At 38.2% G+C, this 143,982-nt stretch overlaps 1 protein-coding gene across 3 annotated transcripts; it reads right to left on the minus strand.

Moving 5' to 3' along the window:
• Nucleotides 1-7,320: 7,320 nt before the first annotated feature.
• On the minus strand, nt 7,321-95,079 carry KCNK2 (potassium two pore domain channel subfamily K member 2). Of its 3 annotated transcripts, XM_039378800.1 has the most exons (8): nt 86,698-86,968; nt 85,993-86,050; nt 83,955-84,265; nt 70,511-70,628; nt 37,513-37,673; nt 34,235-34,421; nt 25,843-25,982; nt 7,321-9,708 (listed from the first exon to the last, which is right to left on the minus strand). In XM_039378800.1, coding segments are annotated over exons 2-8 (1,236 nt in total). In that variant the 5' UTR covers nt 85,994-86,050; nt 86,698-86,968; the 3' UTR covers nt 7,321-9,390. The 3 variants fall into 3 exon arrangements, with proteins under 3 accessions (XP_039234734.1, XP_039234733.1, XP_039234735.1); XM_039378799.1 differs by lacking the exons at nt 85,993-86,050; nt 86,698-86,968 and adding an exon at nt 95,031-95,079; XM_039378801.1 differs by lacking the exon at nt 86,698-86,968 and having other exon boundaries at nt 85,993-86,080.
• Between the last annotated feature and the right edge of the window lie 48,903 nt (nt 95,080-143,982).

The raw sequence follows: 143,982 nt of genomic DNA on the forward strand, positions 1-143,982 counted from the left end.
AGATTTTTCACCTCTGAAGCACTCCACTAATCTGGCTACCTCATTTATCAAAGCAGCTTCATGTCTAGTGTTTTACTGAAATTTGGCAGCATAATTTTAATAATTCTGTCACCTCCCATGAAAGGGAATTCAGAAGTAACCATTGTTACAGCCTGAAGTACAGGTCCACAGATTATCCCTCTTTATACACTTTCCAGGAGTCTTACTCTAGTGTTGCCTATTTTGAAGAAAAATAAGGGTATTTAATGAGTACTCCTTTACAGCCAAACACTACGAAGTTGCAGTGAGCCAGCAGTTCTGTTCTGGAAAGTACTGTTTTTAATTTTACATGCCTGTCATTATGATGACTTGACAGATCTTTAGAGTGCTCTCAAATAAACCTTACAAACAAAATTAACATGTTATCTGTGGTTCCCCTACTTTTCACTACGGTTATCCTATTTATTTATTACATAGCCACAAATCATTCCCAGTCAACTGCACTGGTTAAGAATTAAAGTGTCATTCTAATTCTACAGGCATACAGCTATTTTTAACATCCTAATTCAAAAAGTTTTCTTCTTTATGCAACAATTTTCCTTTCTTTGGAGTCACCCTGTACTTCACCAGATATCCGAGGCAATAAACAAACCAAGGGATCAAGAGAGTATGAGAAGTTCCTGGAAGTCTACACTATGGGGGTATTCAAGATGACTCATTTTCCTTACCACAGGAAAGAAATCAAACATTTTGGTATCCACCCAGTGAAAAGATACAGCTGTATGGTCACACCATGAATTACGTTTCCAAAGTACCAACCAGTCAGGAACAAAGAACCTCACCGTGCATGGCAGAGAGTAAAGCAGAGAGCAAAATGATGGTCATGGTCCCCAAAGGTTACAATCCCAGAACAAGAGAAAGTACAAGGATACAGACAGACAAGAAGTACCTCAGAAAAATAGAAACAAAATAAGTGACCACATCAAATTTGCTCTGAGCATGACAGCAGCCAAACATTACTCTTTTTATCACAGTAAAAGAGAATTTGTTAGACATTGAAGAGAAGGAGACAAAATACCTGTAGAGAGCTTCTCTCAAGAACAAAGGGAAGCACGTGCTGGAACTAATCTGCAGCAAGAAAAAGAAAACAAAATGCAAATCCAGAATGCTTTCCACATCAGGTTTTTTGTTTTCTTTTGTTTTTAGAGAGAGATCCCAATGCATTTATTACCTATGCTAAACCCTTGTTGCTCCCTGAATCAGTCACAAACTGGAATAGAGTACATAAACTTAACTCTCAAACTCCTCTATAACTGCTGGGCAACACAACAAATGTAAAATAAAATTGGAAAAAGATGAGGAAAGATGGAAAAAGTCACATTATAGTGGTGGGATATTGCTGGAAAATACTGAGGAAAGAAGGAATTCTGATGAGCTGCTGGACTGCCTTTCTCTTTTTTTTTTTTTTTTTTTTGGGTAAAGAATTTTCAGGGCAATGATTTTTAATTCTGGCTTTTATCATTTTCTGTCGGATGTTGGAGGAATAAAAAGTCTCTTACACATAGCTCAAACACAGACTGATCATCAAAAGCTTCCAAGATAATAACTGTCCCCCCAAAACTGCCATTACTTCTTTGAATTCACTTTCATTTTCTTTATTTCACGGTAAGATTTAGTGGAGGCTTGTAGGCAGTTTCAGCCCAAGCTTTATATCTGCAGTGATGAGATAACACTTCAGTTGTCAAGGTATGTCTCTCACACAGCTCTCAAATAGCACAGGTGGAGAAAAGGACAGTTCAGAACTTGATGTAATCACCACAGCTGTCCCTATTGTTCAGGTTAGCATTCCCTGTCTTTCTCTTCTTCCAACTGGCTTCAAAGATATTTTTTGTTGCAAAGTTACCAAACTGACAGGCAGACATGGTGGAAGAGACAGGAAAACAGCTTCATTCTGGTTGCATGCAATTCCAACAGCTGTCTTAGGCACTGCAAGACATGGTAACCCATGCTGATCTGCACATGGTCATGTTGTCCTCTTCATGCATCATGTCACGCCACAACCTCCATAGTAACATATTTTTTTTCAAAATTTCTGGTATATTAATTGGGAAAACACTAATCAGATGCTTAGTCCATCTTAACCATTTCTCATGTACGTTTTTCATCAATAATCCTTTTTCACCTACACTGGAGAATTTTTTTTAAATCCTAGTAGGACCAGAATGTGCAATCCAGAGGTGTACAGCACATAAATTTGCTTCAATGAGTTACATTTATTATGTAAGATGCCACATTAAAATGTGTTACGTCTTTTAACTCTAGCCTACAGACATAAAGAGAAACAATAACAAAATGAATGAAAGAAAGACTAGTCGTATATTTCTGCATTCTGTTTTTTTCTGTACAGAGTAACCAGTTTAGGATCTGTAATAAAAACAAAGGTGTGCTTTGTAGTTAAGGACTTTACATGTTCTCCTTGGTAGTCTTTTACTCTCGGAGCAGTAGGCTCTGTTAAAGGACAGTAAGTACAGAGCAATGCGCAAATGTTCCTGTACTGACAATAAAAGTTGGTGTCCATTCTAAACCTGACTTCCATGATCACCAGCCAGCAGCCTGAATTTGGAGGAATTTTTCCTTTACTAATTCTCCAGGAACTGTTTGCTTGTATCTTCTGTTTATGCGAGCAGAAAACATCTTCAGTACTAATTCTGTGCTAGTCTTGCTCATTTAAAGACAAGCCAAGATCAAAAGCAGTATGCAGCTGCAGTGATAAAATAAAACTACAGCCTCTGTTCTGATCTTGGTAGAGCAAATAGAAATCCATTCTTTCCAAAACACTACCTCTACGTAAAACAGTTTTAAGGGCTACGTATTAGACAAAATTAAGTTTGTCTGGCATTCAGCTGTGTCTTGCCTCTTCCCAAAGAGGGAACACATATTGTTCCTACAACATCTCTTCTTACTCCACCTGTGCCATATAAGCAAGAGAAAGTTTATCCCTGTCAAGCCATCCCATCATTTGTTAGCCAACTGGCACCTAGGAAAGTACAGTACCTTTACAGCTGGGGCACATTCAGAGCTTGCAAAAGAGCAAGAGCACACTGCTAAAATGCAGGTTACATTGACTCTTCTGATAGTCTCTGAGGACACTGAGAAATGAAAAGGTCTTTGTGCCTGTGCCACCTCTGCTTTATAAAGTGCATAATAGTATATGACACGTTACTCCCACTTTCACTTCTCACAGTGGAGCCTAATTTTTATGCTCCTTTTTGCTACAAACCACCATGGTGTTCTCTATTAATAAAGCATTCAAACATTGTGGCTTGTCACTGTAGTTCAGAAGGGCCCAGGCTGCAACTCTTGGGCTATTACTTGGTCCAAATGTGCAACATGCCACCTTTAAATCTGTAAAATTCTCTCTTTTGCTACAGAACAAGCAAGGTGACAAATTGTTCTAATGTCAATACATTACAGGGAAGGGTATGCTAAGTATAGCTGGACTAGTTAAAGTAGGACCTTCTTTATCACATTTACCATCAGATCTAGTAGACTTAGCATGCTTGAGTACCTGAATAGTGAATACTACAGTCTTTGGAGAAAACACAAAATTCACACAAAACAGGATTGTTACTGGCGTAAAAGTCAGAATCAGCAGCTTAGAGATATATTCTCTCATGTTCTCATGAGAAAATTTTCAACAAGTTCATATTTATAGTCACACAGCAAAGTTAGTCTCTGTATCCCCTGAGTCAAACAAGACTAAAATACATCTTTCACAGTAAATGTATCTCTTCAGCAAAACTTCTCAGAACTCCATTTAATTTGAAGGATCAAATTAATAGTGACAGGAAAATAATGGAAACATCACTAAACTGCTGTTTAAGAAGTCATTTCAGGCTGTTGATTATCTTTGGAAGAATGTTGTTATTTATTACTAATGACAAATAGTACATTCCCATGAGGATCTCTATTATACGCATGTTATATGCCTTTCTCTGAAGGACAAAGGTCTGGCTGCATATAATTAGTCTTGAGAATTAGCTATTATTAACAATTGAATTAATACAGTAAATCCTTCTAAAGGAGTTTCTCACTGAGGACATTTGTTTGCCAAAGTCAGACTAGAGATGTCTATATAAACACTCTTGTGACATTCCCAGAAAAATCAGTGCACCCAGAGCATTTAATGAATACTACTAATAATAATTTGTAACAGTGGAGACAGAACACAATGTATTACCCCAGTTTCAGCAGCTAAGAATTCTAATACTAGCAGCCCTGTCACAGTGTATTGATTAAAAACCATAGAGAGATGAGTTGCTTTCTTCACAATAATCTGTCTACAGCAACTAGACTAGGAAAACAGATAAACATTCATAAATAACTAAAACAGACAATCAATAAGATATTATTTATTACATCAGCAGTGGAGATAGACTGTTATAATTCATAAAACTTCTGAAGACTATTGATTTTCTAAGATACTGACTTAAAAGTGAGCTATATTTTTAAATCACTAAGTTTACATGAAACAATAGTCAATACACCAAGGTGGCTATTCAGGCAATTTAAGATGATACAACAATGTTGATACATTGAAGGCACAATTATATCTCAGTGCAGAATATAAAGCTGCATATGCTACTGTATCAGCTGTTATATATAAAGGGTACTTATTGTTCTACAATAAGTAAAGTACTTGTTTACAAGCTTATTCAACATATTTCTCTGAAAGTTGTAAAAGCATGAAAAGCAATGGCCTGAAATTGAAATGCTGAAGTTTTCTAAGTATAATAAACCTATTCCTATTGATTCTCACACAGGCTCTTTACAACTGTAAGAATAATTTGGTAAAGCACAGAATGCTTTCTCAAATGAAAAAGCTAACATTTTTAATCTCCATGTAGCTCAACAGCTTGTTATTTCAAGTAACAGCAAATGAGAATCTTGTCTACTTTTCCCGAAAGAACACCTTATTCACCACAAGGTTACGTTGTTCATTTAAATCCACAGAGCAACACAAACAAAAAAATTTTAATAATTTTTTTATGATAAAATAATTAACTCTGAAAGTCATGCAAAACTTGTATTTCTCTAAATATAGAAAATCCATTCCTTTCAAACAGTACTGCAGGGTAGGAAATAAAAGGTAATTACCATGTAACTGTATGACAGCAATTTATTAGAAGTATTACTGCTGTATTTCGACACTGTATGTAGTTTCCCTGACAGGAAAATTTCCTTCCCAGGAAATAATTACCAATGTATATAGACTTTTGATGTCCATGTAAAATTGACTAAGGAGAGCAACCTTCTGTTTCTTCTTCCGTGGGGTGTGTTGTGTTCCTATTTAGAGGGCATTGGTGTGGAAATAATGCTGGAGGAGCAAGAACTCCAAAGAAACATGCAGGCCAGATTTTCTCCCATCTGCGATCCTGGTCTTACAATTTGACCTAAGTGACCTAGGCAAGGTCTGTTCCAGGTCAAGGGGTGGTACCTTTAGAGGTTTAGCTCTTTCGTGGGTTCCTGTGTCACCTTCCAGCTTTCCTCCTGTTGAATCAGGAAAAGGTAAAGAGAGGAGACATGGCTAGGATGTTCATGGGATTCAGCAAACTTCTAGGCCTTCCATGCTTTTTGCAGCTCCGACAGTAGCACTTCAAGGCTGCCTAAATATTACAAAAAAGGAGGACAGGCAGCTTGGAGCTACAATGCACGGAGGATATGCCAAAGCAAGCTCTTGCCCTGGTACTAAAGCAAGAATGGGGCATGGTACAAATTCTCTGCAACTCAACCTCCCTGCCTCTCATGCAGGACTATCCAAAAATTGAGGTGAGGCTTTGATGAACTAAAGTTCATATATAGTCACCAAATAAAAAAAAAGACAAGACTATCACAGCCAACAGTAAACAAGATAGATCACCCCTAGCTACTGCTATAAGAGATTTCAGATTGGTTTTATTAACGCAATGTTTAATACTGAGAAATAAATTGTTCTATTAGGTGGCATATGTGCCTTTACAGTCTTATGTGCTACAGCTTGTCTCTCTCACAGAACATTTTGCCAATGTCTTTTGATTTTTTAAAGGTATTTGATTGGCAGTATAAAAGAAAAAACCCCTTACCATTTTCACAAACTTGCTTATGTACCAAGCGTACTAACAGTCTGAAATGTTACCATGTATGGGTGACAGAAAAGAGGGTACAAATGTTTCCTAATTCATGCTTTCGTAGTTCCATATTTGGAAGGCAAAATGAGCTATTCATAATTTCCAGTGGCAAGAAAGGCAGGTTTTTTAATATAAAAATCTAGTCTTATGGGAATTAATAGAAAAACCTTTAAAGAGTTCATCTAGTATTATAAATTAACTTAGCCATCCTTAGCATTTGTGGTCTATCACTGTCTGTGGAGAAGGGAGAAAAAGATTTTCCAATAACTTCAATGGTACTAGACACATTTGGATACCATGATACCTCTAGCTACTTTCACCATCTGGACTGTGGCATCTTTTCTTCTTCAATTATTAAACTTCAAAGAAAAGGATTTTATTTGTTATTGCTTTGTTTCCAACAGGCAAATCTAGTTTGATAGGGGATGATAATTTAGATCTGTTACAAAAGAGAAAAAACAAAACAATATCTTATCTATATAAACTAACTGGAGTTCTCTTCCCAGAGATCACATACAAAAATCAAAGCAAATAAAAACTAACTGGATTGGACAAATATCCATACTAGTATCTCAAATATTGTCAAAGGATCTCAAAACAATCCACTCTTTTCAGCAAGTCCTGAGACACCCAAAAGTTTCTTTAAAATGAAAGAAATCACTAGCCCACACACTTCTATAGGTTGGTAACTGGAAATAATTTGGTTAAAGTGATACGAGGCTTTGACATAAGATATCGCATCTCAGAGTGTCAAAGACAATAATCATTGACCATTACCTGTCCCTTTCTGACAAAATCAGCTCTAAAAGGCACTAAAATGCATCCCACACAAATCATATTGAAACAATATAAAATACCAGTCCTCTTCACTTACCCCCACACTGGTGTGGGCTTTCATTCCATTAGCCAAGACCTAATTAGAGACGTCATTGTAAAATATTCACTGTAAAAACAACGGCTCTGGTGTGAAAGGCTGCTGTCCTCAGAGCTGCTTGTTCACATGCTTCTGCAGAAAGTTACCAGCAACCACATGAGAATCATCAGGACAGTGGGGCCCAGCTCGGTGCACTTCCCTTGGTGCAAAGATGGAGCAATCGCCATCAGCTCTGTTACACATGACAGGAGAAACTTCACCCTAATAAGTTTTTGAAACAAAATAGCAAGAAACTCAAGGTACACCAACCAAAGAACATTATTTTTAATAACAAACAAAAAAATAGTAATTTTTGTGCTAGGTGAGTCAAGCCTTTATTGCTAAACCAGCTTAAACTAAAGCAGGTGGCAAACTGCTGTAATCTGTAACCAATGAAAGCACAAAAATCAGTTTCACAAATTATTTCTTAGCATTCCAGTTGTAGCAAGCAGGAGATTCAGAAAAGCTTATTTTAATTAAAAACTTTATTTTTCATTACAATTCACAGTTTATACATGGCAAGAAGAACCTTTGCCATGTGGACATTCAGAACACTGTGCTGGGGAAACAAGGGTCTTTGTTATAAGAGCATTGCTCGGTGCTGTGTCATGGAACTTCCTTAGTTTTAAAAGCATACTCTCTGTAAAGGTTAATTGACTGATATTTACACTGAATTTACATATTAACTTATATTTATTAGAAAACAAGCTAAGCATCCAAAAAACGTTAACATTCATGTCTTGCATGTTATCTAATGGTCAGAGATGCTGTAAGATTTGCCATATGAATCATGCCCAATCGGCAAAGTCCCATTCTTTTTTAATTTACACAGGGCCTAAATTATTCTTTAAGGCCTGTTCTATTCATTTTATGTACAGCCAGGTTACAATAGACTAACATAAGAAAAAAAAATGTAAAATTATCCATTCCATCCTGCATTTCTTCCGAATCTCATGTACACCTCTAAGCAAAACAGATGATAAAAAAATTAATGTTTTCTTAAAACCAATAAAGAAAACCCATAGTCTGGTTTAGATCCACTTCTCATCAGCCTATCCTGTCTGAACAATCATCAGTATTCAGATTGTGCTATTTATCAGCTCTTCTTCATGCCTGCACTTATATTCAGAGCCATCTCAATTTGAAATGTAGAAAGTCACAGTGATACCAGTTTCAATTTCATTCCCATGTTAATCTCAACTCCAGCACAGACAGCCCCTGTGACATTCAGGAAAGCACTCCAGCAGGATTCCTGGGTAAAACGTCGTGTGGCTTCTGGTGTGACTTGACTTAAAAAGGAGGTTAAGAATCCTTTTCATACCAAGCATCTGGCAGAAGGTTTATGCTTATTAAAAATATCTGTATTCTTCTGCATTGTTTTCTGGATGTGATTATTAGAATACAGCAATTAAAAGCCTCCCCTGCCTCTCATCAAAACCATAATTTTTATTTGCTCTTGTCATCTACCAAATAATTTAGTGACAGATAAGCTGTAGATTTTTTGGTACATCTGATGCAGAGAAAAATAACTGCTGAACACTGCTTGGAAAAATAAGACCAGAAAAGGGTCTGCAAATGCTGCAAATTCTACCAGTCAGTGTGAACAAGGATCAGCTGGACCTGAGTAAAACAAAATGATTCTGGGGGACATGTTTGCAACTTTTGAAACTGCAGTGCCTTTACATTTGGAGCTAAGATCATCAATTGATGATTGTTGAGTTTTGGCATTTATTCATGCTGGTTGGTATCCTCATGACAGACACCTTTGAAACACCATCATTTCAAGAAGAATGAAAGCTTAAATGAAACACATTTCTCATGCAAAAAAAAAGTAAACAATCAAACAAAAGTTATACAGGAACTGTAGAGGTTCTGGTTCTTCAAAAGATAAGGCACTGACAAAAATTTCTTAGGTAAAAGGCTGCATAAGAATTTCTTGCCATTTACAAAGGTGGTGTAGTCCAGAAACGGTCCATTCCTAGGCTCAGTAAGGTAGACCCTGAAATTTTAAGGACTGATCCCTCAAAGCTACATTGTTACCATAAACAAGTGTGATTCATTCGTGAGGCCATATGGCACATTAGAAGTGAAAAACAGTCTGGGCAGATAAAGGCAGAAGACATTGCTTGTTCGAGCATCTTTCGGAAACAGAAGTGCCATTCATCTTGGTGTCTCTGAAGAGATGCGATAGTAACTCTGGGCTGTAGTTTCTGTGGAACTCATGCACACATACAAAATGCTGTTAGCACTGATCATTGACAGGGTGGAGAAAAAATGTATATGGCTAGTCTAAGCCGAGAGCTTCCCAAGGGCTGGGATCCAAAGTCACAGCTACTTAATGTTTTCAATAACGGCTATCTCTTCTGCTGCACAGTGGGGTGTCAAACCATTCATGTAAATGCTGTCTGTCTTTGACAGAGCTGGTAAGATGTCCTTCTCACTGGTGAGATGGTTGACTGACAGTGTTCTCTTGCAGGGAGTCAGGTCTTGATTGTGGTTGACGGCGAGTTCTGCAGAGAGCTTCCTTTTGATAGAGGTAGCCCGCTGGAATTTGTCATAGATCTCCACGCTCAGGCGCCTTCGAGTTTCTTTGAACTCAGCGGTGACATTGGCTGTCCACTCTGCAGCATGGGCTCTGAACTCCCCTACCTATGGCAAAAATGAGGGGAAAAAAAGGAAGTATTACAGGGCCAAGGACTTTAGACATTGTTTAAGCTCAAGACCTTTGATCTGCCAAAATGCTGCTGTTGCCAGCACATATTTCTCATGCTACAGACTCTCACACTTTTCCTGATAGCAACTAAACAGGAAGAAATATTGCACTAGTAAGAGTTAAAAACAATTCCTAAAACACAGTAAAATTCTTTTATTCTTTTTTTTTTTTTTTTTTTCATTATAGGCAGTCAGCACTACAGGGAAGCTGCAGAGCCCTGACAGCTGCACAATACCCAGCTGGTCAGGAGATGCTGAAATTCCAGCAATCCAGGCTGTGTTATGTATTGTTACTGGGGTGTGGGGTTATTTATGAGCACTTTCACCGTCTCTGGAAAGATCCCTGGGAGACTTGGCAGAGGATTTTCTAAATTTAGACAGAAAAGGTTTTTTAAAGAAACCTTCAGTTCTCTCTTTTCTGTGCTTGCTCAAACGTAGTACCAATACAGCAACAGTTTCAGTCACTCCAGTGACATGTCTGCTTACCACCCTGGCTCCACTGAAATGACACTCTACAAAGCAGCCTGAATTCAATTGCAGCCTGGGACTTGGAGAGCTGTTATCGATCACACACAAAGGGATTGCGTCCTGCCTGTTGCCGCTGCTGTGCAATTCCTTTACAGCTGGAGGGGGGTATTTCCCCTGCTATGCACAGGTCTCCAGTCAGATTGGCTGCAAGCTGCCAGTTGGTAGCATTGCTGCCATTTCACAAATGTCCATAGATGTCTGCTGCCTGCTCAGTTCCTGTGCTCCAACTCTACAGGTCTGACAGCCTTTATGGCAAAGGCTAAAGCAATTTCAGTGAAAACGACCATAATTTTTAAATTCTTAAGGTTTCCTTCCACTATTTCAATGTTTCAGTATTAAGAAAACTGAACCCAAGCTTTGGGAGTGGGGCTGAGGAGGGGGAGGGAGGCATCTGCTGGCACAGAATCCCAAATTATCCTTATTTTTCCTCAGATACGGAATGAGGTAGACTGAGAAGCTCCTCTAGATAATAGTCTGAGATGAACTATGGACTGTAATTTATATACTACTTATATTTTTGTTCTTGTATTTCAGCCAAACCACTGTTACAATATTAAATAAGTTATATAGGTAACTAACAGAGGCACCTTTCAAAGACAATATCTCATTGTAAGGGCAAAGGAAATAGATTGTTTCTCTTTAAATCTCTGCTCTGAATGCAGCTTAATACTTGGAAGGTATAGCACAGAGAAAATTCACTACTGATAAATACAACTCCAAAGCAAAGCATTTCAGGAGAATTTAACCCACATAAATAAATTAGTCTAATTGGTCCTGCTGAGACCAGAATTTCAATCATTGGCAAGCAAGCTTGGACTTGAAATGAAAAAAGAATTAACGCAGAGAAAAACTGGGGGCTAAACCATCAAAGAAAAGTGACCACAGGCTTATTCACGCTTTGCACTGCAGTGGAAAACAGGAGTATAATGAAGGCAAAAATTAATCAGCTCATCCAGGAGTGACAGGAATTTTCCCTTTCCAAAACTGAAACAAAAAGGTCTCTTTACTCAGGGGTCATTTTATTACATTTGTCTCCACTTCAGTGAATTACACAGATAATGAACGTGGACCCATTATGTACATTTTCTAAAACAAGGATTATTATCAGTAATACACAGAGGACTCGCCTAGCTGAATGATTATTAGTATTTAAATTGTGCAATTAGGATCAGACACACTGCACTTCAGATCTGAAAATAACGAAATATGTAATGCTGAAACATTTCAGCTGTCACAATATTTTTATTTGTAGTAAATAAGTAATAAAAATGTGATAAATAGTACCAGTGTACACCCTGGGGTAGTTTTACCCTTTTCCTAAGCCTTACTGAAGGCAGACTGCTCAGGCTCTGGAGCATGCTTCTGTTTAGGGGAGCAAAGAGCCAGTATATGGGTTTTTATTGTACTCTCTACATATGTATATGTGCATATATATATATATATATATATATATATATATATATGTATGTACCCCTCACCAGCTGTGTAAGCATTTACCACACCAGTTATTTTGCTTAGGCACACATCTCTGGCATTATGTATGGTAACATTTGAGAGATGCTATTAGGCTTTAAAATTGTGTCTTGGCAACTTACTGGAAGCTATGACCACCATGAACTGGGTCCCCATATTCTTTCAAATCTCCTTTTTTTCCAATTCCCACTTCTCTCCCCTTTGTCCAGCAAAAAAAATTCAACTGGCCTTGCTTCTGAAGAAAGCAAGTCTGTGTAACCTCTAGGATAGACTCAGAATGTATGCTGGTGATGGGCCTCTCACACAGGGCAAGCTGCCCCTGCTAGAGTAGGTAGCTAGCTCTTGTGCATGCAAGTTATTCAAGAGCATCTTAAAATTGTAGTTGTTGGGATATCTGATGACCAAATTCTAATAAGATTTCTTTTGGGAAGCAAATTTTGCAGCCAGCTGAAGAACATAGTAAATATGCCCTTGGAAATAGGCTTGTTCCAATTAAGGTGATGCGGAACATTAACATGGTGGACTCAATTCTGTCTGCACATAAACCAAAACTATGATGCTAGTTGATATTAAAATCATAGAAAAAAACCTTGAATTGAAAAATGTGCAGAATTGAAATACATTAGTAGTAAAACCGAGGGAATTGGCATGCGTAGGAAACTAGAAGTTCAGTGCCATTTAACTAGGCATGCCCCAAATCACTGCTTTCATCCCTCTAGTTTTTGTGTAAACTGAAATGTACTCAAAAATGTTACTTCTTCAGAATAAAACCCTTAATTCCATAGCAATTAAGGACTCAAGCACAAAAAGTTATTAGAAAAGTGCATATTCTAACTACTGCTTATGTAATTTGATCCCTCCTTGATCCATAGAGACATTTTTGTATATGTTCAGGTTCTTTCTGTCCTTAGGGTATTTTATCACACTGCATTACAGCTCCTCTTCATTGGGGTGCTGACAGCCACAAAATGTCTTATGCAAAGCGATTGAAATGCCAGTTGCCTGTGCTGCTCAAAACAGTTACATTTTTAACATACCTACCTACTGTAACAATTATTTACTTTTCTGCAGTTTTCTTGCCTCATTATAGCACACAGCTCTGTAGACTCTGCAGCTGTCATAGTTGGGTGCAGTGTGACATGAAGACAAGGCTTCTTAGCCACAGAATTTATTGACAACTAAGTACCTAACATAAGGCTGAATGTCAAAAAATATTTCAAAAACAATAGGAAAAACATGTCACAGTGATAACACCTGACTCAGCCATACACTAAGCAGCACTAATCTGGTGGTGCTTCTCACTCCTAGCCTTCAGGATTAGAAATGTTGCAATGCCACTAGTAATAGGACATAGTCCATAGCCCAGCTCCAAAATTGACTTACTCCACATCAAAATCCAAATTAGACTGCAAGGTGTTAGGCATATTTCACAAGGAGTATCAATTCAAATCTATTTACGTTGAATATCAACAGCTAGTAACTTCATTATGTAGTTACAAAGCAGCACCCTACTGCCTTATGATTCCAGTGAAGAGAGGTCTCAATTACAAGATCTCAAGAATTATGGTTTATAGTAGCTAAATATTACACACAGCACACGTCACAACAACAACAAAAACTAAACAAACAAAGAAGAAACAAAACAAACCCACAAAGATATTTTTCTAACAAATAAACAGCATTGACTCAATTCCTTGCCCAGTACAGGATGCTTGGCCTCCAGCTACCACTGCCTGGATATCCCATATGATCTGCATCATATCCGACAGCCCTATGGGGATGTCTCAAATATCACAGGTCATCTCCAGTAGCACCTCCAAATGGCTATGCCAAGGTGTCTCTGTCTACCTGTGGTGGAAATGTCACATTTACTCTATCAGGTTATAATGAGAAATTGCCTCTAAACAATTTTGAACTGTGTCTACTCATTGCTGTTAAAGTCACTTGGGGTTTTTGGGAGGAGTTTGTGTAGTGAAAAACAAACAGACATCAAAAAAATACTGCATGAACTTCCTGAATGACGCAATGGTTCCCACATATGCTATCACCACTATAACTCCAAGACAGACAAACTGAATTCGATAGAACTAGGAAAAAACCATGGACATTAAGTGACCGTTCCTTCACTTACTCTTGCCAAAATCCATCTAAATGAATAACGCCCTAAAACTGGCTCTCACTCAACATCTCTAGTAGGACCAAAACTTCCTATTCATTTTCATTGCCAGTGTTTTAGCTTTTTCACTGTCTACCTGAGCTCCACACTTGGATAAAGGCCAACAGCATAAGCCAAAATGCAAGTATGTCCGAGGGGATGCTACTGTTATAACTAAAAAAACATTGGAACATACTGAAGAACCTGCTTCATTCTTCAGTACATTTACTCTAATCCCTTATACTTGTCCAGAGTTTGGGAATCTTTTTGGACACTCCACTTACAAAAAATATCTAAATAATTTTACAAACAAATCTGCCCACCATGCAGGAAGACCACTCATCCTATTAAGTGTGGTCTGGAAAGCACAAGCCATGTAGCCATAACCTCTACACAAGAAATTTGGACTTTGAATTAAGCCACATCTGCGCCTAATAGGAAAAAAAACAAACAAACAAACAAAAAACAAATGCAAGTGGAATTAAGGACCTCCTTAAATAGGCCAAAATGAATGTTCACTTGCCTAACTTAAATTTGCCTTAGTTTTGCTTTTCTTTCTCAGGGAGATTCTTGAAAAATCCCATCACATAAACATTACAGTATAACCAGTTAATCTACTTCTATTTACAGAGTGGGAAAAAATATATCCTGCTTGGATGGAACTCAGATATATGACATGAAAGTTATGATATACTCAGGAGGAACTAAACCACTGAGTACCAAATAAGAAAAAAAAATAGCATTATATATATGTCATGCAAGAAAATGAAAACATATATTTCTAAATAATATGTGCAGCTTTTTCTTTCATAGCTGTATTTTATGTTGTTTCCCTTTGGCTTACAGGGTTCATACATTTTATGATGAGCATGTTAGTGCAAGCCAAAAAATTGAATTTAAAAAGCAAGTAGGTGAGCTGGAGGTCTCCATTTGACTACTTTTTAGGGGGGAAAAAGTGGCCTTCCTTGCAAATATTCTTAACAGTCTAGATGTTCCTCAGTATGTAATTTCTAACATTTATCCCTAATGCATTCTCCGAATTTTCATAGCTTCATTTTTCCTCTCCAGTGTACTTTATCCTGTTACTTAAAAATAACACATCCAATTAACCTCTCCATGATATGCTACTCAGAGACAAAACTAGAAAGAGCATTACATGTCACATTATGCAGGCAGCAGAGTACAGTACATAACATTTTGTCTTAGCTTTCAGGAAACTCATCCAGTGTTCACAGAAATTGTTCCTTTTAAAAAAATGGAGGTACAGAGAGGGTTGATAGGTTTAACATCTCAGATGCTGGATGAGTTCATCCCTGCATGCACAGAAGGGTTTTTCTACCTACCATCTCACTTTCTTGCAGTTCTGGGCAAGCATACACCCCTTTTCTCACCTGAACTGCTGTTGGCCACAGCAGTTGTCTATAGGTTAAAGAAGACCAGAGAGCAGAAGAGAAAAAGACAAGCTTCACAGATATTTTTAGTGAATCCTGTGCATTTCCCATACATTAAAGGAATTTCATGTGTAGTCTAACTAAATAAATTCCCAGGCCAATTATCTGACTGTTAGTATTTCTGTAATTATAGCATTATTAGTATATACCCAAATCCCATTGTACTGTATTTTGTGGACAGGTATTTAGAGAAGAGTGTCCTCTACTTGTCTTTAAGGGTGAAGGAAAATGGTCAAAACAGGCACTGAGATACCTATGCTGAACTTTCCTAGGTGTTTAGCCACCAACGTGTATTCCTTCATCCTGTCAGGACCTCAGTTCTGTAGCAGAGAACTCTTCCACACCAGGTCTTTAAGCTAGCGGATGTTCATTTCGAAGTGAATGGCACACATTAAACAATAAGTGAAGTCTTTTTTTGTTCCCTCACCTGGTATACATGTCCCTCTGTTTTTCAGGCAAATATTAGAGGGGAAAAGATTCTATTGTTGGATCCCAAAATACAGTATCTGCAGAAAGGAGCTTAATGGGTCAATGCAGTAAACCTTGGGCAACAGAGGCTGAGAGAAATCCTGTGACCTGAAGGACTGGACCTTCCTCACAAGATTTGTTAAAATTCAAACATATGGATTAACCTGGCTCCTTCAGGAAATTAAGAAAGGATTTTGAGATGATTGTATCAGACCATGTCCAAACCCTTTAATCCTCTTCCCCCCATGTAATCTTGGTTGAGGGAAATATCAACCCATTGGGTAACTTTAGTAAAAACTTGCGTAATTCCCTAGGTAACATAGCTCGTCCTCCTCATTAACATGTCCAACCTCCAAGGCCCTTAAATTGTGTTAGTGCATTCAATAAAGTATTCCAGTTTCTACCCCATATCTGGAATGGCTTAGTTTTTGACTCTCCACTTTCTACTTTGTGAAATTTCTACTTTCTGGAGTAATGTTTCAATTACATAGAGAATTGTATTTTTGTAGCCATGGTGGTCAGAAATGTTTTGGGAACAATGCTATCCTGATGGAAACTGGATTATTCAGTCCTGTAATAAGCAATGTTTGTGAGTTCATTCTGGTGAGCAATTATTGTTTGGTTTCATCCATATAATTTCCATGAGCACATCTGATGCCTTGGATGAAACAAACCACATTCTCCAATGGGAATGCAGAGAGCTCATGAAGTTTGATTATTTGCAGAGGAACATCTATGGTGGTAGCTGTGGGAATATGTTTTGTGGAGATGTGACAGATGGTAGATGCAGAAATGGCCCTCTTGGTCTAATTCAACAAAATAAAAACAGCCTAAAAATTATATTAAAAAAATCATGTCTGCAAAACCAGAACCAGATATACTTACAGTCAACACATTTATTTTGGTTTATCTTTTTTTTTCCCCATAAATATGAAGAGTCCTTCACTAGGTATCTCCTCAGACCTATTATTGAATATTGTTCATCAGCTATCTCTTTGCATAGAGCTGCACATGTGTATGCCTCAATACTGTAGACAAGTTATCGGCCTGATTATCTCAGTCCCTAATGTTCTGCTTTATTATTAAATTCCAAAGATTAAAAAAAAAAGATACTGACATTTTTCTTTCAAAATCAGCTGTTCTATTTAGTGGTTCCATCTACCTCAGAGAGCCATCCAACCCTTCTTCCAACCTGATGAGAGTGAATGAGATCCACCTGCATTAACCCCAAGAAACTACTTAGGTTTACATAAAGCTCTACCAGTTGAGCTTAAGGTGATTCAGGAGAACAGTGTGTATTCTCTGCCTGCACTATACAGCCAATGACTTTGCTGCAGCCAGAAATAACAATCATTAAGAACTATACTAGAAGTGTAATGAAACCCAAGCCACAGGTAGTTGAAAGGCTGCCTTAACTTTCTCCCACAGGTAAGAGACAACGACTGTTTCATAAACTCATTGGACTTATTTATCTTATAAAAAAGTGCTAAAGAAAATATAGAAAAGGACTTTTAATTTTGACTTGGTACTGACTAAAGAATGATTATAGTAACTACATAGTATTGTCAAAAACTGTTTCTTTCTGAACTTTCTAATGTCAATAACTGGAGTGATATTTTTGTGAAATATTGAAGTTCCCTTTGGCTGTTCAACACTAGTATTACAACTGCATCCATCCCTTACGAAGGAAGGTATTCCACAGCTTCTTCAGTACTTTTTGTCCACAACTGCAAAGCATTTTCCTCAACATCAACACAACTTCTTGCAAAGGCATTCTGCTTGAATTGGCTTTGTCTGGGGACTCGTCCTCAAGACAGCTATCAAATTCATACACTCACTATTAATAACATGCTTTGGTATATTTTCCTAACAATATCCAAGCACTGAGATTATCTTAAAAAAAAGGTAAAGTTTTCAGGAATGTTAATCACAAAGACATAGGCTGAACAGACTCTGGATTAAATACTACCAAAGAAGTTAAATCACAGATATAGTTGTCACTGTAACCTAAAGAATCGATTACATCTTGTCTCCAAAAATTAAGATTTCTTAATGTAAAGCATCATAACATACATTCCGGGAATCTCTATGGGTAATTAACTCCAAGAAATGCCACTGCTATAACTGATCTCTCTTTAATAAATTTCTCTTGCTATGAAGTATAAGTCACTTGCTCTAGTTTTATTTTCGTGAATTCAACAGCGCCATCACTCCCTTGCTGCATGCAGCCCCCACTGGAGGCATTTTTGTCTTCCCTCAACAGTCCATTCGGTACGGTGAGGCAAGGGAGAGCACTGTGGGAGAGCAGGGCCAGGCACAGGGGCTCTCGGGAGAGACACTGACAGTGTCCCCATGCCCACAGCAAGCACCCAGGCTGTGCTGCTCCTCATGGGAGTGTATTTAGGCAGCATATCCCTTGTAATCAACACCCCACCAGCATCACATTGGGACCTGGTACTTAATATGCAATAACAAAACAGCAGTCCCTAAATGACTTTGGTATGCCCAGCTAAGAGGGATGATATAAACAATATAAATACAATCACAGCAAGACAAGAGTGTAGATGTTATCTTTATGCGTGTGTGTGTGTGTGTGTTGAATCTGAAGTTAGGCAGTCATCACATGTCCAAACTACACAAAACTACAAGGTTCGACATCTCCAAAAAAGTGTCAAAACCATCAGCAGATTAGTTTCCCTGGGACTCTGAGAACAAGATGTTCTTTCTTATTCATTATTGCACATAATACTACAGCAGACTTGTAAAAGAGTGATCGATAGAGAAACTCAGCATTGCAGACTGTTGCTATGGTAGGTTTAAGAACAACGCCCGGAAGACTTAAACTCATAGAAGGGAAGAGATCAAATTGCATTCAAAAGCAGGTCAAGCATTTCTACCTTCTCCTTACACCAATATAACTCTTTATGCATCTCTGAGACTCAGGGATATTATAGATGGACTGTACTCCCAGCTTTTATTTTGAGGTTTGTTTGGGATTTTTCTGTCCTGTTGCTAGCCAAATTTGACTGAAGACATATGATTGTATTTACAAAGATTTTATACTTTTCCGAATTTCACAAAAAATATTAGAAACAATCATCTTTTTGATTGTGGCTATTCCTTCTCAAATAAACTTTTCTGCACATCTGGGATGTACTGGAAAAAAAAATCCTAATGCTAGATGGACTTCTCTTTGGATATTTCTCTTGCCATTTTTGTAGCTTTCTGCATTCTTTCTGAAGTTTAGACCTCAAATTTAGGGACTGTTTTTCAGTAATACACCGTTTAGTAACATCTGCAGCAGTAGCACCACTTTCCTACAGAAACTCAATGATCCCCTGCTTGCACATCTTAAAATTGTCACCCCTATTAATCACTGCCTTGTAAAATGACTTTGCATGCACTTGCTTTCACAGTATGTTTGTCGCCCACAAATATTTCTAATTCAGTGCTTTCTAGGAACAAACTTCCATCACATCAGTTTGACCAACCCGTTGAACTCACGAATGTAAAATTCTAAAATAAAACTACTGCAACTGGCTTTTGGGGGCTATGGGGGCTGGGGAGGGAAGGGGTGTTTGTATAGAGTTTGTTTTTGGGGAAGGAGGCATAAGAAAAGGAAAAGCCCAAATAGTTGTTTTCTTCAACAGAAGCTGATCCATCTCACTTAAAATAATGCAGAATGTGTCAGCAATTAACTCATACCTTTGTTAAAAGCCTCTGATCACCAGGCTGAAGAGTTATTCTTATGACCTTCATTTCTAAGTGAATAGATTTTGTTTCTCAAAACAGTGAGAGCCAGGTAAAGAGTTCATCACAACTGAACAACTTCTTCCTCTTCCTTGGTCACACACTCTCACTAAACAGCCTCTGAGGCCTATCTGTTTGCCTGGTAGGCTGGCTCAACATATTTAAACCTTGCAAAACTGTTTCTTGCTTGAGTCCACTCCCTTTTTCATCTTTTCATGTATACGGTCTACACTTAAGAGTTCCTCCCCAGGGAATCTGAGAAACAGCCTCAAGCTCTCTTTAAACTGGCACCCTTATGCTGGGTGAGCACCTTTAATCTGAAGCTAGTAAAAGGAAAAGACAACAAATAATATAGGGAGTGCAATAATATCCATGGCATCATCATGTCAAACCTAATTCTGTTTTGACAGGCACGAGTGACAGCTCTGTCACTGGTGCCAAGAAGATTAAACTGAATAATGATTCAGATGAGTCAAATTTTTTTACATTGTTTATAAATATCAAAGATAACAACTGCCTCTTGAATTTCCACAAGAAGTGACTGTGCTATTTCTTATGAAATTTTAAGCTTAGTCTTTAAAGCTGGAACCATATTGTTCAATTCAAGAGACAGACACACAGCATGAAAAACCACTTGTTCAAACTGAGCTGATGTCTAACATAAGTCAGTCACCTGCACTCCTGATATACAGTGAAGAGAACAGGCTCATCTAAGATGCAATTTGTCTCATATGGCAGACACCTTAAAAAATTCAGATGAGTCATCTTAGAAACACTCATTTTCTTCCGCTTACTATAAAGGAAATATAGATGACTAGGTCAGATATTGATATCTACACTAGAGGTGAATCCTATCTTCACTGACTTGAGTGGAGTCTGGACTAGAATTTAACAAAGAGAATATTGTGAGGTCAAGGGATTTAGGCACTTAAATTTAAAAACAGAAATCTGAAATTTATAGTCCAAAATTCTGAAATTCAGAAGCTGCTGCATACTGAAGTAAAAGAAAAAAATATGATAAGGAAAAAAATCCTGCTGAAAATTTACTTTTCAGAAGACTTTAAAAGTGCTCTGAGTAATCAGAGTATAGAGAATAATGAATAGGAGGGAGTTTAAGGCAAGCTAGTACCACTGAAGCTGAACTTCAGAACAGATCACCTACTTAAGATTACAGCACACAGCATGTTCCAGTGACTTTCTGATATTTCATCTATCTTACTGTATGAACTGCTTCAGCAGCAGATCTATCCTTCTAAAACTCCCACTTCTGTCTCTACTTGTCTTTCGCTTACCTCCCCATTTGGTGCATACAAAACACTCAAGAGTATTTCAGGAGACAAAAGTCACCTGAGCAACTGACTGGCATACTGGTTGTCTGGATTTTATTATCAAAATACAGCATTCTTGTGCATTAGTGCATATCTGATCATATTTGTCTCAGATCCACTTGCATATGGCAAGCTTTCCTGCTAGTATCCTGAAAAAAGATAGATGTTCTACTTTGTTGAGACAGTGAAATGCATTATTACTGCAAAATCTTATGTATACTGCTTTTAAGAACAATGCAACCACATTAAAAAATATGAATAGAACTATAGATATTAGTTGATATTCATTATCAGCATGCTCTCTTCCTGGAATAAGGGGAATTTCCTTTCATACTCTAAATATGCTATGATATTTATTTATTTATCAGTACTTTTTATCCTAGACTACAGGAAAGGGCAAAAAAGACATAATTATCATAGAATCATAGAATATGCTGAGTTGGAAGGGACCCATCAGAATCCTTGAGACCAACTCTTGCAGGACACCCCAAGAATTAGACCATGTGTCTGAGAGCGTTGTCCAAATGCTTCTTGAACTCAGGCTTAGTGTTGTGACCACTTCCTTGGGGACACTGTTCGAGTGCCCAGCCACCCTCTGGTGAAATATCTTTTCCTGATATCTAATCTAAACCTCCCCTGACTCAGCTTCATGTCATTTCCTTGAGTCCTGTCACTAGTCACGAGAGTGAAGAGATCAGTGCTTGCCCCTCCTCTTCCCCTTATGAGGATGCTGAAGACCACAATGAGGTCTCCCATCAGTCTCCTCTTCTCCAGGCTGAACAGACCAAATGATCTCAGCCACTCCACAAATGGCTTCCCCTCCAGACCCTTCACCATCCTTGTGACCCTTCTGGATGCTCTCTAATAGCTTAATACCTTTCTTATATTAGGGTGTCCAAAACTGCCCACAATATTCAAGGTGAGGTCACCCCAGTGCAGAGCAGAGTGGGACAATCCTCTCCCTCAACTGGCTGGTGATGCTTTGCCTGATGGCCCCCAGGACACTGTTGGCCCTCCTGGCTGTCAGGGCACTGCTGATTCATATTCAACTTGCCATCAACCAGGACCCCCAGGTCCCTTTCTGTGGCACTGCTTTCCAGTGTCTCATTTCCTAGTCTGTATGTAGATCCAGGGTTGCCCCATCCAAGGTGCAAATCTGGCACTTTCCCTTGTTGAACTTCATATGGTTGGTGATTGCTCACCTCCCTGATTTGTTGAGGTCTCTCTGCAGGGTCTCTCTGCCCTCAAGGGAGTCAACAGCTCCTCACAATTTAGTGTCATCAGCAAACTTAGTATTCCTTCGAGCCCTGCACCCATGTCACTAATGAAAATGTTGAAGAGAACTGGGCCTAAGACGGAGGAGCCCTGCAGAACCCCGCTCGTGACTGGACTCCAACCTGATATTTCCCAGTCATGGCTGCCCATCAAAAGAGATATAACCTCTGCTGATATATAGTTTTCTTGTTGAGGGAAAGTAAAGAGGGTCTTTTCAACACTTATAACCTCTCCGTCTTCATCCTGGACTCTAATAACATTCACCAGACTTTGCTGCTTGGCCTTAGACTGCTGAAACCAATACAATTGATCACTACTGAATTATCCACTCCCACCTGTATCTAAAACATGTTAGACTACTATTTTTTTCATGGAAAGTGTGATACAAGTCCTACACAAACTCTTGTGTACTTGTAGGTGTTGATATCCATAGTGAGAAATTCCATGAAGGAAGATTTTCAGCGTCCTATTCCCTAGAAAATATGTTAAACTGTTTCAGTTTTCAGAGTGCATTAGTAATGGTCCTGTAGATTTTATCATAGCCTCTGTCTCTCAACAGGTTTCAGTGTATACATTGTTTCTAACTTCAAAGGCTACCTTTAGGTATAATGAGCTATTTCCCCAAGGACTGACATAATGTTTCCCCAAGAGAGTTTAAAAAAACAAACATAAAACTAGGGTTTTTCATTGCACTCATTTCTATTGGAACTTCAGATAGGTTCCCCTGCTATAATCTGCACCCACAGAAATTGGAACAGTCAACTTTAAATTTAGGTTTAATTGAAAAAACTGACAGTACAAGAAATTCAGAGTCTCCTCTGGCTTCTGATGGTATATAGGAGACTTGATGACTGCATTTCAACTAAGCTCCCTCAGCTTCTTCACTCAAATTTCCCTAGGCAGATACCAAGGATGAGCTAAGAGCAGCAGTTTTTATCATAAAATGAAACATGTAAAGTAAATATTTGTATAATACTTCTGTTCAAACTAATCTTATAACAAAATTTAATATATTTATATCACTTTCTCCCTAAAAAGTATCATTAGAACACAGAAATTATCTTTTATATTCTAACTAGCACACAATTTATGCCAAAATTCAGTTCTCAAATTGGTCTCTGCCATTCTAAAAACTGTAGCATTTTTAAAGTGCTAAAACCATTTTATTTCTGTTACAAATTCTCAGACATGCCTGAGAAATGGGTGAAGAAGTAGGGGGGATGTTTCTGAATGTTAGAGATATGATTAATTGAACAAATGGTACCAATTATGTTATATCTGTCTTTAATCTAACCTAACATGCATGAGACTTGTATACAGCAAAATCCCAAATACCTGCATCAGCCAAGAGAATTTGGATATATCTGAAGAATGAGGTTTTCCTTTTTGTAGACAAAATGAAAGTGCTTGTTTAGGCTATAAAGGTGAGAAAGAACGGAAAGATGAAACAGGGTATACATTCCCAGTGCCTGAGAAAAGAAAGCTCAGCATTGCACTGTGCTGCATACCCTGGCAAAGAGTTTTATTTGATGGAAACAGGAATGCATTTGATGTGTTAGAGGAATACATGAGTTTGTTCAACTCGTGTTTCTCTAAATCTTTTCCAAAGTTAGTCGATGTTGAAATAGCTTCACAAGATATTACAAAATTCAAACATTCTTAGTATATTATCATAATTATAAGATTAAAAGCTCAGTGTGCTATGTAGTCAAGATACTAAGATCTCTGGATAATATGCTGTTTGGATAACAGAAACGAATATGAGAAAACTGAGATTAAAGACTACATTAATTCTAGGAAATAGTGAGAAGAACTAAAATGTATCAACGGTGTCTGAGATAATACAGCAAAAACAATCCTGAACAAGATATTTCTGCATAATCCCTAGCCACAGTGCCTCAGTCATATTGTACTTTTTTTTAAAGCATCCCCAAAAAAGTAACCCAGGGAAACTAAAGACACCTTAGGAGATGCCCCAAGTTGAGAACAGTTAGACACTAAGAGAGTGCACAGGAGAAGCACCACATGTACTTGCCCCACTCTTCTTCCTGGTGCAGAGGGAAAAATGAGCTAGACCAACCTAATTCTGAAGTTCAAAATAACAAAACAAAAGCATTCAGGTTACTGGCATTGAAAGTGATCTGTTGGTTTCCCTGCAGCCAGTGTGAGTCATGTAGGTTGGCTGTCAAAGACAACCCCAGAGCTTTTCCAGAAAACAAAATGGTGATCCTGCAAGCTGTTGAACTTGCAAATGGGAACACTTGTGTGCTGATCTCTACCTGTGAAGTACACTAGTAAAGCTCATTGTGTCAGGAAAGTCATAAATATCCTTTGAAATTTACAGCACGTGGCAAAAGATGATACTCTTGAAATGAAACCGATCAAATAAATATTGTCCTCTGCTTCAGCCCTAAGTGCTTATGAATTGCCTGGTGTGTAAGCACACTTACAACAGACCTGCCGCTATGCTGCCTCTAACTACAAAGAGCCAAGAGCACAACGAGGGCAATGAAAAAGGGCTGCCCACCACACAAAGGGGGCTTAATCCTTCCCAGGTGCACAGATCACATCCTCCTGCCTGCTGCCAGCATCGCCACCGCCCCCTGCTCAGAAGATGGCAGGCACCCTGAGGGTCTGTAATGAGCGAAGGTATATAGGGGTGAGCTACCCTTTACAGCAAGGTCTTTGGGAACTCAAGGATTGTCAGGAACACATATAGGCATTGATGTCATGCCCTACAGCTAGGAAAGCAATTTAAAACAATGTAAGTAGCAGGCCACCGCACAGTAGCCAACATATTCGTTCCATCAAAAACAAATTAGAGTTTTTATATTTGAGTAGCATAAATGAACTGATGCGTGCAAAGAAACTCAAGTTAAATTAGAGGGAAATAATGCATTGCTGAAAACAAAATTTATTTCTCTAACTTCTAGTAAAATCTGAACTGTGTGCTCTACAATGAAAGGAATTTTATTTACCCTCTAACATTTTCAAAAACAGGACACTTTCTTAGATGACAAAATTTAAAGTAAAATATTGCAGCATCAGTGGAATAATAAATACATATTTACAAGTAAAAATATGTTTGAATTAAAAACAATATACCTGACTACAAATAATTAAGGATACTGCTGAAGATACCATGATAAAATATACCCAGGTATATTTAAATAATTCATTTCAATACCTTGCATGAGATTAAACATTTATTTTCTTATTGCTATAAAATGATCAGAGGTATCTCAAATATAACTATTTAGAGATTTATTACTTTTTTTACATACCTGCAACCCCTATAGAAACAAAGCAGAACAATTTTCCTCTCAACAATTAAGGTCTACGTTCTACTGCCTAGATAGGAGTTTTTGAGATTTTTTTTTTGCCATAAGTCGGGTGCAACTGTGCATATATGCTTAATTTATTAGTACATTTAATCTAATTTTATATGCAGCCATTTGAAAATAAATCACAGTATGTTTGAAGTCTGCTACAAAGTTTGATGCAGTTTGAGATGCAGCATATATTTTATACATAAACAGCTTTGACCTATGCACTCTAAGAGCAAAAGCAGCTATAAAAGCATGTGACTTCTAATAGAAGTTTTTTCAAAGGAGTATTTTTGCCCCTTTCAAAATGTTCTTACCTCTTCTTTTGTCTTTTTTGATATGACTCTTAGCCAGTCTCCAATCATGCTGAGGACAGCTGCAAAGTAAGCAAGTCCAACAAGGATCCAGAACCACACCACTGGCTTATAAAAATCTAGATATTCAATATCTGATCCCCCTGAAAAACAACACAGTTAAAATTAAATCAAACATAATAGTTATAGGTGCAAAGACGGTTTAAAATTAATTTTCCCAGAAAGGTTGCATTTCTTAAAACTTCTGTTTTCTTACTCAGGCAAAAATTCCTAGCAAAATATTTTGTTGCATTTGAATAACTGTAATAAAAATTCATCCACTCTCAAAAGCAAAATTTGAAGTATGTAAATTTTAGACAATGATTGCTAATCATTCATAATATTAATAAATGATCTCAAACTGATTCCATTTCTGATATAATCCCTTAAGGTAGAGATCATTGAGGACAGCTTGAGAGAAAGGACTTCCCACCTGCTCCAAATAACCATGCTGTACTAGATTTTAAGTATTACTCTGGCTGTAATGTGTTCATACCCTGAGAAAGCTGTTTTGCAAGGACTTTAAAACATCTCGAACTTTTAGCCTTAGTAAAGAAAGACTAACACTTGCATTAGCAGGTGTCCCTGTTGGGTAGGCAAACATTATCATCTCCATTTTGCAGAGGGAAACCAGGGTACAGGGACTTGAGCTGAACTGATCATACTCAAAAAAATATGGATAAAATAGATGTCAGCTGACAGCAGCTTTTTTGAATCCCACTGCCATAATTACCAGTCACTTCTGTTCAGCGTTAAAGAAAAAAAAGCATAAACTTCTTGTCTGTAATGGGGCTTTCAGGTATCATACAGCTATAGAGAACAGATGTCTCATCTCCACAGAAAAAAGTTATGTTTTTCCAGAGCTCTTGACAATATGAAATAACTCACATTTCACATCTTGCAGTATAATAAAACAGAAGCGTTAAACTTTCAGTACATCTCTGTTACAACAAATAAAATCAGACTTCTGGTTTACGTTGCTGCAAATAGTGGTTTAAGTGCATATCTGCCCACAATTGAAGAGGGTCTACAGTAAAACCTTTTCTGACCCATAGAAGTAGCCTGTATGGGTACATAACACGTTGCTTTATGTATCTGCATCCTATACTGAAACAGTCAAAGGAAAATTGGCCCCAAAATATCATGCACCTTGTTACATTAACAAGATTAACTCTCATGGAGAGTAATGCTTTTACATAGTTTTATTATCACTGAGATTACCTGCAAAGAACAAAGAATTTTACAGACAGTTATCTTTGTATGGAAGCCCTCACAGACAGAAATTTTGTTATTTTCATGTCAATCAGACCTTTTCATCAAAATACATCGAGCTGCAATGGTTTACTCAACTATCCAAGAGATGAATCCACATTGTGAAAATGGATATGCTTTGACACCCTTGTAATCCCAGGCAAAGGTAGAAGACAGCCAAACACCAATGGGATGAGTTTGTCACAGCACAAGACAAACAAAACATCAGAAATGAAGTAATTTGTTAACAACATCCATCTCACGTCAATCTAGTAAAAGAGGATTTTACAGACGATTCACCAAAAATTTGTTGTATTTCAGAAAATCATTGATTACCACCATGTCTTTGCTCTATCAGGGGCTAGTGTTTGCTGGTTCATCTTCTTCAGCTGTTCACACAATGCACAAGAAAGTATCATAGAAAGCATCCACTTGGTTTTTAATTTTTGGCATGTTGTGTTTATAAACCGAAACTGGAACCTAACTCTGCCAGTCTGTGGGAAGAGTTTCCTTCACAGTTTATACTTAATTTATTTGGAGCAAAGTTAATTACTGGGGCAGGAGTTAGGACATACTCATGTTCGATCAAGTTTTCTGTACTGTCTGGCCAGGAGATGGCTCCATCTAGCTGTGCCCAAAGGAGTTCAGCTTTCCTAAATTTAAAGGGACAAAAAGTATCCAAAGAAACAATCTAGGATAAGGTTTAGCAGCTAAACCCTTTTAAATGTTGAACTTCTGAATTTCAAGGACTCCTCAGGTGAATTCACAATTTAATTGAATCTCAGGGAGACAGAGAGAGACATACCTAAGGATGTTTGTCCTGAGATAAATACTGTCTCCTGTGATGTTCAAACTACCCTAATGCAGCTACCTGGGAATGTCATTAGATAGGATTTTACTGGTAGGAAAACATGATCGAAAGTCAACTGTACTGAATTCCAAGTAAGTGAATTCATTACCTACTGAATTACAATTCATTTAAATTGGTATGAATGTATTTAGGCATGAGTGGGCATAGCTAAATGTACTTATACTGAAGTACAGCAATAATCCAATGAGTTTATGCGTAACATTATAAAAAGCATATCAATATGATTCGCTATCATCTTTCTTTTGCAAAGCAAATTGGTTTATGTAGCCCTTTAGGAAGCAAAATGCTGAGAAGGCAGAAGTTGAATTCTGTTGTTTGTTTGGCAAAACCAATTTTGTGGGCTGTAGGACAAAATTTTTTCCCAGCTTTGTTTAACCTCTACCCAAAATAGGTTACAACCACAATAAAGAAGAAATCTCACAACTGGAGCATGCTTACTCTTTAACTAGCAATTTCACTGCCATAATCTGTTACCAAGAGCAGCCACACTTCATTGCCAAGATGTTTTGTGGTAAAGATTTAATCCAAAATATGAGAAATCAAAGAGTTTTCCCATCCATCTTCATCAGAGGCTACTATATTGCTGCTGCCACCATGCTTATGTTTGCAAAACGACTTCTGAATTATTTGGGATTTTCAACACTTTGGAAAGCATAGGTTGTTCTATGGCCCAGACACATACTCCTTACTGAGGTGAAGAACTCCATTTTAGTGAAGAATAGCATTAGAGAATATTTCAGTGGTGCTTTAGGACAGATTCTGCTTCTCAAGTGTACGAATATATATATTTTTACTTATTTATATACATAAAACAAATATCTTTTAAGTAAATAATTTTCTTTACTGTTGCCACTCTTTTCCCCATTCTTTCTACAGCTAACTGACTCAAAATAGAAACATTTGATGTTGAGTATCTTAATTCCATACCAGCACAAATTTCTGAGTTATTCAGAAGTTGACCCTTCAAATCAGGAAATGTCTATGATTTTTCATAAGCAGTAAAAATTAGTCTGGGTAAAAAAATATTATTTAATTCAGTTTTAATTGCAGAATAATGAGTAGCTGTCCATCACATCTGTTGTGAAATATCTGGCAAACACATTTAATCTACAAATGTCACCTGTCCCACTCCAAAGAAATATGGAGGTTCAGCCCTGCAGCTTGAAAGGAGTTACCTCTGAGGATTGCAGAAAGAGAGACAGAAAAAGGCTAGCTTCTGAGGAGATGCGGAAATGCAGAAGGCTTGGGACAAGATAATATTGCACTGTCTGTGAGGGAGAATGTAAGTAGGCCATACGAGTCACTTGATGCTACTCAATGGAAAATGGAAAGCTCCTTCAGAATACAAAGCATAGGTATAAAACACCCCTTATGCACTGTCCTGCACAGACATCAAGCAAGACAGCACTCCAACTTAAACTTAAAACAGGCTGCATAGTTCACACCAGATAGCCCCTGTTATGGACATGAAGTCCTGAGGGAGCAAAGAGCACTTCCAAATGCCTAAAAAAGACACAAAGCCTGCGGGAGAGCGCACAGCTCTCTTATGGGATGTTTGACACACCTCTTGCTCAGTGTGACAGGAATTGATTTCTGTAGAGGCCTTTCTGCCAGTTTGTAGTATCACATGGTGAGAGCAGATCAACTGGGCTGCTATTGACCACCAGGTGAAGTGTTCCAGTTTGGTGACATTAAATGAGACTAAAATATCTCAGCACTCTACAAACCGGGTCTCAGTCCAACCAATGCAGTGCAGACCCAGGTGTCTGTATTACAATGGCCATACATCAGATTCAATCACAGACTGAAACAATAAAAAAGCAGCAAGTTAAAAATCAGAACTCAAACTAGGAAAACAAAACAAACAAACACCACCACCACCACCACCCCAAAAAAAAAAAAAAAAAAAAAAAAGTTGGAATACATTTTTAAAGTAAGACCTGTAAAATTCTGTGATCTGTTTAACTGGACCAATTGAGAAATAATTTTATGTCATCATTATACCCCACTGTGAAACAGACTATTGATGTGCTGTTTATATTTCTGCCCTCTACTTAATTCAGTCAAGTTTTGGACATGTCACCTAATTTAGATTTGAAACCTGTTAGATTAACTCCATTAGAAATATTTGACTAAACTTTCCAAACTGCTCTGCAAGTTAAAGGATTTATCTGTACATTTGAACAACATATTGTCATTTGTACATATATTCATGTGCCTCAGTGCTAACTTTAGTACCCAATAATACCTTTCATTGTAATAAAAAATGACACATTGACATGGAAAGATTTTTTTTCTCTTTCACAAGAAATTCATAGTTTTGGCTGGATTTTCCTTTGTCATGTTCAAGTCAATGGCTTCTCTTGAAAACAAGAAAAGGGATGTTTGACTGTGTCCTGATTTTCATACAACAGTGCAGGCTATAATACAGTTTTTCTTTTTTTCATGAAAAGCTACACTAAGCTTTCTTTAATTAAGAAAATTGTCTCCATAAAAAAAAGTTCAACCACTCCAAAAATTAGAAAAATCAATTTCATAAGACAGAGGAACATTTAGTTTATTTTCTTTTGGAATACAGTTCATATATTTTCTTGTAATGCACTATAAGGCCTCTTTTCCCTCCCTACATGAACTATGAGTGATCAGTCTTTTATGTTTGCCTTAAGGCATCTTGCTGATGGAAACCACAGCTGATGGAAACCACAGCTGAAATTTCCACAGGCTCCAAATAACAACTTAGACTCTGACTACCAAAGGGGATGTTTTGGCATTCTAGTTTCTGGGAACACAGTACATGATCTCATGTACAAATGAGAAGAAACTTTTGAAAAAAATTTGGAGAACTGCAAGAATTTCTAATATGACAATCTGCACTACAGCCTTTAACACCATTACGTTCCTAAATCCCAAGTTCTTCTGTTGGCTCCCTTTTGGTACAGCTTTTCAGAAACACACTCTCCTTTGCCTCCTAAAAGTTCTTCAGGGCTTCTCTTCATCTCTTACCTGTAGTAGTGCCAGAAAGCAGCAAATTCTATGATCATGAAAAATGACAGATATTGTAAGAAATATTTCCTTAAACCCCAATACCTATGTTAATACAACCATGAGATTTATATGTAGGGTTTGCAAACTTATGTTTTTTCTCTCTGAGATGATAGTTCCCAGAAAAAAGGAGATTATTTGAAAGTTTTCAACTATATAGGAATTTTGGATTTTTGAGGGAACTTCATGAGCCAAAACTGACACATATTTATGAGTTATCATGTGGACCTCTGGTGTGCTAAAAGAATTGCCATTTTGATTTTTGTTGCTAAGAGTACACTCTGCTATAATTGCAAATTAGAATATCACTGCCCACCACTACACTTCAGATTTAACTGCAATTCTGTGGAATCCAATGTGAGGATTTTTTCCAAATGCATTGCACCGAGGCACTAAGTGGACTGAAGCACAATTCTGTCTGCTACATGACGAACTGAGACCACCATGCTCAAGAGGCACAATTTCAGATACAGTACCCGTATTCTATCACGACAACCTCTCCCACATCCTTATAGAGCATTCCATGCCTTAACTCTATGTTTCTCCCCTGTTTACAGACTCAGCTTTCCACAGCTTCAAGGAGAATGCTCTAGACAAAGCCTACCACAAAACATCAGTGGCCCTTTGTGTCCACACAGTAGTTTTTACTTACCTAAAGGAAAAACAAGCAACCCAAAAATCATAGAGAAAACTTAGTAATTTGTTAGAGTACAAAAGATTCTTCATATTTCCTCAAAATTAATAAGGAAGCCTAGCCCTTAGGACAAATTCTCTCAGCTGTATTGAGAACTTGCAATGTCAGTTTTTTTCAAATAGCTTAGTACTTATACACACGGTGACTGTAAGCTTCCACTATGCAAAGCACATTCAATTAATATCTTACCTATTTTTCAGAATTTTTATTTAACCAGACATGTTAAATAACGAGAAAACAAGTGGACCTCTCTGAAAAATCCTTCAAGCCACTGGCCATAAACTATATTAGTCCGCCTGAAGATGATAATATTGTCAACTTCATCTCTGACAAAATATAGTCCAGTGGCAACATTAATCTCCCAGTTAGGATGGAGTCAACATCTAACCTTGTTCTCTTGAGCATTATCTCTGTGAGTACAAGTCCCATTTCCAAATACTGAAACTTTCAGTCAATAACTTATTGCAGTTCGAATGCCAGTCTTACACTTTACTCAAAGAAAATAGAAAACATTCATGACACTTCGAAATAATGGATTTTAAAATAAATAATAAAATGTAGCAAGTGAACCATAAAAGGCCATCAGCTATAGGACAATGTAATTCAAGGACATTCTGTAGAAAGTGTTTCCTGGTAAAATTAAAAAGCGGACGTGATGTAGGAACAAATTATGATATCAAGTGGCCTACAAATAGAAAAGTTATGGAAATATATAATGGTAGTAATGATGAATGTACTCAGTGTTCTCATTAGAGCCAAGTGGGCATTTCACATAATGCTTTACAGTAAATATAACTAGGTCTTCATAGGTCTATCATTTTTATTCCCTGACATACATGTACCCTTCAGGAATGAAAGTCTAAAGCACACAGACTCTTGACTTGGAAACACCATAAATTTTTTATTTGATGCTAGTTAGTACCTGATCAGAATCACAAAATCCTGAAGACAGAATTAAAATAAGAAAAAGAATATGCAAAAGAAAAGGGAAAGGGAGAAACCAGTGACACACATACAAAAAAAATGAACATCACAAATAACTATGTAAAAGTTCAAATAAACTTGATTTGTATTTTACAGCTCAATTTTATAATTTACAAGAATCTTTGGCAACTTCTCATGCAACCTTCATTTTTAGAATGCTTTCATAGCTTAGTATCTTCAACAATAACTAAATTTCCTCCCATTTTACCCAGATCATTTATGACTCTTGGGAGTGGTCTTGTGCTGGATTTGATGATCCCTGTGGGTCCCTTACAACTCAGCACATTTTGTGATTCTGTGAATATGTCAAACAGCTCAGACACTTCAGAGGTCCTTGTCGGGCTTCAACAACCCTCTGCCATCAAAAAGACCAGTCACATTACTGCCATAAGGCAAAACTTCATGCGAGTTTATAAGAGGAGTTACCCAGTTTGAGACCCTCAGCTTGGTGCACTTGGACTCATGCAACAGCCGTGGGTACAGATGAGGCACAGGATGAGCCCACAGCACGTAGATGTCTATTATAAACGCTACCCTCCAGGAGAGTAGCTATGGACAGCAGCCCAGCACTTCTGTCCTTCTCAGCCACCTCTGCCTTGCACAGAGTTCAGAGCTGGGAGAGGTGTTTCATGCAAGAGAGTTGATGGTGCCACACAAGCAGAAGCATCAAATCAGACTGAAGAAAGTAAGTCTCAGACTCAAAGCACAAAGCTCTGAATTTCTAATCCTCACTTCTACACATCACTGACTTTGATCAACATGCTATCTCAACAGAGACAGCATACACTTAAATCTATTCTGGGAAGTGGACTAACACCTCTAACACCTTTTCAATAAAAAAGTTGACACAGAGAACCAGCCCAAGCTTTTTTTACCTCAGTATGTCAAAGTTATTTGCAACCAATCCGGGTTAATAGAACCATAAAAGTTGGACACGTTATCTGTGAATTGTGCTAAATCTTCTCCTTACATTACAAAACACACATGGGACAAACACATACTGACAAAAAAAAAAATCCCCAAAGCAGGATCCAATAGCATTACAGACACTTCAATGACAGAAACAGATTTCTGGAACATTTTGAAAGTAAGGGAGGCACACAAAAACTAAATCATATAACTTTACAGGGTGAGACATTTTTAGCAACTCCAGCTGAAAACATATTCATCTTAAAATACTGTATTTATTCTTGCACTTCATTATCTGTAAGAACAAAATAAAAAAAAACTATCTAAAAATTAAATTTATTTTAACAGTATAGGAGCAGAATAAACACAGTATGTAGAAACAGGTACCATGACTTTCATTGTCCCACCTCCCATCTCTAGACTGCCACATCAACCAAAATGAGGGCAGGTTCTGTTACAGGCACTGACACAAGAATGATAAAGGGTAAAACTGGGAGACAGGCACCACAAGAGAGACATATCTGACCCAAAAATAAGACAAAAAATGCAGAATTAATATCACTGTGCAAAATGTTATAAGATAAAAAGTTAGGAGAAAATCTTACCTGCAACATAGTCACCAAATCCAATGGTAGTTAAAGTGATGACCACAAAGTAAATTGCATCTAGTGTGTTCCAGCCTTCTATGTGCTTGAATATAACTGCAGGAAGAGCAACAAACAGCACGCAGCCGAACAGTATGAATATTATTGTTGAAATTATGCGAATCTTTGTCTGACTCACATTCCATTTCTGGAAATAAAAGGGGAAAGAGAAGAAATCCGTGGTTAATAAAACTGCACATAACTCCACATAAATACCCATCCATCACCCCTGGTGTTCACTGCATTGTTCTAGAAGACAGTGCATTATAACTCTCAAACAGGAAAATCCAAGCAAGATTTTATTTTTGAAGAGGTTTCAAAGCAAACATGACTATCCTAGGATAGTCATACTGTGGCCACATTTGTGTTCTGGGTGAGTGGCATGTATAGCATTAATTAATATTAACAGCTGATCATGCTAAAGTTTTGAGGGGGGTCTAGATATTCAAGGGACCTTCAAGCAGTGCAGGCAACTGTAATATCTCTACTTCTGTGCATCCACAAATAAGCAAACAAATAAGGTGACTTTTAACCATACGGTTCTCTCTAGTCAAGTAATTGGCTAAACACAACCATAGAAAACAGAACTGGAAGTGATGTAAGAGATCACCTTTTCCAAACCTGGTCCAAGACAAAAACACCACTTAAGCCACTGCAAACATATTACTGGCCAGACACGTGATTGTGCTTAATTGCTCTTGTCATTTGAGAGTTTCCAATGCATAACCTGCATCTCAACTCCTTCAGTTTAAGTATATTATTTATGATCTTATCCAAGGCAAATCAAAAGATTGCTAGTTTTGTCTTTCCAGCAAACTTTCACAGGTGTTTTCTTTCAGTCATATGTTCTTTAGTCCAAATAACTTAATTTCTTTGTTTTTCTTCCCCTTTCAATTCTTGTTGTTACTACTTGGCATGAGCAGACTATCCCATGTCTCACTAAGTGTTGTACTAAAAACTAGATATGAAAAAAATAGCACAAAATAGAGTGGAAGGATCCTTTCTTATGTTTTGCCTATTATTATATTTACTTTCCTATTTATACTTTCAACTGTGATGTAGATTTTTCCACAGCAATAAGACATTAACCCATATGAGCCCCTAGAGTCTGTAGAAAGTTTCTATAAAATTGCACCTATACATCTGTAATTGACATATAATTGAATATTTTATTATTCCTTCCAATAGTACTTTGAATTTGTCTTTCTTGAATTTCAACCTATCTATTCAGACTTCTTTTCAAAATTTTTAAGATAATTTTGAATGCTAATTCTGTCTTCCACCTTCTGGTTCTCTCCCCATCTTGAGATAATCTGTAGATTTAATGAACCAAGTTGTTAAGGTATTGTGTCAGCTACTAATATTTTCTTCTAAACTGTACCAAAGCTAGAACAGACTACTGCAAAGTCCCATTTGACATGGTCAGCCAATTTAACATTTTACAAAAAAAGTTTTCCATCCATCCAATGCATACTGGTTCAGCTTAAAAGAAGGGAATATATAAACCCAGAAATTTCCACAAAAATAGATCAAAAATGAAACCAGATTGTTCATGGTGCAGGTTTTCTTGTTTTTAAGTTTTAATGGAAATTGTATTTTACAATCAACATGACCAAGGTCAAGCTGCTGTAACCCAAATCACAGTAGCAGTTTGGATTATGGTAACATAAAATTCCCTGCTCTGACACATCAGCACCTTCCAGTTTCTTAGGAGAATTAATAAATAGGATAAAGGACTGCAACTTAAAGACTAGTGTTTTCTTTCAGATGTTGTCAAAAGAGGGAAAGATACTGCTTTTTGTGTTGGGACATTCTTGTTGCAGGGATACATCCATGAGGAAAAAGAAAAAAAAGGAAAACCATAATCCCTCTGAGCAAAAGAGACACAAAAATTGATTTCAGATCTTCTATACTTTTAAGAAAAGAAAATCAGTTATAAAAAACCAGAAATTATAAAATGTTCTTATCGAATGTTCTTGCCTTTTTTAGACAAGCCTCAGTGGATTTCTATGTTATTCACTAGTACCTTGTCTGGACCTGAACTTACAGTTCAAAGCCAAAAATATATGCCTTTTCTAACACCTTTCAGGCTTGTATTTACGTGTTGCATAAGGCTACTCAGCACAGGCCCAGTTTGCTTTGCTTCAAAAATAAAGCCATGTCAGATCCTTTCTATACAGAAAAGGTGTCCCCCATGAAAGATTAGGGCTTGTTGCAGAAAAACAGGCCTTCTAACACAAGCAGTGCTGATGCAAACAAAGCTACAAAGTCAAGTTGGTTCAAAAATCTTCAAAAATCTGTTAGTAAAATGCAACATTAATGTAATTTTTTGTGTGTGAAGCAGATTCTGGATTCAAGGCATTGGTTGTTAAGAACCTGAACTTTTATCAATATCTGCACAAGCTTCTAGTCTGTTTGACGGGTCTCTTCCTCTATCGAAGCTGTGCTACTTCACATGAATGATTAAAAACTTGTAGCCAAATAAAATAAAGGGCATGATACTGTAGTCTGTGCTAAACGGTTTAGCAGAAGAGGCTGAAAGCACCTTAAACTGTGAATACAGCCTAGTGAGGAGACCACAAAGTATAGTCCAATGTCAGGGGAGCACCAATAGGCTTTCTATCTTTTATCCTGTCTTGCTGCTGTGAATGACCAAAGCTTTAGTCACCTACAGACCCATAAACTTGGAAATGTAAGCATTCCTCGGGTATGATGGAATCTAAGCAGAGATTTTAAGAATTGCGATTTTAAGACTCAGATACAAAACATGATCTGTGAATCAATTCACAGCAACAATAACAATTTCCATGTTACCCCTACAGCTCCCCTCTTATATCTCTTTGAGTCACTGATTTGTTATCACAATCTATATAAAATCCTATAAGGTCAAGGATCACAATAAGCTGAGGAGTACAAGGGCAAAGCAAAAATAAAATACTTTGGATCTTGTTTTTCTTCCTAGCCACAATCATTGTAGGAAATGTTGGGCTTCATAAAATACTTTGGATATTGTTCCTCTTCTCAGCCATAATCATTGCAGGAAATGTTTGGCTTCATCCAATTCACCCAATTAGAAGTGTACAATAACAAGTTCAGACTACGTCAAGTCCTTCCTGCCTTTTGCTATACATCTGGTTGCGCTGATGAGCTATACCCTGTTCTTCAGACTTTTAATTTCAATGGTTAAATTTAGAATAACAAGCAGCATGAAAAACAAACGAGGCAGCCCGCATACTCACAACGAAGGTATCTTCTACTTTGGCAATTCCTTTTCCAAAGATTGTCCCTAGTTGGTCTCCAACACCAGCCAATAGAAAACCAAACAGAGGAATTCCCAATAAGGCATAGATGATACAGAATATCTTTCCACCTTGTGTGCGTGGTGAGATGTTTCCAAAGCCTAAGTTACAAACAACTTGAGATGTTTAAGAGGTAACAGATTTTACATTACACATTTTAAAAGGACTACAGGAACGGAACAGTTAAAAACAAGTCCTACCAGGTTAACCATATGACACAGCAAACATTGTGAAAAATTAAGTGAAAATGTAGGTCATACAATGCACTCTGAGCTAAAATTAAACTGCTGAACAATTCACCAACTTATCTTCTGTGTGTACTGTGGAGAAGAAAAACTCTGAGAAATGTTTTCTTTAATTACATGACAGCTCTTCTTATCTACTACATATAGTTAGTAGCAATTGGTTGTTATGCCTTAGCCTCTGCTACCTGCAAGTGTCTGCTACCGGGCTTGTAATTGGCTGCAGTACCTGTAAGCAACATACAATTTTCCTTCAGACAGGCTGAGTTTCAAAGTGAAGCAGTCTGAAAAAAACCACTTGGATGAGCAAAACAGGGATTTCTAGCATAAACAGGACTGCTTAGATTCTTCATTATTAAAGGCTTTGGTTCTTTCAGTGTTGCAAACAAATCTTAGAGAAACAGTTCACAGCTCTGTCCATATGAAAGCGGAAATCATTTTGTCTTCACTGGCTTGTGTGTAAAAGAGCACCCCAAAATGCCTGAGTTGGCTCATTTGCTGCTGGTCCACTTAGAACAGAGAAACTGAAATACAAAGAGCACAGGCCCCAGTACCCACAGAATGCCCTCAAAAATAGCTCATAAATAAGTAGCAAAATATTTTAGCATGTAATTGAGAAATTTGTTAGTGTCTTATATTTTGCATGAGATGCTCCATATACACATAAGACCTTCAATGAAAATCCATTTTTCTTGTGAATGAGATAATAGACAAATTTTAATTTTAAAATAGCTTAGTGCTTTTTCAGAATGTATTTAAATATTCTGAGCATGTTGGTTTAACATACAGGTTTTCTTTATGAAACCTATTATCCTAATTATTGGTTCTGCTCTCATGTAGGTAAGCTACACCAGAGCTTTGTTGCCAAAACTACTTTTTCCTTGCAGTACACACAACACAAAGCTGTCCCTCGCTTAATTTGGAACAGTTTGCTCAGAGAACTGGTGCATGCCCTGTCCCTGAAAGTTTTTAAGGCCAGCATGGATGGGTGTCTGAGCAACCTGGTCTAGTAAAAGGTATCCCTGCCCATGGCAGAGATGGTTGGATCTAGATGATCTTGATCCTGGTCCCTTCCAACCCAGGTCATTCTGTGATCCTATGATTCATTAAAATAAAAATAAATCACATTGGGAACATGTTATACTCCTAGATAATTTGCCCTAATATCTATGTTCAGATAGTCATTATATAAACAACAAATGCAATGTTGATAGAGTTCAGTTGGACAAAAGAAAGTTGATATAAAAATTTTCCCCAAATGTTGACTAATAAACCTTGTCAAACTGAACAAAAAGAGCAAAATTACAGGAAATATCAAATACAGGTTGTGGAGTCTGACAGCTTTTAAAATTTTCCCTGCACTAATATAATAAAAAAAAAGTCTGAATCAGGCAAATGGAAAAAAGTCACAGGAACTTTAGACTAACCTAGTATGCTTCCCTAAATGAGAGTCAGGACTAAAATTACTGTTACTTATAATTCAGGAAATTTCAACTCCACTGAATTTGCTCTGTCCCTTCATGCACCAAGGGGTAAGGACTCTTGAGTTTTAAAATAAAATTAGCTCATCACCAACCAAAAAGGGACAAACAGATCCAAGCTGTTTTCATAAACATGCCTGTTTATGCATCAACAGATGCTTGAATAGTTCCAGGATGTAATTCCTGGGAGGTCTCAATGGAATTCAGAATCATGAATCTGGATACATCAGATTTAGAAAACTCATACTATGGGATTTGGAAATTGGTCTCTCCCCCCTTTTTCTTTTTTTGTATGCACTTGCTCCACAAAAGAGATGTCTTGTAATAGTGACAAAACACCAGTGCAGTGAAGCACATGCCAAGCAGGCAGTTTTTCTTGGCTTACTTCTTAAAATAAACAGGCATTCTCTGAGCATCTCACAGCTATTACAGAGACAGTTGCTCTGGAGCATGCTTCTCATCTGCTGCTAATTGGTAAGAGGACACTAAGTTCACGTTCGGCTCTGTATATTCCCCTCCCTAAATTGGTTATGTCTTCCTTGAGGGAAAGATGCTGACTCACTTCTACACTCAAATTCTTGCTTTTCATCCTAGAAACTGTCAGATGCTTTTCTTTGATAAACAACAGAAAAGGTATTGTGTTATCAGTAATACTTTTTCAAAACTCTCACACATTACCAGATAAATCAACAGGGAGGAGTTTATTTGTGTCCAGATGCTCACTGCACATAATACAAACCATAGTGCTCTCAGCATAGGCGATGTACTTTAGCGACCTGATCCACCAAGGGGTTTCGATAACACATTTCCTACTGTGTCATGTTTTATAACAGGCTGCTTCTGTACACCACAGCCTACTTTGTGAGTTACACAAATTGACCTTCCATCCTACTTTCAGCTTCTCCAGTGAAAAGCTAATCCATTATTTATACAACAGGAGAGGAAACGTATTTATATTTCATATGGTTGATGTAATTCCCAAGGGGCTTGTGTCAGAAAAATATTATTATTTTCTTTAAATAATAATAATTAAGACAAAGAAAATTTTGTTGTTAAGTAAAAAACAAGGAAAACTTAATTTGGGGCACAGTGTTTGGAGGGGAGCACATGGTCACAGGAATGCCACCACATATCTCTGCGTATCACGCAGCTCTTCTCCATGTGCAGGGCAGGAATGCCCGGCCCCACTGCAGTAGCTCCCTGACATGGTGTTGTCACTTCAGAGTTCTCCCTTCTGCCCCAGAGGCCAGCTTAAAGTATGATTGTGACTGTCTTGTTCACTGAGAAACCTCAGGGAATAAGCCACATCACACCATGCTCTTCTGCCTTTTCCCTGCCTCAGAGTTGCCTAGATGGGATGTGAACAGGACACACGCACTGCAGTCATAAAGGCAGCCTCAGTACCTTGGTTACTCTTCACACCTTCAGTCCTGCGCAGTTTATCACTTCCTCTGTTTCTACTAAGTGGTTCCTACTACCGGTTCCTAGAACAAGTTTGTTCCTCATATCAACCGAAAAGTTTGGGTTTGAAGTGGAAGTGAACAAAGGGCTTAATTTAAACTTGCTAAGTTTATTGGAAAGTTTCCCTCAAGGTTTTTAACCAATGCTATCCACAGTGAACAGTACAGAGTACAAAATTTAACTTGCCAAATGAGATCAGTTTCGTCCAAAATAGTGTCCTTTTCAGACAGTCCCTCCCCGATGCACCCTCCCCACTTCACTTTCATAACCAGGAGCATGATTTGCCTCCTAATTTCACCACATCTCTTTCATGTCCTGCTAAGTGCTTAGCACGCTTTTAGTGTCCAAAGGTCTTGTCTCTGAGAAGCAGCTGTGGACAAGAAATGCATTTTAGAAGGAGTTTCCACCGACCCCTGACTGAATTAAGAATAAAAAGCCATTGTAAGTAGATTGTAACTAATTGCTCCACTCAACAAAATAACATATACCATAGTTTCAACTCCAAACCCCTTAGAGCCTCTGATATTCAAATCAGAGTCAAAGGGAATCTGGGTCCTCTTGGTCAGCAATAGAGGTGGAAGCAGAGATATGCTAAAAGAAAGGGGAAAAGAAAGATTTTATAGGATTCTTTTTTATTTTCATATTATCTTTTTTGACATCTTTCTTTGAGGATAAAAGTGTCTGTAACTTTCTCATCTGAAGCAGATTTGCTATTAAGCAGAAATTAGTAACTTTGTTTTGCTCAAAAGCAATAATAGATTTATAATTATCAATGTTTGTAATTTCAGTTTCTGGTTGAGTCTTTTTCTCCCTCATGACAAACATCAAGTTATATTGTGAATATGGAGAAGTCTGAAATGCTATGAATTCTCGTACAACTGACAAGACACTTTTGTTCAGATGATGAGTGTGTCCTTGCACTCAAACATTCATAAAAAGGAAGACTGACAATAAATTTAAAGAAATATCTTTTTTCTGTTTTAACTAGAGAAAGAGATCCCTTTGCTTTCCAGTTAACCACTAACTCAGTTCTTCAGATAGGTCTTTTAGACCCACATATTTAGAGTGGATTTAGAAAAACTCCAAATGAGCATGTTTTTCACAGAAAACTGTTACTGAAACTAGCTGGTTGTAATTAAGTATTTCTCATGTGAGAGATTATAGATGCTTTTGAGAGTTCCAGGACTAGATTTTACTTGTAAAATTGACTGGATGAGAGTGTCACCACTTATGATTAATTTATAGCAAATATCTCGAGTGAGATTGAAAGGTCTGGGGAAGTTTTGAAACATTTTCTTTCCAAACAAGAAAACATAAATTCAAACACTAGTAAATGTTTTCTCACTGTTTTTGACATAACTCAGACTACACAAGGCATCATTCTTCAGGTATCAAATAAAGCGAAAATTATACCAAATTAATGTCACATATTTTGAGATATGAGAATCTACTCTCAGTGTAGCTTTGGATATGCAGCCCACTGATGGGACAGCTCAATACTGCAGGATAAATGATTTGCCGAGCAGGCACACTCTTAATTACACAAAAATGAATTATAGAAAGTTGATACTGAGAAGATTTCATACACTCAGAGAAAAGGCTGAGCTCCTGGCCTGCTGAATCCCACGAGGGTGGAGCCAGGGGAAGCGGTTACCACGCCCTTGGCCTCAGCCACTGGGCAGTGTGTGCAACTGATGGCAGTATCGCCACGGATTCACATCCACCCTGACCCCCAGCTCAATTACAGCGATTACCCTTTTGATACTGACTGTCAAATTGATTTTAAGAGATCAAAAGATGCTTTTTCTAGGCCCTGAGGAGCTATCTGATGAAATCCTTATGAAAGGTACCTCACTGAACTTCTAGAAGCTAAAATGCTTTTTCCCTTTGGATGACTACTTGGGTTCAGGAGATTAGCGTTTAAATACATCCCTGCCCATCAGTGCCAAAGCAAAGATATGCACTTAATCACAGACAAATAAGATATGCCTTTTAGCATAAATAATGGTCTAAACATAATTATTAAACAAAAAGATAGTGTATGTACCCTTACTGACTATGGGGAAATCTCTGCATACACTGCAGAAATACTATAACTTGCATGTCTGTGTTCATCGTGTGGAAAAATCCACATTTTTACTCCGATCTCTTTCCTTACCTCTTCTTAACTCTGTCCTACACTTCAAAGTTTGACATATTTGTGTATGCCTGTGTCATATATTTATATATTTATAAATATTTCATGGGGTTTTATGATTTTAGTTAGTACTAATATAAGGGCATTTTCAGTTTTCCATGTGACTTCCCTCAACACTGTGAAGTAACTAGGAAATTCCTATTCCCTTTTTGACAAGCAGGTAACTGAAGCACAGAGGGAAGGAAATTCCAAAATTCTCTGGGTCCATAACTCACACCAAATCCATGGGTGAGGACTATGCATTACATTGACCCCTAACTAGTGAAAGTTTGGCATCCAAAGTTTTCAAAGAACCTCAGTCAAGACCACATAGATATATGTTGTCAATATTTACAAAATCTTTGGACTGCCCTCCTGTCAGGGCCAACACAGATGCACATGTCCATGCACATACATTCCTGAACACAGTCCAAGAGAATCTGAAGGCTGAATAAGGACAAGGATTATTCTAAAATCTAAGTACTTGGATGCATTGAACACGAATACTCTTGCTTTGAAAGTACAATATTCCCATGTTACATATATTCAAGAACTCTTTCACACGTGCACATTCTATGTGTTACAGCCATCGCTTACAAGCTGTTGCCTGTGGATCCCATTATGAGGACGCAGATAATGCTCTTCCATCAAGTTAATTCAATTACATGTACAGAAAATAATTTAATTTTTAAATTTAAGAAATTCCTGCATAAGTCTTGCTGAAGAAGGAGCCCTGTGCAATAACACAGAAGTAAAGGTATCTCTTTTTTAAACAATATTCTGCTATGAAATTGAAAATCTCTACTTTACAGTTGTGCATAATTTCTTCATAGAATCATAGAATCTTTCATGTTGTGAGAGCTCTTTAAAGGCTGAGTCCATTAACCTAACACTGCCAAGCCCACCACTAAACTATATCTCTAAGTGCCACATCTACACATCTTTCATATACCTCCAGGGTTGGTGACTCAATCATTTCACTCATCCGCTCAAGCTCCCAGAAGACAATTCTCTAGTTTTAGTCATTGATTTGGGAACCATGTTGTTAATGAAGTACTGCTGTTTATTTGGTATTTGTTATTCTCTGGAATCCAACCTACAAAATTCTTATTTTTAGCACTAATACAAAATTCTATGTTGCAAACCTGTAAGTACATTATTTTGAAGATTATGATGTTCCATCTTAAGCCTGAAAAAAGACATTTTATTAAAAAAACCTCTCTCAATTACCAAAACCCCTCTTTAAACTAGGAATAATAACGGGAAAACCTATACTGACATTAATAAAATGTCAAGAACTGACAAGACAGCAGCTGATCTCCTTTCAGTGGTTTCTTTTCATCTGTGTTCTGTGGGAGCAGTAATCAAATCAATAAAACTTCTTTTAAAAGAACAGGCTATAAATATTCATAGAAAATAAGTTTCCTTCAAGTCAAGTCAAAGTGTTGTGCTAGAGAGGTGAAGGAGCATTGAAAGGAAAGTCTCTGTATGGATACGGAAGCTGTTGCAGTATTGAATAACCCACATTCAGTTGCTAAGGCAATTTCTAAAGGAACTGGGTAATAACTGTTAAAATGCTTTTAAAAGCTTAAACATCAATTCAGATAGCTCTGCCTCCCAGTACAGGTTCTTCATTTCATTCAGCTGTCACTTCGCCCACTAAAGAGTATGTACATCTCATCAGTAGTAGGACTTCTCTCCCTTTTTCAATTATTTCCTTTTGTTGTTGCTTTTGTTGTTATTGCTTGTAATAATTTTACCTCTAATTCTTATACTAGCAATATTGAATCAGATCCAAAACTCAAAAACTCCCACTTGCTTTTTTCCTCTAAGCAAGATTGCTCCATGGGAGTAAGATGCCTGGCTAACACGGCTGGCAAAAACATGATGTACTTTAAATGAAAAAGTTAATACTTAACAATATCATGAAACTTTTATTACCCCCATATTTTTATCAAGTGTAAATCTATATCAAATGTGACAAAGTGACACTCGTTCTGCACAAAAAGTCAACAGAAATATCAATGTGTAGATAAAATAAATTAACTCAGGTGATCCACATAAAAACAAAAATTGTGAATTTTAGATGTACTGACAAAAACAGTACATGTACAATTTTTCTGATGCTGCAATTTTTATGGAAATCTGAAACAACTTTTTTTTCTAGAGTTTGGGGGCTTTCTTTCAATATCTTTCTTTTTTATTCCCTATAAGTAATTGAAGAAACAGGCTTGCATTTTTGTTTACAAATAAATCAATTCTTGCTGCTGGGTAAAGCAAGTTTTACTGGCCTCTCCATCCCAGAGGCAAAGCAATCCACTTTCTTTCCAGCAGAGTGAAAAACTACCCTGCCTCTACATGTTTCTGTCTTCCCTACAAATAATAAAATGTAGCAGAAGTGTTAGCAAATTAAAGCTGTGGCAGACTTACAGAAACAAATGAGATGGGAACAGCTAAAACATGTCAAGTCTCCAGCACTTGGTTTTTCTCTCTAGGAGCGCTGCTATTCCCAGAGGTGAGGACATCCAGTTTCCCATGAAACATGTTCTGTGCTAGCACAGGTGCTCTGTGAACACACCTGGGTTTAAGTGAAGCCACACATTTAAAACAAGAACTAAAACCCTCATGATCAGCAGACTTGGACCTCAAATCATGTTAAGCTGATAAAAATGGGCAAAGTGAATGCAGGTACCCTGACCTATCAGGTAAGCTATAATTTTCTTTCCTGTTTTAAACTTTTCTTCATGCACCCTATTTCACTTCAGGAGACCTTTCCCCAGGTCTGTGTTCAAAAATACGATAATTTTTCCTCAGCAATTTTTTCTTTCTGTATCTATTCTTGCTTATATGCTGCACATACACAGCCCATGTATCCAGACCATTTACCCTGAATCAGAGATAGGCAGAGAAATTCTGGCAAAGAGAGAGCTGTGCAGGGGACAGTGTAAGGAGACTGCCAGGAAAGAGAAACTCCTTATTTACACATAAGTACACAGTTGCTTAATCTTAGTGAGACAGGTAGGAAGAAGGGCTCTTCAAGAGAAAATATGTATAAACATGTTATTTTACACACGTCAAATAGCCACATACTTCATTCCTAACAAAACTGCTTCTTGATGCAGTCCTAACATATACCAGCATATTATAAAACACTTTCCTCAAAAATTTAAGGTTAAAAAAGAAGGGACACTGCCACGTTTCTAAAAGAAAAAGGTCTGAAGATCTTTATTCATGGTATTATTTTCTTATTAAAAAAAAGGTATTTTTTTGTCAGTGAGGCTCACCATCAAGTACATAAAAGTGTGAAGCTAGTCTTCTATTTTTCTTTCCCTTTTCTTTTTTTTTCTTGAGAAATCTTTCCAATTAGCACTAATGTGAAATCTTAAAAGAAGACAAAATGAACAACCATGCATAAATAACTTCTACTGACTTCACACTTTAAACTTCTAGCTACTTATGTGTTATATTCCTGATTCAGCAAAGCAAGTAACATGTTTAACTTTCAATGTTACCTGAACAGAGATAAATTTAAACATTTTTAAATAACTGCAAGCTTACTCATTCTGTCAGCATATACACCTGCAAAGATGAACAAGCATATGTACTTTTTCAAATTAAATTCTTTAAAGATTTTCAATTGACTTTTCAACACTCTCATGATGTGGCAGAAATCAATCCTGCAAATCACACTGTCACCAGGTCTTTAATTTCCCAGAATGTCACACTATTCAACAAAAGATTTTTGATAAAATGTCATTATCCAAGCATTTCAAGAAAGTGCAATTACAAGACTGCAGAAATATTTTAAATTCTTCAAAGGAACAAGAATTAATTTCTGCTTCCACAGTTTTTAGCGACTTAAAACTCTGCAGGTGTGTGGGTTTTTCCTTTGCAGCAAGAGTTCAGCAGAAGACAGTGGAAGAGGAGCACTCTGTAGCTCATCAGCATCCTATCAACCCTCAGTACAACTCCATGCCCTCATCCAAGCCTCTTGGTGAACTGTCACTTTAGAGAGTCTCATGTGATTCTTTGACAAAGAGAGCAGTCTAAATATACGAATTTACAGAAAAGATAAATTTCTCATAAAAGTTTGTGATTCTAAGCAAAAGTTCCTAATGGATCAGTAATTGAACATAAATTTACCTCTGTACTATTGTGTGCAGTGCAAAATAAATCCCAAATTTCATGCTTTTAGTTCACTGAAATATTTTGTTTACATTCCCAGCTTGCTTTTTCAAGAAGCCATTGTGATTTACAGTAGAAAGGAATTTCAGCATGTAGAAAAATCACGAGCAATTATTTCCTTCACACCATCCTATTAAGTATACAGGATATGATTTTTCTTTTACAAAGTAAGTGGAGTCTTTTAGAAATCTCTAATCATCTCACCTGTGCATAAGAAAGTAATTCAAACTGAGACAGAATGCTTCATGAGACAGAGATTAAGGCTTTCAGCTAAAGAACTCCCATTTATATAATCTTGTATTTCAGTTCACGGGGGAAAAGAAACACTAAAACAAATATATATAAAAATTAACCACATGTAAAGATACTTCTCAAACATTATTTCACTTCTTTTCCTACTCTCCAAAGGCCTAAGCTGGAATACAAACAGCTGAGTTGGTGTAGGCTAAGCCATCTGCCTCTGCAAACACAGCTCTGAGGCTTTCTTGGACTATGGGATATGTATATAGCCTCCTGAAGTCAGGTATGAAATATGGTCTCATTTAGACCAATCCCACCAATCTAGAGTAAGAAAAGATATATTTATTAAACAAAGGGAAAATCTAAAGGGAAATAACTTAAGATTTTGACATCTAAAAAGCACGGATCATCAGCTCACACATTTAGTGCTTCTCTCCCTCATGGCTGTGAGGCACAAGACACAACCCGTCTCTTCCCTGGTTTTCCCAAAAGACCTCCAGGTATTCCCCGCAACCTCATGGAGATCCTTGTTGAGACTATCAGCCTTCTGTCCTATTTAAATCTAGAGTACCTGAGGGCATTTCACACCCTGCAGGATCTGACAGCCCACATGAAAGCAAGTGCTGACCCAAGGAAGACACCAGAAGCAAAGGAAGTCCTGGACTGAATTACCACTGCCAAAACGAAAATGGAGTCAGAAAAGGAAAGATGGCCTTTGGGGAGTGCATATTGATGTCTTTCAGCATAAAAGTTTTAGGTTTAATGGATGAAGGTTTTATCTAGTTCCTACTTTGAACAAGCATTTTAGCCAGTTTTAAAACACAAAAGCACGTGTTTACTTTTTTCTCTGTGTTTCCTTAAGTGTTAGTACGCCTTCTGAAAGCACCAGCTCCCTTTTCATCAAAAGCATAATATCTCTTTGAACTGAAAGACAAGTAAAACTTTTTCCTGAATAAAATAATATTGCTTCTTTTCCCCTAAAACATGAAAGCATATAGAGATACAGACAGCACAGCAGTTATGCAAGCTAAGGACAGTAAATCTTAATGACTTTTAAATAGAACTGTTACTTGACTGAGAAGAGGACAGTTACATTAAAGCATACTTTATGCCCTTATTCAACCTTAAAAAATTAAAAGTAAGATGAATGTAAAAAGAGTAATATTCTTAATAGTATTTTTAGCAGATGGCATATATTGATATTAATTTTTCTGTTGTTATTGCATTCTGAAATGCATTGCAGAAATACATGTGCTAGTTAGCCCCACTGAAGGTCACTACTATTCCGTTACTTCCAGAATAAGCAAATAGTTGCTCAGATTCAACCTTATAGGGTTTTTATCAGTTTTTTAGCTGCTGTGAATTCTGTATTAGTTACTTCGGTTTGAAACAACAAATGCATGGAATTTCAGAAAAAAATCCTATATAAAGAAAGAAATCTGCACTCATTCTCTTTAAATGCATTTTGTCCTTTCATACAGAAAATAATTGCTAGAAAAAAAATTTAGATGCTATCTACTTTCTCCAAAAGTTTCCATTTTTATTCAGGAATATATGATCCTGAAAAATCACACCAACATAACCAAGACTGTCTATCTTGAAGGGTTTATAGAAGAAACCAAATGCTGCAAATTAGTTTCTTTATATTTTTTGGCAAATAATAACAGTTGATTTTGCAGAAGCCTGCATAACAATCACAGAGAAAACAAAGCAATATATACTTTCACTAATATTATTTGCTTTATATTCAGCTTGAACAAGGAAATTAGAGTAGCTAGTTTGTGTCCAAATATGAAAAAAAAATTAACTCCCATTTTATTTAAGTGGAATTATTATGGAAAGGTACTACTCTAAATATTTTGTAACTCCATCTGCTTTTGCTTACAGGATCTCATTTTCCTCAAACAGCCAGAATGGAACCTAACTGGGATGATAACTGGGAAAACAGTGAATGTTTAAAAAAATCCCACCCAAAGCCTACATTAATTTGTTTTCACTACGTTGTCGAATTCTACTGTATACTATTCATCAAGAAAAATCAGATGATGACAGTTAATTTTGCAGCAAGTAACTAAACTATTACGAACTGAAACCTGTCAATTTTTAGCTTACTTTAACCAGGATTTCTTTTCTGAGACTAGAAATATTTGTAAGAGTCTTCTCTATCAGTTTGGTATATTTCACAGCTTCATCTGTCAACACAAAAATGGGGCAAAAAAGTGTTTGTTGTCATTTTGTTTTTTCAGTATGGCTCTGTTACTCTTGGTAGAAAAAGAACCATTGAATGAATTATTTATGTTTACACATAAACAGATGGAAGCAAAACGACCTGGCAATATGCACTGGCAGCCCAGAAAGCCAAACTGTATCCTGGGCTGCATCAAAAGAAGCATGACCAGCAGCAGGTCAAGGGAGTTGATTCTCCCCCTCTAACCATGAGACCCCTCCTGAAGTACTGCATCCCTTTCTGGGGACCCCAACAAGGGGTGTGCAAGTGCAAATCTAGAGGAGGCCACGTAGACAAGCAGTGAGCTGAAGCACCTCTTTCATGTAAAGAGGTTGAGAGAGCTGGGGTTGTTTAGCCTGGAGAAAAAAAGGCTCCAAGGAGACTTTATAGTACCTTCCAATACCTAAAGTGGGTCTCCAAGAAAGCTGGAGAGGGACTTTTTGCAAGGGCAGGTAGTGATAGGACAAGGGGGTGTGGCTTTAAACTGAAAGAGGGTAGGTTTAGATTAGATATTAGGAAGAACTGTTCTGTGAGAGTGGTGAGGCACTGGAACACACTGCTAAGAGAAGTTGTGGATGCCCCATCCCTGGCAGTGTTCAAGGCCAGGTTGATGAGGCTCTGAGCAACCTGGTCTAGTGGAAGGTGTCTCTGCCCATGGCAGGGGCAGGTTGGAACTAACTGATTTTAAGGTCCCTTCCAACTCAAACCATTCTATGATTCTACAAATTTTATATCTATTCATATTGCTAAAGTAGGATTCAACAGTGCGAGTCTTCTGATTCCTTTCTTTACAATATTTATCATCTGGTAATTTAAATTTTTCCACGCCAAAAGAAATACCTTTAGGCCCTCATCTGGCTACTAAGACATTAATGAAAACCCTACTACACCCCAGGTGTTTATGTTGAAGTTAAAGGAATGTATATTTTCCTCACAAAATAAGACCACAACGTTAACTGCATGTATTTCTGTGGTCCAATTTCTGTGGTACATTAGCTCCAACCAAAAGGATGAAACTCTGGGACCTAGAGGTTTCCCGTATTGTAGTTTCTGAAATCAACCTAAAGTAGTACAATCCCATACTGCAAGAATTATAAGTGCATGGATGGTCATAACAGTTCTTCCAGATGAGACTGTTGGCAATTTGGGTTACTTGATATTTGGAGACTAGAGCACTAGATACATAAAAATTATGAACAATCAGACTAGAAATATTTTTTCTTAACAATTCTATGTAATTTAATTTATACTAAGTTCTGCAACTTAGAGGGATCAAAATAGGTAAAAAGTTTGAACCTAAATAAGTCCTTAATGAAATGCCTACAGATGAAACCTATTCTCCAAAGAAATACTATTCCCAAATGCACTCTTCAGTGGAATAAAATGGTTATATACGCATTCTAGAGGAGTAGAGCCAAATGATCCTAAGCTGCCCCTAGTTGAAATAGCCATTATAAATAGACATAGGACCACATACAATACAACCACACTCAGGAAACACAGAGAACATAAAAAGATTCTACATAATAGTGTCATATTCTTTTCATGTCTTCAATTATACTAATGTAGCATACACACAAAAATTAATTAGGTGCAACAGATGTGCCTTTCCTTCTTGTTACTTGCTTCAAGACAATTCCTTCAGAAATTACCTAATGTTAAATCAAAGTGTTCCAGAAATACAGTAACAGTAACTCTTATGAATCTGTATTGGTCCATTTATTTAAGCAAACAAGAAATGCTCTTCCAAAAAGATGTTCTGACTAAGCTTTGAACACTCTTGCCTTCAGGATTCACACATATGGGTTACAAATACATGCAAACAATAAAGAAAATAGGCCAAAACATGACTCTGCATAAAAAGAGCCAGTCTCCTATCTGTTGAAGTGAAAAAGAGGAATCAAATTTTAAAATCAGAATCCTCAGGGGTGCATAAAACCCCTCAAAAACACCATATACTGGACACAGAGTTCTGAAAGTGAAATTTCAGGTTACTTGGGATGATGAGATGCCTAAGTACTTAAACACCACAAGATGTTGATCATGAAACACAAACCACCTTCCTTATCTTGAGAAGGTTTTTTGCCAATTAAAATGTAAATCAACTACCAGAATATTATAACGATTTTTCACAGATAACACTAGAAAAATAATCTACTTTTGAAGTTAAGTATATTTTCAGATGTATATTGACAAAAAAAGAAAGTTAGAACAATTTTAAATATACACTTAACCATCTCAAAATAGGTAACACCGCTCCCAGTTCTTCTTCAAGCAAAGAATATACTGTGACCTGAAAATAAATGTATCCAATACTACAGGGAGAGTAGCTGACTCTATATATCACAGTTCTTTCCCTGCAAATTTTTAAAAAAGTTACTGCATATGACTAAGCCACTTGATGCTACCACTTCTATCCTGAACAATAGCCTCCAGATGCTCATTTTCGTATATCAGTAGAACTGGAGGAAAAAAATATAAATCATAAATCTGATATCTGCAGTGGAGAAATACAGTGTGCGTTAACAGAAGCTGGCATAGATCTTTCCAGTGCAGCCCTCTTCAGCTGAAAACTACATTGTGTGCCTCAGCTGTGTTGTTCAGCCCTGTATTCATAAACCCTTGGTAAACACTACAGAGTCCTAATAAACATCCAGTGCACAGTCAGACTTTCCTACTGTTTCCCACTGTTGCCATAATTTTGATGAACTGAAAATCTAGAAACTGCTACACAAACTGAACAATTGAACAATTCAGAATAGGAAATACAGGTTTCCACAGAAAAATATCCCCAAACCCAAAGTTTTCTCCAGATAGCATATAATCTTTCCACATGGCAGCATTTAGCCACCAAAAAATTAATTTCTTACTTGGCACCAGTATTCTTGGATGCAGGCTTGCCTGCAACAACAGTGGAATACCAGGAGAAACTGGGCAAGATTATTCTCAAATCAGCTTGACAATGAAGGAAATTCAAATCAAATTTTTAGGATTGAACTTAGATCTACACATTTCTCGAAGTGGCTAATGTTTCCCTTTTACTATCACTCATTTTAACTCCTATCATTCTCAAGCTGATTTGAGAAGGAATACCTCCCCACAAAGTTGTTATCATGCATATGAAAAACACAGACCTCAAAAGTGAATATATAGCCTGGCCTTTTGACGGTTATGTAATAAAATTAAGAATATAAATTGTAATACAACCTCTTCCTGTAAGAGCTCCCTGATGAACAAAATCAGCTATTTAAAATTTCTCCACGTTGTTCATGCACAAAAAGTAAGCCAGACACACTGCTAACTCTCTATTCCTCTTTTTCAGGGAAGCCACATGACCGTGTCCGTTTTTCTCCCTGCATTTCTAATCAGGTACAAAGGTTACATCTGCTCACTCACCATCCTCAGTTTTACTATCCACAGAACTGTTTCTGACCTCAGCTATAAGCTACTCCTGTGCTGCTTATCTTCTATAACGTGAAGGAGGAAACTGCATCTTTTAGCAAAGTGACGTGAAACGTCCCAGTTGAGGAGCCTTGAAACTTCAGAATATGAACAGCAGAAGGAAAAAAGAAAGGGTTTTTTTTCACCCACAGTCAGTGAGTTAACTTTCTTTTACTTTCTCTCACATTCCTTTCATACACCCCCTTCATAGAAGATTGACAAACTCTTGAGCCCCACAATAAAACCTCTCTGACCAGAAATGTGAACACCATCCAGGGCTCAGCTGGAGGCTCTGACTGCAGTATGACTCCTCTGCAAAGTTGCTAAGACACTGTTTTATAGAAGATGAATATATTTAGTATTTCTACCAGGGATTAGACCTGCATAAGCTAGAACCCTGCTCAGGCCTCCCAAAACTCTTGAGAAATCCCTGAGAGACATTGCATAACACTACACTGTTCTCAAAGGGACTGATTGTATGCATCCAAGATCACTGCTGCTATCACTCAAACCCAAAAAACCTGAAAGTCAGGCTTACCTGTCACTCAAGAGCTTCAGAAAGAACAAAACTGCAGAACGTGAAGTACCCCACACCCCTCCCACCAGGCAGGGAAGTATCAGAGCAATGAGGAGAGGACCAAAGGTGTCACTTCATCAACACCACAAGCTACTGGCTCACACAGCCTTGGTGCAGCCATTTGGCTGTGAAATCATTCATTATCCCAGTTCAGACTGGAACTTTAGGCACCAAAGGTTTTAAATCGGTGTCCACTTTTATATACCAGCTGAAGGGATCGTTTTTCTCCTCATGTCCCAGAGACAAATACATTCAATGGACCTTATATGTCAATCACCAAGGTATATCAACTGCATGTGAAACAATGTTCAAAACACCACCCAGAAGGTGATCTTAGGCAAAAAATGAATAAAAGAGAGCTCTGATTTCTCACAGCTAGTCAGTCTTTCTCCTCTTTGCATCAAGTTGAAGAGAAATTTCTGCAAGAACAGAAGTTGTTAACATACACTTATTTATCTGGAGGTGGGAACAATAAATGATTACTAGAAGTTAAAGCCATATATTTTTTGTAGAAATACCAGTATATATATATTTAAAAGACTTTGATGCAAATACATGTGTAAACATATGCTAATACCTTTAAATATGCATTATTTGTGCAGTTAGAGAATAAAGAATTTTATCATACACAGATTGTGTTATACCGTTCTTTCTACTGCATGGCTGAGCCAAATATTAGGAAGTCTTCATATTCTTGCATATAACCAGACATATTTTTCTGGAGGCCTTTGCTGTTCCAGTTAAGTTATTTTAACTCCCATGAGCTCTGAGCAAACTGAGGTAAGTTATGAGAACCCCTCTGGCTGCCCTACAACACAGTTACCATGAACTCAATTGTTCCACTGTTAGAACAGGTAAGAGAATCTCCAAAACCTGTCAGTGTAAGAGTACCTTACTAGGTGGACTTGAAACCTTTCTATACAAAAGGACAAAGATTAGCAGGCAATACTTTAACAGCATCAAAACAAACTCATCAAAAGCTAAAGCATAAATGAGAGAAAAGTAGAATGGCATAGATTTGAAGAAACAAAGAATACATACAGCCAAGAAAACTAGATGTAGTTTCAGTAAAACTGCCTTTACACTGGACCCTGGTGGTATTGCTCAGATTGAAGGAAAAAAATTTGATACTATTTTTTCCAGCATATTTTAATTACTTTGTATTACTATTACCAGAGTGCCTCACAAGAAGGACAAAATGTCATGATTACAGAAAGACTTGAGAAGCATATGTCTCTACCACCGATCGAAAACAGAAGAGTGGAAAATTCTGGGGTTAGACATTAGTGAATTCACAAATATTGTATCCAGGAGTACCACCTGGATGGTAAACATGTTGTCTTCTAGCCTCAAAATATCCCTTTTCCACAGGAGTCCTGCAAGACTGTGACACATAGAGAACTTCCTCATGCCTCTCAAACCAGGCATACACACAGATGTTTGTAGGCTTGGGACCTAACATTTTAACACACCACATGTCACACAGGCATTATTTTTAAATTTTCATGGTTGGATATGATTCCATCTGACTCCTGTTTAGATTTACTGGCTGTATGTATCAATATTGTCAAATATTGTTAAATCTGCTTTTTTCTCTGGAATCTTTGCATTATTCTGTGTCCAATGTCCCTCATCAATAAAGCATTCCCCATCCCAGCTGCTTTCTCAGCTTCTCCTGCTATGAATTTTTGGTGTTAGTTAATAAGCAGATCTCTGTGGGAGCATTTTCACAGAGGACTGCAGTTGAAATTTCCATCCTTTCTCTGCGTGACAATTTAGCAACATGCTGTTCTACCAGGCATCTGGCAATTTTTTGCATCTTCTAACAGCTTTCAATACTTCCTGCCTCTATTCCATCATTAGATAGGTGCTTTAAGTAGACCAAAAAAAATTTTCCTTTGAAAAATCTTGAACTTTCTGGATAAGGATGAGAATGAAGTAGCTCAATCTTTACATCCAGCACACGAACCATCTTGCAACGGCAGGAGTGCATGGTCAGACAGTGGCAAGATGCCATGACAGATTTATTACCCATCTCAAACACACCACAGCACGTATCCTCAGCAAAGATACGTTGCTCACTGTTGCATGCATCCTGGTCGGCAGGGGACACACACATGCCCAGGACTGACAGGCTACTGCCATAATGGGTGACGTTATACAGTCGTATACATACACATGCACTCAGACATCTGCCAAAAGCAGGGTTTACAAAGCACCACAGTGTAAAGCCTCCCACTCAAACATGATGGGTTTGTTTCTGTCAGGTCAAATACAACACTTCTCGATGTTAATGAGAGCTGAATGTGGGTCCCATCATATCATCAATATTATTGCTAGTACTAAGGGAAAGTCCCTGTGTTTCTTCCTTTGATTCTCGCCTCTATTGTCCTATGGAGGCTGCAGAGCACAGGAAAGGACTTGTTCAGCCAGACAGAGCCTGGAGAAGGGATGTCACTAACATTAAAGCCAACATATTACAAATTATTTTCTTGATTGACAAATAATTTTGAGTGCCTTGTTACATGTTGTATATCTAAATTCATTTATTCTGAGACTTATCTCTTATTTTAGGCATATTACAGAAAGGATTATTATTTTTAATTGCTCTCTATGATTTACCACTCACAGAGAAATATTAGAAAACCAATAAGTTTGGGGTGTTCTAAATATCAAACATAAAACACGGTGTGAGAAAAAAAAAGAGTAGCACAGATGGGTCTTTACACTTGCACTGTCAGTTCCATACTTGATATTTGTATGATGATCCAGTAGCATATCGATATGGAAATCTTATTTCCAAGATTAAGTGAAAACTATGCAAATTTTAAAAAGTGTTTTGTTATGTGAGTGAAGATGTCTCTCAGTATTTGCAAGATTGTTCAAATATTTCACAGAGAGGCCTTTTATAAGCAGGATGATAAAAGAACATAAGTGAAGTAAAATGATAGAAAAGCAAAATGTCTTTGAGTAGAGCATTGGATACAATTAGAAAAACAACAGTATTTTGGGTAAATGAGGCCTTTCTCAGCTATGCTCCAAAAGCTTATCAGTTCTTCCAGCTGTTCTGAGTGGCTTTGGTAGAAGAAAGTGCTTTTTCCTACAGATTATACCTCTTCTGACAAAGAAGTAATCACCTGTTATTGAATTCTAGTGATGTTACAGTAATTTTTCTCAATCATAATTTGCTGTGTTTTTTATTAGTACATAGTAAAAAGTCCCCACAAAATGCATTCTTCCAAACTCCTAATAGATCAAAGTAATAGTTATCATACCCTACTAGAATCTACTCTTGCATACAACTATACCCATGTTTATGAACTGCCTCCACTAGGCTCATCTGAGAAGTCTTTTAATTTTAAAGATAATTTAAAATTTAATTTTAAAATAATTTTTAAAATTCCCAATTTCTTTCCTGTCTATCTCTCCTTTCCTATTGTTTTCACTGATCTCCAAAGGTGTTTTTAAACTCTGTAACTCTCTGTATTGTACAGGATTGAATATTTTCCATATTACATTATCATACAGGTTCATCAAACTCTCTACTACTGAGGCAACTGCCAGGGCTGGTATTTTGAAGGATGGTAGAACATGGCACAACATAGTACACCTCTCCTACTGTGCTTGAAGGAACTGTACTCTTGCCTTCTCTAACTCATAATTAGTTCAATGAAACAAAAAAGTTGAACTTAAGATATCAAATGATAATTTTTGTTGTAAGCTATAATACATCAAGCTCCAACACCAGGTATCTGCCACCTACACTTTCTGCAACTCCATCCTTTAAAACGGAGAACAGTCCTTGGTCTCTGCAACACACTGATGTTTCTTCATACAAAAATCCTACAAAAACTCTAAAAAAGCCTGCACAAGGTCCCAGAGAATCTGACAATGTACACTCGGACATGAAAGCAGTTCAGGTTTCTTACCTGAAGTACTCCATGCAAACATTTGTCTCTCCTACAAATAAGCAAAAGAAAATGAAACAAAAGAAGGAAAGGTTGGTATCTTACCCTCTATATTAACCCAAAATCAACTGGGGTATTAACATTTTTTCCTATTTAAGCCAGACCTACCAAAATTCCTCTGTAGCTTCAGAGGTACCTGTGAATCTATATATTTTACAAGACACCTAGCAATGATGTCTCTAATTCTTGAATTTCAGTATCTTCACTCCCATCTGACACTATTTTGAGATTAATATTCTACCAGCAGCAATTGCTCAGTTATAATGTGTGTGCATTTCTGACAGCACTGACTCATTTCTTGTCTAATTATTGCTGTAGATTCACACTGGCTACTGTTCCTTTTACCCAATCACTAGAAAAGCTTAGCTTGAAAATTTCAAGGTAAAAACACAGAGCTAAAAGTACAGAATAACGACTTCCCCAAGCCTTCACTGACCTATAGTGGACAAAAGGGTCTATCGGTTTAGTTGAACGATCAAATCTACGTTTCATATTTGTCTGCAGACATGAAAATTCTGAACAATTTAACAGCAATGACTAATTAGCCATCAGAAGTTCAGACGAGAACATGCCATTCTTCAAGTACAGATTTAAAAGCTATTTACTAGGACAAAAATATACTAATAGGAATCCGTCATAAGTCATTACAAATTTATAGATGTCTCTTCATACAGATGATCCACAAACCATCTCACAGCAAAATAGGGTATCTTAGGCAAATGCAAACCTAAATTACAGCTTTATGTAGCCTAAGAAAACACTGCTTCAGGGCTCAACTGAAGCTCAATAAATCACATAATGAGAAAAAAAAATTAAAAATTTCTCAGTCTGGATGATCTGTAATGGATCAGTGAATCAGATAATGGATTCTTGTTCTGGTAAGCACATTTTCTCTGGCCAGTTCTTAACCAGACAGTAGACATATGGTCAGAAAAGTTCTTTCTCAGGCTGTCAAATTACACTTTCCAATTACCCTGTCCAAAGCATGGAGCAAAATTTACAGGCCCTAATATATGTCTTTTCATATCCATCATTCTTTCTTCTGTTGGGGAAAAATTAGAGCAAGCCAGAGAGAAAAAGTTTTTTGGCTTCACAAGGAGCACTGCCATGACTGTCAGTGCCCTAACGCTTGCCAAATTCTAGCAAATGTATCTTCATGCACCCATTTCTCCAAGCAGTAATCACAGTTGTTCAACAAGCTCAAATACTGGGGCTTTTTTTGTTTGTTTGTTTGTTTTTTGCAAATAATCTGCGCTTCTCTACCAGAGTGAAGTGGTGCAATGAAAGCATGAATTGGTATCTCCAGGTCAGTTTGAAAAGGAGAAACATTTTAACCCAGCAACAATGCTGGCAGATTTCTGAAAGCATTTGGTGACATCAAATGAGTTTCAGCATATACTGGTCAAGAACTGGAACAGACTGCCCAGGGAAGTAGTGGAATCACTGTCCTGGAAGTGTTCAAAAAACACTTGTGGCACTTGGAGTCATGGTTTAGTGGCCAACATGTCACTACTAGGTTAACGCTTAGACTAGATAGATCTTGGAGGTCTCTTCCAACCTTAATGATTCTATAATTCTATGATTCTATATTTATGTCTAAATCTAAGACTACATTAAGACTGCCAACGTAAGTTTAGAGTGGGTGCCAACGATATATAATCAAAGACCTTTTTAGGCCATTAGAATTCATGGTGTTATCCCCTACAGAGATTGTTACCTATTTAAAAGTTGAAATGAGAGGCTCTAATAGCCTCTGACATTACTTGATCTTATTTAGCTAAAAAATTATAGAATAAGATTAAAAGAACCACCACTACGGCAAAAAAATTTCCAGTCTTTTTAAGTTAGTCTGTTGTGGGGTTTTTAAAATAGTATTCAAATATCACATAAAATTAGATTATGCAAATTAGAACCAGTACAGATCCTTAATCCGAGAGAACTTTGATGCTGAAATATTTTTTGATTGAAGGGATAGGAAATAAAAATTAGAAGTTTTAACTGCATAATGCAAGATATCTCTCTAACATGTCATCAGTTAAACTGAGAAATACTGACACTTGGGGTGCTTGATCATGTTGTTACCATTACGACCCAAAATACTTGCTTCAAAGAGCTTGTTATCTAAATAAACAAGACAGACAAAACAACACAACAGCACAGAGACCAGCACAGGATGGCAAGCACCATGCTGGTTCCACAATTATTTGTTTGCTGTGATGCATCACGCAGCAAAAAAGCCTCAAAGACCTGTGAGTTGAAGGCATCCTTCCATCTAACCACGTTTTCCCTAATAGCTGTTTCATGCCACACCATCCAAAGAATGAAGGTAAACTGAGCAAGTCATTACTAATACAGGATGCAATGATATAATTTCATAATAAAAGTCAGCAAAAATTATAAGTGAATGAATAATCCTCACTACAGCTAATTCTGGTGGCAGAAAAGCTAAAAAAGACAACTAAAATGTTCTGAATTTGGAAAAGAAGAAACAGCAGCTGAAGAAAAGAGGAGGGAATTTCCTTCCTATGCAGTCTCTTCAGACAGCAGAAGTCTTCACAGGTTAACAAGATGCTAACATATACTAAAAGGAACCTGATCTTTCAAGTATCAAAGACACTGTCAAGTATAAAAAAGAAAAAACTTTTTTCAACTAAGTTGCAGAACTAACCTCAGTAATAGAAAAGAGTTTATTTGTTAGGCCCATAAACAGCACACGTCGCCAATCCATTCTTGAGAGGTATTTAATTAAGATTCAACACCTGGAAGGAAGTGAGATGAAAAATCTATACAGCAAAATGTGATGACAACAAGGAAGCAATTATTCAGAAGTTACAGTTGGACTCTGGCTGTCAGAAACAAGAAATGGCCTAAGAGCAGCCTACTTAATTCTTCCATTTGGTTACAATTCAGGCAACTTCATGACATTCTGGCAGATAAGAAAAACCACCAATGTTTTAAAATCATGTCATATTTAACCAGATTTAGTTTTAAAAATGGATTCTAGAACTTAAAACATACATTTTATAGAGAATAACAAATTGTGGGAAATGAAAAATGTAGTTATATTCAAAGCATTAAAAGCTACCTTAGCATAGATGGATTCTATAAAGTATTTAAATTCTCAAGGTTGGAATTCTTTTTCTACTTACACTGATTGATACTTTCTACTTATTCATCTAAATATTAAAATAAGAGTCCCATGCCCACAGTATCTGACCATATTAAATTACTGATTTCAGATTGACAACTGGTTTTGAGTAAGGATCCCTGCAGGTAAGGGAGACTAACTGGGACCATGATTGCTATCAAATTTCTGTCCAGTAAGTGAGACTTGAATTTACACAGTCTGTGTTGTTGCTAAGAAGCAACTACGGCAAAGATGTCCAAATGAAGTAATGTCTTGTCTTTAATTATACTTGGCTTTCTCTATGCTCTGATTACTGGTCCAGTAAAACAAATCAGAATCCCACACAAGTGCAGAAAAGAGAGGAAAGCACATCTCCAGTGAAGCTACAACAGGAAAACAATCTGCAGATTTGTCCCCACAGAACCAAAAATCCAAACTAATTTCTTACAAACATCCAAGAGTATTTCTAACTACTTCACTTAGACAAACCCAACCAAATAGAGACATAAAAAAATCAATCAGAGCCTTCCTGAGCTAGAATAGGATGATTTTTACAAAGGAAATTAGCTAGAAGGAAGATGTTATTCTTTTCAATCCTGCTGTGCAAGCCTAGACTAAAATTTTAACCATTAGTAGTCAATATGAGAACACCTTGAGAAAGAGAGCAAGTCATATGTTTTACAGGTAATAGCTGCATTACCACACAATTTATTTGCTTTTAGCTAGTATGTAGCAGACAATTATGTTTCCTTTAGCTTACATCATATTTTTTTCACACTGGAAAAGCATTTATTCATTGGTGAAACTCAGCATGACCAGAAGAAGGTAGATAAAGCACATATAGGGCTTCTCCAGACTATTATCTAAATTATGCATTGCACAAGTCTTTTTTACTACCTATCTTACTATTAACTCGCAATTAACATGTGTCTTCTGTAACTGCCTGCTTCAGCCAAATGAAAAACTGAAGTCCTCAGACTATTGTACTGAACAATTATATTTGCATTAGCAGTTCAAATAAGTTTTTATAATTTTTTATCCTTTTTATCTTAAGCACATGCAGATCGCATGCACATTACTGTAGAAACAAACTTGTACTGCTGAAAAATATGGATATCTAACACACACTGAGATGTGAACTAGAACTTTGCTCGCAGTCATACCAACTCATACAGCTCTTGCAAGAGGATGATACCAGAGGGTGAGATTTTCCAAAGCACAAGAGGATTCAATACCAAAAAAAACTTCACTGAAAAAAGTTAATGGATTTTGTTAATTTCCTCTTTGCCTGTACTTCTACCCAGCTTCCCTTTTGATTTTTCAGGGGTTTTTAGTGGAATCGAGCTGCTGGCAATGATGAGAAGTCTATAAAATATAGAGTGCTCTCACTGTATAAAAAAGAAACACTTTCATAAAATGCTAATGGATATTCCCATGTTCTGTAGTGATACTTGAATGATATTTTACTTCATAATACTGGTGGCAAAAGATATCAGGTTTTATACTAGTGGCAGTTCACTTCAAGAAATCCTTAAGCCCTTCTAGGTTATCAGTATAACATCCTTTCTACAGTCTTTTACACTTCTTATAGTCTTCTTTTCTAGAAAGAAAAATGTTACTTTCTGATATCATTGAAACAGAACTAGCTGTTAGTTCCAGCTGTTAGGAATGGTATAGTCAAGTTTACGAAAAAACCATTTGGTTGAAAAGGGGGCAAAGAGTCTATCTTGGCCAACTGACCCTTTTCTTAAGCAGTTCTTAGACCTCCAATTCCGTAGGCCACCGGAATACCGAGGCCCAGCTACGCTCCATGAGCCCTTGCCCTGCTCCAACCAGTCAGAGCACCAAGGGGCATTCCTGGACCTCAGGAGCAGATGTACAGATGATATGTACCTCAAGCAAAACCATGACACAACACAGGCACACTTCTTCAGATCTTAGTTTCCAGGAAGGAAAACCACCTCTTCCTACTTTCATATTAACATGACAGGCAAAGTGTCATTTATATTAGGCAGACTCTTACCTGGTATAAAAAAGTATGCTGTTCAGCCAGATCTGCAAAAACTACTCAGCCAAAGATCTTCAAGTCTTCCAACCCCAGAACTTGTGCTAAGGGTACCTAAAAGTGCCTTATTTTCTACAGTGATGAGGAGGTAGGAATTCCAGCTGAGATAGTCAGCTTCACTTTCAAAAGAGGTTGCAACAACACATGGTAATCTTATAATATTAGTCCCTCTGACAAAAAAAACCCAAACAAATGAAAAAAAGAAAAAAACAAAACCAAACCACAAAAAACCAAGAGGATATACACACTACAAACAGGTGCTTTTACTTTAGCCTCTAAACCCTACATACTCAGTGACTCTGATGTAGAAGCTAAGTATCAAACATCCACTTTTTTCTGTGTTTTCCAAAATCCTGTGCCTCTGTTTGCTTACAGAATTTGAGATTCTCATGGTTGGTTGCACCAATCCTGATGCAATTACAAAAATAAGCAAAAAGAGAAGCAGGAAATAATTTCATCCATCCTAGTATTCTGCAAACAGTGTCATCGTATTTGGCAATTCTTTCTTGCAGCCTTTCCTTTATTGATAACAACAAGTTTTGTAACCTGGAAATTCAAATGGACATCGGGAGGCTCAGGAACCCTGTACTGATCAGCCAGTGATGAGAAATCTGAATAAAGAAAACAAAATTCAGTTTCATTATCACACTAAAATTAACAGAGTAAGCTGTGAAAACTTCACCGCTCATTTGCAGTGTAAATTGGGGACTGTGTCACAACTGATGAATTGACATTTTCACTCCACAGCAAGACCTGCAGTTTCAAGGAGAACTGTGTTAAGCATAGTCTGTTGTTTAGGAAATTACCAAAGGTAATGAAGTGATGGAAAGCTGCATACCTGGCAATTTGTTTTAACACAACTTTTTTCAGGCCTTGAGAAAAAAGGAAGATAAAAGCTCGGAAAGTGCAAGTACATCAAACTGCAAAAATTGTACATCTTCCTCCCTGCTTTCAAGATCCAGCAATAAATAGACACCACACAAAAAATAAAACAGCCAGTGCAGCCTAACAGGAAGCTTATCAACAACATTAAAAAGGTTTTTTTGACAAAACCAGTTTTTAATGAAGTCACAGCAATGTTATAAAACACTCTAGGTGGCCGGAAAAAATATTCCAGAATATAAAATAATCAGAAATTCAGTGTTACAGGAAAAGTAAGTAGTTGACAGTGTCCTGAATCAGGACTAAAAGAATAAAAACAAGTTAAAAAAAAAGATATGAAAAGTGATACGAAATGTCACTGATGCTACCACCTTCCCTAAAGACACAATGTCGTTTTATACCATCCACAGTCAAGTTTCTTGTCCAGAATTCAGAACTCACCAGGTAAACAAGAACTCCCTTGTAGATTTACACAACTAAGAGGTTACATCACCCTAAGCTTTTCTAATATAGTTAATAACTTAAAGTAACAATATCACCAGAAATATCAAACCCTGAACATGGCCCACAAAAAATGCAAGTGCTTCCAATTGATGATATACCTGCGCATCAGACACCTGTGTATCAAAACAGGGCTGGCAGAAAAAAATATCACTTGTCTATGTAATGAAGCCTGTGTATCATCCCATAAACTTGTGCTTCTTCAATTTCAGAGCTACCCTTAGCATTGTTGAGTATTTTCTTAGTCTCAGTCATTCTGGTCAGCGAAGTTCAATTTCTTTTCTCTGATTTGCTCATTCAATTTAATTCAATTTTTCTGATATACAAGCCCTCAATGTCTTTAACTGAGCTCTTCATCTAATATAATTTCCTTTCAGCTCTTCACCTTTCTCCACCCAGGTTCCCTAGCTCCCAGAAGTCCTATCCTAATTATTGTTTCTGTATCTTGTACAGTCCAAGTATTATTTCTTCAGCATTCGAGTCAGATAAGCCCTCTTTCTCACTGCCAGAGCAAATGCAGGACAAAATTGAGGGCACAGTGGTAATACACTTTCAACTCACTGTTCCTTGGAGAAATAATTACAGAGGAAATCTTGTTTAGCCGCTGCTGTCCTGGGAGAGAATATGCTCAGTTCAGATGAAATATTTGGAGAATTTCATTGCCAAATCCTAGCAGGTCTCTCCAGAGCACAATTGAACTATTTGTCAGCGGCCAATAACTGGGTCAAATTCAGACACTCTTTCAAAGGCACAACAAAAGAAGCAAAGAAAATAAATTAGAATGGAAAAATAGAGACTAAAAAACTAATTTATTTCCAACATCTTCTATTAAGAAGAGCAGCACAGGGATGAAAAGGTAAGCACAACACTAACCCAGAGGAAAGACTGAATTCTGAAGAGATCTCCAGGGGATTTTTTTAAACAGAAGAGTATTTTCTGTTGACATCTTAGCAGATGAGATATACACGTTTAACACACTTTGAGAGTCAATATGACTCTCAGCTGGACAGCAGGAGTTTTCAATGGAGTCCTCTGCAGAGTAAGAGATGGAAGGAACATTTCCACCTCATTCCCCAGTGACCTCTTTAGCATGTCTCTCACTACCACATTTTCACAGACCATAAATCTTAAACACTTTTTTATGCATTGCTCTGCACCTGGTCCTATCAGCTGGTTTTACTCAGTTTTGCCACACACATAGTCCTGTTAGAAGCCGAATGATATCTGGGCACATGCACCTGGCTATTAGTGGAGCATAAGATCCATGATCTTGCCTTATGAAGAAGGCTTGAAAGAAACAGGTCCTCAGAAGCCACGTACTCCAATGTTCACCAAGCAGTCAAGTTCCTTTGAGTCATAGACCCAAATGCAGATTTGATTACCAATATGATGGAGAAAAGTCATGTATCGGAATATTTTTCTGCAAATGTATTTTATGTTTTTTAATTTTAGGATTTTTTTCTCCTCTTTTATCACCTCAGCATTTGCACTTCACTCTCTCTTACTTGCTTCTTCTCTCTTCCCTTACAAATACACAAACAGAAATCCAAGTATTTATATTCTGATAAGCTGCAATATTTTAAAATTAAATTTTTATGCTCATCCTCAATAGTTGTTTCTTCCTTGCTGTTATCAACAAATTACTCTGTTACCTTGTATTTCAAAAATGCAGTGAAATGGTGCCAGAAAGGACAGTTTCATCAGTAGGATTTTATTATTGTTTCAAATGAAGAATTAATGTAATAAGACTTCTTAAAATATCCTGCCTTCACAAGCAAACCTTGTATCCAGGCAGTGGGAAAATGACAGAAGGAAGGATTCCTTACAGTGAAATTGCATTTGAAGCTAAATAACTAATTGCAGCTTTAAAATTGACAAATCAAATTCAAATTTCTAGTAAAAAATATCAATTTTTTCCAGCATCTTCACTGCTCCCTCTTCACAGATGTTCCCTAAAACATAAATATTTACAATTTGTTCCTTTTTCTTTTTTAAAAAATATTTACATTCTTTTGTACTCTTTAATAATGATTGCTAGGCTTACAGACCCCAAAAAATATAACCATATTACCATAGCCGGACACATGAACCTAACTTAAAGACTTTAGTCATGAGTGAACTTCTCAAGATGTTCAGTTTCCACTGCCCATGAGAAGTTTGGATTTGAAAATCAAGGGCTGGTAAAAACAAAAACAGAAAAGGACAAAAAGAAACTATGTGTTCTTTCTTTTTTGATTTGTAGACACAGTCATTAGGAACTACTGGATTTGGACATCCATATGGCTGCATCTGTATTGTATCCTTGAGTGCTAAGGTATTAAAGGAGTCCCTGAGCTCATCTCTCTTCAGACATGGCTCTCTTTGGAAGGATGCACTCTGGCAAACCACAGCTACCAGTGGGGTTGCTGGCATTCCCAGCAAGGTCACAGCTACTATCCAAGATATTCCATCTTCTAGGAGGCTGAACAAATACTCTTCCCACTACATGTCTACTTGCAGTTCTTCAAAAAGTCATTATAGACTGGTTAGAATAACAGTGGAAATAATGCAGCTATTTTAGAGTAAGATCCATAGCAGTCTAGTAGAGGTTCTTGTGATGGAGTTTCTGATATTACAGCAGGCACTACATTTTTTATGTGCCGAGACACCAGTCATTTGGCAAAACAACTGTTGAACTCAAGGTCTTGGCATGCCTACCTTTTTTTTTTTTTTTTTTTTTTTTCATTTTTCTAGTTACGAGTCTCGAGCTTGCAGGATGACAGGTCTCTCTTTCTAACCAGCTCCCAACATAAAACTTTTTAGGTCCCTAAAATATAAGTTGTTTGGCAGGAAGTGGGGTATGTACAGGTTCTGTCTGTATGCTCATTTCTGAGCTAAGCTACCTATTGAAGGAAATGATCTATAGGATAAAAATCATACACATTGCCAACAATGAGCTCTTAGAATAAAAAGATATGAGATAAAGATTATTTTTCCCTCCTCCTCAGCACTAACTCCAGCTTTAGGATTTAGTTACCATTTTTTCTTGCTTTTCTTCTCTACCTTCTTTTTTCTTTTCTTTGGACGTGTGGTCTTAGAACACAACTGACAGGATAATGACATTTTCAGGTAGAAGAAAGAGGTTTTTTAGTTCTTTGCAGCATGCACAGTATCCCAGGGAACAAAGCAACAATATTTTTCATAGATAATTTTGTAATTCTATTTCCCTCTTAAGGACTGTCTGAAACCATTCCTTACGCACAGACTAATAGTCACATATTTCATTTTTCAAATTTCATATTCTTTTGCGTTTCTTTGTTGAGATGAGGCATATTTGTTCTAGGAATGTATCCACAAGCAAGAACACCTAGCTAAGCCAGTCAAACCTATAACCAGTGATAACCCTTCCTGAAACAAGTTCTATGCACTAGCACAGTAGTAAATGCAAAGATAAAATGGAGGATCTGTTCTAAAAAAAGCCTTGTGAAATTGTTTGATTCTGACTCTCAGTTAATTCCATTTCCTAGGAAGGATCTAGTAGCAGTATGACAGATTCAGTTCTATTAAACCTGAATTTATTAATTTCATATTATACACTAGAACATTTACTGGATAGCATGAAGGATTATAAGAGAACTTAAAAAATGTTAAATAAATATCAAGATGTCTTCTGTGCTGTTACCTCTGCTTTTTTGAGCTGGCTTTGAAACTCAATAGATACACATGTCACCACCAGAGTGCCTTTCAGCAGCCTACAGGAGATCCAGAAGATGGTTCTGGTCTGCTGCCAACAGCCACCAAAATAGAGAGTCAATATTTTTCATTTCAATGTTCACCACTACTGGGATACAATAATAACAGTAACTGCAAAACAATAACTTATTGCTTAGGCAAATGCTAAAGGCTTTATTTATTATCCTCTCTCCCCAGAAACCAAATATTTGTGGGATGCAAGTGCTACTGTCAATAAAGAAAGGCTTTGCTTTCATTAAAAAAGGTTTGGGAAACTCTATTCATAAATAGACTATTGGTTCCATTTGAATGTCTCAGATTCTGAGATATCACCAGCAAGAGTGTGGGCTAAATGATAAGGTAAAATTATAGTAATAAGAGGTTTGGAAAGCTACAGAATCTGCTGCAACACTAGAAAGCAATAATTTTCTTTAAATGGTAGTAATCCCCTTTCTTCTGTTCAAGTACTTAAGTTATACAGACTAAAGGATATAATATTTATAATTTTTATTCATATTTATCAAATCTCATTTACAAATTATTTCTGTAAAGTTGTTTTTCTAATGTATAGTGTCCTGTCTGTGTTCATAGAGAGTATCTGTAGTGTTTGGCTGAAACGTGTGGCAACTCTATGGAGATGCTCATAAACCATATTTTGACTTTCTTCAGAAATTAAAATATCAAGTTATATTATTAACATATGTCCCCTAACTGGAAGGAATGCCTTCATTTTCAAAAGTTTACTCATATACAAAAAGATACTATTCTGAACACAAAATCACTTGATGGCACATAATAATATAAAGAACCCAACTGTTATGCTCGTCATCATTTTCCCAGGAAAGTCGCATTTCCAAGCACTTTTCACCACAGTTGTACCTGCTGTCACACCACAAGCCCTGTGAACCACCGGGAAGATGGTTCACAGCAGTAAGACAATGCCAACCATGCTACAGCTTTCACATGCTGTGTGAAGCATGCTGTCCTTGGACCCCAAGAAATAATGCTCAAAACTGCAACTGACTGGGAGTTTTTCATCAGAAAGGGTCTCTGATGAAAAAAAAAAACAAAACCAAACAACCAAAGAAACAGTTACTCCAAAGCCAAAATATTTTATGGAAGATTTTTTTTCTTTTCCTACTTTTTCTCATATTTCTACCACAAAACCTGAAAGAAGTATTTACTTTTGCCTAGCTTGACCTGCTTCTGACAACTCTGGTTTGCAGAAATGACCTGAAATATAAATTTTCAAATGTATTTCCCATTTGGTTATCTTGCCTCCTGGGGACAGTGGACCAGAGGCCTGGATGCATTTGCAGATCCCCTGCTCTCTTCTAAGCAGGACTCATACATGTTTTGGTAGAATTAGGTCAATAAATTAAGTCAGGAAACATTTAGATTTAGAAAAGCCTTATTTTACTTGAAAAAAAAAAAAAAAACAGATGATGAAACAAAATGTTCCACCGTTTTAAATAATTTTTGAACTTTTAATTCCTTGAACACTTTTCATATGTTAGTTTTTATCCTTATTGGGAAGCCCAACAACTATTATGCACTTTATACAGGACCATGGATGCTTAAAATATAAAGCTTAGTGCTGTCAGAAGAGGATAACATACGACTGATCATAAAGCTATCCTTTCAAGGTTCTTGCTTTTTTTGGTTAAAGCCTTGCTTTTTTTGGTTATAACCTGTATTTTTCAATACTTGATTTTTTTATCACCTTGTGGACCTGCTGCTATAAAATCAATAAGTTTCTTACTAGTCAAGGAGGTAAGAGTTTCACTGTTTGTTCTCACTAAATCTGTGTTTCAGTTACTCTAGATGTGGAAAAATAGTATGCATAGGCACAATATTTATACATATACATATAGACATGTATATACTCAATCACACAAAAAATACGGTACTTATGCACTTCTGCATAAAGAGAGAAGAAAGGTACAGACAACAGTTGAAAGAACATCCTTTTCCATCACAATATGCATATAAATATTATGTAGGAGTAATTATTCTAACAATTCCTTATATATTACCCTAATAATGTAGGTCTTAAATATTTTTCTGGTGATTTCTGCTGCAAATTTCCATCCATCTTTGTGAATTCCGCTTTGTGAGCTGTGAGTTACATTACATTTTTTAACTGTATATGATGTGCACTATATTGTAGCCAAAGGGTAGAAACTGAAATACCAAATGCTGCTCCTATTTACACCTGGTCAGAGGTCTAGTGGCTCTTTCAGAATTTAGATAAAATAACAGTATCTAATGAGATTATACAGACTTGAAATTCCATACAATCAGACAAGGTCTAACGCACATGTGCTTTAAATCATGCCCTATTTAATACTTGTGACTATACAGGTGACAAAATTGCCCCCCAAAAATGTTTCCACAACCTCTTCTAGTCACCTGACAGAAATATACAGTAATATTTTTTTTCTACAGAAAAATCACTCGGCTAGGGTTCCTTACAGACAGCTATTATTTCTGCCCTAAAAAGTAGCAGCTAAAAAGCTAACTCTCTACTAAAAAGTAACTCTCTACTTCAAAATAGTAGATTTGGAAGATTAACCATTCACAAATACACACACACATCGCAAATCAAGAATTTCATCTCATTTACTATAAAAAGATAATAAGCTGTGTCCTACCTATGGTGGTAATAACAGTGCCAGCAAAGAAGAAGGAACTTCCCAAGTCCCAGTGACTGATCTGAGCAGATGTGTTTCTTAAAGGTATGATTCCTGCATTTATTGCTGCCACTACTTGCTGCAAGTTTAAAAAGATTTTTGTCAATATTCATGAAAAAATTATATTCATATACATTACACAATAAATTGATTCAATCACTTATTTGATCTAAGCAATAAACTAGAAAAGGATCTGTGTTGCTTTGCTCAAGCTCTATCATTCAGTCGGGCCACAATTTAATCTTCAGCAGACACCCCAGGCACTTCAGCACACAGCAGAGCTGTAAATTTCAGACCATTAGGGAGAATGCAAAATCCACAATATCAGTAACATTATCACCTTAGATAGATGGCAAACACAATTATTTTTACTGCTGCAACTATTTAGTGAAGACAAACATGCATTAGACAGAATTTATAATCAGAGTTTCCCCAAATGTTCCTCTATTGAGTTAGGCAAGCAAATGGACTTCTTAAAAACAGTCATTTTAAAACATCAAGAAAAAATGCCCATACATTGTTCTGGATCAAATTAACTCCAACTAATAAAAACAATATTGCATAACAGATAATTCAATAATTAAAGAAATTACACTTACAGTTATAAAACTTTCACTGTAGCAACAAAAAAATCAGAGTCAAGTATCCAACAGGTTTATACAACTATATATTTCATAAATTTCATTCTTGAAAAATTCAGTTCTAGCAGCTAAAATAAACAAACTTGCCACTAGTGACATTTTCATAATCTCGAGAAATAGGAAACATTTCCTTTTTCAGCAGGGTCACCTACCGTAAATTCTTACCACAAAACATATTCCTGTTTACTTATATCACTATTGCAGATATAATTAAGTAATTAAGTTAATCAGTACACATCAAGAAAAAGTATTTTTAAGCTTGCTATAAATATCTCAAAGAATATAAGTTATCATTTCTTTTTCAAACTTTAAAACAGGACCTATTTCATAATCACAATCCTTATAGTAACAATTGGTGTCTAACAAAAGAACAACAAAGGAAGCAACACTGCAGAGCAAAAATGAGCATTTTAACTAACTAATATTTTGTTCTTGGCAAGTTGTCCAACAATCACTATTTACGTAAATATATTCAGCAATAGGGTAGACTAGAACCATTTTCCTTGTGAGCAGTCTATTGCAGAGGAAGAGTATTCTACAGCAGTAATACTTTTTTCAGCCCGTTGATAGCTTGCAAATTAAAACATTTTTGTTACTAAACAGTGCCCATAGAAGTCATTTGCTATGGACAGAAATTACAAAATATCAATGCTGGATTAACCAGGCATTGACTTTTCATGATGGGATCTCAATTTAAATCCACCATTTCTGGTTTGCCATTCTCAAATCTCAGATGCACAAAGTAACCATTTTAAAGTCCACAGCTGCATCTCCATAGCCACCTAAGCCATTTCCACCATCCAGGGTTGTCAACAGAATGCCAGCTGGAGTATTTTTACATACATTTTAAACTGCTTTCATTTTAACTTCTTTTTTTACTTTTTTTTTTAATACCAGAAAGGCAGACATCAAAGATGTGGAATTTTCAATCCTACTGAGCAAGAGGAAAGGATGGGGAAAGGGAGAGGGAAGAGAATTTAATTTTCCTTTGGGTTGGAAGAATAAAGCTTCTACATTTGTACATCATGTCCAACTCAGCAAGAGTAAATACAGCAGTACTGACACTGACAGGTGTTTCCATCAGTATAGGAAGGAACACATCAGACTAAGAAGCATGTGAGAACCATCCCTCGTATTGATTTCATAATTTACACAACACAGAAATTCCTTGGACTTACAAACCCCAGTGTGCTGCATTACACAGTGACTACTGAACACATTTTGAGTACTGTTACATTTCAGTGGACTAAGAACTTCCATCGCAGGTCCTTGTACCTGAAAATGGGAACATGTTCTCCAGTGAGGCATCATATGATACAGCATTGGATCAATATAATTTTTGGGGACCATTCCCGTTTTATTATAGTTTCTTGTACTGGATGAATGCGCTGCCCAGAGCAACACACCTGTTTAGACACTCCAGCAAGACCAAGTTTTATACAGATCCTGATGTAAAATGTTTTCAGGGCTTTATATCATCACTGCACATTTTGAAGCCATATTACCCCAATGTCTTTTATATGAAAGGTGTGCCAATCTAGACTGCTCAAACATCCATTACAGCCATGCATTTCCGAACTACAAATACTGCACCTACAGACTTACAGGAAAAACAATACATCTTAACCCAGAACTCCCCAAACCAAAGCAGATGCCTACAAAAGACAATTAACCACTATTATTATGTCTCTGATTTCATCTAACTGCTCATTAGGAAAAGAATCAGGGCTGCTTTCAGTGATACTGCCTCCTAAGTTCTGACTATGCATACTTTTAGGGACTTTCTGAGTAGGAGACTGCATCTGCATCATGGTGTTCAGATTGGTTTGGGTGGATTGTTTTACCATTAATTTATCTAACTACTTTTGGAGCTCACTTGGCTGCCAAGTCATTCTGTGGCAGTAGGTTCTGCAAATTGCTTGTGGATCACTTAAAAAGCATTTCCCTTTTGAGAGTTCATATGTGCTTCAAAGTAATTTTCTAAGTTCTTCTGTTATGAGAAACACTTGAATAGCAATCTCTAATTTGTCTCCTTCAAGAAATTAATGATCTTACAGACCCATCAGCTTCCTCTATTTTTCCAAATTAGACTCTTTCTTATTAAATAATATATCCACCTATTTAAAAAAATCTGCTGAATATTGCATATAAGTAATTTTTTATTGCCAGTATTTCTCATTGACTTTCTTTGTACTTTTAGTGATTTACCTTACTGATTGTTTTAAACATAGCTTTAGTCATAAAGGGCCACATGATGCCTTCAACATCACTGGGTTATTGTTCCCAAAAACACACTACTATGCTTTCTACTGCACAGTAAATATGTTTGTGAGAAGCCAGATTTAAACCTTTACAAAGTTACTGCATTATTTTCCTTCAGAGTCTTCTATATAACAAAGTCTTCTCCCTTAATAACAAGGGTGACAGGTGGGTAAGGTTTCTGTTTCATTTAAATCAGGTTACTGTTTCACTGAGATCAATACTACTGTGTCATAAAGTCTTTGAATATTGCTCATAGATTTTTTGGGAAGAGTAACTGCACTTTCAATTCTTTGGATCAGAGAACAACTTTTATTCTTAGTTTGGTCAGCAACAATACAAAGATTCCTATCTAAGACTATTCCCAAGAATAATTTTAAAAGAAAACAATGTATCGCATAACTCCTAACATACATACATTTCGGGGCACTAATTTCAGGGTAGCACCTTCTTCCTGACTATGTCCACTGCACAAACTTACCTGGAATATTAGATATTAACACTTCCCTAGCCTGGAATAAAAACCCAGGCTCATGCAGCTAGTTTCTACTAAATTCACTAAGGGCCTAGGTCTCAGCCTTAGCCTTCAAGAAACATTATTCACTGTCAGTGCTGTCAGATTCAATTCTCTGCCACTTTTATTCTTGGTCTTCAGCCTTTTTTCTTGACTGATGCCTTACTACTAGAGCAAACACAGCCACTTCATTTGTCATAAGTATGGCACGCTACTCTTTCCTCTCTTCCTTCCTAACTTCTTTCTGTCACTTCAGACCTTTGGTTTATCCTAACTTACACAATAGTGACAGTAACTCTGCATTCCAAATCTTGAAGTGGAAGCATGGAAACTCTATATAGTCTATGCAGTCATCATATGTTGCAGCCTTTAAATACTTCGTGTGATCTTAACACAGGAACTTCTGGAAGTGTAAATATTGTTTTATAGTATTAATGTTAACTGACCTCCCCAGGAGCAATTTTTCTAGTTTTTCTCTTTTTTATTCCATTTACAAACTAAATTTTGACTTAAAAATCAGTTTTGCTTCAGCAATATAGAACCAGTCAGCATTAGAATAGGGATGTAGACAGTTTAAATTCTGAAACTATGTAATTATTTTACTTGCCTTACCTTCTTCCAGAGCCTTTGTCTAGTACTGTTTTCATAAGAGATGACTGATGACTGAGCAGAGGAGTGGTCAATCAGCACTGGTACCCAATCAAGGCCTCTACGTGCAATGAATTTAAGAATACTATTATATGGTTACGCTAAGAGTAACATGTTTTTCTTCTTTAATTGTCTTCATAATGGTGGAAAACAAGGCCTTTTTTTTTCATAGTGAAGAGATTTGAGATAAAAATTTGAAATATTTAAAAACTTTAGAAACTTCATTCCCATTTTTTAGGTTATGTGAATTCTTAGGCTAGCTCTGTACTATACCCTCACTTGCATTACACTCACACATCCAAACTACATGTCTTTGCAGCCATATTTGGGAACAAGCTTTAGTGGAGAAAACAGAAAAGAGGTAGAGATGCTTGAGCCCAGAGTGAATAGGCCAGGCATGACCTGCCTTTCTTTCGAAAACAGGACCTGAGCTCCAAAAAACACATAGGTACTGCTTTCACACTGTAATTTTTTTGCTTGAAATCAGAACACTGGGAAAAGAAGAGTGACAGTACAAATCACATTTTAATTGGATGTCAGTTTTTCATTTCCTATGTAATTTAGAGACACTTTCTGGCAAATACATTGCAGAGTTTTGTATTATGAGACCCCTGTGTTCATGCAGGCATCTGTCTGTAGAGGCCATGATGAACTACCCTTTGCAGTATATTGTGACTTCTGTCAAAAGAAGAGATAAAAACAGTCTTTCAAACAGCACAGTCATTTTGTGAAAACAGAAGACAATTCTAGGGCAGGGATTTCATCCTCTGGTCCTCTGACCCTGCAAGGAGTCAATGGAGATGACTGACAAAAGCCAACCTGTTGACCATAGAGCTACATTCACTAAGCAGGGGTCTACAGAGACACAGCAGAAGTAAGAAGAGGTTATAGAGTGTGAAGGCTAGCCTCTGGTAGTCAACTGTTGTCTCACATGGAAATCAGGCAGAAGTAAGTATGTGTCAAACCAGTCACTCTAATGCTCATCTCCTTGTTCCTCACCAGGCTCTGTGTACATGTTTGTGTACCATCTTCCAGTCACTTCACTTTTATGAAATGATGTAACACAACACTTCATTACTCTCAGCTCTACTATCAAAGAATTAAAATAGAAGCACCTTAAATTATGCTTCTGATAAAATCCAGAGTGTGCTTTCTTTTGTTACCCAGCTTGGCAGGAGTTAGCTTGTGCTTCCTGGCAATCACTTACTAAGCGATGTCAAAAAGTCAGATATGTCTCAAAGTTTCTGAAAACATTTCTCAACCTGGATTTCTTCCTTCACTGCTCTGTTGCCATTCGACAAGGGCACTCTCACCAGTATAAAGATATTTCACGTAAGGCCCAGCTACTGCACAAGTCATATGGTTTTATTTTAGCTTTTGTTCACAAGGAATGGAAATTCTAGTTCTTAGTTCAGAGGCACACCAGGATGCTTTTAACACTTAGCAACAACTCTCCAGCCTCCAAAAGCACACACTTTTGGGCCTTGATGCTGAAAGAGATTGAAATGATGTATTATAATTCTGTGATTCCTTGTTTTTCTTTTAAGACTGTATAACATATGACTGTACTCTACACTGGAGAGTAGTACCTCTCATGTGTAAGAATTAAAGAACACTTTTCACGCTCCTCCATGATCTACTTGAACTAAAAACATACATAAACATTGAAAAACATTACTTCTGAATAAGCATTAAAAACCTCATGGGCTTATATGTGTATAAATTCCCTGTATGTGCATACATATGTATGTATATATACATACACGTTCGGGGAAGAAGGCTTTGCTTCTCGAAATTACAGACTGGCAGAATTATTCAAACAGCTGTTCAACAGGACTGACTTACTAATGAGTCATATCTGCTACCCTTTCTAAGCCAAAAGCTGTCACTCAGATGCAATAAGGTTAGGTAAGTTCCAGGTCCCTATAAAACTGTTCATCTGAAGCAAATGTAATCTTTAAGGGCCTCAACACCAGAAGCAGCAAAAAAAGTTTGAAACCAATCTGCTTGAACAAAGTGACAAGGGCAGTTAGAATTTATTTATTATTCTCCCTCCAAAAATATATTTTTCTTAAGCTTGTGAAGGATAAAAACCACTTTAAAAAATTCTTTGTGTTTAACCACCATGTAGGAAATAACTACAGAAAAGGGAGCTGTCCTGTCCCTGGAGGGAATGCTCCCAGGCAACAGAAAGTTTGACAAAAATTCCTTCCCTCCAGGAGCTGAGTACAGAGCCAGAAAAGGGGATCTGGCTCTAAGACAGGACAGCAGGAACCTAAGCAAGGAGTACACAGAACCCATGGGCTTCTGTAACCCATCCAGGCTCCACCACAGCAGGTGGAGGGTATCTGTGTGGAGAAGCTTGTGATCAAAGGTCTTTCACAGAGATCTTTCATTTAGTAAATATTTCTCTGGTCTGGAGATAAAGGTAGAATTGGGGGTGCTTTATTGTGGAAGGAGACAGAAACATTAGAACATTTGTTTCCGACAAGAGTGAAGCAAAAAGGAAACACAGGCACAGCAAGAGGAAAAGAGAAACAGGATCTTATTGCACCAGTTAGGACTACCAGGATATGCAGAGTTAAGAGTATATAAGCTTGAGTGCTCTGATGGGCAAACACCTTACTAAGGACAGACACATGCACAGGCTAACAACTCAAAGTACAGTTCCTGCACTGCATGGCTTAACTACTTTTAAAGTCCTTAATTTCATTTTTCATTGCTTTGAAAACACCGTCAACAGGCAGCTCTGCTACCGATGTTTGCAATTTGTCACAAGCTTCATGTCTGAAATGCAGATGGTACATTAAAAAACTGATGCAATGATATTTTGCATCCCCAGACAAATAAATAAAATATTCTGCAGCATCAATTTCTTTTATACTGGTCTATCAATCTTTTTGAGGTTCTGAGGTTCTAAGGTTTAAAAAACATAAACGATTGCTGCTTCCATGTTAGGATCCAGACATGGGATGATTCCTGCTTCCTTTTGGAGAGGCTGTAAGGAATTGCAAAAGGAAGAGACTAAGAATATTTAGGGGTTAAACTGGCACATTCAAACTCCTTCAAAAAGTTCCTGCTTAGAGGACCCACAAGCTACAGCTCATAGGACTGAAAATATCTATAAGTGTTGTGATTCAAAGAACTAACAACATTTGATTCGACCATAATAGATTTAGCTTTTAAATTTTAATTTTGTCTAAATAAATTTTGGATTTGTCTGAAAAAAAGATCTTTGAATCTACAAAAATTGTACAGTAAGCTCAAATACGTTCTAGTCTCTGGGAGAGAAAGGATGTACACTTCTTTATTTTAACAGTTTCCTACATAAGCAGGGAAACGTGCCTCAAGGAGCTTATCTGGTTGAAATTAAACAACATATTCCTGAAAATTTATTTTCTTCCAAAATAATTTTCTTGGGGCTACAATGTAAGTTGTAAAGAAGCCTATGAAAGAGACACAAATCAGCTACTGGTGGAGGTGCAACTTTCTATTGCTACCTATCTTCAACTATAAAAATGAAGCCACAGCAAACACATATTTTAAAGTAAAACATCTTTATAAGAAATTAGTCACATAAGAAGCCATGATGACTGGTGATGCCGGTTTGATGAAAAAAACACTGCTTCCATGTCATTCATAACTATGTCAGGCTTTCTTGAGAAGAACAAACTACATTTTTCCTCAAGGGAAATTAAAAAAAAAAAACAACACATTTTGGTCTCATTCACAATCTAAGAGATGAATGGAAAGAAAAGGGAGAATGCAGCTGATGTAAATGTAAGATGAAAACAGGCATGGCACACGACTGTGGACCCTTGCACAGAGAGCTCTTCTCTCCATGTTGACCACAAGCCCACAGAGGACCCAAGGAGACCAACTTGTGGGATCAAGGTCAATTCAGCTAATCCTGCTGGTTCATTAATTCTTGTTTGTTTGTTTGTTTCTTTTAAATGCCAGCACATTTTTGTGGGCATTCAGTTTTCAGAAGAAACCACATACCCTGACAGGGGCTGGACTTAAAACTCTACAAAAATATTACTGCTGAGGCAGCTTGGTGCAGCATTCTGAAATTGTTCAGATTTCAAAACAAAGGTTTTACAAGACAAGAATTACCACATTCAGCACTTGGAACACATTAAAAGATTGTGCAGTTTAGTGTAATTGTGTTTTTCCACTTGTTAGGATTTTCAGAACAAATATATTTGAAGGATTTTTCTGCTAAAGGAACCAGAAATTAAATATGTTCCATTATTAACTTATGTTTCTTTGTACCTTTACTTGAAAACTTTTCATTAATTTTCAGAATTTACTCCTTAAGATAATGATGATAATTCACACCAGCTTACTAGGACATTCTAGGTATTTAAAATAATATAAGTGAAATTTTTCATATTTCCTATTTTTGTATGCAAAAATAATACACTAAACAACGGATGATTGGATATTAAAAGGAAATTTTTTTCCATTTTGGTTTAAAAAGTTCAACATAAACAAATAACTGCTGAGCAAAACATAATTAGGTGATATTTACATAGAAAGCTCTTATCTTTTTTTTTTAATCAGCTTTTTCTTTGGTGAGGGGACAAACAGTTGCCTGTCATTGCCAAGACATCCCACAGTGCAAAATACTGGTCACATCCCTATGTCCCAGGAACAACAGGAATTCTGGGTGAGGGGAAAGCAAATTCATTGTTATTTCATGTACCTCATTTCCTCTATAGGATCTTTGGGAACCTATGGAGGGCACGAGGTGTATGAAACAATAATGACAACTTTATGAAGTCGCTGGTATCATATTCAGCAGGCTCACCTGTTCCCAGAGACAACCCCAGGAGACAACATGAAGGTAGACACAAGTACTTTGTGGCTTTGCAGGAGTACACGACTGCAACCCAAACATCAGCAATGTAACCTAACATTTCTTTACATTTGCTGCTATGGGCAGGTGCATAAATGCAGCAGGAAATTTTGCTAGGTACTTGGCAATACACTTTGTGCATCTGAGTTTAGAAAGTGTCTCTATCATTTCAAATGCTTAGTGGCAAGCTTGCTATAGGGAACAGTCAACAAACAAAAAGAAACTTAGAATTAGATTGAAATAATTAGATACAAGTGCTTCATTTAGAGAATTATTTCATTCTTTAATGCTTATTGTTGCTTGTGTGTGTGTAGCTGGATTACTCCCAGGTTTCTACCAGCTTCTGCCAACAAAAAGCTCACTGGAGGGGGAAAAATTTAGACATGAGATGTAAAAAAATGCCTAGTGTATATGAAGATCATGTTCATATATTTGGTCACATATACATTAAATCCACACCGTCTGAACTACATTTGCTCTTTTATTCTGACACCTGACAGTTACTTCGCATTGCATGGCAGGGCCGAGTTGAGAGCAGGCATAGACAGAGAAACCAAAACACCATTCATGGTGAACTGTAGAGTGGATGAATTGCAGAGTGGATGAATTGTAGAGTGTTCTTCTTCCAAAAGAAGAAATAGCAGCAAAAAGTATCTGATCACATCCCTTTCTACAGCTTTATAGTGTATTGGATCTCACAGATAACCTTCACCAAACCAATGTTTTCTCATCTGTTAATAACTGAGATCCTTTTGAGACCTTCCAACTGAAACTTTTTTTAAAGGGTTTTTTTTTAAGTTTAGCACCAGACCATGCACAGCTTGCTGCTCTGTTGTATTCTCATTAGACTCACCAAGGCAGTGTTGATACTTCCACAGGTTTCCCTCCTGGGATGTTTCTCTAGTCATAGATTTAGATATACCAGCAGTGAGTGTCGTGCACTGCCCACCTCAGTACCATTTGGTACAGCATGCAGTGATCCACTTAATACTGTTGTTAATACTGGCTTCTGGCTACAGCAAAAGGAGTTCAAACTACCTGAAAAAAATGGCCTCTTGGGTGTACAGGTATGCTCTGCATGATTTTTGCACATTTTTAATATGATACTAAATAGAAGTGCTCACAAAGTATCAAAATAATTACATACCTGGATATACCTCTCAGGGTCATATATTGCTGTTGTTCCTTATATTTTGTTACAGTGAGGCAAAAAGTAACTGAAGTGGTTTAGACTGAGGGAGATTTGCTACACTGGACAATGGAAGTCACAGATAGAGAAGGTCACAAAGACCACTTCCTTGTCAACACAGGAACGATGCTGCTTGACTGGGCTGAAAGCTTATGAGGAACACCCAGGTAACTGTTCTGAGGGAGCTGAAGTTATTTGGCTGCCATCATCAGAGCACTCTATTTCATTAACTTTGCACATTTTCTATGCTGCATAATAGCTCTCCAATGCCCCACGTTTTACACCTATATAAAATATATTAAGTCTATAAAAGTATAATTCTCACCTACTACACCTAGAGGAGCCATAGAATCAATGTGACAATACACAGTTTCAGGAATTCTAAACCCAGGGAATAAAACTTTGTGTGCTGAAAAGTTCCCAATAGTATATATTGTTGTACCAGGAGAGAGTTTGGTGATTGGTGAGATAAAATAAGGATAGAAAAGATAAGAAGGGAAAATTCACTATCCTGTGTGTATTCATAGAAACACACAACTCTTTTGTGAACAGGTTTGCAACAAGAGGAAGATTTTGGCTCCTGAACACTAAAGAAACTGGACTGTCATTCCACTTGTACAGTTATTTTTACTGGAATTTGTGCTCTCCAACTAATCTCTCCAATATGCTCACCTGACTAAGCTACCACGTATCATACTGGCATTGGACAGTCTCGGGATAGTCAAGTCTGCTTCTGAGTTGGGATTAAATGGCAGAGCAGAAGTTGTGAAGATACAAAAAGCCTGGCATGAAAAGCACCTTGAGCAATGACTAACATGAAACAGGGCCAAACCAGCTCCTGGATTCCCAGGACACTAAGTTCAAAAGGAAAAGTTTATAATGACTTTCATTATAGTTTGACTCAAGGTAAATACTTGATTAAAGAAGACGTTACATACTGTAAGCTCTGTAATTTTCTTCGCACCCACTAATCATTCCAGCTTCCTTCTACCCTAGTACATATTAATTTTCAGTTTTATAGCTTTTAGTGAATCCTTAAATATCATTTACTTTTTCCTTGCACGCACTATTTATTTTTATTCATATAGACATCCAACAAAAACTGAAGACATACTGCATTATATTGTAATAACTGTCAGAGGTAATCCCAGAGTGACAAAATATATTCCAGTAATTCAGCTTCTGTGACAAAGTGGTAACTAGGGCAGAAACATGACCCCATGTTTAAGACAGCAACCCAGACTTGGAAAAATTAATTTGAGGTTCTCTTTTACCATTGCTTTCCCATTTTACTTTGGACAAGTAGAATTTCCAAGCCCTTAAACAACTTGATGTAATTCATTAACAGTTATTCTGCTTAAAGAAAGGCACACAAAGGGGCACCCTATGCCTCAGCTCTTCCTCTATAAAAGAAGTGTTACAGCACATTCCTGTCTCCACATCGTGGTGTTCTTCTTTACAGAGAAGCAGAAGGGAACAAGGAGAAATGAAGTTTTTCATTTAGCCCTACAACAAGCAGAGCAAACTCTTCCCACAACTATCTGTCATCCATGTGCAGTGGAAGGCTGTGTCCCCTCCTCATGCTTCACACGTCTGTGTTTTTCTGGTCATGCCAAGATCACTAGTGAAGATGGGAGCTAATGCTGATATGGTTATCTGTGTTCTGATGATTGTACTGAAACTCATTATTTTACACAGAACATCAAATGGGCATTGAATGCTGATGGAGTGGTTTTTTATTATCAATCTGTGCTTCTGGGTAAAGAATCATAAATGCTAAAATATCTAAGTACTCCACAGCAAACTTCAATAGTTTTTGCCTTAAGGTCCATCTCACAGATGATGTAAGATAATATTGCTTCAAAATTTCTTTTTTTATCTTCATAAGTACAGGATCTGACCTAAAAATTTCATATGGGGCTATTTATAGTAGCTACAAGAGATATTTTTCATCAGAATGTGCTTGTATATTTCTCTGAAAGATTATTTCACATCTGCTGGTAAAACCACTGAAACATAGTTACTACACAGCATCAAAATTACTATCTGCAGCATGTCCTCAGGCATGCCTAGTCAAGATTCATGGAGATAGGAACTATCTGACAGCCATTTAAAGGGTAGCAATTTTGGAACACATTTTAGCAACAGGGCAGGTGAGAAATCATAAACAAGACTTTTTCCCAGCTTACCTTTAAAATTCAAAAGTAGTGCACCATAAAAATAACTCAGTACATCAGAACTCTGCATTTTAAACTGAAAAAACCGCCACATCTATGCTGATGCTCAAGGCAGATCAGTCTAGAGAGGTAAAATCAACTTCTAAACTCCCAGCTATATCTGCTGTCAAAAAACACCTCCAGAAAGCTTCGCTGCCCATGCAACCGGCATGCTCCAGAGCTCCTGCTCACCAAGGTCTGGATGCTGGCCACCCTCTCCTGCTCTCCCCTGTCTCATCTCAGGCTCTGTAGACCCAGACAGCCCCATGGCTACTGTTAAGGAAGGAGTTAATCCTTACTAACTCTTGGTAACTCCGGCCTCATATTTCATTGCCTTGTCCTCAAAACCAATGTTATTTAGCAGCCCCCTGCTATTCCCTCCAGTGCCACTGGATATTCCTAAGAACATGGGATTTGGGTTAGAGTGGGACTCCAGATCTGGTTCTGTGTTACTGCAAATAAATATTTCCTATGGTTCTGAAGCAAGTGACCTGCAAGGGTAAAGTCACGTTAGTAGGAACACACCAATGCACATCATTTGTGGATATGCCTTTAAGAAGCAGAGGAGTTTGAGATTTAAGATCAAAATAGGAAGTCCATGGTACTTTCCTGTCTTAAAACAAAATCAATAAAAAGAAATATACAGCTGGAAGGAAAGCTAGCCTGATGAAATCACAGTAAATTAGAAGTCCTTCAAGGCAATGGATGGTGTAGTTTCTTCCTCAGAATTAGGCACTTCAAATATTGACAGAATTAGTAAGGCGCAATCAATACACCAATTCCTTCGTGAACTATTAATTATATATATTGCTGATGAATAATCATTTAATTAGCATAATGGGAGGCTTCAGTGAAAAGGCTGTCTACAAAGCATACTGGACCTAAAAATAGCAATAGCTTTTCAACCATGAGGCTTTGCATGAAAATGCCATTGCTCAGCTTCTGGCCTTAACACTTGTTACATCACTTGGCCAATACAGATCTTTGCTTACAAAGGTTTTGCCCCTTATCACTGTAGTACTGCCATGTATAATTTGTTCCTCTAAGGCATGGTGACAAGGGTTTGGTATGGATTACCTGAATCAGTTCATCAAGCTCTGTTGCATTCACACAAGAATGCTGAGATACAAACGTCTGCTTCTGAATCACAATGGTGGTTCTCTGGGAGGTCTCATGAGGCTGCTCCAGGGCTTTAAATACTGTTGCTCCAATTATTAAATACACGACTACCACCAGAAAAATTGTTGAGACTGTCTTCCATTTCATAACATTAATAGCCGAATCGTTTTCCTCCCGTGAAGCAAGCACGGTAGGTTTGGTGGAAAATGATAATCTTGGTTTGGAGTTTTGAGTAGCCGATTTGGGATCCAGCAAGTCAGGTGCCGCCACTGGCAAAAACAGAAAAAAAAAAGTTAATGTTTACAGTGCCACTCAGATTTTGTTAACTGAACTTCTTGTCAAGCAATTACATAAATTCTGTTGCTTCTAATTGGAATTCTTAACTGTTGAATCTCTGTCTTACCCCCATGGCACCTTACAGCAAATCAACATGTTGCTCTGAGTAGTAGTATCCATTTTACAGGCATACACACATTTGCAACATTTTCTATGTGTGCCCCTTTGTCATATGCAATCATTTCCAAAAGCAGATTTCAGCTACACTCTTGCATTTCATTAAATTACTACAAGGTAGTATTTTGCTGCAGACATTCTTTTCGTCCGCTGCTCTCCTGAGCACTGCTATGCAGCTTTCCAGCTGTGTTTTACCTCAGCGTTCAGAAGTAGCAGGAAAATACAAAACCTTCTGTCCTTCACCTATTTTGTACTGTCCTCTGACAAATTCTCTCTGAGAAGTTGCGAGATCACTTCCAAACTCCCCAGACAAAACCGTAAAAACAAGACGTTGCTCAACCTACTGGTCTTAAAGTGCTAATTGCATATCGATTACACCTCTCAGAAAACACGAGTAAAACACATGTGTACTTACTGGAAGAGTCATACATTTGTTAGAGTGGGTATTTTTATTTACAGCTACAAAAACCCACCGGGTTAGGAAAAGAGCATCTGAGTGTGTTATCAAGTATCTGGATAACTCATGTGACTACCAGCAACTACCTGGGCACCAAAAAAAAAAAAAATCCTCCACATCAAGTGCAGGTAAAGGTCTCCTGTGGGAAGATGGCCACAGCAGTGACCACACAATCTATATTTAAATTGTTTTGAATTACAAGTATGTTTTGAATGGCCAAGACAACGCTTCCAGCTGCCGGTGGGAAAAGCCCAGATCTAAATCTAGAGGAAAGTCTCCCTCAGGACGCTGGAGGTGGGACGCGTCCCTTCAGGGGAGGCGATGGCCCTTGGCAGTCACCGAGTGGGCACTCGCCGGGCTCTGACACACACCTCGGCGCCGGGGGAAGGAGTCGGCAGAGAGGGTGGCAGCCCCGAGCCGGGCCGGGCGGGGACCAGGGACCGGGGACACCCCTCACAGCCCGCGGGCTGGGCGCCGGGCATCCCACGCGGTCCCGCCTCCCACCGCCCCGGCCCCCGCCCCACGGGCACCCGGGGGTCGGGCACAGCCCCCCCGCCCCCTGCTCCACACCTTGGCGGGGGAAGCCCCTTCCTCGCCACCGCCTTGTCTCTCGTCGCAGCCCCCGAGACCCTCCGAGCCCCCAGGGACGGTGCCGCGGACCGCTCCCCGCCCGCCCGGAGCAGCGCCGACCCGCCGCGGCCGCCGGCGGCGAACAAAGGAGCGGGCACCGGGCACCGCCGCTCCGCCGCCCGCCCCGCCGCCCCCTCCCCGCGGCCGGTGCAATGCGCCGGGGTTCGTCCCCTGCCCCCGAGGGGCGCAGCCCCGGTAGCCCCCGGGCAGCTGCCGCGGGCTGGGATGCTCCGCTGCGGGGAGCGGCGCGGGGGGGAGGCGGCCGGCGGCGGGGCCGGGGCGCGGCGCGAGCGGGGCCGGGAAGGGAAGGGAAAGGAGCCAGGCAAGGTACAAAGGGGCCCCGAGCCACCGCGGCGGCGTGGGGAGCATCCCGGGGTCCGGCGCGGGGGAAGCAGGGGCGCATGCAGCATCCGCAGGGCTGGGAGCGGGGAGGCACGCCATTGTGCTCGTACTCACTTCTTATTTACCGACCCGGTGCCCTCTCCTCGCTCCACGGGCAGGCATTTTTTCAGGGCTTGGGTAGATACAGTTAGAGCAAATAAAAAAATTAAAAAAAAAAAAAAAAAAAAAAAAAAAAAAAAAAAAAAAGAAAAAAAGAAGAAAGAAAAGAAAAAGGAAAATAAAAGAAAGGCTGGAGCAGACCGAGAGGAAGAGGCTGATGGATGGGTCTGTAGGAGAGGGAGCGGCAGGGGCGGGCGGGCTGGCAACGAGGATCCCGCCGGCTCCCCCCGGCCCCGGGGCGTGCGAGGTGCCTCACGTCGCGCATCGCGCATCGCACATCGCGACGCGCCCGTGTGTGCGAGAGTGTGCGAGTGTGCGTGAATGTGTGCGAGTGTGTCCGTGCCCACCCGTGTGCGTGTATGTGTGTGTCCGTGTGTGCTCCGCTTCGCGGGGCGTGCGGAGCAGCCCGAGCCCGGCGGTGCCTTTTGTGGGGCGGCGGGGCAGCCGCACCGCTGGCTGTGTGTGTCCCCCCCGCCCCTCCGCACCCCCTTCCGCGCCCCCCGGCGGCGGGGGGGGCAGCCCCTCTCCGCTCCTCGCCGCTCCCGGCCCGCCAGGGATGCGCGCCCCTCCGCGCTGGCACCCGGCTGGGCGGCGAGCAGATGCTGCAGGGACATGGGGAAAAGATGGAGGGGGGAGGCTGCGGGGGAGACAGAGCGGTACCTGCGGAGACCAAGGTCTCGCCTGGAAACGAGCGAGGAGAGAGGAGGGAAGGAGGAAGGAGAGGAGGAGAAGGCACCGGCCACCCCCTCTGGCAAGGCAGGACCTGCCGGCGGTCCCCGCTCCAGCCTCACACCAGGCTGCCTCGCCAGAGCCTCCCTGTGAACTTTTGAACTGTCCGAAATGTCACCACATTAGTAAGAGCGGGGGGACAAGCGGGGAGACCTCGGCCCTCGCCGCGGAGCTGCGCGGGGCTGAGGAGCCGGGAGGCTCCGTCCTTCTCGGCTCGGCCTGATTTTAACCCGGTGCTTGGCTGCCTGGCGTGTTGCTGCAAGGAGTTAACTAGGTGGGATCTAGGAGTCAGGGATGGTAGCTGCTCTCCTATCGCACGCACCGCCTGCGCACCGCCTTCTTCCATTTCAGTCTTGATAGATACATCAGAAATGCTGCTTCAACTGTGATTTCTGCCACTAAAAAGCTTGAAATTATTCTTGCTATCTTTGCTGCGGGCTAACTCCCCTGTTTCCCAGTTGTCTATCACCAGTGACACTATCCATGGGTCAGTTGTTCACACTGGGGTGCTGAACATCTAGACTTGTCTAAAAGACAGAAGATGATTTACCAAGAGAAACCAAAAACTGCTCCCACAACCATTCTCTTAAAAGTCTCTGCAACCACTTAAAAAAATTACTCACCATAACAAATGGGTATAAGTCACAAGCATTTAAAGCCAGAGGCTGTATCTATAAAATGGCCAAAGACAGTCATACATCGGGTGTTTAATGGGCTATAATCCTGCTTAAATCAGCAGCACCATCAGCAAACACTTTCGAAGTCACTTATTTTAACACTTCTCCATATCAGTGTGACATAATACAAATGAGTGTAATATTGAGTTCCTTAGGACTCCAATTTCAGCAACATCAATCACACCAATCTCCCCCAGTGTGTCCACACGTCTCCACAAGATGCAGCACAGGGCAGGAAGCTGCCTCTGCTATTTCAGTGTAAGCTGTAGCTCATTGCTCCCCATTGCTGTGAACCAGCAGCGCAGTTATCGAGTAACAGGAGCCTCTGGGCCCAGTCCAAGAAACCCTTGCAAGCAGACCTTCAGTCATACGGTCAACTTCATCGACATGGTCCCAATCCTCAAACAACAGAAGTGAAGTGTCTGCTTCGGACTACTGATACTCTCTTGCTCAAGGAATTCTTGAAGATCTTTTTTATATTCCCTTTTCTCCCCAAAAGATTTCTTAATCATTAGTCCACATAAAAGCTGCCTCTTCCTATCTCATAGAAAAGAATCATTTCACAGAATTTCTTTCAACATCCTATGGGAGATTAGGCATGAAAATTTACCTACAAGTGGAACCTGTGTCTATAAAAAATACTGTGGAAAATAGTACTACATGCCTTTCTTTAGCAATCTAAATATTTGGAATGAGATTCTGTTTTTCCTTGAGGGAAGGAATTATTATTAAAAGCTGAAAAAGGCTCATACTCATTGCCTACAAATTGAAATCAATGGGAAGCCTTCCAATAGCTTCAAGAGGGTTTGGAGCAGGCCTTAAATTTAGGCATTCCACCCAACGGGCAGAAACCATTTGAGATCCACTCCAGAAGGTGACTGCGTTGGTGCCTTAACTTCCATAGTTGAAGAGCTGTCTCTGTGAAAGTAGTTATTTCTATTAATTACCCAGTAAATATCTCCAACATCTACTTTCACTTGGCTGATATTTTCCACCTATTGCGATCCCAGACGCAGTCCTCAGCTGGAGCTTACCCCTTACTTAGAGAGGACTTGAGCTATGCTTTCTCATTTCTACTAGGGATATGAACACTCCACATACATCAGTGACAGATATCTTCAAATCCAGCAACAAAACCAGTTATTCTTTTTGTGGTCTACAACAATAACTATTGTGTATAGCAACTCCACTTTCTGGAGGCCTTATATAGCACCAGCATTTCATCTATGGAGTCGTGCCCTCCGATATTTTTTCGTAATGTACCCCACACATTGTTTGAATATTGTGTGTGACCACTTTGCCCTCAAATTTGGAACTGACATTTGACTAGTTTGACACATCAGGCCTGAGCTTTATTAAACAAACACACTTAAATGCTGCATATCACTGACAAATCTTCCCACCAACCAACATGAACAAGATTAAGTAGTAAAAGGGCTACAACACAGAGCTCCAGCCTTGCACACGAATGGGCTTGCTGCTGAGCCAAAGAGATTTATCTGAACAAACTGGGAAAAAAATGTTTCTAAGATTAAGTATAAGCAGGTTTGTGTATTTCATACTAACATGAGAAAAATTCACAAAATACAGGACTGTCAAATGGTGTCTAAAAATGTATTGACATGAGTTTAAGATGACCACAATACTCACAGACGGTGCTTGCTGGAAGCTGCTCAACTCTTTGAAATGCTAAAAGTAGGCTCAGCCAAGAGGGACAGGCATGCAGCACGCAGAGGAAGTCAAAGTTACATGATAAACATAGTAATCATATATTCATAGAAATAACAGCTGTAGATGATCTAAACGTAGCTTTGACAGGACAGGAGGTCACTTGCAAGGAAATAATTATTCCAGAAAAATATTGCCCTTGAAAGACCAATTTAAAAATCGTATGTAAAAAGTATTCTTACCTTTCTCTAACACTTTCTCTTTCTAGTTGTAGGAGCCATCCCCTCCCTGGAAGGCCACAAACAACACTTGCCTTACACCCAGAGCAAGAGGCTTCTGCTAAGCCTTCACCTTTCTGAGCAGTAAATGCTCTTCTCCTTTAACCAGATTTATAATGGGAGGCACCACATATTCCAGCCTTCTTCACCCTTACTTACTTACCAAGGATTTCTGCATTCCCAAAGGACCATTATGGCAAGGGTTCCAGTGAGGGCACTTGCCTTGCTGACTTCAACAGCAACTTCTTCGTATGGGCTCCCATTTAATTTGCCACAGGGGACCTGAACCTTTGATCAAACAATGTATTGCTACAGGCTTTGGGCCTTGCTGTGAACACAGCATCCTCCCCTCTTCCTCATGATACGAAAGAACAAAACTTCTGCCTCTCTTCAGAATTTGGCCAAACTATACACGCAGTTAGAGTCAAGGATAAACCTTTGCTACTGCTAAGTTTTATTACAAGAAAGCTTAGCAGAAATACTACTGGACTTGTATAGTAAGTTAATTTTAAGGGTTATTTTACTTATTCAGCAGAACTTAACAAATTACTTGTCTCTTGACTTCTTTGGAGACATTAAAAGATCTCTGTCAGTTCTTTATGGATAATTATGACATTAAGGCCATGCTGCATCATTGTATTCTGCCATTAAACCATTAGTAATATCCTGCTATGGGAATTTAAACTAAACGAGAAACTAATGGCATACAGCCTGCTTCTCTTTTGTGCAAATAAGAAGATAGACCATGTTCTTTGCAGGCAGTAAGAACACTGCTCTGCTCACAGTGACCACGCTGAAAGCGCACCCTCCCACTAGGAGGGCAAAGACAAGGCAACATGCAGAAGATACTTGCAGGTAAGTGATACTCAGCCCTCATCTGCCTCTGAAACTGGGGAAGCCTTAAAGTAGTCCTCCTATTTAAAAACATGTGATCACTTTTAATTCACATTGTGAAATGAGTTAAGCATATGCAGTGCAACCAGAGTATGTATCACAGAATCATAGAATTATAGAATGTTAAGGGTTGGAAGGGGCAAGGCCTTATCCAACCTGGCTTTGAACACTGCTAGGGCTGAGGCATCCACAGCCTCCCTGGTCAACCTGTTCGATTGTCTAACCACCTTCACAGTAAAGAATTTCCTCCTAATATCTAACCTAAATTCTCCTCTTTCAGTTTGTACCCATTACTCCTTGTCCTACCACTACAGTTCCTGATGAAGAGTCCCTCTCTGGCTTCCCTGGAGGCCCCTGTCAGATACTGGAAGGCTGCTGTGAGATCTCCATGCAATCTTCTCTTCTCCAGGCTGAACAGCCTCGACTTTCTCAGCCTGTCTTCATAGGGAAGGTGCTCCAGTTCCCTAATCAACTTTGTAGCCTTATCTGGACTTGCTCTAACACTTCCATGTCCTTCTTATGCTGGGGACACCAGAACTGTATGCAGTACTCCAGACGGGGTCTCACAAGAGCGGAGTAGAGGTAGAGAGCCACCTCCTTCGACCTGCTAGCTACGCTCCTTTTGCTGCAGCCCAGAATTCTGTTGTCTTCCTGGGCTGTAAGCGCACACTGCTGGCTCATATTGAGTTTTTCACCAACCATCATCCCTGGGTCCTTCTCTGCAGGGGTGTTCTAAATCAATTCTCCGCCCAACCTGTGCCTGGGGTTACTGTGACCCAGGTGTAGACTTTGCACTTTGCTTTGTTGAACTCCCTGAGGCTCACATCAGTTCACCTCTCAGGCGTGTCAAGGTCCCTCCGGATGGCATTCCTTCCCCCCGCTTGTCAACTGCACTACACAGTACTAATGAGTTTTACCTCACTAGCAAGATATTATGTCTACCATGAGTGTGACAAATTATTTATTCAGCAGAAAAGCCATTGTTTCTCACCTCATCAATTACTAGAAAAAATGTTTACATGTGCCCATCTATTTTCTTACAGCTCAGTTGTCAGTTTTAATTAGGTTCTAATTCTTTCCCTCACTAGTAATTCTTATCTATTTTTCCACTTGCAGCAAGTGGGGAGTTATTTTAGAACCCATACAGTATTCACTGTTGTAATTAATATTGTGAATGTGTATTTTTCTTTACTGACTTGCAAATCTCCCAGTGGATTTCCTCCCTGCCTGTGTTGTGTTACTGGACCTAATGGGATTTATTTATCACATGTTCTGCCACTGTTTTTTCATATTTGTTTTCACAAATCTATTATGCTTGAACAGCTTTGAAGCAACAATTATAACTAACTGTCAATGCCATTCTCATCAATGATAAATGTGAATTGCCATATGTCAACTTTATTATGGATTATTTATGCACAGGAAAAACTTATTCTTACTTTGAATTACTGATCTCCTTGAGGGACAGCTAGTAGTGCTTTGGGATGATTACAAAATGCTTCTCTGTAATCATCAAAATGTTCTACAAAATTGCTGGTTTGTAGTTTGTTTTTAATTTTTTGTAGTTGGAGTCTCTTCAAAACAGGAGACTGAAAACAGTAGTATCTGTCTGTCCACATCCACTAGTACCAATCATGCAACTGATCTTCATGGTGTTACTGGATAACTTATGACATAGAAACCTAATCTCTGTATTGTCTTTGCAGACTGGAAAAAGACAAGGACTATTTTGAAAGAAAAAAACATACATAGAAGACTGCACACCTCAGGCCTGACAAGAATGTCTGTCTCTAAAGGCAGTTTTCCTTGAGTCACTAAGCAGGTGCTTACTTTTAAACTAAATCTTGAGGAGCTGAAGATTTGATTTTTGTATTTGTAAAGTACTATATCCACATCTTAGGTAACTCTGGAATTAGTGACACAGATGTATGACACAACAATCTGTAAATAAAATCAAATACAGACAGAGGACACTGGAAACCACCTAAAATAACATTAGTACTTTTCTTTTAGTGTAATCCACAAATAAGATTTGGAAGAAACAAAACAAACCAGACAAAGACAAGAGAAGAGAAAATAGCCCAGGAAATACTAAAGAAGTATCATGCAGGGATAATGAAAGAACTTGTTAGTAGAAATAAAGAATATGAATGAGGAGATGAAAAAGGAGAACATTAAGTATCATCTATGTTTTAAAACCACCAGACTTACTCTACCTGGCTTCAGCCATAAGAGGAAGTGTAATGAAATCTATGAATTATTTTCAAATATACACCAGAGATTGTTTTATGGCAATCTCTACGTGTTCAGCTACATAGGGAAGGATGCTACAAATTTTTTAGAGAAAGATAGCATTTGTTAGTCTTTTTTTTTTTTTCCTAATAATTTGTTCTAAGGTTTGTTCTTTCTGCGGTGATAAAGATACCACTAACATCATGCAGGCAGGAAGCTGGGTGAACAGAGCCCAGTTTTCATAAGGTACTTGACAGCAAGAAGAAGCATATATTGCTTCCATTCAGATGCATCGTGCATTGGCATTGCTCAGCACTTCCACCCTTGAAGACACTGTCTTCTATTTTCTTTAAAGTATAGGTCTTGACATTCAGGGCTCGGTGGTTTAATCTTTGACTGGCAGCTATGGACTGTGTTGGCAGGAGAACAGGCTACAGGTTCATACTCATCTTTTCAACTTTAAAGTGTCTGCTAATCTTTACATTTTTCCTAGAAATAAGGTCTTCCAGTTGTGTCCTGCCACTGATGTTAAGAATGTAAGGAAATTGAGCCACAGTTTTGTACAGTTTTCTGTTTTATTTTCAGTTGGTAGAAGGAATGTTAAAAGCTGGTCTCCAGCTCCAAGGAAATTATAGGTACAAAATACAGGGCAAGAGTCGCCCGTATTTTTCTCTTTGCACAGCAAATATAAACACACCCCAGACGTAATACCCCAAGCACGAAGTAGAACCAAAAGCACTTAGGGCTGTGACTGGTGAGAAAGTTATTTTGTATGACCCCTTCACATAAAACAGCTAAAATTAATATTATAAAATTTCCATGACATTTTAGCAGCCTGGACATGAAGGCTGCTCTATTTCTAAAATTCTCAGCAGTTTAATATTTTTATAATAGTCTGCTCAAAAAGATTAATTGCCCTATCACATAACTGTGCAAAGTAAAATTATTAAGAAATCATTACATTAGTGTAAAAGGTACTCTTTAATAAATATAATTATTTTTCTAAATTATTTATACTGGCAACAGATATAGCATAAGCAGCCCCCTATAACAATTTATGTAAACTTTCTGTGATTTTTTTTTTTTATTAAAAATGGGAGTATATCAAATTAATGAGCATGATTGCCAGGAAAAAATTAATAGAAAAGTCGTAAAGAAACCAATTCCCGAAGTTATTGCTTTCTTAGCTTTTCATGTTCTCTCTAATAATGACTTTGGATATTAAAGGGATTACTACTCAAAAAATTTACCTAAGGCTTTATACAGCAAGAGTATCTCAATGAAAGAAATAAAACAAAAGCAGTGAGTAAGGAAGCCTTAGGCTGAACATTTGCACTAGATTCTTGGGGACTCATTGGCAATTTCTTTATTTTAGAGGGAAGATCTGATGATTTTTCTTACTCATAAAAATTGCCTAGAATATTTAGGAAAGTCAACTTTGATCACAATGCTGTAACTAGTAAAGCAGATTTGTGGGAAAAATATCCTTTATTCATAACTTACAAGCTCACAGGGAGTAGGTCCTGCATCCTGCTAGCAAGTCTGGATGTAATCCAGATGTGAAGGATTTTTGATATCCCTGTACATCACAGCAGAACCCCACACAAGGAGTCGTGTGGGAATTCAGAGCAAGACGCTGCATACATAAGATTGTGCAGCCTATCACAAAAATATTGCCAACTTCCGAAGGTAGGGCAGGTATGGTCTTCACAGCAGCACACTCCACCTGGTAACTCTGACCTCTCAGCATGGCAAACTGGCTCAAATATGGTACTTCCATGGCATATATGTGTTGCCTCCAGTTCTGGAGTTACTTCTTTGTCAGCTACTTTGGGTTTTTATATATCATTGTGCAGATACAGATATGGTATTTGACCTGGACAGAGGTGTCTATATGCAAAATATTGACCCCAAAAAGGCTTTTGATTTTCATTTCTGTGTGGCTTAGTTTTCACCACTGGTGTTCTTTAACAAGCTTTCTGCTTCTGGACAGAAACATTCTTCCCATCACGCTGTTCAACATTAATGACATTCTTATGCCCAATTAATCCAGAAAATAAGACTTCCTTTCTCCTAAGGGGAGTTTATTTGGCTTTTCTGGAAGGATAGCAGAACAAACTTTATGCAAAAGGTAGAGATGGTTACCACTTCCTTTTAAAACCTAAATAGAAGAAAAGCCTCCACCAGATTTTACATAATGGTGCAATGATTGGAAGATTCTCTCAGGATAAGGGGAAAAGGACTCTAATTATTTCTTCTGCATAAAGGCATTTAAATCCACATCTTTAACCTTCCTGGGGAGAGCCTTTCACTGAGACTGCCCCAGTTCAAGCAAGCCACACTTTGAGATCACTGATCCTAACACATTACTGGACTAACACATTACAGGACTGCACTGCCCTGTAATTTTATCTGATCGCTAGAAAATATTACTGAGCTGTATTCGTTGTTCTCACATACATATTTGTGCAAAATAGATTTTACACTTGAGTGTTATAAATAGTAATATACTCACATGGGTGCTTAGCAAGTTTAACCTCCCTTGCCATCAGCAGAAAGAATTTTACTGAAAACAGGTAAATTACCTGTTTACCCCTAGAGCAAGTACTGAGCTTGTCATTATGTTTTGCCTTCCTATTGCATAAAGGGTTTCTTCAGTCAGTTAGCTGCTGACTTCCAGCTGAGCTACAGTGTCACAGAAGGGCATTCCAAAGGAATCTTTATAGAACAGAGACTAACCTCTGTCAGACAGAGAACTGTATCCCAGCACCAGAGGGCTGTGGCAATTATTTTGGAAATTATTTTGGCTTTAAGTGCCTACTAGCTACATTGGAAAGTCAAATCACCTTGAAGACTAACTACAATAAGATGTGGTTGCAATACATCTTATTATTTCATTTCTCATGCCTCTCTCCAGAAATAGTCACTGCTTTTTTAATATTAAAATTTTAGCATAATAAATTAATTTTGGTTTTGATTGAAAGCTAGACAGAGCAAAGACAGGATGCCTGACAAACCTGAAGCAGCCATGTCCTCAATATGCAGCAAATCCTTCAGTGTATATCAGTCTATTTGTACAGTCCCAAGGACCCTAAGTATCTCCTCTAGCTTGTAGGATTCAGTCTGCTAACTGGAAAAAAACCAGACCAGGTAGGAGATTAATCCCACACTATTAATTGGAACTTTCTCAGCAGGCATCAAGAAATAAGGAGATGGCCTAAAACCTGAGGGACCTCCCTACATTTATGACACTCCCATGACCCAGCAGGCATTAAAGAACTCTAATGTAATTCCAGTTCTTCCTGTAGAATTCAGAATTCGTGAGGTGGGGAACGGACAGAGGGAGAAGGAGAGAAAATGTTCCTAGCTTAGTGATTATGTATATTCCTGGCAGAGGAAGACATGAGTTTGTGCTTCAAGGACTGTTTATGTATTTTAACCAATGACAGTTTCAATGAAAAATCCCAAGCACAGAAACAAATTACATCTGATCATTTCAACAGATATTTATCACTGATAGTCATCATCAGTCTTAGTCAGCAAATGTTACATTGACATATCTCCCTTCAAATTCTTTACCAAGTTTACTTGTTTGGCATGCAAGAAGACAAACCATCAAGGATGCTGCAACACGCAGAAAATTCCTGCTAACTCAGTTCAAACAGAGTAATTAACAGAATTAATCAATTTCAACTGAATGAGATCAAAGAAATCTCCTATCAGTTGACTGTTTAGAATAACTCAAGGAAGATTAATTTCTATCCCAGTGTTCTCTTGATCCCAATAGGTTGTTGATAGGAGAGTAGAAAGCAAGCTTTTTATCATCAATCACTTTCATTAATACTTGACTACCTGCTGTGTACAAGGATCCACACATTCCCCTATTTTTAGACAAGAAAGCAACCTGTCAGTAACTGCTGAATTGCTAGCCATTCAAAATGCCCACTTAGGGAAGAACTTAAGCATAGTAGCTGCTGTGTAGAATATTTAACAGTAAGCTATATATGGAAAAACACAATTTATATTTAAAGTGTCACACCCAGCCACGTTTCTCTTAAAGTAAATAATATTAAAGCTGTATGTAACAATTACTGATGAACTAACAGAAATGCATCCTTCAATACACTACTTGCACATACCAGGCATCTGTATTTTCTACATATACTGCATTTACACTCTAGCTATAGGCTATAATTATTACCGTAATATAAAAAAATGTATATCAGTATTAAAAAATATTAGTATATCATAGGGAGCTTATAATAATGAATAAATATCAATAGTTTAATGAACTTGTTTATACAGTCCTGTAATGCAAAAAAAAAAAAAAAAGATAGAGCTATCACCTAGCTGAACAGACTACTGACATGGAAATGTGTGACTTCCTGACCCGCAGCATGGGACTCCCTGTGTCACCATAAGTGTTCCTCAGGCTGCTTACTACAGACATACTGACATACCAGATGCTGCAGTAGCAAAGTCTGTAACTTTATGTTCCTTAGACCCATATTTACTTGATGCTACAGAATGTATAATGTCAAGCTGGAGACTGGAGGTTCATCAGCTTGTGAAAGGAATTACATGGTCCAGCTGCTTCCAATAAGGGAGGACAAGGGTTTCCTTCTTCCAGTCCAGATTCACATCTCATCAGTTACTGTGTACTGATGCAATGCATTTTATTTACATTGCTAAATAAAGTCAACCAAGTTTTGGTCATTATCTCTTGTGAGATAAACAAGACCAAGCACAGCAGATGCTGATCAAAGTTAGAGTCTGAGTTCCCTGTATGGGGCAAGTCATGAGAGGAACAAGAGGAACTCATAGTGGTCTCCTGGAACTGCTATCAGCTAGGCACTGAGCAATACTAAGAAAAGGAAGTGTACTTAAACCCTGACAAGTTCTAGGATTTAAATCCCTCTAGGGAGGAACTGTCCGCACTTCAGATTCCAGATGTTGTTTCGGTGGACTTTTTAAAGTACTTGACAAGGACAGAGTAAAAGTGGGAAGAAAAGGAGGAAAGGGAGAGAATAAAGGCACCACTTGGTGCAAGTCAGTAGCTGAGACGTCCACTCAGTAAACAGCAGAGGATATCTAGGCTACATCTTTTACGTCCTTGTGAATGCTTTAACCAACAAGCCATTGGGTGGAGCATTCTTAAGCCCCAAATATTTAGCTAGCTGCTTATGATTTCAGCAATAGAGCATTTTCTATTGGCACCCGTGTCCTAACAGGCCAAAATGGAATACATTTATGTATACTTTATTCAGGTAAATTCTCATCGACTTCAAAGGAAGCCTAAAAAGTTACAGCATTCAGTTCTCACATTATCTATGGCTGTGTCTATATTCATGTTCCCATGCATGCCTTGGCACGCCCCAGGGTCCTGCTCCACAGAGCGTTCAGACCAACGCCCAGCTACAACAAGCCATGGCTCATGCTCAGGCTCTGGGCTTAAGTTTTCCTTGGCATGGGACCTGAGTCTGAGAGGTGCAAGGGCAAGGGATTGATGCACACCTGTGTCCAGCCGCAGTACAGCAGTGACAGCCTGCATCTGCTTCTGAGCCCAGGGAAATGGGAAGGACTCCCACATACCATGACACAGAAGTAGCCTACCCACTTAAGAAGTTTCCATGGGTGTTCAGTAGAGCACAGCTCTCAGAAAATATTAACTGCAGGAAAGCACGAAAGGCAAACACTAGAAAAAATGTACTTGGAAAAAAGTGTACACAACTTGGGTTTGGATAAAGTGGAACTATGATGGAAACCACTTACCCATTATGTTCAAAATCAGTGTATGAAACAAGACAAAACACAGTCACATGTTAATTTAGAATGTAGGGCATGCCAATTATTCAAACTGACTTATTCTTTTAGTCCTTACCATAAATTTTCTCTCTAGTACAGACTACCAAGTTTAGCTAGGTCAGATGTGTGTACTGGCCTCATTGCAATAGCATATATATGTTATACATTGTGAAGTGTTAGCTATTTCATTAATTCTTTGAGGTGAAAAAGTGCTATTATGTCCATTTTTATCAAAGGGATCTAGAAAAACAGTGACTTGAGAACATTATATAAGGAGTTCCCTGTGGACAATAAATTTTTAACAGGCTGTGGTTTAGCTCTTTGTGTTGTAAATGTGTGCTGAGAGAACTGGGCCATTTTTTCCCTTTGTAATGGACATTTGTTTCTAAAATCCCCCAAACATATAATGGATGGATCATGGACAGAAAGTTTCTTTCATCATGCACATGTTTAAATACTTCTGATTTTTGTTCTATGTTTTCCTCAGTGTTCTCTTACAACTGTAATGACTATTTTAATTTTCTTCCTTTTTTTCTTGTGAAATTTCCCTCCTAATTTTTCCTTTGCTGTCTGTATCTTAATTTAGTTTGAAGTTTTTTAATCTGCTTTTCTTTCTATCTCTAAGAGCTTCTGGCCTTCTAGCTTATACAGTCTCTCTGTGAGAAGAAGTACCACATGCATTTCCTTCTTCTCTCTCCCTCAATAATAAGTAAAACTATTTTTTCAAGAGACTGCTTTGCAATTACATTTCATTTGTATACAGCTATTATGGAACTGACTCTGTCACTGCACAACCTGGGCTTCTTTGTGTTCAAATTGACTTAAGGTTTGGTATCAATATTCAATTTATAAGCAACAATACCATTCATGTTCAAGGATGTATTTCAGTCATCTGAAATTGCTCTATCTGAGCAATTTCCACAGAAAAACCACTGTGCAGAATACTTATACTTAATTTCCTTTTAGCTCCAGCTTTCCACAGGTAACTTTGTTTCTTGGTAAAATAGTAGTACTCTATCAAAGGCCAGACATTTCACTTTCACATTACTTCTTGTAAATTCACTCCATGTGAGAATTGAATTGTTGAAGGTTTTTTTGTGGCTTTTTTTTTTTTTTGCTGAGACTTGTTTGTCAGTCCAGTCTACTGCACCATCACATCTTTTCTTTCTAAAACTTGCTTTCTCATCCAAAAGTGTTCTCCCACCTGGCCCACTGCATTTAGCTGCTTCTAAATGTAAGTCAGAATCTCCTATGATGTTTCTCTCTCAGTTTTGGTCTCTCTATTGCAGTCTGATGTCAAAATTAGGATCCCATAAACAGCAAAAATCACGTTCCTTTTTTACAATGTTAAATAAATTTCTCTTTTGGGTATTTCACTTGCAATTAATCCTCTTATAATTTCATTCTTACAAGGAGTGTCACTTTTTTTTTTTTTTTTTAGTATGAACTGGTAATTAGACTGCTTGTCATTAATTGTGGGTTATTAAATAACATCCAGTGCTTCTGGCCTGAGGTTAATGAAAAAAAAAGAGTAGCTAGCTTTTGCTCTCCTTGCTCTTTAGAACCTTTTCTTTCTGAAGGGACAAAATACTCCTTCAATCCCTCCGCCTGATGCATTTTGTGAGAATCCCAGACACAACAGCTGTAGTCCTTAGCTGTTTGCTATTCCAGGTCCTTCATCCTTCACGTTTCCTTTTACATGAATTCTGAAACTGAATGCATGTTTCTTTTCCTGTTTCTTTTTCAGATACCATAGAGTGCTCTTAGCGGTAATTAATGCAAGAGCCTGGGTTGGATCTTGTAACCATGATGAATCTTTCTAATGGTTAACAGATAAACTAACAAATATATATTGGGGGTATGTAACCGCAACACTTGTGAGAGAGGGAAGCTGATGCTTCTCCTCTTCCTCTTATTGTTGATCTGTTCTGGTTCAAAGCAATATATCGCATGGGAAATGTTACACTTCTGTCTAAGACTATTCAGGATCCACTTATGCTTAAACCCTTGCTTCAACATGAGTCTAAGATAAGCTTTGTGGCTTTGTGGCCACAGGTGACAAGAAAGAAATTCTTATGAGCAGTAAGTCTCCGATAAGTGAAGGGGAAGATCAGCATGTTATGAACAGAACCCAAAGTGGCCAGAGCAGAAAGCCACCAAACATCAGACATTTGCAGTACTGATCCTTTCAGATGCACCAACAAATAGCACTACCCATGTGGGCCACTGCGTGCTGGTTCTCGATCCTGTGTTACCACTGTGTGAATACAATAAGCTCCACCCCTCTACTGTGTTTAAACCAGATTTATTAGAAATCCTGTTAAATCCATCATTTTGTTTATACTGATTATTTTTCTAGTATCAACAATACATAGGAGGTGGGGTTTGGCCAGCAAGTGCTATCAGAGTGATGCATGCCAGCTCACGAGCCCTGGTAAACTGTCAGTGGGAAAAGTACACTCAGTTCTAGTCACCGGCAATCCACAAAAATTAATCCAAAGAGGAACAGTAAAGACTTCTAGATGAATTATGTCTGAGGAAATTGGAAGAGCTCAGCTCACTTAGTCTGGCAAAATGAAGGCTGAGAAGACATCTGATTGCTGCGTGTAGATCAATCAAAGAGTCTTTTTTGAGCTAAGGAACCATGTTGGCAAAAAAACCAGAACTGTTCCGCGAATAAATTTTGGCTGGAAGTCACAAAAAACACAAGAGCCAACTTCTGCAGCAATCTCCCAATAAGGAGGATGAGAACAAAAACTTAACATTGTAAAATAGAGGGTAGTCAGTTTATAAAAGAGGTTTATCTGACATGGTGCCTGCAAAAACAGGACTTTGGTCTCAGAGTCTCAGCGGAAAGATGGTCAACTTTCCTGAACCCATAAACCACATTCTCTAGTCTTTACATAGTGCCACATAGGCTTCAGAGAGTAGGAGAGTAGATAGCTCAGCAAGTCCCAGATCTTTTACTGTTCCCTTGTGGATTTGGGCTGGATGGCCTCTGCATCCCAGACAAAGTCATGCCCATTGGCTCACAGTCCCCAGTAGCCTCCAAAGCAATGCAGCTCACTGCCTTGTTACAGTGCCACAGGAGCACTGTAACCCCACCAAGGGAGTTCATTTGGTGTGCAGCTCAAAAAAAAAAAAAAACAAACACCTAAGGCCTCCATCCCAAACCCTGTCAGCCACTCATGGAGATGTAACATTCCTCCAACCCACAGTTCTCAGGTACTAGACTGTCTCTTCTCCAGACCTAGGAGAAGAAAAACTATGTGGAAAAATGTCTTTTGTAATAAGATTTTTGTTTAAGTACTTGTTCTCTGATGTCCTGTAATTTTAGCAACAGTAACATTAAGAACCACAGTGAAGATCAAACATTTTTATGCTAAATTATCATCATCGGGGTGAAACAGAAGATTTGAGACTTAAGATGCAATAATGTTGTCCTGGACTGCATGTTCTACCAAAGCCAAAACACTCACAGCAAGTGTCAAAGCCAAGGATATGTGTCATTTATTAATAGAAGATGAAGCTATTGCTGAGTTAAGAACTAGCCCCAAGTTACTAGTATAATTTAAAACTGTGATTAAATATTAAAATGAATGAAAAAAATTAAATTGTGAGCTGTCAAAGTGCCAGGTAAATAATTTAAAGACAGATTTAAAAAGAAGTGGGAACACCCTTTTTCTGATTTTTCTACTTCTTCATGTTATTGACCCTCTTATATCCTTTCTAATCTAATCCTCTCATTCTTCTCTGATATTTGCGTAGGTTAGCAAGGTTACTTTCCCCTATAATATAATACTGTTTATAGAATGCGTTTGGAAATTGCAGAAGAGGTTGTGCTTGTTCCCATGTGAAATAGAAAAAAATGTAATAGTGAATAGGAGGACAACCCTTTCTGGGGCAGTCACAGGGAACAAAATATATGTTTGTGGATAGAGCCAGGAAAATGCAACAGAAGAGCAGGCATGGGCTGACTGGGAGTTGTTGGGTTATCTAAATGTTTTCTTTCCAGGATTTTTCTGTCTCCATTTTCTCTGCTGTTATGAGTTTTTCTTCTTACTTTGGACAAATAATACCCTTTCCTAGTGTCATCAAAGGGCATCAGGGGCTGATATGACCTATATGCTGAGGAGGAGGCAATGAAAAAAAAGGCAACCGCTGAAGATAAACTAGGAGGGAAGAGTGTGCACTGACTGCACAGGTAGTCAGGTAGTCAGAAGATGGATTTCCCACACATGTGAATGCCCTCTTCCACATATTGTGAGAATAAAATTTTTTAAATAATATTTTGGTTTTGTTGTTAAGAATTAAAAGATCCTCACACATCCCACAAAAGCAATGACACTGTAGGTTATGACCCTCACCTGGAATACTGAGTAGTCAAGAGACACTATTAATCTGATTGATCCAGCACCTTAACTAGCCTGGTAGTATCAAGTTGTTGCACTATCACGTTCACATGGAGCTGAAATGCATGTTCCCATGGGAAGTTTCAGTTGGACTGGTGCTTTCCTGTGAGTAAATTTTTTTTCTTGAAGAACTGGCTTCTGTCATCAAAGACATTTTAATACACCTCAAAAAAATTTCTCACCATCTCCAACTCATGGTAGGAAAGAATAGAAATATAGCCTTGTCCCCTCTATGGTAGATGTGCATTTCTGCTGTCTTGTTCTGTCTGCCATCAACCAGGATGAGAGCATCAGTCTTTCATGAGTGTCATACATCCCTACATGCTATCTCTGCAGTGATGCAAATAGACACCCATAGCTAAAGTACAGGGTATGAATTACATCCATGCAGAAAAACTGTACATGGGTAAGGCACTCTGCAATGTTGAATAAACTCAGTAAAAGCAAAGTTCTCACCCCATCATTTTTTCCCACAGATTATGGGAAACAGAGCTGTGATGCACATTTTAATGTTAGCTTAAAATTAAAAGTGCACAGTGCCCAATAGAGCAGTGAATATATTTTTGAGAATCCAAAAGAGATGTTGCCAGACAAATGCCTACCTAGCTGGAGTATTTTGAAAGGACATCTGGGAGTTGAGTAGAGAAGACAGTAGACTTTCCCCCATTTTTAACTCTGAGGACTGCCAACCTGTGCAAGGAACGACCCTCTGCTTAAGAGCTGATTATTTTTCACCTAGAGATCTGTCACAAAGACTGCTTTACAGCAGACTCTCAAGTCAGACAGCTGGAGGCATCCACAGTTCTGCTACAACTGTCCCTTTACAGTCTTATCTCGCTAGTCCTTTAAATATACTTGAGGGTTTTGTGAAGAAGCTGTTCTCAACTCACAGTTAAAAACAGGATTTCTGGTAGGGTTTTTACGGTTTACTAGGAATTCCAAATACTTTAGCAAAGCCTGTTGATAAGCGTGTTTCCTGGATATAGAAGCATTTTTCTCTCCTGTCATTATGTCTCTGCTGAAAGATATTTTATATCCACCATTTTTAAATTTGATCTTTTAAGCCACCCTACTCCATGGTTTTGCACTTGTGAAGATGTTGCACAGGTGCAGTCTTCTATGGAAACAACAGCACCTGTAACTTACAGAAAACTTCTGTACAAAACTTCATTCCTCATCTGCGTGCCGCCTTTTTTCCACACAATAGCAGTCCAGGTGAGCTTTTAATGGTGATGTCCACTTCTGCTGGATACTTATCTCAGATGACCAGAAACCTGAAATAGGTTCTTGAATATAAGTATCCCAGCCTCCTTACAGGTTGTATGAAGACAAGATTAATGGAATGAAGCATAAAAATGACAAGAAATGTGCATTTTGCAAGATCAGTAACATGGTTTCTTGTCTCCAAGGATTTTATTTCTTATCTACATGAAGGATAGGCTTTTGAGATGCAGTTTTTATATATACTGTGTATTCTATTACTCTTGGTAAAAAGGTACAAGTTATAGATCAGCTTCTTTTGGATTTTTTAATATTAGGTTGTATTTGTATAGCAAGAAAACCAAGCAGCAGCTCTAGTAGCTAAATAAGAGATTCCCAGAACAATTGCAGTACAGGCAAATGGCAGCACAGTTCATTTGCAGTGCCCAGGCAACGACAAAGATAAACTGTCTGATTAAATATCTACAGTGAACACTGGTTTTGCTGAGTTTCAGTATTGATTTCAATTGAGGTTTGCATTTAACTTTACTTTTGTATCATACACTTTAGTTTAGCATTTATTGCAGTGGCTAAGAGCTGGCCATTTCTCAGTAACTCACAGAACCATCGTAAAGCCATAGCTGTCTGGTTAAGTAGCAATTGTCACAGTCTCAAAAACGACTCAACTCCAAGCAGCACATACAAAGAACAAGGGAAACAATAGCATGCAGCATCTCCTGAGTGCCTTGTCTTACTGTTTGCCGACAGCTCTTAATCTGAAATACAGACTACAATGGGGCTGAGCTACGTCAGCAGAGCTCTTCAGCAAGGCCCTTCTCTCTGCCATTTTCTTGCAATAGTTCTGTCTATAGGAAATTACATTCCAGAGGTCATCAAACCCAAGCAGCAATGACTCATACATTAATAGGACTTTATTTTCACTCTCCTACAGTTTATTCTTTTCAAGGGTTTTCCAAATTAAAGCAAAAATATGATGATACCTATCATTTTTCATCGTGTTATTACTGTATATACATCTTTCCATTTCAATCCCAGACCAGATTATTTATGCAACTGTGTTTTTTATACTCTTCTTGACCAATGGTCTTCAAAATTCCTTGCAATATTTACAATAACATCTGAAAGTAGTCATTTAGTCATTGTCTTATCTGAAGCACCACATCATTCTACAAAAGGTCTCAAGAAAAGTTTAGAAACCCTTTCCTAGATGAGTTAGGAGTAGATATCATTTAAGTATTTCATAGAATCATAGAATGGCCTGGGTTGGAAGGGATCTTAAAGATCCAACTGTCCTGCCATGGGCAGGGACACTTCCACTAGACCTGGTTGCTCAGAGTTCTATTCAGCCTGGCCTCAAACACTTCCAGGAATAAGGCATCTACCACTTCTCTGGGCAACCTGTTTCCGTGTCTCACCATCCTCACAGTAAAGAATTTTTTCCTAATATCTAATCTAAACCTGCTCTTTCAGTTCGAAGCCCTTCCCCCTTGTCCTGTCACTACATGCCCTTGTAAAAAGCCTCTCTCCATCTTCCTCGTAGTTTCCCTTCAGGTACTGGAAGGCCACAATTAGGTGGTTCCAAAACCTTCTCTTTTCCAGACTGAAAAATCCCGACCCTTTTAGCCTTTCCTCATAGGAGAGGTGCTCCATCCCCCTAATCAGTTTGGTGGCCTCCTCTGGAGGCCAATAGGCCTCCTCCTCTCTCCAATAGGCCAATGTCTTTCTTGTGTTGAGGGCCCCAGAGCTGGATGCAGTACTCCAAATGGAGTCTCACAAGACTGGACTAGAGGGGCAGAATCACCTCCCTCAATCTGCAAATTTGACTTGGCTCAGCCAGCAACACGCACACTACAGATGGACCCTGCTGATCTTCTTGCCTTTCTACTGGAGAGTTGGCCAGAAGCAGTTTGGGCAGCACTGGTATTGTAATAGCCAGATACAATCTCATTCAAATGTGTAACCATGTGTTCAAGGTTCTATCTTGTCCAGGTGACAGGAACACTGGGGCTGAAGGCAGATCTCTTCCAGCTGCCATGGCCTCATTGACTTACACAATGAAAGCACTCCAAAAAGGGGGTGAAGATTCAACTTTCAGAGCTACTGCGCAGCCTCAAGCCATGTGTTTATAGTTGAGGATATGATCTGAGCTCCTGTCTTCCGTGAGACAAAGATCACAACTTCTGTTACAGTCTCTGCGTCCCTCCTGCCACTTCCAGTCTGGTAGTAACATCTCTGAAGCCATCCTTGTCAACCAAGGCATGGGGGCAGAACAAGACTTTGAAAGGATCCTGCAGCAGACTCTAAAGAGTCCTTTTAGAGTTAAAGTTACAAGTCTGAGAAAACTGAGCATGGTGCCAGCACTTGCTTTACCATCCTACTCACTTTCCTGTACGTACGTTAAGTGCTCACAATACTCTGAGATGTTTTGTGAGCAAATACAAAGCAAATGGTAGATGGGAAAATTGAAAGATCTATTTGGGGGACTATTAGCAAGATAAAATCATTATATAGGTGTGTCCCCCAGGGCGGATTTTTTGTTTTGTACACGTGTTTTTGTCAAGAATGGGAAAAAGTGGAAGAGGTATTACATACAGCAGAGAAAATCCAAACAAATGCCCTTATCTCAACCAAACCCAGCACACATCTAAAGGCAAGTCAATGCAAATTTTGTCTTATTCATGACTGCTACAGTCCCAGGCAGCCTTAATGACAACATTCTTTATTTTATAAATTACGCTACAGCCCACACATTGTTTATCTCTGGTTACATAATGTGGTTTCTATGTAAATTTAAATTATGTGTTTCACCAGTTTGCAAGAGATTTGACCTTTCACCTGCCTTTCTCTATTACCTACCAACATATTTTTTAGACAGTGATACATTTCTGGTTTGGAACATGATGGAAATGAAAACAGAAAAACAAAACAGCAAGCATTTCTCAGTGACGAAAAAGATAATAAAACTGGAGATTCTGTGATTACTGTGCTATTCAATGAGTTTTCAAATGAACAGTTCAGCAAGCAACACTCCATTACTCAAATGACTGTTAAGAAACTTTTTTTTCTGGTATTAATAATATGATACACTTATAATATGATACAGCATATATTACTCCAAATCTGCGAGGGAGAGAATAAGCCAAAGTAATTTTTCTCTTAAATAATCTACATATAATATTTTTATTACAAACGTACGAAATGAAAATATTTTTTTCAGCTTTGGTGCAAGGCTTGCTCCATGTTAAATACAGAAATAAGCAACCTATTTTGGCTTTGAACATAGGACTGGCAGAGTATCTTCTATTTGTCAATCAATTCTGAACTATCTGCTATGTTGGTATAGAATCCCACTGATTTTATATATGGAGACTTATATACTTCTCAGGTAACAGGAAAAAGTGAGGTTTTGAGCTCCCTTAAGTTGCTTTCCATGTGATCTGTCTGTGTCTAATACATTGTTCCAGTACAACGACCACCAAAACTACTAATTCATTTTGCAGAAAAAATGTTAATTCTTTTCTGGGCTTCTCTTCTCACCATATATCATCATTAGAAACATCATATTATAATCTAAATTCTGATCCCATAGTAAATAAAATAGTTTCCTATTTTTGACATTGAGCTCTTAAATAATCGACTGTTTTAACTTGTGAAGAGTCCAAGACTAAGACAAAAACTTAATCAAGATGCAAAGAGATGTTAGGGTATATTTGGGGCTTTAAAATTGTTTTTATGTGCAGACTGGAAATTAAAAAGAAGTAGTGGGGGGTTTTGTTACATGGAACCAGCAACAGGCATTCTTCATCTAACAGAGGTCAGGTTAATGTTTAAACAAGTGATATGGGATCTACTGATCTCACAGAAAATCCCCTGAATAAGGACACTCCAGATGACACTAATAGCCTTTAATTTGACCCAAAAATCAAACCTGTAGTTTTTGATGACTACCATTTTACTAACATATATTTAATTCTCAGGGATGACAATACTTTTGGCTATTGATTCAAAGACAAATATCCTGTAGCAATGAAAACAACCTTTGATTCTTCATGACACTCAATTTTTAACATACTTCCAAGAAGTTTTCTCATTCAGATGAAAAGTGATGTTTATGGATCTGTAAATGTATTAAATCATTTATTTGACATGAAAACAGTGTCTTTAAAATATCCTCATTTTTACCCAAAATAGGCAGAGCATATGAACCAGCTTTACAGGGACGCTTCCTTCCTGTTCATTCTTTCTGGCACTAGAATGTCACCAGCCCTGTGGCCTGACACTTGAACAGAACTCTACATAGAAAATGCGTTTCTAGAACACAATTTTTTGCCTGCTGGAAGCAAACTTCAAGGTAGACTTTTGTCATTGTTATTTGTTTGCAAATCCATCTCATAAGCCAGAATCAAAGATGTGACTCCACACTTAAAACTAGAAAGCTGTCTAAAAGTGCTACTTTGCAGCCCCTGGCCACATGCCAAGTTGTCTGGTACAAAAGGACTATTCTTCCAGGAAAATAATGAAGTTCTGCAGTTTTAACTTCAATTTAAGGAAAAAAGAGACACTCCATTGAGCTTGGTATTTATTATGCATGCTAGATAGGGGTAAAAATGTCTTCCTTTTAACTTAGACATTAGGTAAAGCATTCTAGACGTTGTGGAGCAAAGAAGTTACATTCTTTTTCTTTTTAAAAACATACTGACTCTTTTTCAATTTATTTTTTTTTTAACTAGAAGTGTGCAAAATTTGATGCTTCAAGCTCATTAGTTGGCTATTTAATAGTTTTGCTGTTTCATGTAGGTTCATGTATCCTGAGCCTTGTTTATAATTTTTCATTTTTTCTGAAGTAAATATAGTCATTAAAATGGATTTCTGATTAAAACATTATGGACTGGCAAAGGAATTTTGCTTTTATGCCTAAGAACAGCCTGTCCTTATAGTTCTGAGAGTACAGATTCTGGCAGAATATGTGTTAAAGAATATTTTAGACAGCAATTATTAAAACCTTTTTCACTGTTTCATAACACAGAACATGAGTCTTTTTTAAAAAATAAAATAAAAAGATTAGATTGCAGTGTCCCTGCAATACAATTGATTTATTTCAAGAATTAAAAGATAATTTTCCTTTTGGAGGGTTGATTTCACTAAAGTTTAATAAAGGAAAAAACCTTCCTGTTAATGTTGCTCTGTAAATTATTGGCATTTCAGCAAAAAAAGGATTAAAGTAAAAACCCAGAGCTCATTCTGCCACAATTTTCTTTTATTTTGCTGAGGTGGGATTGCTTTACTCCAAGCACAGAAAGTACTTTAATTCTTTGAAAGTATACAGGGATGGAAAGCTGCAGAGCTGTACAGAGGTCAGTTTGGTGTAGTTTGATAGAGGCAAGAGTTAAAAAGCTCTCTGCAGAAAGCTCTATCACCAGGCACCCTCTTTCTGACAACATGGAATAGTTTACCTGCATTAATACTCAGTTATTCTCTCTTCTTCCCCAGACCATACATACTGAGTACTAAGTGTCACAGCCTTGTCACTGCTGGCTCTTGGCCACTCACCTTGTGCAAAGAACCAGAAATAAGCACGTTTTGGCTCAAACATTCTGACTGTTATGACAGGAAAAATGTGATCAGAGAAGAGAGTCCCTCAGAGGTGGTGCAGCGCTGTTCTGAGTCTGTTTATCAGTCTTATGCTCAGTCTCCCTCCCTTTGACTCACTACCTGGAGGAGGGCTCAATGGGCTGGCTGTGCATATGTGAAAAAAATGTGAAAAATCTGCTTGACACAAGAGGGGTGCACCAGGTTAATTCTAAAAGGAAGTTGATTGGGCCCCCTTGGTCTCTTTTTTCTCTCTTTCACTTTCACTTTCTCTGTCTTGCAACCCCAGCTCTGGACCATCCATGCGGCAGGACCAACACAGGATCTAAGGACTGGTGATACTGTTTGTTCTCTCTCTCTCCCTTTTCTGTCTTTATTTCCCTCTTCCCTGTATTCCCAGGGTAGAATACAGCTATTGTATTCTACCCTGTACTCTGTACTGAAGTTTGATGTGGAAGTGAGGAGCTTGTGGAATTGTGTTGTGCCTTGTGAGCCAGAATCCTTGAGAAGTTTGTTGTGGGACTTGAGGACTTACTGAAGTGTATTGTACAAAATCTAAGGACTTGTTAGCCATCTCTGCTTGTCTAAGTCTATTGTAGAATTTAAGGTCTTGTCAGCCAACACATTTTGAATCTAAACAGTGGGTTTAGATTCAACTGGTTGCTGAAGTTGTGGTGACTGTACAATAAAGCACCAGAGTTCCCTGATGTGGTCCAGTGTCTTTGTTCAGCCTGATGAGAATTTACAATGAATATCACTCCCCTACAAATGGGTTGTAGCACCTTGGTCCCACCACTAGAACCCTTGCTTTGACACTGTATCCTTATACATCTGCAGGCCAGCATTTCATCTATCACAGTTACAGTCATTTAGAGACAGCAGAGCATCTACTTCCTCTGCTAAGTGCTAGTAAAGAATAAACGGTGACCAAAACAGCTGAACTCCATTCCCTTCCAAAGCACTAGACCTGAAGCTGAACACTGAAGGTAAGCAGATGTTCTACATCTGTTACTAGTGATTTTGATTTAGGAGAGTGGTATTGCAACAATCCTTCAGGAGACCAAAACTCAAAAGTCATGTGCAATTTTTACTCAGTGGTTATTCCAAAAAACCACACTGGATAATTTTGCCCAAATGTTTTGGATTGTTTGCATTGACAGGAACCGGATCCTGCCCAAACTTTGTGGGTTCTATTACTCAAAGTGTGCAGGCAGAACACTTAGGAAAGGAAAGGAATTCTTAGATCCTGGTCTATACTCCTGGGGATGTGAAAGAGGAGGTAGAAAAAAAACCTACCAAAGTTATGCTGTGGAATCCTGGACTATGGTATATTACATCTCATTGTGAACCCGCATTTTATCTTTCCAGGAAACACTGCATGAATAAAAATATCTTTCTCCCAGCCCACTCTCACCTTCCTTTAGAAAGATGAGCTCTCTTCGAGTAACTCGAAAATCATAGATGGACAGTTATACATTTACGGTAATGTTCCATGGAGCAAGTGTTGTCTCAAAACATGAAACTGCTACAAAGTGGTCATGACTACTTTAAATCATGTATTTTTTTCCTCTCCAACAGTCAAAAATAAAGAAGGGTGTAGTAAATAAAACAGTGGAAGGATGCCAAAAAGGTATTTGTCTTCATGTTATTTTGTGGCTTACCACATCATACTGAAGATTTCAGCATTATACTATGTTGAATGTTATATGAATTTGCCTGCCAGCATAGAGTGGTTCCCTTCTCTTCCAAAAGTTGTTGTAGGAAGTAAATCCTCTCTTTTAATTATAGATTAATTTATATGGGAAGTGGTTATACATACAAGAAAATTAAACTACCATCTATTTTATCTATGTCAATCACATAAAAACAAAAGTATGAAAAGTCTATGCAATCTCATCATGATACCTCTCAAGTTCTCAAATGCTTTGTCAGTATGTGTTACTTCATACTTGACATGGATTTGGAATTAATTGTTATCGTTTTTTTTGCTCTATAATTTTCAAACCTTGATGCATTATTTTCTCCCAGCCAGTTTTCATCTTTCCCTTGTTCCTACACTTGGTATATGCTCAAATTCAAGATCTTGAACACAGTAGAATTCTCACCAAGGATGTTCCAAAAATATTTGGAAGGTGAACAGTTAGTCAAACAATGACTCCTGGTTCTGAGACAACCATCTGGTCTTTCTTCTCCACTTTCAAACATCATACCTATTTCTAAGGCATTCAGAAATACTAGAAATATTTTCTCTTTCCATTCTCTTAAAAGACTTTCACCTCAGCTTCTCCAGCATCCTTGGAGAAAGAGGACTTGTACTATTGTTTGTGCTATTAGGCTGTTTACGATTATTCTTTATTTCTATTTTTAGTTCACCTTTCTCATTGTAGATTTTGGCTTTTCTGGCAACACCTGTCATGCAAATACTGAAATAACATCAATAACCCTGAAGATGTATATATTAAACGTTCATTACACACACACTTCAAAGCAAATCCCATTATACCTTGTTGGTTTGTTAGCATTATGTTTTGGTTTTCACATGAGAAGGGTTTTGTGGTAATCAAATATTAGATTGTGGCTAATATTTACCCCCACATTCCTCCAATATATGGTGCAGCAACTCTATTTTGAGATGTACCCTAATTTATCCTTCAGATTTAGTGCCACAGATAGGCTTATGTTCTACTAATCCAAGGTCCTATATGACAATTCCATTTCATGGAGTAGTAGAGTTACTACTTCCTTCCTTTTACTTTCAAAAAATACTACTCATTTTTAAATATTAGGTTGGTGCAATTTCCCCTGATAGACAGCAAATAACTGAATTTATATTCACACATTTTATAAAATGCAGGTTGCATAATATAGCATGATGGCTATATTCCATTATTCTTCATTACTAGGTTGAAAACTACTGACACAGGTAGAGTTTTTCTCTTTAGTATTCTGTCATTCTAAATTATGATTGCACTGTAGGTTACTCTATGTAGTAAATAATCTAAATACAATTCCTGCCTGGCACCCTACTAACAGTGAGCAACACCTTCCTTCCTAGGTGGTCCTGGGGCCTTACTTAAATTCTAGCTAGGTAATTACATTCTACCTGCCTGAGGTCTCCTTCAAACTTTGCAAATGTATTCTTCATTTGTCGTGATTTTGTAGTGGTGCCGCAGGCTGTGGAACAGCTGCACTTGGGTACTACAGCAATCTTGGTACCTCAGTATAACTTACCTCAGCTCTTTTCCATACTCTTTAGAATCATGGGATTAAAACTGATAGAAAGTAACTTGGTGGTAGTGATGGTGGTGTTTTAGTATTTAAAAATAGATAATTGAGTTGATCAGCTTCCTCAAGATACAAAACTACTCATTCTTCAGCTGAGATGCTAATGGTTGGCAAGTTATCTAAAGTGTCTGACATTGCTTCAGAAAGCAATGTTAAATTAATTCTAGAGAAAAGCATGTAATCACTGATAAGTGTTAGGGAGCAGAGCAGGAATGAAAGTAAAACAAGGAGAAATCACCAGTAGGCTGGGGCTTTCTAGTCAGTAATTCCAGATTGAACACCCACATTCATGGTACACATCTTAAAGCAGTGAAAGTAGTATAAGACAAAGGATTCAATTAATTCAAGGAAAAGTGATTCTTCAATAAACAGCATATTTTGGAATACATCATTTCAGCATGATAAAGTACCTAACACAAAGACAAATTCTAATTCACTTTCAGAAATGTTGAACAGTAGACAGTGATTCAAAGGAGAAACAGAACTCTGCAAACAACAGAACTGCATCAGAGAATAAAGTTCTGTTACATGGCACTAAAGGTTCCATTATGAAGGTAGTAAATTGTTTATGGCCAATCCAACACTATTACTCATGATTATGTTTACCTTTATGCTCTGTGAGGACTACAGACAACCAAGCAGGAGGAGAAAATTCCTCCTAACGAACAAAAAGCTCATCACATTGGAACGAAGCAGATATTTTCCAAATTATTTCTGGGTGGAAAAAAAAAAGTAAAAAAAAAAAAAGACCAACACAAAAGCGAGGGAAATATTCTGAACCCAGCTCCTTTTCCTAGTAGCTTAAAAGACTCATCTCTAATTCAGAAACCTACAGGGCAAATCCTGTCCCTTGTCTGATAGAGTTCTGCAAAGAGATTTTCCTCTTTAACGTGAGCTAAGCACTGAAGCATCAATTTTTTCTTTCTAAGGTTTTAACTGAGATTTCATCAGGGCCTGAGAGAACTTTCTGGTCAAAACTTACATGCCTGCTGATAATTTCCAAATAAAAGCACAAAGACTTCCAATATCTGACTGCGTTAGGGACTATTTACACTAATGTGTTTAAGCGAAAGCATTGTTTTAGGTGGCAGCTTTTGGAAAAATCATTCTATTTAATAGTTTCTTAATTTCCGAGCTCCAAATGAATCATCACATTGTTATATGTAAATAAATATTCACAGTATAGAAGTGATACTTGTGCTTGGAGAAAAGTTAAGGGTATCTCTGGCTTTCCAAATAAGCATTCTCAGTAATAACATATTGGATAACTGACCTAATTTTTGTAAATTATATCGTTCAGATATTGCAAATCTTCAATAAATACGCAAGTATTGTGCCTAAAAAGACCTTACTACAAAATCAACATTTCAAAAAAAGGCCATTAACTAAAATAAGACACCCTTATTTAGAAGGGTTATTTATGTCATTGAGGCATTTTCTCTAATTTAATTCTTCATCAATTAATCTAATTCTCCATTCTAGTCCACCATTGCAAGTAATGGAAACTGATTAAAACCTGTAAAGCTTAACTAAATAAAGTATTTGTCTTTAGTAGTGGTACTTACAGTAAAAATTATGTCTTGCTTGTGGGTTCCTCATTTGGTGATGTAAGATTCAGAAGTCACCATGCTTTTGTCTAAGATAAAGCATTTCCTTTATTGCTGTCTTTACAGAGTCTTCTGAACAAGTCATTTCGTCATAACATATTCTCTTCCGAAGTACACATATGTTCTGTCTCCGTATTTCCTGTCCAAAATACTAAATGCACAAATAAAAGTAAACTAGTAAGATGGTAATTATGATACATGGCATTTTTATCATGTTGTAAATTTTCATATTACTTTACAAAGGGCAGGTGATTGAATGCGTAAGGAGGTGCTTAGAAACCTGAACCAAAATTACCTGATTCTCTTAAAAGATTGAATAATTGTCTCTGAAATGTTCCAGAAGGTTTAAAGAGAACATAGCTTCTTTACTCTGAATTAATACATGAAAATTAGTGTTACCATTAATCCTTCCTTTCTTAAGCATCATTCACATGAAACATGCATGTGCAGCATGGAGTCTGATTGCCAATGAAAGACCCCCAGGATGTTTTAGGGTCAGTTGTGCCTCAAAGTATAAAATTTCTTCCATTGTTTAAAGAAGGAAGATTTACATTGCTACAATTTCTTTTCTTATTTATGAGTTTCCTAAGGAGCAGTCACAAAAGAGGTTATTAAGCATCTTTTCTCAACTGTATCAATAGTTATTGATTAGGAAATTGATGAGGAGTTATTGATCTTAAGGAGGGAATAACATAATCTTTAGAGTTTGATTTTATTTTCTGTAACATTTTTTAGAAATTTGTCTTCCCCATCCCTCCTTCCCATGGGCTGCAGGATTATGAATATCTCAGATACATATTTTGAAAAAGGATCCTAATCTGTTTAGTTCCCTACCTTCAGTTGCACACAGATTTGCTAAGTTCAGATGTCATTAATTTGAGGCATGATATTTTCATTGAATTCCTTAAAAGAAAATCATATGTTGTAGTTATTCCATATTCTAGAAAATTATATCACATAGGAATCTTACACAGAAAGTCTGGTCTGTTAGTCATAATATTTGTAAAACACAATTGTCACAGCAGTCACCTAACCAAGTAGACAAAGAATACTATTTTAAGTAATGTGGTGATATGGCAGTCATATAACCTTATTCTTAAATTTCTGACATATCATTATAAATATTTGAAGATATAGTGAGGGATTAAGAGAATGAATGCAACCATCTCTCTCTTAAATTCTATGATCCATTTTTAAATATATGCATCCGCAAACAAAGGAATATCTTCATCAGCAAAAGAAAGTCTAGCTTGACCTCTGGGACTTAAATTTGTAGCCAAACAATTGTGCCTGCTTCATTTCCAATACACTATTCATTCTCTGAATTCTTTTATGGCCAACAGATGTACTCCTCTAGCCAACAAAACAAAACAAAACAAAACAAACAAACAAACACAAACAACAAAAAACCCACACAAAAACAAAAATCTGAAAACCTCCCTGTTTCTGAAGGCTGTGTTACGTAGAACTCAGTCCCACTCTTATACAATCAAAAAAGGAACTTTTTGATGAATTTCACAGGGTGGTAATCCAGGCTCAGACTCTGGAAACAGAAGCACATGTGATAGCACTAAGCCATAGTGCTCATGGCCAGTCGTATGATGTCATTTCTTAAGATTTTCACAGAACCTCTTAATAGAGAGGAGTGCCATATATGAGTCCCTGTGATAACACTTCAATAGTTTCACATATCTAACTCTCACAACTTTCCACCAGAAGTTCTAAAAATAGTTAATATTTTCCTTAAAGCCCTGAAGTCAGGCAAACATTTTAGAACACCAGGAGGGGGTTTCTTTGATTGTTAGTCTTTTTCTTGTTGTTAAAATTTGGAAATATGAATTGCAGTTGACACAGACCAAACAAAATTAGAACACATAGTATTTTTTGTTAACTTTAAAATTTACCAAGATCCTGACAGCTATGATGGAGATGCACATGCAAATTAAAGGAAAATCTGCTTTGCAGATTATACATTATATATATACATTATATATACATTATATATAGGTATGTATAATTTGCTACTAATCACTAGTGCAAGGAGTTTTTTAAATCAGAGAATTTTTCTGGTTTTGTGCATTTTAGGTACAGGATCCCAGCTACTCTGTAAGCAACTGCTTGCAGTTCTGATAGGCAATGCTCTTCTGCTCCAAGTGATACAAATCTTTTGTTCCAGCCTTCTGTCTCTCTGAGAAAACAAACATGTACATTCTGCCACCTAAGAACCAAAAAAATCAACCCCACAGAAAACCAAGACGCAGGAATTTTAGGTAAAAAATAAGTAAGAAGTTCTTGCAACTAAAAGAATCATTAAAGATGGTCAAAGCAAGCCTGGTACTGTGAGCTGAAAGCCTAAATTATCATGAGAGATTTTCCACATAGCATGTGTTTCTGCTCTAATTCTGTTTTGATTGGCTGGCTTTTTTTTCTACAGGCAAAACTATTTGTCTGGTGCGTATGCTTACAAAAATGCTTTCAAATTATCAATTCTCTTTGCTTAAGCCATTTTTGATCATTTGGTTATTACACAAGCACACTAATTGCCTGTTCTCATTTCTCATTTCTGTTAAATTGTGTAACTCATTTTCCATGAGCAACTGCCACAACTCCCTGTAAATCTAGTGTGCCTGCACTTGGGTACCGACAATAATTAGGAATGCATGAAATCAGTTCACTTAATATGAGTCATTTAATGAAAATCTTTGAGTGTAAATCCAGAGTACAAGAAGAGTTTGACTCTATGCACCAGAAATTAATTGACAGGTTTTCTTGGAATTCCTAAGGAATCTCTACTGGGTTGTCCACTGAGAATTAGGGCAGATCAAATTATCTTTTCTTTGATAAAATGTCAATCTCATTTGTAGTCTAAGATTATGCAGCCATAACTCTGATATCATCTCTTTACAATCTTCAATTGTAATAATTTGAATTTTCTAGAGACTGGAAAAACTATTACAGCTAGTAGATCTTATATTAATTTCCATTTTGTCCTTATTATTTCCTTCCTTTCTTTTTCCTACCCTTTTCTCTCCAACCTTGTCCCCAGAAATGTTTTTTTCAGGATCTCTTTAGTCTCTGCTCTCTCTTCTGCCACCTCTGATGGCCCAGAAGATCTTGGAATCATAGAATCATAGAATCAGCTGGGTTGGAAGGGACCTCTGAGATCATCAAGTCCAACCCTTGATCCAACACCACCATGGTTACTAGACCATAGCACTAAGTGCCACATCCAGTCTCATCTTAAAAACCTCCAGGGACAGAGAATCCACCACTTCCCTGGGTAGCCCATTCCAATGCCTGATTACCCTCTCTGTAAAGAATTTCTTCCTAATATCCAACCTAAACCTCTCCTGGCACAGCTTAAGACGGTGCCCTCTTGTCTTACTGATAGCTGCCTGGGAGCAGAGACCGATCCCCACCTGGCCACAACCTCCTTTCAGGGAGTTGTAGAGAGTGATGAGGTCTCTCCCGAGCCTCCTCTTCTCCAGGTTGAACAACCCCAGCTCCCTCAGCCTCTCCTCATAGGACTTGTGCTCAAGTCCCTTCACCAGCCTTGTTGCCCTTCTTTGGACCTACTCCAGCACCTCAATATCCTTCCTGAACTGAGGGGCCCAGAACTGGACACAGTTCTCAAGGTGTGGCCTCACCAGTGCTGAGTACAGGGGAAGAATCCCTTCCCTGGTCCTGCTGGCCACGCTGTTCCTGATCCAGGCCAGGATCCTTTGGCCTTCTTGGCCACCTGGGCACACTGCTGGCTCATGTTCAGCTTCCTGTCAATCCAAACTCCCAGGTCCCTTTCTGCCTGGCTGCTCTCCAGCCACTCTGTCCCCAGCCTGTAACACTGCATGGGATTGTTGTGGCCAAAGTGGAGGACCCGGCACTTGGCCTTGAACCTCATCCTGTTGGAATCACCCCAACTCTTCAGCCTGTCCAGGTCCCTCTGTAGAGCCCTCCTGCCTTCCAGGTGATTGACACTCCCCCCCAATTTAGTGTCATCTGCAAATTCACTGCTGGTGGACTCAGTCCCCTCATCTAAATCATCAATAAAGATATTAAACAGAACTGGGCCCAACACTGATCCCTGGGGGACACCACTAGTGACTGGCTGCCAACTGGATGCAGCACCGTTCACCACCACTCTCTGGGCCCAGCCCTCCAGCCAGTTCCTGACCCAGCACAGAGTGCCCCTGTCCAAGCCGTGGGCTGCCAGCTTTTTCAGGAGTTGTGCTGTGGGAGACGGTGTCAAAGGCTTTGCTGAAGTCCAGGTAGACACATCCACAGCCTTTCCCTCATCCACCAGGCGGGTCACCTGATCATAAAAGGAGATCAGGTTGGTCAGAAAGAACCTGCCCCTCCTAAGCCCCTGCTGGCTGGGTCTGATCACTTGTCCGTCCTGTAGGTGCTGTGTGACTGCACTCAGGATGATCTGCTCCATAATCTTGCCAGGCACTGAGGTCACGCTGATGGGCCTGTAGTTTCCCAGGTCCTCCTTGCAGCCCTTTTTGTGGATGGGTGTGACGTTTGTCAACTTCCAATCATCTGGGACCTCCCCAGTGAGCTGGGACTCTTGGTAGATGATGGAGAGCAGCTTGGCAAGGTCTTCTGCCAGCTCCCTCATCACCCTTGGGTGGATCCCATCTGGTCCCATAGACTTGTGGGGATCCAAGTGGCTCAGCAGGTCACTGTTTCCTCCTGGATTACAGGGGGGCTATTCAGATTCTTATCTCTTTCTACAAGCTCCAGAAGCCAGGACAACCTGCCTTATTGTTGAAAACTGAGGTAAAGAAGATGTTAAATACCTCAGCCTTTTCCTCATCTTTGATAACTATATTCCCACTCATGTCCAATAAAGAATGGAGCTTTTCCTTGCCCCTCCTTTTGCTATTGATGTATTTGTAGAAGGACTTTTTGTTATCCTTCACGGAAGTGGTGAGATTAAGTTCAAGTTGTGCCGCCTTCTCTTTAATTTTCTTTCTACATGACCTAACTATATTCCTAACTATACTCTTCCTGAGTAGCCAGTGCTTTTTTCCATAATCGGTAGGCTCTCTTCTTTACCCTAATTTCCTTCAAAATCTCCCTGTTCAGTCAGACCAGTCGTCTTCTTCGCCGGCTTGCCTTTCAGCACACTGGGACTGCCTGCTCCTGTGCATTCAAGACTTCCTTCTTGAAGCATGTCCATCCCTCCTGGCCCCCTTTGTTTTCAAGGGTTGTTTCTCAAGGTACACTGAATTAGTCTTCTGAATAGGCCGAAATCTGCCCTCCGGAAGTCCAGCATAGAGGTTTTATTGATGGCCCTCCTTGCATCCCTGAGCATTGAAAACTCTATTATTTCCTGGTCACAGTGCCCCAGACAGCCTCCCACCACCACATCTTGCACCAGCCCCTCTCTGTTTGAGAACAGAAGGTCTAGCGGGGCCCCATCCCTAGTAGGCTCATTTACCAGCTGGAGCAGGAAATTATCCTCTATACGCTCTAGGAATCTCCTAGACTGCCTCTATATAGATGAATTTTAGGTTTAAAAAAAAAAAACAAAACAACAAAACCAATAATTAGTTCCATAAGTTTATCTGTTTCATGAAATGGTTTGGGCATATTTTTTTGCTTTATTCTGTATTTTTGTCCATTTATCTGTAGCTTTTTTCCTGTGTTAATTGCAATTTGCAGTTGTGAATATACTGTATCAAAAGTCCGAATTCTTAGTGTCAGTAGAGTTCAATAATACTCTTAACCCCTCAAAATTGCTTTACCTTTCTCTCACTTTTCATGAAAAACTCCATGAATTGATTCCAAGTTTGTCTTGGTGAAATATCCTAATATGAAAATACAGCCAGTTTTGACTGGTGTCCCACAAACACGCAATGCATGTGCACAGCAATCTAGGCTTTTGAGCAAAATATATCTACTGCTGGAACAGACCCCAGAACCATTTTCTTTTATGTATCAGAGAAAATTTTACTGTGTCATACTGGCTGATACAAGACAGAAAACATTTGAAGTTTCAAATGCCTTTTTGGATTTCTACCATAAGACATAAACCTGTTGACATACTGTAACAAATACAACAAATTGCTCAAATTGCCCTTCTCTGAAGAAGGTAATAAGAGATCTTCCTGCTGACAAAGTTCAACAAAGTTCAGATGCTTGCCTCACACCTAAGGCATGGAAAGTTACCAAAAAAGTTGAAGGGGAAATACTTGCTGGTTCCTTCTCACATCGCGAGACAATTAACACCAGCTAGTTACTAAAAATACTAAGTTAAAGACATCCAGTTACTTCCTCAGCTGGAGTAACTGGCCTCAGTTCCCAGTATCTGAGAAAATGGGCCAGTTCCAAACATAGTCCAGGTTCAAAGCCAGTGCACAGAGATACCCAAGCACACAGCAAAGTTGCTCGCTCACATTCATCCCATGAGCGCTCTCAGTCTGTTTCAGAGGAGATAAAAAAACAATCAGTCCTCCACATCTTCCTAAAGCCTCTCTCTCTCTTGTACCTGAAGGTATTTATGTCCTTTTCCTGCTTCAACACAAACAGATGAGTTTCAGGAATTGCTGGTGTTGATTTTAACCAAACTGTCTGACTTTGTGCTGAAATACAGTGAAGAGTGCTCATATACTGCCTTACAGTGAATCAGCTTTTAGTAAGTTGTTGTTTGCCACCCCTTAGCTTCTAGCTATCAGTTCTCACGTCAGCCACAATGCCTGAAAATTGTCCAATAGTTATGCTGTAAATCTGCTAACCCTCGAAATGGGCAAGTTTAGCATTTCATAACGCAAGCTCTAAATGAGCTTGGGTAAATAAACCAATACTGCACTCTTTGACTGAATCTGTGGCTGTCATGGTTTAAATGTGGACTGTTTTCCTTATTTAAATAAAGACATCAACTATCTTGCCTTATGAAGATACAACTTTCCTAAAGATGTAATTTTTATATATTTATACCAGATATGCCATCTGTAGGGATAAAGTCCGCAACTGAGCGATATCATTATGTTATCAACAAAATATTCAAAGTAAATATTTTTCTTATAAAATCTTATCAGATTAATTTAATTCCTTTTGAAATCAATGACAAAGCACAAATTCCCACATACAACTCTTAGGAGTTAGAAATATTAACTATTTTTCTAATTAAAAATTCACCTCCTTTCAAAGACATATGGACCCTGTCTAACCAATCCTCTGTATACAGGTTCCATAATGCTTCTCTATTCAATCTCATATCATTTTACTGAGGCAATATTGACTCTATTCTATTGTACAGATACAAATACTTGGGCAAAATAAAGCATCTTAACTGTGCCTGAACTGCAAGTATTAGGATAAAACTGCTCCTGCATTGTACTTCAGCCCGTGAATTACACATCAGTTACAGAAAAGTCATGCAATGCCTAAAAAATGGTGATCTAGGTAAAAGTGTGAACCCCTGTACCTTCAACAGCATCACGGGCAGAACTGTACTAGTGGCACCACTGATATCAGGTATAACTAAGCTATTTGAAATGATGACTGTTTTCATCTAAGAAATGAGAAACAGAACCACAGGAACTGAATTGCAAATTTGAGATGCAAAATCATATTTTTAAAGGTATATACATCTATGTACACGTATGGCACAAAAAGTATTATTACACAATAGGAATATAATACTACACTGACACACAACCACAGCTGCAGTGAAAGCAAAAGATGATGAACCCAAAACTGAAGAGAAAATTCTTTTCACTCAGTGTGACAAGAATTTAAAAGATCCAAATGAGTACAGGCATTTATGTGACTATTTTTATGCAGAAGGATATTCAGAACTATGTACTTGATATGAAAGTTGCAAAAGAAGTTAATATTTTGTAGTAATTCTTAATAAAATTTCTCTTTACTAATATTTAAGATGAGAAATCATTTAAGAAGTGTGAAAAAGCCACAAGACTAAGGCTAATATGGAAAAATAGCACGAGAATAATTATGGAGAAACAGCACAAGAGTGAAATAACTGAATCAGAAGGACTAAGAAACAAAACGAGTTCTAAAAGCCATGATGGATTAAAAAAAAAAGCAATCAAAAAGAGAGTTTTAATACTTCAAAATTTAGTGAAAACCAAAGGAAAGTACAGATGCATTACTTCACAAGGCAAAAAGCAAACAACAGATGAGTCAGAGAAGGTTGAAGCCTAATGAAACAAGGAAGACTATGCAATTAATGTTGTCTTACCTTTCTAAGCTGGAGTTCCCCCCAAGAATAAGATGCCCCATATCTCCACAGAAAATCTATGTAACAGTGAGGTAAGTATATGGCAGTCACCAGGTTGCTGTTAAAATAACATCTATGCTCTGGCCATAAAAGGATCTGGGAAGGAAAAATGAACCATTGTGGCCATTTTACAGGCAATAGTGTGGGATAAGAATGTATTTGGCTTTTAGGGGAAAGGATAGGATTATGACAACTTGTGTTTCTAAGAAAAGCACTCTCATCTTGAATGATACTGCATCAGCCTCAGAAATGGCCTCCTAGCCAACAGTTAGGGGAAGGAATGAGTGTTCATGAAAATGCTGCCAATTTGGAGGAGAATGGAGTATGAAAAGGGGGAAATTTGGGAAACCAACAATCCCATTCTGCCCTGCTTTAATCTGGCACAGCAGCTTTCAGCTATGTACTGCATTCATTTTTTCTTATAAGATCATCCTCCTCCAAAGAAGAGAGAAACAGACTTTCCTTAAGCAGATGATCTCTTCATACATGCACACAGACTGCCAATTTCAGCCTCACCAAGGGCGGATTTTAAGAGCTGGATTCTGCTTCTCCTGGATGAACAGAGTCAGATGGATGCTGTCTGCAGTTAGATCTGCAGTAACTTGCTATGCCCAACAGGTCTGTAGAGACAGGATTAATTTGAAGACTGTGAGACTGTATCACTGGGAAGAGACAGCATAACTCAATATCCCTAGCATGAAAATGGAGTTATTTACTGTCACTTTTCAGTAACTGACTAGAATTTGTTTCAATTATACAAGAGTACACTTCAGTTTTAGAAAATATGGGTGTTTTTGTATAGCTGAGGCAGATGGATGGCTGTTCTGTCTTAGAAAAACAGAAAAACAATACCCTATAAGATAACATTTAAATATTTATATGTAAAATAGGTGATACCAGACACTCAAACATCTTGCACATGTCATTTGCATTCAATTAAGCTGTTTTGTTTGATGATGGAAATGTGACATTAGGAAATTATAATGAGCCTTTCTGATGAGTCTGACTGCCATCTGAGTAGCATCCATGGAGCAAGACTGGCTTCATAACTTGCTTCATCCCCATCACCCACTCAGCACTTCTGCCATAAGTCTCAATTCTACATTGCTACAGTAGAGAGGTGAAAAATCTTACCCGAGAAACATCAACACATAAATGAGTTGAGCCAAGAGGTAATCTGATAGCTACATTTCTCTTTCAGTGCTGCTGGGCAGTGTATTCCAGATGGTGTGGGTGCTGTGAACACCTCCAATTGCCTTCATTTGAAGGAAGGAAAAAGTGCCATAGTCCTTTGAAAAGGTCAACACTAGCAACTCTCTCAGTAACAGCATAAAGAAAATCCAAGATGTAAGTTGCCTATTGTTAAATACAATAATTATGTTAATGGACAGCCACTACAGATGTACTTCAGCCTTTCTAATGATTTCATAACCATGAGGAACAAAATGATTTCTACTTCCCATGGAGTACATATGTCAGATTTAACAGTTTGAAAGATAAATAAGAACTGAGCTGCTAAATCCTTACTAGCATTCAACATCCATGAAAATCAAAATGTTCTCCATCACACTTAAACAGAGGGCATTAGATATTTTCAGATCATGATCTGAAACATAATATAATCTTGACCCAGAAGGCAAAAGGATTAAACAGAAGTATTTCCAGTCATTTCTGTACAAAGCATAGAGAATCACTGCTAAAAAGTGAATGTGCTTAAATCTGTATTCAAAATACCCAAAAGGACAAGGTTCTTCAAAGTTACTGTGAGCTGTATTGCTCTTCCATGGACTTATAGACAACTGGGCCTTATGGACATTTGGGATCTATAAATAGGTTGTTGAAAGCATGTTTCCTCCTACAACCATATAGCGAGATGGTGCTAACTGGTATACTTGAGGAAGAGAATTTATTCTTCACCAATTCACCAGGTGAGGGAAGAGTGGTGCTAAAAATGCATTCTATTCCTGCTTCCTCCTGTCATGTTAGTTCTACAGTCAAGAAAAACTCTTATAAGGATACAGAAGTGTCCTCCTACTCCTGTGACACATAAACTTACGTTTCAAGGCCAGCAACAATCAGACTGGACGGGAAGAAAGAAATAGAGGCAAGGATGAATATAGGACTGGAATGCATATCTATTACATGGACTGCAGCAATTTGGAAAAGCAAGCTGAAGACAGGGACAGGAAAATCACAGAAACTTTCATGCTTTTTTGTCTGTCCCAAAGCCTTTAAAAGCTAAGATTGTTTCAATTGTCCCAGGGAAGGTTGAGGAATAAGCTGACAGGGCAAAGAAGGTAACCAAACTCAACTCAGTTTTCTTGCCACCCCTCGTTATCAGGACAGGAGCAGCCCAAATCCAGCCTTAGCCCCAACCATTAACTTTTGCCACAGAAATAAATGTTCCCACATTGATGGAAAGCTTTGCAGTAGCAAGAGAAAAACTGTTTGCCGACTTTTTTTAGCCTATACCTTCCCCTTGAAGTGGAAATTACATATCTCTGACCTTTCTTCTCACCAACCTGTCATTTTACATGTTGTTTCTGCATTTCTTCCAAATGTTGCCAGTTATCAGAAGAAAAAAACCAAATCATCACACATATTCCTAAATCCACCTGAAGGTACTAAATGTAACAATATGATAAAATGATACCAATTACATTACATTAAAAATCCAAGCACCTAAAAGCATGAAAATGAATAATTAAGAACATCAACCTGCTGTCCAAGATATCCCCACATTATGCCTATTTCAACATAATGCCATTTACTGTCACACCTTTATTGTTTTAAAAATATGTAATTTTGTTTTCTTGATGTCAGTAGCTAAATGTGTTCACTGAAAAGAGTGGGTTGTGGGAGAAAGGTACATAGAAACAGAAAACAAAAACAACAACAAAACAAACAAACAAACAAACAAAAAAAAACATTACTTAGCTATTAGAAATCAGTTGTATTGAATACTGCACCTTGGCTTTTATGGGGAATGAAAGACATGAGGTACCGCAACTTGAACCCATGATGCAATGGAGGTCTAGCAGAACAAGAAAAATAAGCCTAAAATACAAAAACCATCAAACGCAGGATGATCATCTAGGCAAAGGATAGGACTGCTATAGAACAGCTTCTCCAGCAAAGACATTCTAAATTTGTGAATGACCATCCCCACCCCTAAATAACAGCATTTTCCACCAAATTTAAATTGCATCTAAGCAGGCCATGCTTTTGGAAGGGGGAATGAATCATCTGTTATTATTTTACACCAGGTCATTCAAAATAGAAAGCTTAATCTGACCTCTTTAAAGTAAGAATGTTATATTTTGATCAGGCCAACCTGAAGGTCTTGCATAAAACGGATATAAAAGAGTTGAATAAGCATTCATACAAATATTTCCAATTTAACAATTTCAGTTATCCATGCATTCTTTTTCTTTAAACTGACAAGAGACATTTCATAGAGCTGAACACAGAAAACACATTTCAAAACCCCATTCTCAGCTCTGAATTTCACATTCTCACATGCAGGAACTGGGACCTAATCTGAAACCACTCTCTTTTACAAGTCCATGGGAACTGTGCCATTCACTTCACCCTTGTTAGAATATCACCTATGTACCCATCTAACTTGAGGACTAAAACATCAGGGCTGATTTTGCAGGTTTGCCATTGCACAACATCTTTTATTTGTTGCTATTTAAGCAGAAGTCCTTGAAGAACAGAGAGACTGATCATGTTATTGGAGGCATTATACTGAAAGGTTACAAGAACAGCTTTGAAAGAATTCAGGTAGTATCTGGATAAACATATGAGGGAGCTGAAACCTGAAGATGGATTTCACAAGCTCAAAGAGAACAGATCATACTGAATTATTCATCCAGCTCCAAACTTTGATTAAATCCATAGCTGGTGGCTGAGAGCTCAAGCCAATACAGATTTACAACTGAACAAAATTTAATACCAGAAACAGTTCCATCAGTAGTGTTGCAGAGCAAGCTACAGTTTCTCCTTCTCTCATTTTCGAGATACACTTAGTTAAGGTCTTATTGTCTTGCTTATGAAAGAGGGGGGGAGAAGAAGACTTACATGTTTCTAACCTGCAGTTCAAAAAATATAGATGCCTTTTTACTTTATAAAAAGACACTTTTCTATAGCATTATATTTTGTAATAATAGAACTATATAAAATCAGGCAGTACTTGAAGTCAGTTTTAAGACAATATTAACTATCACTCAATGAAAATGGATAGTTTGTTTAAATCCTTGAAGCTGCGACAGGAGCAGACAAAAGTTACTTTCTGTCTTTAAGTTGGCCACATCTGAGTAGTTACTATTTGCAACTGTGAAGTATTAGAACACAGCCATTGTAGGAAGCAGGATATCTGACTTGATCAGTCAATAATCTAATGTGATTCAGAAAGTCCCTGTCTCCTCTAAATCTCACAGAAATATAAACGTTACACAAGTAGGCTTGATAAAATCAGACGACTCTCATGGTCTCTTTCTAATGCACAAGGCAGACTGCTACTGATGTACGAAGCATAAACTCAATCATGTCAAATGGTTCTTGAGAGCTCCAGCTTGTTGTTTGTGTTCTGCCTATTCAGAGTTTTGTTCAGAGAAGTGATGTACTGATGAAATGTCATGGCTTTGCAGTCTCCCTTTTTCCTGATGACTATTCCATCTGAAGTTTAGTCTGTCAAACTGGAGGAGTAAGAGGCTGCAGAGTGTCCTACAAAGTGCCATGAATTCTGTACCAGCAGAATGTATGCATATGTGTAATTTATACTGAAATGACATTTGGCATCCACACGCCTTCCTGTGTTGTTTGGGGCACAAAAATAAACAAACAGGAGGCATATTTGTTTTGCTTTTTTAAATGCAGAAATTAGAAAATGTCAGACTTGACTTGTGCATAATGCTTTCAAAGGATAAGATTCTCTAGGTAAATTCTCCTCCTATTTCATTTGGTTTCTACTGGTGGAATTATATTTGCTTGAATGGAATTGCTCTTGATCTACTCAAGTGTGAGAACAAAATAATCTAATTCCTTTGTCTTTTCCAAATCAGCACTGTTATAATACTCCCAATTCTTTCAACACTTCTATGATTTTCAGAAAATATCCTGGTACTACAGAAACTGATCTTCTTTAATCTGTTTTATCTTGGTCAAATTCCAAGCTTCATGTAATTTTTGCAGCTAAGATTACCTCATTTCACAATAACGCTTTGTACATTTTTTTCAGATCATAACCTTCCTTAATATAATTGCTATAATTATACTTCAGCAAGAGCACTTGAATGGTTGAGAAAAATATCTTATTAAATCTATGATAAAGTAGGGACTGAGCAATCATATGCTGGAAGGGGAAAAAAATCACCAGCAACTGCACATTACAAAGGTTGCAAAGTGCCTTGATGATCTGACTGTGGCTCTCTGATTGATGAACAGCAATAGATATGCATAAAAGGGTGTGGGTGTCTCGAGAGTGCCTCTGCCTTCAGAGAAGTCAGAGAAAAGGAAAAACAAAATGCTTTGCAGAAACCCACTCTCTTGCCTGGTCTGACAAGCATACAAAAAAAAGCATATACATTAAACCTAAGTGTAATTAAGAAAGTATCTGTCCTCATTTATACTATGTTTCAGCATATTAATCCAAATTAACCTCCTGTGCTGGTTGTATGTAGCCATTTAACATAGGACAAATTTGACTCACTATTGACTTCTATTCTAACATAAACCAAACCAGCAACAATAACTGTGCGAAAAACTAGGACTGCGATCCAGTCCCTTAATCACTCGGGTAGAAGTGGCAGTTTCAGGTGAAAGGCTATCCAGCTGCCCTGCCAGAAGTGAGCATGGAGATTACTGCAAGTAGCAAAAAACACGTAGTGCCAATGGCAGAAGACACCAACAATGACATATCTACAACTATAAGACCTTTGCAGAGGCAAGTACTCCACCTATTTCCTAGACTCCGTGGGACAGATAGATATCAAGCTCACACAAATTCAGCTGCCACCAATGTGGAAAAAACTTAATCATAAGAATTCAGCAGGAAATGAGATCTTTGAGAACCTTCAGAACACAAGAATCACAGTAAAACCCTTCTCTCTCTTTGTAATATCTTTATACACCAGTGCCTATACTGGAAAACATTCCCAAAGAGCAGTCTCTAGGAACAGTTTTAGTATCTGTAGTTTCTAGTAGAGGACCCCAGTCTTTGGAACTGATAGGTTTTTTAAGGGATACATGGCAAATATTAATAAAATTTTGCCCAGTATAAGAAGGAGATGGGGAAAATAACAGCATACAAATTTTTAAGGTTTAGGGAAATAAAATGTTATAGAATTTTGGAGCAGGGTGGGCTTTTGTTTATTTATTTTTTGTCTTGGGAATGAGTAAAATCAAATGATAATTGATACTTGATAATTGATATTTGAACACTTTTGTGTTAAACTTTTAAAGAGAGTACTCCCTAATTTCTAACCTACATTCTGCTGTATTTCATAGAAATCCCATGCCAATGGGATTCATCTGTAGAGGGCTACATTTTGCCCACTGCTATAGCAATAAGTCTCCCAGTTTTTCCTACTTCAAAAATTACTAGAAGGAATCATAATCTTCAGCAACATATAGTTATTTTCTATAGTTACAACTACGGGTTATAGTAATTATGTGCTGCACTGATGGCAAAACTCCACTGACTGGAGAACAAGGTACCAATACTGAATTCACTGAACAAAAATTCACATTTGTGTTGGTAAAGCAATAAATATGTCCAGTGTCTGCAGCCAGTTCAATACTGCTTCTTGCTATTATATCACACAGAAATCTCTACAAACAATTCCTGCATCTTTAAATGTAAAATTTATGGTGACTCAAGGAAATGGAGGATAAATTTTTACACCTGTTATATGTCAGCAATGGAAGATCTATTCCTGCCCCTTTTTTGATCAATATCGTTTTACTACTGTGTCCTTCTGAAATTATATATAAATCCCTGTGAAATAAACCACATTGAACATTGGTTCTTTTAGATTTTCCTATCTGCAAAGCTGTTTAGCAGATTCATTTCTTTTTAGCCCAAGTTGTTACAGTGTTTAATTGTTATCTGACCCAAATATCCCAAAACCTAGTAGTAGCTGCTTTTATCAACGCACGGTCATTAACAAGCTTCACACCAAAATAAACATTTGGCATAAACATTGCATCCTACCTTAAAACTCAAGAGCCAAAGCCACCCGTTCTTTTGCATTCTCTACTCCTTGCTTCCTTCTGTATGACCTGGAAAATGTTCCCACAGGAAGTTATCCTAGAGCAAGTCAACTGTCATCTAGGACCTTATGTCTGGAACACGGCCCTTCTGTGCATAGATACAGTTTAAGGAGATCAGCACACTGTAGTGTAGGCCTGTAATCCAAGACGCTCCTTCGCTTTCAATGACATCAAAGGTATCTTCACTTTGGCATTTAGAAATCTAGAGAATGATTAAAATTCTGGAATACTCTGACAACAGCTGCTTTAAGCAGAAGTTACCAGATGGTAATATTTGTGTGGGTACCATGTCATCTGGCAAGGAACAAGCTAATGATGCACAAAATGCTTTGATGCACAGCCTTCAAGCAGTAAACTTAAAGTGATGAGGCCATACAAGGACTCATCTACACTGCTCTGCAATTATGTTTGATACAAATAACATTTACCAATACAAGTGTACAGGTAGAGGTGACACAAAGTTATTTGGCACATAATGGTTGTTGGTATAAAGCAAGTGTCATTCCTCAAAATGACTAATATTTGTGAACTTCTGCATAAATTTTCTATAGATCATGTTTTATATATATTGCAGTTAGGATGGTGAATGTTTGGAATATAACAATCCTGCAGTCATATAGAGATTAGAGCACAGGCCTCTTTCAGTCATATTTTGGAAATGGAACATGATGACAGCCTAAAACCCCAAAACCAACCAAGCCTGTCGAGTTAAAGGAAAACCACTGGAAAACTCAGGAAATACTATTTATATGGGTATATCATCAACACAGACAAGATTAGAGTTGTTCCCTGCAAAGAACAACTTTGTATTTCAAGGCAGCTAGTTTCAGAGCTATCTGCTCTATGTATATGCATAAGAGGCTCTGATTCAACTCCTTTGATATGAATATGATTGATAACAGAAAAATGACAGGAAGAGTAAGAGGATTTTTTGCACTGGTCTTGCAAGGATGTGTGAAGACTTTGAAGACTCAAAGCATCAATATCCTGCTCTTTTATTTACTGAAGAAATCCACAGAGCATTTTTCATGCAGAAGTAAAAGTATCTGTGAAACCATGTGCTATTTCAAGAAATATATGGTTGTGGTCTGCATTTCAATTCTTACTCCAGAGTTCACACACCCTATTGGTAACCAATCTGGCTATGCAAAATGCAAAACTAAAAATAGACCTTCACATGCACCTTGATTTCACTCTTTCATTTGATCCTTGAGCACTTGCACTACAAAAATGAGCATCTATTTAAAGTATACACTTTTACAGATCAAGGCTCAGTTGGAATCTCCCTGAAAATCATGTTGAACATGTAGCCTGCTGATTTAAATTGCAGTGTTGAAATCTTTATAAAAGAACACAAAATAATTCTGAGTGATTAGTTCAACATTTTTGTGTGCTTGAAAGCTCTCTGAATTTTGGGGGTTTGTTTCACTTAAAAAATAGCAGGCTTGCTTTGAATTAAATAATCCATTTCTCATAAAATAAATTTATCATAAAATAAGAGAAGTCAGTTGATAGATAACCAAACTTGACCAAGGTCAGATAAATTATGTTCATGAATATATTCCTCTATAAAGCATAAATATATTACTCATTTCTATTATTATTTCTCTTAGGAAAGAGTCCCTTAGGCATACATATGCCATATAATCAACTGTTTAAAATAAACTAGAGCAAAACTCACTATAACTGGTCTAAATCAGCTACTAATCTGTGACTCTGGTGGTCATCCTTTGTTCTTCTATCTTGCTATTTAGGACCTCAGAGAAAGTAATTAGAGTGATAATTGTTGTCCTTAGAAATTTAAGACAGAATAATCTCATCAAATCCTATCAACTTATTGATGTATTTTTTTATTTGTTCTGTTGGACAATTTCTCCAGGACAACTATTATATTCAATATCCTCAGTATATTAGCATCCTGTAGTAATGTATTTAAGTTGGGCATGTTTATTATATTTATTAACCAGAGGACAAAAATAACAGAATGAGATGTAGTAGAGCACATACATCTTCTGTGTAGTTAGCAAGAAATGTATTTAATTGTTTCTTCTTCATGTTTGTTGATTTAAGTGAAAGTCAACAACAGATTCTAAGTTCAATACAATTTACTTATTACAGACCAAATTCTATTTCAGAGGTTTAAGCAACCCTGGACTTTAGGTACTATTTCCATATCCACCCAGTCTAAAGATACAATCAGTTTAGTACCCGAGTAGCTTTGAGAATTGACACAAGTATGCACATGGAACAGAGTACAACAACAGCACAAACAAAAATCATCTCTCTTGGCAGACCCTCACAGGTCTATCACAATAACATTACATCCGTCACCATTTTACCTTGACTTACTTCATCAATATTTCTACTTTCTCCAGGGCTGGGTTTAAGCCACAAATTTCACACGCAACTCTAAATTCCCCTGAATTTTCAGATTAAGAGATGTGTCGGAAATTTTAACTTTATTTTCCCGTAGCAGGGAAATTATTCTTACAAAACAATAGTTCTCCCCTGTCCAAGTACAGTAAGTGAGCACACATTTGATTCTCCCGTGTGCAATTGTACAATTAAGCTTTTCCTATGCTGTTTATTTGTCATGATTTCATTTTGATTACATCTATGTACTGGAGTATTCAGCTGACCAAACAACCGGCTTTCTTTTTAAATAGTGGATGAAGAATGATGAAAGTAGGGAAAATGTTCATCCAACTTAACGCTGGAATTTAGATACATGATAAAATATCTAAAATGCTAAGGATGTTATGGCCTAGGAAGCTTTTTTGTTTCATGAATCATCATAGGACTTTTAGTGTTACATGGAGACAACATAAGAAGTCATTTAGACAAGGCACTGCAGTCTTCAAATAAAATGTAGATGAAAACTGTAGAAACTGTGGAGGTAATCCTACTGTCATTAAAATAAATTGCAAAATTGTTGCAAGATAGAGGGAGCAGGAGCCAGCTATCTGATAGGTTATTAAATACTGAGCCCTATTTAAAAGTATGTAATTTCTTCAACACTCAATCTTCAAAGCAATTTGTCATACACTATCTAGTTAACTTTCATAATACAAGCATTGTTTCTAAATTTTGAAAATAAGGTAACTAGGGGTAAATTAGCGATCCTCTAGCAAAAGTGGGGGAACTGTGCCTCAGGAGCTGCCGCATCCTCTCTGGCTCTGAGTAAATGTCAATATCAGGATTTAAAAACAAAATTTCTTGGCTCTTCTTCTCAGGACAATATCCAAAACACTGTCTCATTTTCTATGATGCATGAAAACAGACCTAAAATAACACCAGTACCTTCCACCTTGTACTATGTATATCTCTTCATTTTAAAAATATTTCATATAACTCTATCCAAACTCAATAAAAAGCACCTACGATCTGAATCAGAAAGTACCAAGTATATTCCCACCAAGGTCACACTCTCACTAGCTTTTTTACACCTGCATTACAATGCCTGTAAAAATAGTTACCCTATAGTCTAACTTCTGGAGAAATTCCTGCTTTTGCAGATCTATTGTTGTTAGGATGCAACAATATCAAAGTTGTATAAGGCTTGCCAACCATTTGATCATTTCTTTACACCCTGTGGGCAGACAGCAAGTACAATTAATGCAACTCAATCCCTTAAGTCAAAACTACAGAGAGCCAAGAATTTAGTATTTTTCTAGTAGTGAATCTGTCTTTAACCCACAGCACTGCAACATGAATTGAACATAGAGTAGACATAATAGCTTAGCAAATAGATTAACATTTCAATTACTTTTACCACCTTAATAACAAAGAAAAAATTAATAAAATAAATGCAGGATTAAGTAGTTACTGTCTAATATTGCCAGTCTTATTATGATTTGTTCAAACCCATTACAGGTACTTACATATCCCCATTCTCAGATAAGGAAAATGCAACCTATTTTTGTTCAAAGATAACATATTGTAGCAGGAAGCATTCCTAGTGATGCACAGGTCCTAACAAAACTAACAGTTGGGCAGAACAGAGACACTGTGCTCCTTAAAGATATTTAGCAAATGGAATTTTCATGTCAATCTGGACCTGCCATTTTTAAATGACACCATCTGACCCTCTGCAAGAATGGGTAAATGGTGTTGGATGTTTCCTAGTTTTTTTAATACAAATGTCTTCAGGTAACATAACCCTGCTAATCATATTTAACATATCAATATAAAAACCTGATCCTCATTTATTTTGTAAAGATGCTCACAGGGGTTTTCATTTTGCTTATCTCTGTTATCAAATACAAACTTAACTTCAGCATGAATCTGCTATGACCATGTCAGATAATAATAAATCTTTAAATTACTCGTTTTATGCTCAGTAAGTTGCATTAAAACATGTCTTTCAAGTTGGGATATTCCATGTCTTGTTCAAAGCCTTGATTCTGATAATTTCATCCACTTCAAGATCCCTTTATAGCTTCCTGTGTAGGTAAGCAGTATTTAGTACAAAGGAAAGTCCAATTCCAAATACAGACAGTTGTGTTTAGCACTGTGTTTGTTACCACATTCATTTCCTGCATTCCTGTTCCAACACGAATATAATTTCCCAGTGCAGAGAAGCCTCAGTTGTAGACAACTTACAGAGATCAGCCTCAGGCCATTAGTACTCTGGGACAGAAATGCTAATCTTTCCTTGGAGATTCATGCCATTTCTGGAATGAAGGCTGATTTGTCAGCTTACAAACGAGGATGCTAAGTTTACTTCTTGGAGCAAGCGTACCTGAAATTTTCCTGGGGATGGGAAAGACTATTCTTTCTGTGCTGTCACTACTGGAATTATATATTTTCAGAAGTCATTCAGAAGGGAATTACTTTGAGGAGTGATCAATTCTCCTTTACTTCCCACTATCACCAAACAGCTCCAGACCCTTTCCCTTGCTCTTGTCAGGCTGATCACTCTCTTCATCCCCCTATTTAAACCTGTAAGAGAGGAATGAGTGTTTTATCACTGCTGGGAAGGAATGGTTGTACAGGGAGTAGGGAAAGGAACAAAAAGGAAGGAAAGAGGTGTGTGGTTAGGTTTGGTTTTGACACCCTATCTATGCAATAGTCCATAAAGATTCATGCCACAGCAACATCTTATATCACATATTGCCTCATGTAGAGTTAAATCATTTTTTAATTTGGAAACTTAACAATCAGCAAGAATGCTAGCTGGCAGTACACAACAGCTCCTTCATCCAAGGAAGGATTCACATCTCCAAGAAGGACATATTCCTTCTGCTGTCAGTGAGCCATTTTCTACTTTGTGCCAAAGAGTCTGCAGAAGGTCTGTCAGTCAAGACAAAACACATAGATTGAAAAACTTGGCCAAGCCATTCCCCACAATCAGCTACAGAACTGGGAAAAAAACATATAGCATCTGTAGAGGATATAGGAGAAAAGGTGACTTCCAGTTCAACCGTGGGTGAGAACAGATACGAGAGATGTATTACTTCTACTATTCTGAATACATCTCACCCCCACATCCCTGTTCACACACATCCATACAAACCATTGCCAAAAGCCACAACACAACACGGTGAATTGCATCCTTTGCACATTCATTCAGGACCCACAAGGAATGGTGCCCACCCACCCTCATTGTACGACGTCACACGTGGGACTGTCCCTCTTCTCACACTGCCACTGTTACAGTTCCAGCCTTTCCTCAGATATCCTGCTTTTCTCAGTTGCTGTGTAGCTATAATTGTATCGTTGCAGTTGCCCCAAGGCAGTCATTCTTACCTTCACATCTTGCACCAGGGTCTTCACCACCAGAAGCTGACACAGCTCATGTGAGTAAGGATTACAAGCCTATGTACATCCTATGTAGTGCTGGTTTGGTTGGGAAGAAGCTTTGGTTGGAAACAGAAGAGCAAAGAGACAAAGATGGATGTACCATTCATCTCTCAGATATGACTAGAGGTACATGTTGCTGCAACAGATTTACAAGTAGACCAACACTTTTTTCAATTTGTTTTCAGTGCTCAGGGTTATTTTTGGCCGAGAATGTTATTCTTTGAGTGTCTGAGCTCCTCTGGAGGCTTCTTCTTCCTGTGAACCATGGACTGGTTCACTGAGCAGCCTCCAAGTCCTGTGTGGTAAGCTATCAGTTCCAAGAAGAATGAGTCAAGTGTTTGCCCACATGAAATTCATTCCCTGTTATTTTAGGAAGAGGCAGAGAGTCTCATAACTCATTCTCATCATTGCTGGGAAGCAATCACCAAGTCTCTTGCACAATGCAGTGAACAGTGCTTTCACAGTGATTTAGGCAACATACTGTTACAGCAGAGGTAACACATGACATGGCAATGCCATGGAATATGCCCTTCTAACATAAATTAAATACTTCAGCAGATATCCCTGCACTCCACTTCAACGGGGATCATCCATCTGCATCCAGATTGAGATTTGTTGAAAATATTATAAAACAGATTCATCTAATTAATTTTAAACTTGTTAATGACAGCAATAATTTGAATTCTTGTTAATATCATTAATTAAAACTCATACATGTCCATCAGTACCTATGCTGCTCATTTTTCCTTCGAATGTGCAGGCCTTGGAATCCCTGGATCTTGAGTTTTCTTTTGGAAAAATGAAGCTCAAACTATAAACCTATATTTCATTTTGCTTTTTTCTAAAATAGACTGAATCTATGTTCATCCTTCCTTTCGCTGTACAGATGTGTCTTCTTCAATGAACACAGAAAAGCAATGCTTAGCAGGGTCTCAGGTGAAGACATTAAATCCTCCACTCCAAGCCCAACTTGACACAAGTCGTAAAGATAATCTCCTTTATCAGACTGAAAATTTCTATTTTGAGTGCCACTGCACAGAAAAATTATTGCAGTGCTCCATATGGCTGGTGGATGGATTCATTCAGGCTGAGGTACTTTATCACTGTAATGCCTAATTAGCTTCATGAACTTCAAAACCTGTAGAATCTACAAGCCCTGGTTATAAAGTCCACATCATGACTAAAGGTACCTTCAGACAGGTTTCTTGCACCCACTCCCAGATCCTACCTTCTCCTATGGAGTAGCATTCAGCCATATACTTTCCTATGAAGGATCTGGGGACAGTGTCTGCTCTACAGATGCACAATGAAACAGTAAACATCACAGAACACAATGTCATGTAAAAAGAGAGTAGCAAGTGGTCACTGTAGCTGAGACTGGGGTTAAATTTACTTCTAAAGCTCCTCTGTCAACAAGTTATTTAAGGCTTGCCTCTATATTTTTATCCTTCCTTCTGGTTTGAGTTTCTGGATCATTACTGCAAATTAATGATAAATATATTAGTAAGATAGACTTCCTTCCAGTGGTTGGAAACATGTATTTTAGAAACATGTTCCTTTACCAGTTTATTGCAGCGAGAATTAAGGTTTCCAAGAAACAAATCAGGCTATTTATATATTAGATGAGAAACACAAAGAGTAGATTTTACTTTTTAAATTTCAGCAAAAACAAGAGTAATTTATAGCTGTGCTATTAAAATGTAGTCTGGAGATCAAATGAACAGATGCAAGTACATTTCTAAGTACTCATCAGTTTAGCTTGGTTATGAGTGAGAATGCAGATTTTTACATTTCATATAAAAAAGAAGATGCTGGAATAATCTCAGCAGCATCTAAATTCTGCAGTCTTTATGATGTGCTTGAAGTTGCAACATGCACAATTTCCTCTACTGTTCGGAGGGTAGTGTAAGTATTGACAGTTGGTGTGTTCTCTAAAGAAGGTAAACGTGTGCTTTAGAGAAATGTTTAAGAGAATGTTCTCATCCCTAAGTGATAGCTGTAGATGGCAACTACAGTCAATAATACTTTCAATTCTAATAGCTCAAATCTCACATTGATTCAAATGTGATTCTTTGCTAATGTGACCCCCTCACAATGTAAGAAGTATGTTGGTTAAACTCATGTGACTGCAGCTTCCTGGAAAGAAAATTTATAATAATAAAGCCACAGAAAACTGCAGAAAAACTCCAAACACATTACGGTACACCCAACTTAAAACAATATCCACCGAAAGAAAAACAGAGAGAAAGAAAGCAGAGAACCAAAGCATAATATTAATTGATGTGAAAATCCCAAGGATACATTAAGATTGCCAAAGATTGGGAATATACAGTCATGTCTGATATTTATGGTTTGGAAAACAAGTCTCTAAAGCCTCTAAGGAATTTTCTCATCACAACTACATTTGAAGTCTTAGTCTTGATAGCCTTTTTTACTCCAGCATTTTTTACCATGGTTGGACTAGCCCTATACACCAAGATGGTAACTAACAAATGTATTAAGACAGATAGAAAAACTCTTTAGACCTCTTTCAGTGATTCAGCAGGAGGGAGACTGACATAAATCGGTTTACATTTTAAAATGGAACGACACTCCAATTTGCCTCCCTTACCAATTCTTGTGGATGTACCATATGTAAGTAAAGAAAAATTCTGTGGTATTGATCTGCTTGTGCTTTTAAGGTAGAGGACAGAGGAAGAAGGAAGAAGAGGGGAGGGAAGGAGGGAGGAAGAAAGGGCAAGCTGGTTAATGTTTTTCTTTCAGCTTGTTTTTTATGAGTCACACCACTAAGTATTTGCATTAGCAGGTCTCCTGCTGCTGCTAGATCATTCAACTGTTTGTTTAGTTGCTATGCCTCTTGAGAAGTCCAATGACACTAAATTTTTATACATCTTCCTTGTAATTTTACTAATTAATTAAATCTTTAAGAAACAAAAAGTTCCCATCACTGTGATACCTGTAGCAGTAGCAATCTCCCCAATCTCAGCACTATTACTCAAATAAAGGTTACAAAACCAGAACCATATTTATCATTGCTTCTTCCTATGTTGTCTCCTGACCAAATTGTATCAGAAAAAGTGAAAATAACAATATAACCAGAATGTCGTAATTATCAAGTTTAAAGTTCAAAGTTTTTTATTCCCACTTGTGAATTGAAATAAAAGAGTTGCTTAATTTTGAACAGCATTTGCAAACCCAAACACTGAGTATAACTTTGACTTAATCACTTTGAAAGAGTTGTATTTCTTCCTTCAGGTGTGAGACTGACATTGCTCAGAAACACATCAAATCAGAACCTACATATACACTAAGACTGAGATTGCCTTATTCATGCAGAATCTTGCTACTGAGTTTAACAAGAGCAGGGCTGTAAGCAAAACTCCATCGTGGTCAGCATGAAGAGAAGCTGCTAAGTCTAGTTAAAGCACAAGAAGAAAGATCAGTAAACAGCTTTTTCTGTCTTTATGAGGATAACCAGCAACTTTCTCTTTGATCTCGTTTCTCTCTTGCTTATTCCTCAGCATTCTTAATTTCTTTAATAGTTTGCTTTCAACAAACTTTTTTTTTCCCCCTTTTCAAGAGTGCCAGTATAAAATATGCTAATTAAATACAAGCTGCAAACCTGCCCATTAGATTAAAATGCAACAAAATCATCTGAACTTACGTGTTCACAGAGAAGGATAGTTGAGACAAGAGATCCACTCTATGTGAGAGACAGGTCCCAAGAGGAGCATTTGTAAAGGAAGCTCTTCAAAATAGCTCTATATCTTCTACATAAGGTGTTTGTTTTGGTTTCCTTCTCTTTAATCAAAACAATGACTGATGGGAGAAAAGTAGGTGTTTAAAGGATGTAAAAGCCTTGTTTGTAAAAGAAACAGCACATTAAGAGCAACTTTTCTTGATTGCAGGCTTGTGATCTACGCAACTTTCTCTTGAGCACAGTTCAACCCCAAACAGCGACTGTGTATAAATGGTATCCTCTTACTTATGACATCTGTTCCCTGTGTGAATTTGGACATGCGTGTCCTGACTTCAATAACAAGAATGCTTTCTTTTAAGTCACTTGTTATTCTTGCTACACCAACACAACTGAGGGAGTACGAGCCATAGCTCTTGTCTATCATCAACAGAACTATGGGATAATTAAAGTACTACTCAGTTATTTCTATGCAAATTAACTAGGTGAAATTGAAAACATGGCTTGCCCTTCAGAACATTTATCATCTGTAGGGATCTGCTAGAAGACAAGCAGTTAGAAGACAAAAATGCTTAGTTGCCTGATTTAATTAATCTGAAGACTTTTAGGGAAAGAAAGTCTGTCTTACACTGCCCACCTGGGCATATTTTTTGAAGTGACTGAAAACATTAAACAATTCTCTGAAGCTGGAAGTTTAATGTCCCTCCTATACAACTGTTGCTTTATTCTAGATCTATTCTTGCCCTATATGCCACTTGGATTCAAGACAGCCTTCAGAGAGAGGACTTTACTAGGATGACTGAAAACTTAACACTGCAAGACACTGCAAACAATTCATGTTCTGCAACTGATACTATTTTCTGGAGAATACTACTAATGTTTAAAAGTCTTTAGGTGTACACAAGGAGCACCAATGATCAGTATGTTCTGCTCAGAGTGCCCTTCCTCACCTCTTACTCTCCGGCAGGTGAAAACCACTGGCTAAAGCAAAGCTGTTCCTCTGTATTGGCTGGGGCACAATGAATAAGAGTATACTACAACTGCCAGTTAATTAAAATAGCCCTTCAGGTGAAGTGCTAAAACACTATCTGGACTCTGAAAATGCTAGATTTAGTCCCTGCTGATAATGCCAAGAAGAATTTATTTCAAATTTACACGAGCCTATGCAATTGCTTTGCTTATGGTACAACCATTTTGCCTTATACCGTGGCCTGCATTCTTCCACTGCAGTTTCTTCAGTTTCAGCTGTGCAGTGTGATACGGCTGCTTAGCAGCTTCTTTGGGAGCTGCATAATCAGAAAGGGAGGAGACACAGAGTTCTTCATAAACACATTTTTTAAAACTGCAGAAAATAGGGTAGTGCTCATATGAAGTTTAATTTGTCCTCTGGTCACTTAATGCAGATGACAGACAGTGGCTATAGAATGTGTGTGCCCTGGGCTATACACCATTTCATTACACACACATGGCTCTCTTTAAGTTTAATGTGAATTTAACGTACCAAGGAAAGAGAGGACATACCCTTCAGCATGAATGCACATTCTCAAAAAAGATAATGAACTCCCATAATAATGCCTGTTTCTAAGGCAGTGCTAATGACTAAACATTGATAATGAAGCACTTTTATGACTGATACATACATATCATGTGTTCATCTCAGTCAATAGCATATTATTGACAGCACAGAATTATGTTTTTCTGTCAGCTCCAATATCACTCTAAACATCAAACATGTGGGGAACATTCCTGCTTCCCAGACCTTATTTTTTTAGTGACACCTTCAAAGAGACACCCAATTTGGAAGGGCACCAAGGCACAGGACCCGCTGACTGACAGTACAGCCCTTCTGGTGAAGGCTTCAGCCCTGCTCCCACCTGAGCAGCCCCAGCCCCACACCGATTAAACCCGTGTTCAATCTGCTGAGCCGAACAGCTTCCACCGCTCTGCCCGTGTGTCGGAGCGCTGGGGGTGATGCGCCGGCTCTCAGCCGCACACGCTTCGCCAGCCTTCGCTGCCGAGACCCGCGCTCGGCTCTAAAAATAGCACGGCAGAGCTATAAATAGCAGCCGCCTAAAGCGGCTCCAAAGTGCCCCCGCGAACGCCGCTGCTGCTGGGCGGAGAACGGCCTCGGGAAGGGCCCCCCGGGGAGGGGGAGGGGGAGGGGGAGGCGAAGGATGGATGGATGGATGTGAGGGTGTGTGTGGATGGCCGCGGGGCAGCGGCCGTGGCGGGCACGCCCGGGGCAGGGCAGGGCAGGGCAGGGGCAGCGGGGCCCGGCCCGGCCTTGGGGCTCCTCCCCGGGCAGCCGCGGTTGCCGGGCGGGTCCCGCGGACCGGAGGGCGCTGCTGTGCGGGGCTGGGGCCGCGGGACCTCGGCGGGCCCCCTCCTCCCTCCTTCGGTCCGTCTGCGAGGTAACGCGGCCCCCGCGGGCAGCGAGGAGACGGGAGGTCCCCCCGGGGCTGCGGGGAGGGCCGGGCGGGGGCCGGGATTCGAGCTTTCCTCAGCTGTGCCCAGTGGCAGGACCAGAGACCATGGGCACGCGTTGAGACACGGGGAATATCGGGAATCCCTTTCTCCTTTGAGGGTGACAGAGCCCAGGCACGGGTTGCCCGGTGGAGAGTCCATCCTATGAGACGTTGAAAAGCCGTCTGGACATGGCTCTGGGTCACCAGCTCTGGGTGGCCTTGCTTGAGCAGGGGGCTGGACCAGATGACCTCCAGAGGTCCATTCCCACCTCAATTGCTCCATGGTCGTGTATAGCCCTGCTTAGAACACCACAGCTGAGGATCCTCCTTCACTTAAGACATCTAGGATTGTGCTTAAATTTAATAAGAGCTTTGTAGTCTGGTGTGTTGCTGATGCTTCTGGCTTTATGGTGGAGAAGGTCTCTTAGGGCAGACTTTCATCGCGGCTAGCAGGCCTCCAGTGGAGAGCTGCTGGTGCCTTAAGAGAGCAAGCAGCAGGGAATTGCATTTAATACCTCCTCCTTTCAGTTCTGACGTTCTTTCTGCAAGTAACAACAGGGCTCCCCTACTATGCTGTATGATCTCGCTCTGTTAACTAATTTCCCCTTGTAACAGGAATACTCTTGCTTGCACAACAAAAATAATTTTAAAAAATCCTGTCAGTAAAGCCTGTTAGCTACATGGTGCTGTAGTTTTAAACAGTCATTTTCTCCTACTGAATGCTCTGCTTGCATTCTGATCTAAACTGTGTCTTTCACCATTTGATTTTATAAGAAAGAGCAAAAAAAAAATAAGAAAATTGTCCAACTACACTGTAGGTAATTTACTGAGAAGAAGAACTGAGTTTCCATGATGAAACCAGCCAGTGTTTTGTTGCAGTAGGTTAGGTAGTACTCTGTTGCAAATGTTCATGCGTTAGAAGATACTCAGACCTGCTTCAGAGGGATTAATTGTAATTAGGTACATTTTTTTTTTTCAATTTTCAATTCTGCCAGCAAAAAGTGCCTTTTTTCACAAAATGGAAAGTTTAGTTGCAGTAGTCCAGTCTTGCTACACTTTTTGGAGAGTTCATTTTATGAAGTCTTTAGCAGTCAACAAAGTCTCTTTCAGCTGAGCTCTGATGTTGTTTGAAGAAACTAGTTGAGTACATAGTTTTTGTATACAAGACAGAGGTGTGGCCTCTCTGTTGCTACACACATACATACCTGCCCATATTTCTTCATACCTTCTTGAAAACACCGATGAGTTCTAGAGGATCAAATTGTGACCTTATTGATGTTAATGTCAACATCATTATGGACTTTAGTGGGGATCAGAGCTGGAACCAAATTTACAATGGCGATTGAAAATCACAAGTAAAACGTACTAGCCCATTATAATCATTATACATTTGTTAAGTGTTTTATTGGGCCAATTTTGTAAATGATAAAAATGGGAAAAGGATTTTGTGGGGGTTTTTACCCTATTTTTTTATGACCTACAATGAAATGAAAACACGCAAAAAGGTGTCCTGGTGATTTTTTGATTAACATAATATGAAAATATTAAGAAATTGCAACAAAATAAAGAAGTTCCCATCTAAATAAATGAAACAGTTATGTAGCTGAAGTTATAGAAACCTGCTCACTCGTACACAAGGAGCTGTCAGTTCCCAAAAATGTGGAGACCTAAGATCTTGGTTAGGACATGACAAGGAATATACAGGTGCAGATAGATAAATAAAGACTTCAAGATCTGGCTGGTGCTAGCAGCCTGATCCATTAAGATAATGAGAAAGTCTTAACTCTTTTAGTTATTTACAACTGTTTGGCCCCATTCTGCATGGGAAGTGAATTCCTGCTGAAAGCTTTTTTGCTTGTCACGTAGGAAAGAAGCATTATAATATCATTCTTTTCATCCTGCAATATCTGATTAGTCAAGCCAAAATCTCACAAACATATGATGATAACTTTACCACTTATAATTCTCCCAAAATTTTGCTGGTCTCAGCCTTGGCTGAATTTATCACTAATATCTGATGGCATATTTTTCCATGTCCTCCAATACCACATTAACTTTGTG

This window comes from Pipra filicauda, unplaced genomic scaffold (genome assembly GCF_003945595.2).
Source record: "Pipra filicauda isolate LSUMZ 115617 unplaced genomic scaffold, ASM394559v2 scaffold147_size4022426_pilon, whole genome shotgun sequence".
NCBI classification, from domain to species: domain Eukaryota; kingdom Metazoa; phylum Chordata; class Aves; order Passeriformes; family Pipridae; genus Pipra; species Pipra filicauda.

Excerpts from the sequence above, each read along its gene's own strand:
- KCNK2 (XM_039378799.1), bottom strand. The coding sequence starts at position 95,064 with ATGGCAAGGGAGGTTAAACTTGCTAAGCACCCAT. Across the intron at positions 70,629-83,954 it reads AGCTTGATGAACTGATTCAG|CAAGTAGTGGCAGCAATAAA; the intron begins GTAATCCATACC and ends TTAAACTTGCAG. Across the intron at positions 25,983-34,234 it reads ATTTGGTGACTATGTTGCAG|GGGGATCAGATATTGAATAT; the intron begins GTAAGATTTTCT and ends GTTGTTTTTCAG.